The sequence below is a fragment of the Mus caroli genome, unplaced genomic scaffold (genome assembly GCF_978045245.1).
Source record: "Mus caroli unplaced genomic scaffold, Mus_caroli_1 scaffold_8, whole genome shotgun sequence".
Classification (NCBI taxonomy): domain Eukaryota; kingdom Metazoa; phylum Chordata; class Mammalia; order Rodentia; family Muridae; genus Mus; species Mus caroli.
Window position 1 is genome coordinate 59523228 of NW_028227263.1, and position 144179 is coordinate 59667406.

The 144179-nt window shown below is 37.2% G+C and overlaps 2 protein-coding genes and 2 pseudogenes across 6 annotated transcripts; 1 reads left to right on the top strand and 3 right to left on the bottom strand.

The window, feature by feature from the left end:
* Window positions 1-21265: 21265 nt before the first annotated feature.
* LOC115031708 (U6 spliceosomal RNA) lies at window positions 21266-21364 on the bottom strand (annotated as a pseudogene).
* A 12261-nt stretch (window positions 21365-33625) lies between these two features.
* Window positions 33626-33987, top strand: LOC110299149 (short coiled-coil protein pseudogene; annotated as a pseudogene).
* Window positions 33988-40619: 6632 nt separating this feature from the next.
* Window positions 40620-75859, bottom strand: LOC110298405 (vomeronasal type-2 receptor 116-like). 3 transcript variants are annotated; one of them, XM_085841548.1, is made up of 6 exons: window positions 75520-75859; window positions 63787-64066; window positions 62618-63421; window positions 61674-61883; window positions 61108-61231; window positions 40620-41820 (listed from the first exon to the last, which is right to left on the bottom strand). In XM_085841548.1, exons 1-6 carry the CDS (start codon window positions 75768-75770, stop codon window positions 40901-40903), a joined length of 2589 nt encoding a protein of 862 aa, XP_085697674.1. In that variant the 5' UTR covers window positions 75771-75859; the 3' UTR covers window positions 40620-40900. The 3 variants fall into 3 exon arrangements, with proteins under 3 accessions (XP_085697674.1, XP_085697673.1, XP_085697675.1); XM_085841547.1 differs by having other exon boundaries at window positions 61674-61901; XM_085841549.1 differs by having other exon boundaries at window positions 61674-61901; window positions 63787-63968; window positions 75520-75786.
* A 45243-nt stretch (window positions 75860-121102) lies between these two features.
* On the bottom strand, window positions 121103-137681 carry LOC110288511 (vomeronasal type-2 receptor 116-like). Of its 3 annotated transcripts, none has more exons than XM_085841550.1 (6): window positions 137373-137681; window positions 132237-132516; window positions 131069-131875; window positions 130132-130359; window positions 124418-124526; window positions 121103-122169 (listed from the first exon to the last, which is right to left on the bottom strand). In XM_085841550.1, the coding sequence occupies exons 1-6, from the start codon at window positions 137621-137623 to the stop codon at window positions 121250-121252; spliced, it is 2595 nt and encodes an 864-aa protein (XP_085697676.1). In that variant the 5' UTR covers window positions 137624-137681; the 3' UTR covers window positions 121103-121249. The 3 variants fall into 3 exon arrangements, with proteins under 3 accessions (XP_085697676.1, XP_021010497.2, XP_085697677.1); XM_021154838.2 differs by lacking the exon at window positions 124418-124526 and adding an exon at window positions 129596-129719; XM_085841551.1 differs by lacking the exons at window positions 124418-124526; window positions 130132-130359 and adding an exon at window positions 129596-129719.
* Between the last annotated feature and the right edge of the window lie 6498 nt (window positions 137682-144179).

The following is a 144179-nucleotide window of genomic DNA, read 5'->3' on the forward strand; positions in this document are numbered from 1 at the left end:
AGGGAGGAGGAGGTAGGTGATTTTCAGATGGGAATCCAGAAAAGGGGATATTTGAAATGTAAATAAAGAAAAAATCTAAGAAAGAAAAAAAAAAAGAAAAGAAAGTGAAGAACTAGAGGAAAAGAGATTTTATATGAGTGTTGTTTTTATAGTCTACCCATAAACATCTCACAAAAGGACTTTCTTAAGCCAAGCAGTGGTGGTACATGCCTTTAATCACAGCACTTGGGAGGCAGAGACAGGCAGATTTCTGAGTTCAAGGCCAGCCTTGGCTAAACAGAGAAACCCTGTCTTGAAAAACCAAACCAAACCAAATCAAACCAAACCAAACCAAACCACACCAAACCAAACCAAACAAAACAAGAGTAAGGAGGGGTATTTGGGTTTTTTGTAGAAAACATAAGGAAAGAAACAGTGCAATTATTATAATTTCCAAAATAACTGTATTATAAACAACTAGGATAATTTCAATGGGGGATGAGACAACATGAAATGTCATTCCCCAAATTCTTCATATGTCAGAAATATCATGTTAAGTTTTATGATTCAGAATGTTAACTGTGGAGGGCACGGTATATGCCAGTTTTAATTATTTATGGAAGATCTGACTATTCAATACTCCCTAGACTTTAGTACTTATCAAAAAATACCATGCTCTAAATAATGGTAAATGCCTCAAAAATAATCGTAACAGATTTTCATAGTTGGAGGTTTTTAATATTCTTTCCACTCATATAGAGGTAGTTTGCACAATAGAATATTCAGTTTTCTCAATCAAATTAAGCCAACAGATCCAAGTGAAATGTGGTGCCTTTTTCCTAGTACTGACTCTGTATTCAAAGATGTACATTTGTGTTCATTTTTTATTTCTTTTTTGATTTTTGCTGAACAGTGTTATCTAAATTGGTGAGTAGAAGTTCAAATACTCCAACTTTTGCCCACTTAAAAATGATCACTTTTTTTGTACTTTTCTCATATCTCTTTAATATAGTACTTAAAGTTCTACCTAGGGTAATAAGACCTCCAAAGGAAACTGGGTTAGAAAATGTAAAGGACGTGCCCAAAATATTTTCAGATGATATGATAATATATATAAAACTGACCCCTAAAATTACACCAGAACTCCTATAGCAGATGAACATTTCAGCAAAGTGGCAGGATATAAAATTAACTCAGGCAAATTAGTAGCCTTCATTTATACAAATGATAGTCTGAGAAAGAAATTAGGGAAACACCACCCTTCACAATAGCCAGGAATTCTATAAAATATCTTGGTTTGATTCTTACCAGGTAAGTGAAAGATCTCTATGACAAGAACTTCAAATACTTGGAAAAAAGTAATTGAAGACCTCAAAATATGTAAAGATCTCCTATGCTCATGCATTGGTAGAATTAACATAATAAAAATGGCCGCCTTACGAAAACAATCTACAGATTCAACGCAGCCCCCATTGAAATTACAAGATTCTTCACAGACATTGAAAGAGGAATTTTTCAACTTCATGTGGAAAAACAAACAAATAAGCAAACAAACAAGGACAGCCAAAACAATTTTTAAAAATAAAAGAACATCCAGTGGAAATTGCCATCCTTGACCTAAGACTACAGAGCAATAGTGATTTAAAAATCCATGATATTAGTACAGATACCGAGAAGTTGATCAATGGAATAAATAGAAGTAAACCCATACATCTATAGACACTTGGTCTTTGACAAAGAAGCTAAAAAGTACTGTGGCATGAAGAAGTCATCTTCAGTATATGGTGCCAGTCTAACTGGTGTTCTGTATATAGGAGAATGAAAATGAGCATATGTTAATCACCTTGTACAAAGCTCCATTGAAAGTAGATAAAAGATCTTAACCTAAAACCAGATACACTGGATCTAATAAGAAAGAAAGTTGTAAGGAGCCTTGAATTCATTGGCACAGGGGAAATATTCCTGAACAGATCAACAATGGCTCAGGCTCTATGATCAAGAACTGACAAATGGGACCTCATGAAACTTACATGAATGCTTATGTAATTTAAAAGACACCATCAATTGGAAAAATCAGCAACATACTGATTGGAAAAAAAAATCTTCACTAACTCTACATTTGATGGGAGGGCTAATATCAAAAAATATATAAAGAACTCAAGACAGTAACCTCCAAAGAACCCAATAATCCAATTATAAAAGGGGGTAGAGAATTTAACAAAGATTTCACAACAGAGGAATCTTGAATGGTTTAGAAGGAATTAAAGACTATTTCAAAGTATTTAGTTATCATGGAAATGGAAATCAAAATGACCCTGAGATTCTACCTCCACTAATCATAGTGGCTAAGAACTATTCTCAAATGTCAACACTTGCTGGCAAGAATGTGGAGAAAGAGGAACATTCTTTCATTGCTGATGGGATTGAAAACTAGTACAACCATGGTGGAAATCAATCTGCTGATTTCCTCTGAAAATTGGAAATAGTTCTACCTGAAGTCTGAGATAAACTACCCTTGTGCATGTAACCAAAATATGCCATACCATACCACAGGGACATGTGCTCCATGATGTTCATATCAACCTTATTTGTAATAGCCAGACAGTGGAAACAACCCGGATGACCCTCAAACAAAGAATGGATATAGAAAAATATGGTTTATTTCTACAATGAAATACGAAATATCTATTAAAATGAAGATAGCATGAAATTTACAGGCAAATGGATGGAACTAGAACATATCATCCTGAGTGAGGTAACTCAGAAACAAAAGAACACATATGGAATGTACTTACTTTTAGGTGGATATTAAAAAAAATGTACAGCATACTTGGGAAACAACCTACAGGCCATAAGAACTGCAACAAGAAGAAATGATCAAGTGAGGATAATTCAATTGCACTTAGAAGGGAGAATGAATTATCACAGGAGGCAGAGTTTGAGAGGGAACTGGATGGAAAGGGGGAGAGGCAAAAAGGGGAATAGGATCAGATTTGTGAGTCAGGAGAGAAGCCCACAAGCCAGATAATTTGAAAAGAAATAAGCAGCCTGGGGTGTGGGGGGAGGCGGGAGGTGAGAGACTCTACAAAGTTCTAGAGACCTAGGAGATAAGATGGTCTCAGGATGCATTTGGCTTGACCTTAGCGAGCACTGAGGAGGAAGAACTCAAAGTGTCCACCTTCAATAAATAGTGGAGTGACAAAATTAGTAACCCACAGTCAAAATTTCTGACCCAGGATTATTCCTGTGTAAAAGAACTGTAGGGACAAAACTAGAGAAGAGAGGGACAGAAAGACACTCCAATGACTGGCCCAACTTGGGATGCATTTCATAAGGGAGTGGAGCATAAAGGCCTTGCATTATTACTGATGTTATGATGATATGCTTACACAGGGGAGCCTTGCCTGTCTGTTCTCTGAGAGGACCTATCAGCAGCTAACTGAGACAAAGACAGTCAATTATATCCAATCATTATACTGAAATCAAGGACAAATATGTTTGAATTAGGGGAAGGATTGAAGAAGCTGTTAGGGAGAGCAACTCCATAGGAATAGCAGCACACTAAACTAAGGAGACCCCAGGGAGCTCCCAAAGATTTAGCCACCAACCTGCAGCATACATGGGCCAGTCAGAGGCTCCTTGCACATATAGTGCTTAGGAATGCCTGTCTGGCCTCAGTGGGAGATCATGCACATACTCCTCTAGAGACTTCAGGCTCCAGGGAAGGGAGTGGTCTGGTGGTGTTGGGGAGAATCCTTTATGATGCAAGTGGGTGGATGAATGGGATGATGAACTGTGGCAACCTTGACTGAAGATGGGGTAGGCAACAAAAACAAAAAATCAACTATTATAAAAATGTCATATTTTAAATCTTCAAGAGTGACACTTGCTCTTCCATAGGGCACACCTGCCAGAAGACCAGGTAGGATCTCTGTAGACCATTCCCACCCTGCCTATTTCCTCCTATATAATTCTCAGGGCCTACCATAATCTTTCAACAAAATTACAAGGGAAGCTTCTGTTGTAAAAAGTATTTAAATCCAAGCACAGTGTTTCTACCTCACATTATGTTACTGAGTTCCTGGGTAAAAAACACACTCAAACTATATTCTTAATAAGTCTTACTCAGTACAAGACCTGGGAAGCTGCTTACCTTCAAAGCTGTTAGAATTTATTTCCATATCTATAACTCCAAATTATTGCCTATGCCTTACAATGTTTTATCCAGGCTGTTCATAACTCCAATTGGCAAGATCCCAAGGTCATGTTTTTATGGTTCACTTATCCCATTGTGGATCTCCTTCTTCCTCCTGCACATTCTTCTTTTCCTTACTCTGATCCCCAAGCCCTGCCAATCCTAAACCCCATCCATGTCTCTTCTGCCCAACTATTTCCTGTAGGAATCTTAATTCATCAATTAGAAATAAATTGGTGTTGGGTCACTGGAGCTGTGTGCAGAATCCAGGACTTAATCATTACAATAGACAGTAAAAGACAAAACCTCAACAATCTTCATTTCAGTCCTAGTCAAGCTTGCTATGGATATGGTAGAACACCAAACTTGGCCTCCCATTTACCAGCCACCAACACTATAATTCTTACTCATGAACATACCACCTGTGCTGACCAGGAAAGCAGCCAAAACTCAGCAAACACACTAATCCAGAGAAAGAAAATAAACCAAAGGACAAAACTCCAGTTCAATCAAGACAAATCCAGAAATCAGTGGGTAGACATCTAGAAACTTTATGTCACCTTAAGAACTCGGAGAGTAGCAGCCAGGGTAAAATATCACTACCAGATCCACCTATTCTACCACAATGGGTCATGGACTTTCAACATACTTAAAATACAAGGAAAGGCCATAAAGCTAAGAATATGTATGAAGATTCTAGGGGTTTTAAAAAGGACATGAATAAATCCCTTAAAAATGTGAGAAAATGCATATATTTAAATAAAACAAATATATTCCTCTAAGAAAGCCATGAAAATGTAAACAATTGGAGTAAATTAATAAATACCTAAAGAAGATCAAGAAGCAAAAACACAAACAGTCCATTGAAGGAAACCAATAAAATATTTAGGATCTGATAAAGGGAAGAAAAGTGAAGTGGAAACTTCCAGTTTCTTTGGAAATTTAGTTATGTCAAATGATATTTTTTTGGGGCACACAGAAGAAAAGATGTCCTGCTAAAGCTAACATAAAAGAATGTTTACTTGAAGCAGATACAGGTGAAAGTATGTTTTGCTGCAGCAGACATGAAGGAATGTTTTCCTGAAACAGATGCAGCTAAAAGGATGTTTTGATATAGTACTGACATGAAAGATCACATCATAAGGGAGTCTAAGTGTGTCCCCACAGTCAGTGGGAGCCTAGCACTGAGCATTGGTTTGCTTTGCTCTATCTCACTATTTGTTGCTAACAAGACCCATGTGTTGGTTTTCCTTGCATTGCATTGTTGATGTAACTTGTTATAATTTAGGCACTGAAAGAAACTTAGCCATGAACTGCCCTTGAGTATCCTGCAGCAGTTTGTCACTTCAGCAGCTTGGTCTCAGGGTAGTTAGACAAAAGATAGAGAAGTGGTTCTTATGCATTGAAGGCATGATAGGATAAATGCACAAATGTGTCATAGAAATTATTATATATACAAACAAATCCATGAGAGAAAATATTCAGATTTCTGTGATACTATGAAAAGTGAAGATTTAGGAACAAGCTGTTATACCCATGTTAATATTTAACAAAATTGGCATCAAGCCAGCATTAGTCAAAAGAGACAGAGAAGGACAAAGCATATAGAACAAAGAAAAAATAATCAAGATAACATGACAACTACTGATAACTCTGCTACCAGGAGACAGACAATGTACTTTGTAAAGAAAACACTAATACTGATTAAATACATCTTCTTGAGTTCTTTATATATATTAGATATTAGTCCCCTATCCGATTTGGGATAGGTAAAGATCCTTTCCCAATCTGTTGGTGGTCTTTTTGTCTTATTGACGGTGTCTTTTGCCTTGCAGAAGCTTTGCAATTTTATGAGGTCCCATTTATCAATTCTCGATCTTACAGCACAAGCCATTGCTGTTCTATTCAGGAATTTTTCCCCTGTACCCATATCTTCGAGGCTTTTCCCTACTTTTTCCTCTATAAGTTTCAGTGTCTCTGGTTTTATGTGGCGTTCCTTAATCCACTTATATTTGACATTAGTACAAGGAGATAGTAATGGATCAATTCGTAATCTTCTACATGATAACAGCCAGTTGTTCCAGCACCATTTGTTGAAAATGCTGTCTTTTCTCCACTGGATGGTTTTAGCTCCCTTGTCAAAGATCAAGTGACCATAGGTGTGTGGTTTCATCTCTGGGTCTTCAATTCTATTCCATTGGTCTACTTGTCTGTCACTATACCACTACCATGCAGTTTTTATCACAATTGCTCTGTAGTACAGATTTAGGTCGGGCATGGTGATTCCACCAGAGGTTCTTTTATCCTTGAGAAGACTTTTTGCTATCCTAGGTTTTTTGTTATTCCAGATGAATCTGCCGATTGCCCTTTCTAATTCGTTGAAGAATAGAGTTGGAATTTTGATGGGGATTGCATTGAATCTGTAGATTGCTTTTGGCAAGATAGCCATTTTTACTATATTGATCCTGCCAATCCATGAGCATGGGAGATCTTTCCATCTTCTGAGATCTTCTTTAAATTCTTTCTTTAGAGACATGAAGTTCTTGTAGTACAGATCTTTCACTTCCTTAGTTAGAGTCACGCCTAGGTATTTTATATTATTTGTGACTATTGAGAAGGGTGTTGTTTCCCTAATTTCTTTCTCAGCCTCTTTATTCTTTGTGTAGAGAAAGGCCATTGAGTTGTTTGAGTTAATTTTCTATCCAGCTACTTCACTGAAGCTGTTTATCAGGCTGAGGAGTTCTCTGGTGGAATTTTTAGGTTCACGTATATATACTATCATATCATCTGCAAAACGTGATATTTTTGACTCCTTCCTTTCCAATTTGTATCCCCTTGATCTCCTTTTGTTGTCTAATTGCTCTGACTAGGACTTCAAGTACAATGTTGAATAGGTAGGGAGAGAGTGGACAGCCTTGTCTAGTCCCTGATTTTAGTGGGATTGTTTCAAGTTTCTCTCCATTTTCTTTGATGCTGGCTACTGGTTTGCTGTAGATTGCTTTTATCATGTTTAGGTATGGGCCTTGAATTCCTAATCTTTCCAAGACTTTTATCATGAATGGGTGTTGGATTTTGTCAAATGCTTTCTCAGCATCTAATGAGATGATCATGTGGGTTTTGTCTTTGAGTTTGTTTATATACTGGATTAAGTTGAGGGATTTCCATATATTGTACAATCCTTGCATTCCTGGGATGAAACCTACTTGGTCAGGACGGATGATTGTTTTGATGTGTTCTTGAATTCGGTTAGCAAGAACATTATTGAGGATTTTTGTATCAATATTCATAAGGGATATTGGTGTGAAGTTCTCTATCTTTGTTGGGTCTTTTTGTGGTTTAGGTATAAGAGTAATTGTGGTTTCATAGAATGAGTTGGGTAGAGTACCTTCTGTTTCTATTTTGTGGAATAGTTTGTGAAGAACTGGGATTAGATCTTCTTTGAAGGTCTGATAGAACTCTGCACTAAACCCATCTGGTCCTGGGCTTTTTTTGGTTGGGAGACTATTAATGACTACTTCTATTTCTTTGGGGGATATAGGGCTGTTTAGATCATTAACCTAAATTTGATTCAACTTTGGTACCTGGTATCTGTCTGGAAACTTCTCCATTTCATCCAGGTTCTCCAGTTTTGTTGAGTATAGCCTTTTGTAGAAGGATCTGATGGTGTTTTGGATTTCTTCAAGATCTGTTGTTATGTCTCCCTTTTCATTTCTGATTTTGTTAATTAGAATGCTTTCCCTGTGCCCTCTAGTGAGTCTGGCTAAGGGTTTGTCTATCTTGTTGATTTTCTCAAAGAACCAGCTCCTTGATTTGTTGATTCTTTGAATAGTTCTTCTTGTTTCCACTTGGTTGATTTTGCTCCTGAGTTTGATTATTTCCTGCCATCTACTCCTCTTGGGTGAATTTGCTTCCTTTTGTTCTAGAGCTTTTAGGTGTGTTGTCAAGCTGCTAATGTGTGCTCTCTCTAGTTTCTTTATAGAGGCACTCAGAGCTATGAGTTTTCCTATTAGAAATGCTTTCATTGTGTCCCATAAGTTTGGGTATGTTGTGGCTTCATTTTCCTTGAACTCTAAAAAGTCCTTAATTTCTTTCTTTATTTCTTCCTTGACCAAGGTATCATTGAGAAGAGTGTTATTCAGTTTCCACGTGAATGTTGACTTTCTATTATTTATTTTGTTATTGAAGATCAGCCTTAGTCCATGGTGATCTGATAGGATGCATGGGAAAATTTTAATATTTTTGTATCTGTTGAGGCCTGTTTTGTGACCTATTATGTGGTCAATTTTGGAGAAGGTACCATGAGGAGCTGAGAAGAAGGTATATCCTTTTGTTTTAGGATAAAATGTTCGGTGGATATCTGTCAGATCCATTTGTTTCATAACTTCTGTTAGTTTCACTGTGTCCCTGTTTACTTTCTGTTTCCATGATCTGTCCATTGGTGAAAGTGGTGTGTTGAAGTCTCCCACTATTATTATGTGAGGTGCAATGTTTTCTTTGAGATTTACTAAAGTTTCTTTAATGAATGTGGCTGCCCTTGTATTTGGAGCATAGATATTCAGAATTGATAGTTCCTCCTGGAGGATTTTACCTTTGATGAGAATGAAGTGCCCCTCCTTGGTTTTTTTTGATGACTTTGGGTTGGAAGTCAATCTTATCAGATATTGCAATGGCTACTCCGGCTTGTTTCTTCATACCATTTGCTTGGAAAATTGTTTTCCAGCCATTCATTCTGAGGTAGTGTCTATCTTTTTTCTCTAAGATGAGTTTCCTTTAAGAAGCAAAAAGTTGGGTCTTGTTTGTGTAGCCAGTTTGTTAGTCTATGTCTTTTTATTGTGGAGTTGAGACCATTGATATTGAGAGATATTAATGAAAAGTAATTGTTGGTTCCTGTTATTTTTGTTGTTAAAGTTTGCATTCTGTTCTTGTGGCTGTATTCTTTTAGGTTTATTGAGGGATTACCTTCTTGTTTTTGCTAGGGCGAGGTTCCCGTCCTTGTATTATTTTTTTTTTTTCTGTTATTTTCCTTTGAAGGACTGGAGTCATGGAAAGGTAATGTGTGAATTTGGTTTTGTTGTGGAATACTTTGGTTTCTCCATCTATGGTAATTGAGAGTTTGGCTGGGTATAGTAGCCTTGGCTGGAATTTGTGTTCTCTTAGTGTCTGTATAACATCTGTCCAGGCTCTTCTTGCTTTCATAGTCTCTGGTGAAAAATCTGGTGTAATTCTGATAGGCTTGCCTTTATAAGTTACTTGACCTTTTTCCCTTACTGCTTTTAGTATTCTATCTTTATTTAGTGCATTTGTTGTCCTGCTTATTATGTGTAGGGAGGAATTTCTTTTTTGGTCCAGTCTATTTGGAGTTCTGTAGGATTCTTATATGTTCATGGGCATCTCTTTCTTTAGATTTGGGAAGTTTTCTTCTATAATTTTGTTGAAGACATTTGCTAGTCCTCTGAGTTGAAAATCTTCATTCGCATCCACTCCTATTATCTCTAGGTTTGGTCTTCTCATTGTGTCCTGGATTTCCTGGATGTTTTGAATTAGGATCTTTTTGCATTTTCCATTTTCTTTGATTGTTGTGCAGATGTTCTCTGTGGAATCTTCTGCACCTGAGATTCTCTCTTCCATCTCTTGTATTCTATTGCTGATGCTCACATCTATGGTTCCAGATTTCTTTCCTAGGGTTTCTATCTCCATCATTACCTCACTTTGGGTTTTCTTTATTGTGTCTACTTCCCTTTTTAGGTCTAGTATGGTTTTGTTCATTTCCATCACCTGTTTGGATGCGTTTTCCTGTTTTTCTTTAAGAACTTGTAATTCTTTAGCAGTGTTCTCCTGTATTTCTTTAAGTGAGTTATTAAAGTCCTTCTTGATGTCTTCTACTATCATCATGAGATATGCTTTTAAATCCAGGTCTAGCTTTTCAGGTGTGTTGGGGTGCCCTGGACTGGGCGAAGTGGGAGTGCTGGGTTCTGATGATGGTGTGTGGTCTTGGTTCCTGTTAGTAAGATTCTTATGTTTACCTTTCACCATCTGGTAATGTTTGGAGTTAGTTTTTATAGTTGACTCTGTTTAGAGATTGTTCTTCTGGTGATTCTGTTACAGTCTATCAGCAGACCTGTGAGACAGGCTCTCTCCTCTGAGTTTCAGTGTTCAGAGCACTCTTTCCTGGCAAGCTCTCCTCTTACAGGGAAGGTGCACAGATATCTTGCGTTTGGACCTCCTCCTGGCCGAAGAAGAAGGCCCAAAACAGGACCTTTCCCAGAAGCTGTGTTGCTTTGGTAGGTCACAGAAGCTGTCAGCTTCTGTGGTGCACCCTCTTACCTGTGCAGACTAAGTTCCTAAGTTTGGTGGAGTCCCAGAACCAAGATGTCGCCCACTGCTCCTGAGACAGAGGGCTTCCAAGCCAGGTGGACACCTGTCCTTTGGCTAAGAGGGTGGCCGGATGTCTGTGGTCCGAAAAGGGTGCTGCCTCAGAGGCTCTGTGGCTCCCGCCTGTCCCAGAAGCTGTCCACTTCTGTGGTGCACCCTCTCACCTGTGCAGACTAAGTTCCTAAGTTCAGCGGAGTCCAAAGTCTCCCATTCTTAAGGTATAATATTTGATGTATGAGATTTAAAGACTTTTTAAAATTTTTGTTAATTTCTTGTGTGTTTAACATCATATACCCCAGTCACACTAATTTCCCCATTCCCTCATTTCTGTCCTTTACAAATGCAATCTCCCTCCAAACAAATAAACAAAGAACTTCAACAGTAACACCTATAAAAGCACAAGGATCACCTCATCATCAGAGCTGTAATATATCACGGTGTCCGAAAGAATATCCTTCTGTCCACACATCTTCTATTGTAAATGTTTACTACAAGTCATCAGTCTGGACCTAGATTTCTGACTTTTGTGACACCATCAAAACATGTATTCACCAGGGCTCCTTCATGTTGTGGAGATCCTGGGCACCTGGATCAGCAAGACACTGGCAGATCTGGGGTCTTCGGGGGTCTTAGTGCTGGTGTCATTCTAGATTCTGGAGTTGTTGTATGATATTTGAAGAGACTATCAGCATATTCTTTAATAAAACATGGGGCTTCTGCTGGATTAGGGGGCCATGATGGGGACATAAGGAGAGAATGTATTGCTTGAGAAAGATAGGTGAGCTGTGAAGAAACATTAAATTCTATGGATAAGGTCTTGCTTGGAGTTTAGGGATCCAGTGTGTCCTCTTGTAAAGAAGAATATTTCAACCAGAATCCAGAGCCATGTCTTTATGAAGCTGAGGTGTAAGGGTGCTATTGGGAGAAACTTGGCAGATTTTGACTGAATGTTGGTTAGTTTTAGACAAGACTCCTCTTGGTTCCAAATATAGTCATTGCCTCTGGTAAAGCAGAAGACATTTACTAGATTTTTGGGCCAGGATATGAAGATAAGGGAAGTGTGTACTGTTGAAGGAAGAAGGGGGACTCTAAGCCTAATATTTTTTAATATTTCATACTAGTGTCAGAATATGCTATTAGTATCACACTTAATTTAAAATGTTTCCATTTGTGTGTGTGTGTGTGTGTATGTGTAGTGCAACTTCCAACTTTTAGTATTTATAATGAACTAAATTCATGTTTGCTATGAATGTGTTCATTTATCCTATTTTAGAATCTAACAGCACAAGAATCAGTTCAGATCAGTTTCCAACTTGGGAAAAATGTGCTTAGTTATTAATATGATATCCACGATTGAAATTTAAAGTGAAACAACATATTTGACTAGGTATATGTAATAAAAACATCTCAGAAAATAGATTCAATAAGAAATTTTGGAATGATTTTGAGGATTGCTTTTTCATTTATCAAGTATATCTCTCCAGATAAAAGAAATTCCAGAAAGAAAAGACAGCAAACCTATCGTTATATTGGATAAATTTATGAAACAATAGTCCCTGTGAAATTGTATATGGATAAAATGATACACAAAACTAAAAGATGAGCCACTGATAAGTAAGTTCGAAAGTGGAGTGAATCAGAATTTGAACATAAAATCTTCATAGAGAAGGAAGCTTTACCTAACCATGTCTTCCAAGGGCCTGCGTCACTCTGCATGGTTTGGAGCATCTTGATCTACCTGGAAGTTAAGATGAGAATATTTGTTTCTCTCTCTTTTAAGAAAAATCAATACTTCTTGATGAACCATAGTGTATTGGTGTATCAAACTCTCTTGATAAGGGTATGGGACTTTTTCTTTGCAATAGACCATGTTATTTTTCTCATCCCTCCTACATCTGGATTTATATGATTACATAGCACACGGTTATAGGAGTCTAGAAAACTTTTAGTTTCTTAATTAATTACAGATCAAAAGGTCATGACAAGGCAAATAATTTCTATGTAGATACTTAAACATTTTATGCCAATGTAAATACACACAAACATATGTGTGTGTGTGTGTGTGTGTGTAATTCTTTTTTTTTTTTTTTTTTGAGACAAGGTTTCTTTGTATAGCCATGGCTGTCCTGGAACTCACTTTGTAGACCAGGCTGGCCTCAAACTCAGAAATCAGCCTGCTTCTCCCTCCTAAGTTCTCAGGTTAAAGGCATGTACCACAGTATATAATTTACACACACACACATTTATATGCATATATATATATATATATATATATATATATATATATAATTACATATATTATAAGAATTTGGATAACACAAGGATAACTTTTACAGAGTGCATAAAACATTATGACTACATTTCTCAAAGTAGATTTAAATGCCAGGAGGCTTGCACTGGTGTACTGCAGACTCTACAAACCAAAGATGTCAATTCATATTATTATTTCCAGGAAAAAGTGCAATAACTCTTTCACAGCCATATCCACTGGAAATGGTGAGAGTCGTGAAGTCAGCACAGTTGCTTAACACAATTCCTGCATGTTTGAGCAGATTGTGATAATCATTTTCCTTCTATCTCTAACATTGTCTTTTTGTCTTTTTCTGTTGTACTCTTGGGGACTTTCTGTATTTCAATTCCTCGCCTGTCATTTACTGAGGGTCATATTATATCTCTAAATCTTTTTAGGAAAATCTTAAAATGACCTTTATATTGCCATTGTTTGGAAATCTTCCTTATATCTTAGAGATCATTAAGTACAGATAAGCACATAGGTAGATGAGGCCACTACTACTAGAATCTTAGTGAAGTATCTGTCTTTGAGAAAACTCTAAGATCAACATTGGTGTATGGTAAAAAGTGACAAGGGAAAACCTCTGACTGGCCAGGAGAATAGGTTACAAATTTATGGTTTCTTTTTATTATAACTCAGAGCTCTGTGAAAATTTAGGTTAAAGATGTGATGTTATAGAGGACCTAGAGGAAGAAAACTCATTCAATAAGATTGATTGAGTAAAATACACTATTCCTTCTTTTTAGCCTAGATGATGAAACATATATTAAATTAGGTACTACTGTTTGCTACTCATAGAAAGATCTATTTATATATTTTTTATTTGTCTGAAGTGCTTTAAAACTGTAAATATTGCCAGCATAAAAGCTGTCTGCCAAATATTGAATGTGTTTGCTTCAGAGAAAACATTGCTTAGACTATTTAATTGGAGGTGTAGAAATAATAATGAGAATGTACTCTGTTCTGTTTGTATGTTCTCATTGTAACTCAATTTGTAACCCTGGCCATATAATGAAAAATTGAACACATAACCATACCACTTGGGCAATAATTAGTCTCTCTTTCTTCTGAGACTATTCTATAATAAAGAGGAACCTGTTTGCTAGTTAGTCAGGGTGACAGAAGTTGCTTAATTGCTAGTGATTCAGAGTTGCTAAATTCACTTGGCCATTACCTGACTCATTCTCTCTTCTCTTTGAGTCCTTTTCTCCTATGAAACCATGCTGGCAGAAACAAACCTAAAAGCCTTTGCTAAAAAAGGTCCCCAGAAGAAGACTTCCTATACATCATGGATGAAGAAATTAAAATATTCCACAATAAATTAAAATTTCAAGAATATTTACCTAGAAATTCAGCCCCACATAAGATGTCAAAGAAAAAGGCATAATAAGGGTGTTAACTACATACATCAAATTACAGCAAATAAATGACCCCAAACAAGCAAAACCAAACACACACACACACACACACACACACACACAGCTCTAACATCATGAAAATAATAAGAAAATTAACTAACACTCAGTGGGCAGTGGGCACAGATAACTTTCAATAACAATGGCCTCAATTCTCCTATCAAAGACAGAGATTAGTGGTTTGGAAGTGAAATCAGGATTCATCCTTTGCTGCATACAATAAACATACTTCATTATCAAGAAGGGATATACCTGGGTATCAAGGTATCAAAAAATATTCCATGCCATTGACCCTATTGTTCTCTAACAAAATAGACTTACAACAAAAAATTAGACAAAACCTGTGGACAAGGACACTATATATTTATTGGAAGAAAAATTCACCAAGATGATAAAGGAGAAATTTTAATTTTTAATATATGTTCATTAAATATGGTTACACTCACTTTTGTACTAGAAACACTACTCCAGGATAAATATGGTATTGAACCTTAAGTGATGATAATGTGACACTTCCATACCCCACTCTACTGATGGATAACCCATGCAGACGAATTAAACTGAGAAATGCTGGAGCTAATTGACACTAAAACCCAAATATATATTATATTCAAACACAAGTGTGTAATCATCTCTCTTTTTTCTTCTTCTTCTTCTTTTCTTTTTTCTCTTTTTTTTTTTTTTTCTTTTTTCTTTTTTCAAGACAGGGTTTCTCTGTGTAGCCCTGGTAATCATCTCTTTAGATGCTGAAAGAACATTTGACAATACACAATACCCATTTACATTAAAAGTATTGTAGAAATCAAGAATTCAAAGTCCATAACAAAATTAATAATCAGGGTCATTAGATGAAATGCCCAACAGTAGTTATAGGAGACTTGTAGAGTCCACCTGCATTAGAAACACATTGCATCAAGTGGAGGGATGGTGTTACCATTCCACAGTCAAAAACTCTAATCCAGAATTGTTCCTGTCTAAAATAACTGCACAGACACAAAGGGAGAAAAGCATGAGGGACAGGTAATCCAGTAACAGGCCCGAATTGGGATCCACACCAGGGGAAGGATTCAAAGCCTGACACTATTACTATTGCTATTATGTGTTTACAGACAGGAGCTTAAAATGGCTATCCTCTGAGAATCCCAACTGATATAGTCACAAAGAGGGGTGGTTGGGAGGTTTTGGAAGAAGAATGGGGAAATAGAAAATTATGTTATTGCATTATAATCTCAACAATAAAAGAAGAAACATTAATAACATAAATGAAGGCAGAGATAACATAAAATACTACCAAAACTGTAAAAATGTTGAAAATATCACTTTCAGCATGCCAATTCAATATATGAATTTTCTTAAGCCCATTATCTTCCAGATTTACTAATTACTATAAGACATAACTACCAAAGATTCACAATGTTGTAGTGTTCATGACGTTGAGAAACATCATGATCAAATAGTGTTTCTTATCTCTATTATAAAAAATTAATTATATTATATTACTTTTTATTATTAATATAATAAAATATTAATATAATAAAATATAATATTTATTGACATGCCAAATTCTGCTGCCATCCATTCAACCATCCCAGAGATTTTCACTCCATCCCAATTCCATTCGCCTCATAGAAGGTGCTCCCTACAATCAAGCCTCTCCTTCCTAGGGCATCAATTCTCTGTAGGATTTAACACACCCTCTCCCACTGAAGCCAGACAAGGCACCCCTCTCCTGCATATGTTCCTGAGCTCTTAGACCACCCCATATATACTCTTTGGTTCATAACTTAGACTCTGGGAGATCCCTAGGGACCAGGTAGGGTAACACTGTAGGTCTTCCTATGTGGATGCCATGACCTTCAGATCCTTCCCCTAACACTTCCATTTGGGGCCTGACCACAGTTTTGTGATTGGATGTAAGTATCTGCATTAGACTCAGAACACTGTGATAGAGCCTCTCAGAGGACAACCAAGCTAAGCTCCTGTCTGAAGGCATAACATGGTATCAGTAATAGTGTGAGCTATTAGAACCTACTGATGGGAGGAATCCAAAGTTGGGAGGGTCCATGATGTCCCTCTGATAGATGTCCCATTCTATAGATGTCTGTTGGGTCCAAACTGTCTGTTCCACGTTTGTTCCTGCATGTGTTTTAGATAGGAACATTTTTGGGCCAAAATTTTTGCATGTAGATTGGTGACCAATCATTCTAATGGGGACCCTGTCTAACTTTTGGAGGTGATCTCTTTAGGTTCCATCTCTCTACATTGGACATTTCAGTAATGGTCATCCCCAAGGAATTCTGGGAGACCCTTATATCCCACATCTCTGGGACTTTCTAAAGTCTGCCCCTGAACCCCCTGCAGCAGTAAGTTTTCATTCATTCTCTTAGCCCTTAGGCTTCTCCTCTGTCTACTCCATACTTAATCCTGCCAATCTTTCTCCTCCCAGTTCCCTATCTCATTCAGGTTGCTACCTTTTTCTGACTCCTGTGGTTATATTTTTCCCACTTCTAAGTGGGATTGAAGCAACCTCAATTGGGCGTTCCTTCTTGTATAACATTTTAGGGTATATGTGGTGTATTATGGATATTCTGTATTCCATTGTGTAAATGAACTATATTTTCTGTATCCATTCTGTGGTTGAGGGACATCTGTGTTGTGTCCAGCTTCTGTCTATTACAAGTAAGGCTCCTATGAGCATAGAGGAACATGTGTCCTCATGATATGATGTAGCATCTTTCGGGATATATGCCCAGGAATGGTATAGCTGGATCTTCAGGTAGATCTATTTTCAATTTTCTGAGGAACCTCCAGATTGATTTCTAGAGTGGTTTAACCAGTGTGCAATCCTACCAGGAATATAGGAATGTTTTTCATTCTCCGCATCCTCAGCAGCATCTGCTGTCACCTGAGTTTTTGATCTTAGCCATTCTGATTTATGCACAGTAGATTCTCAGTGTCATTTGCAATTGCATTTCCCTGATGAATATGGTTGCACAGAAATCTCAAGTGAGGCATCTCTAATGCCCAAAAATCAGTTAAAGAAATGGGTGAAGCATTCTATAGATGTCTGTTGGGTCCACTTGACTCATAATGTTTATTAGTTTCATTATTTCTCTATTTTTTTTCTGTGTTACCTGTCAATTGGTGAGTCTGGGGTGTTTAAGCCACCCACTATTAATGTATGCTGTTCAGTGTGCATTTAAATCTTTATCATGTTTCTTTTAAAATATGGGAACAATTGCATTTTGTACATAGATATTCAGAACTGAAAATCATCTAGGTAGATTTCCCTTTGACGAGGATGAAATGCCTTTCTCTCTGTCTCTTTTGATTAATTTTGATTGAAAGTTATTTAAATACCTATTAGGATGGTCACTCCACCTTACTTTTATGGGGAGGATGTGGGAAAGGAACAGTTTTGGATCAGGGTTTAATGTGAATAAATACATATTGAGAAAATATATATTGTTTCAAAAAATCCTATAGCTTATATACTAAATCAAATTAAATGTTCACATTATTTGACTTTTACATTCCTTTAACACAAGGATACCAAATTAAATTTAAGTGCCATGTTTACCATCCCAGTCACCAGGGATATAAGAGGATCTCATGACCCAATGAGGATTTCTTCAGAAGAAATGCCAAAGAGTTGGGAGATGGAACCACTTCTAGTAGGGAGAAAAGATCCCCAGTGGAAAGATAGGGATATCTACCCAGCTTCAAAATGTTTGACCCAGAACTTTTCCTGTCTAAGGTAAATGCAGAGATGAAATTGGAAGCAGAGACAGAAGGAAAGGCCTTTCAGAGATTGACCCAACTTGGTGTACATCCCATGCACAGGCACCAAACCTTGACATTATAATTATGCCATGTTGTGCTTGCTTACAGGAGTTTGTCATGGTTGTTCTCTGAGAGGTTCTATAACTAATTTAATGAGACAGATGCAGATACTAGCATCTAAACATTGGTCTGAACTCAGGGATCCCTATGTTTCCATAAGGAAGGGGAAAGACTAACAAGTTGAAGGGGGTTGCAACTCCACAGGAAGAACAATAGTATCAACTAACCATACCCCTTGGAGTTCCCAAGAACTAAACCACAATCGAAAGAACATACATGGACTGATCTGTAGTCCCTGCTACATATGTAGCAGAGGACTGCCTTATTTACCCACAGTGGGAGCTAAGGTGTTTTGTTCTGTGGAAGCTTGATTCTTCAAAGATGGGGGATGCTATAGGGGTAAGGTGACAGTGAATGAGTTGGAGGGGGAGCACCCTCTTAAAGGAAAAGTGGAGGGTAGATGGGGGGGGGCTTTTGGAGGGGAACAGGTAGGGTTATAACATTTGAAATGTAAATGAATAAAATAATTAATATAAAAGAATATTTTACCCAAACACAAAATACGATATCTCCTCAGCACCTCATGAATCCTTCTTCTAAACTGAGAATACAGGCAGTCTCAAAGGAAGCTTAAACAGATAAAAGAAAATTAAAATAATGCCTTATATCTTAACAGACCACCATGAATTAAAGCTGGACTTCAACACAAACAGAAACATAAGAATTCATACATGCTCATGTAAATTGAACAAATCTTTATTCAGTAATTTCTGGGTCTGAGAAATATACAGTAGGAATTAATGAATTTCTTAAACTAAATGAATATAAGGGCACAACACACTCAAATTTGTGATTCACAATAAAAGTTATGCTAACCTGAACATTCATACCTCGAAATGCCTCCATAAGGAAGTACAAATTTCTCACACCTGCAGACTGAAGGGCACCTGAAACCTCTGAAAGAAAAAGAAGCAATCACACCAAGAGGAGTAGATGAAAGGAAATAATCAAAATTGGGGATGAAATCAATCAGTTAGAAACAAGAAAACAGGGTTCCCAGACCCTGCTGAGACTAGTCTGCACGGGTGAGAGTGAGGACTACAGAAGCTAAGAGCTTCTGGGACAGGAGGAAGCCACGCAGCTTCTGAGGCAGCCCCCGTTTCAGGCTCCAGACATCCATCCGGCACCTTTGCTGCCAGAGGAGAGGTGCCCACCCCGCTTAGGAGGGCTTTGCTGGAGCACCCAGGAGAGCCATCTTGGTTCCTGGATCCCGCTGAGATTAGTCTGTGCAGGTGAGAGTGTGGACCACAGAAGCTAAGAGCTTCTGGGACAGGCCCTGTTTCCGGCCTTCATCTTCTGCCCGGAGTCAGGTCAGAACACCAGATATCTGTGCATATTCCCTTCAGGAGGAGAGCTTGCCTGCAGACAATGCTCAAACTCAGGAGAGAGCTAGGCTCCCAGGTCTGTTAATAGAGGCTAACAGAATCATGAGAGGAACAATCTCTAACCAGAGACAAGTATAACAAATAACTCCAGAGATTACCAGATGGTGAAAGGCAAATGTAAGAATCTTACTAAAAGAAACCAAGACTACTCACCATCATCAGAACCCAGCATTCCCACCTCAGCCAATCCTAGGCACCCCAACACACCAGAAAAGCTAGACCCGGATTTAAAAACATATCTCATGGGTAGATGTGGCTGCACTTATATTTGGAGCATAGATATTCAGAATTGACAGTTCCTCTTGGAAGATTTTACCTTGATGAGTATGTAGTGCCCCTCCTTGTCTTTTTTGATGATATTGGGTTGGAAGTCGATTTTATTAGATATTAGAATGGCTACTCCAGCTTGTTTCTTCAGACCATTTGCTTGGAAAATTGTTTTCCAGCCTTTCATTCTGAGGTAGTGTCTATCTTTTTCCCTGAGATAGGTTTCCTTTATGCAGCAAAATGTTGGGTCCTGTTTGTGTAGCCAGTCAGTTAGACTATGTCTTTTTATTGGGGAGTTGACTCCATTGACATTAAGAGATATTAAGGAAAAGTAATTGTTGCTTCCTATTATTTTTGTTGTTAAAGTTGGCATTCTGTTCTTGCGGCTGTCTTCTTTCAGGTTTGTTGAAGGATTACTTTCTTGCTTTTCTAGGAAGTGGTTTCTGTCCTTGTATTGTTTTCTTTCTGTTATTAACCTTTGAAGGGCTGGGTTCTTGGAAAGGTAATGTGTGAATTTGGTTCTGTCGTGGAATACTTTGGTTTCTCCATCTACGGTAATTGAAAATGTGGCTGGTATAGTAGCCTGGGCTGGCATTTGTGTTCTCTTAGTGTCTGTACAACATCTCTCCAGGATCTTCTGACTTTCATAGTCTCTGGTGAAAAATCTGGTGTAATTCTGATAGGCTTGCCTTTATATGTTACTTGACCTTTTTCCCTTACTGCTTTTTATATTCTATCTTTATTTAGTGCATTTGTTTTTCTGATTATTATGTGTCAGGAGGAATTTCTTTTCTGGTCCAGTCTATTTGGATTTCTGTAGGCTTCTTGTATGTTCATGGGCATCTCTTTCTTTAGGTTTGGGAAGTTTTCTTCTATAATTTTGTTGAAGATATTGCTGGCCTTTTAAGTTGAAAATGTTCCTTCTCATCTACTCCTATTATCCGTAGGTTTGGTGTTCTCATTGTGTCCTGGATTTCCTGGATTTTTTTGAGTTAGGATATTTTTGCATTTTGCATTTTCTTTGATTGTTGTGCCAATGTTCTCTATGGAATCTACTGCACCTGAGATTCTCTCTTCCATCTCTTGTATTCTATTGCTGATGCTTGCATCTATGTTTCCAGATTTCTTTCCTAGGGTTTCTATCTCAAGTGTTGCCTCACTTTGGGTTTTATTTATTGTGTCTCCTTTCCTTTTTTGGTCTAGTATGGTTTTGTTCATTTCCATCACCTGTTTGGATGTGTTTTCCAGTTTTTCTATAAGGACTTGCAACTCTTTAGCAGTGTTCTACTGTATTTCTTTAAGTGAGTTTTTAAAGACCTTCTTGATGTCTTCTACCATCATCATGAGATATGCCATTAAATCCAGATCTAGGTTTTTGTGTATGTTGTGGTGCCCTGGACTCTCTGAGTTGGGAGTGCTGGGTTCTTATGATGGTGAGTGGTCTTGGTTTCTGTTAGTAAGATTCTTACACCTGCCTTTCGCCATCTGTGCAGGGGCCATGCTAATCTTCTCTGTATCGTTCCTATTTTAGTATATGTGCTGCCAAAGCGAGCACAATAAATAACTTTTTAAGTTGAAAAAAATCAAATACTGTTTTCATATCGATTCTGTTAGTCTGTGTCTTTTTATTGGGTGAGGTAAGTCCATTGATGTTGAGATATTAATGACCAGTGACTGTTATTTATGTGTATTTGTGTGTGCTTTCCTTGTTTTTGATGGTATGGGATTACTTATTTCCTGTGTTTTCTTGGATGTTGTTATCCTCCTTGGGTTGGAGTTTTCATGTTAGTACTTTGTGTAGTGCTAGATTTGTGGAGAAATATTGTTTGAATTTATCTGCCTTAAAATGTCTTGTTTTCTCCATCGATAGTGACTGAGAATTCTGGTGGGTATAGTAACCTATGATAGCATTTGTGTTTTTTTTAAAGGTTGTAAGAAATTTCCCTAGACCCTTCTAGCTTGTAGAATCTCTTTTGAAAAATCAGATGAAATTTTGACATGTTTGCCTTTGTATGTTACTTTACTAATTTCCATGGCAACATTTTTTTATTAGATATTTTCTTCATTTACATTTCTTTTATTTTTGGGTATTTATTTCATTTACATTTCCAATGCTATCCCAAAAGGTCCCACCCCATGCTCCCCCACCCACTCCCCCACCCACCCACTCCCACTTCTTGGCCATGGTATTCCCCTGTACTGAGGCATATAAAGTTTGCACAACCAATGGGCCTCTCTTTCCACTGATAGCCGACTAGGCCATCTTCTGACTCATATGCAGCTAGAGACATGAGCTGCGGGGAGGGGGGGGGGTGTTACTGGTTAGTTCATTTTGTTGTTCCACCTATAGGATTGCAGATCCCTTTAGCTCCTTGGGTACTTTCTCTAGCTCCTCCATTGGGGACCCTGTGATCCATCCAATAGCTGACTGTGAGCATCCACTTCTGGGTTTGCTAGGCCCCAGCATAGTCTCATGAGAGACAGCTATATCTGGGTCCTTTCAGCAAAATCTTGCTAGTGTATGCAATGGTGTGAGAGTTGGAAGCTGATTATGGGATGGGTCCCTGGATATGGCAGTCTCTAGATGGTCCATCCTTTCATCTCAGCTCCAAACTTTGTCTCTGTATCTCCTTCCCTGGGTGTTTTTCCCCAATTCTAAGAAGGGGCAAAGTGTCCACACTTTGGTCTTTGTTCTTCTTGAGTTTCATGCATTCAGCAAAATGTATCTTATATCTTGGGTATTCTAAGTTTCTGGGCTAATATCCACTTATCAGTGAGTACATATTGTGTGAGTTCCTTTGTGATTGGGTTACCTCACTTAGGATGATGCCCTCCAGGTCCATCCATTTGCCTAGAATTTCATAAATTCATTCTTTTTAATAGCTGAGTAGTAATCCATTGTGTAAATTTTCTGTATCCATTCTTCTGTTGAGAGGCATCAGGGTTCTTTCCAGCTTCTGGCTATTATAAATAATGCTGCTATGAACATAGTGGATCATGTGTCCTTCTTACCACTTGGAACATGCACTCCATGGCAACTTTTAATATTCTTTCTTTGTTCTGTATATTATGTGTTCTGATTAATATATGGTTTGAGTTTTTTTTTTTTTTTCTGTCCCATACTAATTGGTGTTCCATAGGTTTTTTGAGTGTATATGGGCATCTCTTTCTTTAGGTTGGGAAAGTTTTATTCCAGGATTATGTTGAATTTCTGGACCTTATAGTTTTTACTTTGAAATTATTATCTTCTTATTATTCTTAGGATAGTTCTTTTCATTGTATCACAGACTTCCTAGATAATTTTTGTTAAGATTATTTTAGATTTAATATGTTCTTTAACAGATGTTTTAATTTTTTCTATTGTATCTTGAATGCCTGGGAATCTCTCTTGTATTTACTGTATTCTGTTAGCAATGCTTGCATTTGTTGTTACTCTTCTCTTTGTTAGGTTTTCTGTCTTCAGAATTCACTCAGTTTTTGCTTTCTTTATTGCTTCTTTTTCCATTCTCAGGTTTTGCAGAGTTCTATTTATTTCCTTTACCTGTTGGATTATATTTTCCTGTATATCTTTCAGGGATACCTTCATTTACTCTTTAAAGGATTCTATCATCTTTATAGGATAGGATATAATATCTTTTTATTGTGCATTGGTTGTGTTAGGATATCCAAGGCTTGGTGTAGTAGGATAGCTGTGCTCTAAAGGTGTCATTTTGCCACCACTTTAGTTGACTATGATTTTTTGAGGGCCTTTAGCCATCTATATATCTTTAGACTCTGGATATTTCTGATTTAGTAGGTATTGGAAAGGGAGGTAACATCAATTGTCCTAGTTTAGCAGGCCTGTGTGGGTATCTTTGGGCTGTATAATTCCAGAGCAGCAAGTCTAAATGTTTCAGGATACACAAGTGTTGTTCAGGATCTGAAGGTCTGATGAATGTGGGTAGAAATGTGTCATGAGAATGGAGGTGTGCCTGTGCAAGCAAGGTATTCAAACTGCTTGATATTCCCAGAGGACTCAACAAACAGGAAAGATTGGTTGGGGAAGGGAGGTTAATCTATATGCTTCAGGATCCATTGGTCTTTGGTTGGTTTTGTGGGCCAAGATATGGAGACAAGGGGAGAAGGCACTGTTGGAGAAAACTAGGTGGGCTGTCTTCACAGCCCACCACTGGATTCTATGGATATGGTCCAATTTTGAGGCCAGGGATCCTGTGTACCCTCTGGTAGAGTAGAATATTTCAGTGAGTTTCCAGAGCCCTCTGGATATGAAGCTTAGGGGAGAGGGTGCTGTTTGGAGAAGTTGGGCAGGTTTTGACTGAGTGTTGGTGGGCTCTGGACATGTATTATTTGGGTTCTGAGTAACCCATTGTCTTCATTAAAGCAGAGGACATTTACCAGATTTGTGGTCTGGGATATGAAGATGAGGGAATGAATGTTCTTGAGAGGAAGTGGGTGGACTCTAAGTCTAATATTTTTTATAATATTTTATACTGATATCAGAAATTCTATTCCTATCACACTTAATTTAGAATGTTTCTGCCATTTGTTGTGTATGTTCACCTTCAAACTTTTAGTATTTATAATGAACTAAACTCGTGTTTGGTATGATTTGCTCATGTACCCTGTTTTAGAATCTAACAGCAGGTGAATCAGTTCAGAGGAATGTACACATTAGAACAAAAATTGTGATTAGTTGTTAATATCTATGCATGAAATTTAAAGCAGAACATAACATGATAAGATATAGATAGTAATTAATATCAGGAAAGAGAAGCAATGAGAAATTGTAGTAGGTTTTGTGTGTGTGTGTGTGTCTATCAAACACATCTTTCAGAATACTAGACTTTGTAGAAAGTGAAGAAAATCAAACCTATCATTATATTGGTTAAATTTATGAAACAGTATTCACAGTGAAAATAAATAGAATAATAAAGAGAAAATGATACACAGAGCTAAAAGATCAGTTATTGATGTGTAAGATCTAAGGTGGATTGAAGCGGAATTTGAACATAAAATCTTCATGGAAAACGAAGCTTCACAAAACCATATCTTCTAAGGTCTTGTGTCATTCTTTATGGTATAGAGAGCATCTTGGTCTACCTGGAAGTTAAGTTGAGAATATTTGATTTTCTTTCTTCTATGAAAAATTAATACTTACTACTTAATGAACTACAATGTATCAGTTATGCAAACTCTCTTGATAAGGGTACATGACTTTTTATATTTCCAATAGACAATGTTGAAATTATCAGTCCCTCCTACATTTGGACTTATATTATTACATAGCACAAGGTAATAGAGGTCTAGGAAAATTTTTATGCCAATATAAACACACAAACACAGGTATATATATTTAAGAAATTTGTTATATAAGCATATAATATATATTATATAGCAGTATATAGAGTTTATAATGATATATATATAATTATACATATGTATTATAAGAATTGTCTTATCTTGTAATAAATGTCATACTTATACAAATGTCATCTCTATAGACAGTGATAAAACATCAGATAAAATAAAACTCTTGTTCGTATTAAAAGTATTGGAGAGATCAGGAATTAAAGGTCCATACTCAAACATAATAAAAGCAACATACGGGTCCTTATATGGAATTTCCAACAGTCGTTAGAGGGACCTTGTTTAGTTTACCACCAGTAGGAAGACATAGAATCATGTGGAGTGCTGAGGTTACCAAAGATTTTAGAGCAATACCTGGGTAGTTTTTCTTTTTCCTCTAAGCTAATCTGGATACCTCTTATCTAAAATCTCAAAATATTTGCAGTTTACTATTGGTCTGGCTTTCTGTGATTCAGATGTGTTTCTCTGACCTCTTTCTACACCCATTCGTCATTGCTCCAAACTCTAACCCACATCTTCTCTGGTTTCCCAACTGGTCAAAGCTTTTCTGCCCAGCCATTGTATTATGGACAAGCTTTTATTGAAGAAATAGAGAATCAATGGAAAGCATGATTATAAATACCTGTGAAAAGATATGAGGGCAGAGAAATCAGAATTTGAATAATACAAGGATTTCTTTTACACAATGCAAAAAAAGCATTATGCTTACACTTTCTTCTTTTTGTCCTGATAACGTTTCTTATTCTTATAATAATAATCTATATACAATAATTACACTTGTGATTACTATAAGGTGAGTTTATAGAATAAGCAATTCTATTGTCAATCCTACCTTGGAGAGCTTGGAGTTTGGTATCTAAACCATTTTCCATCGTAATTTGCATTAGTAACATAAAAAAAAATCTTAGACACAAATGCATTATCTAGACCTAAGAAAAAGAACCTTATTATAGCCTAAATTACTTAAAGATTAATTGATTAATTGTGAGAATATAACTACCTAGTTTTGAAAACCATGAGAGACCAGAGAAGAAAAAATATTTGACTATGTAAGAAGTGTGGGTAAGCAGCTTCAAAATTACTGAAATGACAGATATAGTTGGTTGTCTGAACAGTTCCAGTGAAATATCTCTATAATGTTAGAGCATCTATCTTCAACTTTCTGTTCCAGTGTATCTGAGAGACATGTTTGTGAAGCAGGAATTATAAAGGACTTGCTTAACTGGTCTTGGAAGAGCTTGGCAACCAGGTTTGCCTACATACTAGTTTTGTCTGGATAGCATAAGGATAACTTTTACACTGTGCACAAAAACATTATGACTTAATTTTTCTAAGGAGATTTAAATGCCAGGAGGCTTTCATTGATGTATTGCAGACTCTACAAGAAGAAAGATGCAAAATCATATTATTACATCCAGGAAAAATTGCAATAACCATTGGCACAGCCATATCCACTGGAAACGGTGAGATTCGTGAGGCCAGTAGAGTTGCTTGACACAATCCCTGCATTTCTAAGCAAATTGAAATAATTGTTTTCTTTTTATCTCTAACATTGTCTTTTAGTCTTTATATTTTGTATTCTTGGGGATATTCTAGATAATAATTCACTCCATGTCTTTCACTGAGGGGGCTATAATAGTCTACATTTTTTTAGGAAATTCCTAAAATGACCTTTATCATGCCACTGTTTGGAAATCTTCCTTCTCTTTGAGATCATTAAGGACAGACTAGCACCTACATAGGTGAGGCCATTCCAATCTGAATCTTAGTTAAGTATCTGTCATGGACAAATTCTAAGGCAAGAATTGGTGTAGGGTAAACAGACAAGTAAAAATCCTCTGATTGTCTAGGAGAATAGGATACAGATTTAAGGTTTCTTTTTATTATAGCTCAGAGATCTCTGAAAATGTACGTTAAAGATAGAAAGTCATAGAGAGTATATCCCTGGAGGAAGAAACTCATTAAATAAGATAGATTGAGTAAAATACACTTTTTCTGCTTTCAATACATAGATGATACATATACTATTTGCTACTCATTAAAAAAAAGTGTTTGTATATTTTCTATTTGTCTGGAGTGCTTTAAAACTGCAAATATTGCTAGCATATAAGTAGGCTGTCAAACATTGAATGTGTTTGCTTTGCTGAAGACATTTCTTAGAGTACCTAAATTGGAGGTGTAGGGATAATGAGAACATAATCTGTTTTGTTTGTCTGTTCTCAAAGTAACTCAAACTGTTACCCTGGCCATATAATGAAAAATTAAACACCTAAATTCTACCACTTGGATAATTATTAGTATCTCTTTGTTCTGTGATTATTCTATAATAAAGAAGCACCTGTTTCCTAGTTAGTTATGGCCACAGATTTTGCCTGATTGTGAGTGACACAGAGATGCTAAATTCACTTGATCATCACCTGACTCATTCACTTCTCTCTGTGACTCCTTATCTCCTCTGAATCCATGCTGATAGAAACAACTCTAAGAGATTCTTCAAGGAAAGGCCCCCATAGTAAGGCTCCCTGTACATCCTGCAGGAAGAAATTAAAATATTGAATAATAAATTCAAATTTCAACAATATATATCTAGAAATTTAGCCCCACCGAAGATACTAGAGAAAAAGCTATGATAAGGGGCTTAACAACACACATCAAAAGTTACAGCAAATAAATACCCTCACACAAGCAAAACCAAAAGAAAACACACACATACACACACACACACACACACACACACACACACACACACACACACACACACACACACACACACAAAGCGACAGCAATACCACCATCAACAACAAGAGCATAATAGAAATTAACAACCAATGGGCACTGGGCATTGATATCTTTCAATAACAATGGCCTCAATTCTATTGTTAAATGACACAGATTAATGGGTTGGATGTAAAGTCAGGATCCATCCTTTACTGTATACAACAAACACACTTCAATATCAAGAAGTGATGTTACCTCAGATTAAAGGATTCAAAAAAAAATTCCATGCAAATGGTCCTATGAATCAAATGTTATGTAACAAAATAGACTTACAATAAGATTTCATCAGAAGATATGAGCAATGACACTACACATTTATGAGAGAAAAAATTCACAAAGATGAAAAATCTGAAAGTTCAGTTTTAACATCTGCTCATTAAATACATGGATACTTACTTTTGTATTAGAAACACTTCTATAGCTTAAATAACACACTGAACAAAACAAGGATAATGGGATACTTCCACACCCCACTTTAATAGATAGCTTATGCAGACAAATTAAACTGAGCAATGCTGGAACTAATTGATGTTGAAAACCAAATAATCCTAACACGTATTTATATAACATTCTACTTAAACACAAAAGTTTGATCATCTCTTTAGATGCTGAAATTTTATTTGTCAAAATACAATACCTCTTTAATTTAAAAGTATTGGAGAAGCCGGGCGTGGTGGCGCACGCCTTTAATCTCAGCACTTGGGAGGCAGAGGCAGGCGGATTTCTGAGTTCGAGGCCAGCCTGGTCTACAGAGTGAGTTCCAGGACAGCCAGGACTATACAGAGAAACCCTGTCTCGAAAAAAAACAAAAAACAAACAAACAAAAAAAGTATTGGAGAGATCAGGAATTCAAGATCCACTCCAAATCAAAATAAAATCTATATACAGTGTCATTAGATGAAATGTCCAACAGTGGTAAGAGGGAACAGGTAGAGTCAACCTACAGTAGAATGGCATTGCATCAAGAGCAGGGGCATGCATGGTGTTGCCATCTCATTGTCAAAAACTCTGACCCAGAATTGTTCCTGTCTAAAAGAACTGCAGGGACACAAATAGATAATAATCTTAGGGACAGGTGATCCAGTGATGTGCCAAAATTGTGATCCATCTCAAGGGCGGCTCCAAAACCTGACACTGTTACTGATACTATGCTGTGTTTACAGAGAGAGACTAGAAAGGTTGTCTAATGAGAGGCTCAACTGATAAGATACCAAGGAGACTTGGTTGGGAGGTTTTGGTGAAAGAATTGAGAAAATATCACTTTCAATATTCTAATTCGATATATGAATTTTCTTAGGGATCATTATCTTCCAGTTTTACTAATTACTGTAAGATATAACTATCCAAGATTCACAGTGTTATAGTATTCATTGAGAATCATCATATTCAAAATAGTGTTTCTTTCCTCTATTATAGAATATTATTTTTCATTATATTTTATTTATTTACATGCCAAATGTTGACTCTCCCATTCATTAATCCCAGAGATCTTCAACTCATCCCAATTCCTGTCACCTCAGAGAAAGTATCCTCTTCCTCCAGGGATACCCCTTCCTGGGATATCAAATCACTACAGGATTCAGCACATCCTCTCCCACTGAAGACAGAAAAGGTAGTACTCTGCTACATATCTGCTTGGGGACTTGGGCCAGCCCATGTATGCTCTTTGATTCATGGCTTAGCCTCTATGAGCACACCAAGGACAAGATTAGTTGAGACTGTTGTCCTTCCTTTGGTTTGCCATGACATTTAGATCCTTCAATCCTTCCCCTAACTCTTCCATATGGGACCTTACCTTAGTCCTGTTGTTGGATGCATATATCTTCATGAGTCTTAGTCCACTGTAGTAGATTATCCCATAGGACAGTCATGCTAAGCTTCTGGTTGTAAGAAGAACAGCATAGTATCAGTAATAGGGTCAGCTATTGGTGCCTGCTGATGGGATGGATCCCAAATTGGGCAGGTCATTAATGTGCTATTCCTTCAGTGTCTACTTCATTTTTGTCCTTGCATTTCTTTTAGACAGGAACATTTCTGGGCCAAAAATTTTTCATGTTGACTGGTGTCCCCATCCTTCCCATGGAGACACAGTCCAACTACTGGAGTTGATCTCTTCAGGTTTCATCAACCCACATTGGTCATTAAGGCTAAGGTCAACCTCAAGGAATCCTGGGAATCTCTTACATCCCAAATCTCTGGGACTTTCTAGAGTCTACTCCCCAAACCTCTTGAGGTGAAAGTTTCCATCCATTCTCTTGATCCTCTGAACTTCTCTTGTGTCTCCTCTATATCTGATTCTACCCCCTTTTCCCATCAACTTCCCCTCTCACACCCAGGGTTCTCACTTTCTTTGCAGTCTGTCATTGTTTTATTTCCACTTCTATGTGGGATTGAAACATCCTTCCTTGGGCTTTCCTTCTTCTTTAAAATTTTAGGGTATGTGTGGTGTATTATGGGTATTCCATTGTGTAAAAGAACTATACTTTTTCTATCCATTCTTCAGTTGAGGGACATCTGTGTTATTTCCAGCTTCTGGCTATTACAAATAAGGCTGCTATGAACATAGTGGAGTATGTGTCCTTGTGATACAGTGAAGCATCTTTTAGGTATATGCCCAAGAATGGTATAGCTGGGTCTTCAGGTAGATCAAATTTTCTGAAGAACCTCCAGATTGATTTTTAGAAAGATTGTACCAGTTTGCAAATCCACCAGTAATGCAGGAGTGTTCCTCTCTCTCCACATCTTCTGCAGTACCTGCTGTTGCTTGAGATTTTAATCTTAGACATTCAGATTTGTGCACAGAGAAATCTCAGTATCATTTGTATTTGCATTTCACTGATGACTAAGGCTGTTGAATATTTCTTTAAGTGTATAATAGCCATCTAAACAAAAGCAATCTATAGACAGATTCAATGAAATTCTCATTAAATTCAATTCTTCAAAGAGATTGGAAGAGCAATTCTCAACTTCATATAGAATTTTAAAAATGGAATAGCAAAACCAACTCTCAACAATAAAAGAACTTCTGGAGTAATTGACATCCCTAACCACAAGCTGTACTACAGAACAATAGTGATAAAATCTTCACAGTATTGGTAGAGATACAGATTGATCAATGGAATACAATTGAAGACCCATAAATAAACCCACACACCTAAGGAAACTTGATCTTTGACAAAGAAGCAAAAACTTACAATGGAAAAAAAAAGCATCTTCAATAAATTGTTTTGGACTATCTGGCAGTCTGGTCTATCAAAATAATGCAAATTAATCGGTGTTTATCACCTTGTACAAAGATCAAGTCCAGTTGAATCAAAGGCCTCCACATAAAACCAGATACACTGATTATAACAGAGGAGAAGGTGGAAAAGAGCATCAAACACATTGGCACAAAGGAAATTTTTCCTTAACAGATCATCAGTGGCTCAGGCTATAAGGCAAATATGACTGAAAATCTTTTGTAAAGCAAATGACTCTCAGTAAGGCAAAACAGCAACATACAGATTGGGAAAATTTGTTACTAGCTCTCCATCTGACACAAGGATAATATCCAAAATATATAAAATGCTCAAGAAGCTAGCCCCCAGAAAACCAATTTAAAAATGGGCTACAGAGATGAACAGAGAAATCTCAACATCTTGAATGTTGAAAAGTACTTAAAGAAATGGGTGAAACAGTCAGTAGATGTGTGTTAGGTCCATTTGGCTCATAATATTTGTTAGTTTCATTATTTCTCTGATTATTTTTTTCTGGATTACTTGTCAATTGATGGGTGTGGAGTATTGAAGCCCCCCTCCCACACACACACACACACTATTAATGTGTGCTGCTCAGTGTGCAATATAAGCTTTAATATGTTCCTATTATAAATGTGGAAACCATTGCATTTGAGACATAGATGTTCAGAATTGAGATACAATCTTGTTAAATTTCCCTTTGATGAGTATAAAGTGCCTTTCTCTGTCTCTTTTGATTAAATTTTTGAACGTCTATTTTGTTAACTATAAGAATGGATTCTCCATCATGGATTCTTTTCAGGATATGGGAGAGATGAGGGGATTTATATTGGTATATAATGTAAATAAATAAATCATTGAGAAAATATATACAGTTTCAAATTATTATGTACCTATATACCAAATCCAATTAAATGTTCATATTATTTAAGTTTTAAATCCCTTCAACACAAAGATACCAAATTAAATTTAAATCTTTTTTGTTCCAATGTTTACTATCCCATGCACCAGCGATATAAATTTCCCAGGACCTAATGGGGATGGCCTTAAAAGAAATTCCAAATAGTGAGGAGATGGAACCACCACCAGTAGAGAGACATGGCCCCTAGTTGAAAGATGGTGCTGCCCACCAATTTTCAAATATTTTGACCTAGAGTTCTTCCTGTCTAATGGGAATGCAGGGACAAACATGCAGTAGAGATGGAAGGAAAGGCCAGCCAGTGATTGCCCCAACTTGGGATACATTCCTTGCACAGGCACCAAACCTTGAAGCTATTGCTGATGTCTCGTTGTGCTTGCAGACAGGAGTTTCATATGGTTGTCTTCTGAGAGGCTCTATGAGCAACTGACTAAGACAGATTCAGTTAATTACAGCCAACCATTGGACTAAGCTCTATGAAAGAATTAGGGGAAGAACTGAAGGAGTGGAAGAGTATTACAACACCATATTAAGAACAAAAGAATCAACTAACCAGAGCCCTCAGGACTCCCAGGGACTACACCACCAAGCAAAGAGCATACATGGGCTGGTCTATGGCCCCTGCTACATATGTAGCAGAGGACAGCTTTGTCTACTCACAGTGGGAGCAGAGGCACTTTGTCCTGTGGAGGCTTGATTCCCCAGACAGGGAGGATGCTAGAGGGTGAGATGGCAGTGAGTGGGTTAGTGAGGGACCACCCTCTTAAAGGAAAAGTGCAGGGAGGATGTGGTGGGGGATTTGTAGAAGAGTGGGTGGGAAGGGGAATAACATTTGACATGTAAATAAATAAATAATCTTTAAAAGAGTATTTTACCCAAACACAAAATAATATTTCTTCTTCTCAGCACCACTTGTATCGTTCTCAAAAATTGAACATATAGTCAGTCACAAAGGAAGTCTCCACAGATAAAAGAAAATTAAAATAATGCCTTGTTTTTAACAGCTCACCATGAATTAAAGCTGGACTTCAACAAAAACAGAAACAGAAGAATCTAGACACACTCATGGAAACTGAACAACTCTTTACTCAAGGATCTCCGGATCTGGGAAAACATACTAAAACATTAGACTCTCCTAGAATTAAATGAAAATAAAGGCACAACATACCCAACTTTATGAAATACAATAAAAGTTATGCTAGCAGGAAAGTTCATACCACTAAATGCCTACATTAAAAACAAAAAAACAAAAAAAAACCCAAAAAACAAAAAAACAAAACAAAACAAACAAACAAACAAACAAAAAAATCCACAAAGTCCTCAAACCACCAATTTAAAAGGAGAACTGAATATTCTGGAAGAAAAAGAAGCAATCACAGCAAAGAGAAGTAGATGGAAGGAAATAATCAAAGTAAGGACTGCAATCAATCAGTTAGAAACAAAGAAACAATGCAAAGGATCAATGACACTAAGTGTTGGTTCTTTGTGAAAATTAACAAGGCAGACAAGAGCTTCCTACCCATCCCACCTCCTCCTGGTACTTCAGACGCAAGACCATTCATTAAAGAATTTGCGTTCGAGAGCTGAAAGTCTGTTACCCAAGATGATGAATGCTGACATGGACGCAGTTGATGCTGAAAATCAGGTGGAACTGGAAGAAAAGACTCGACTTATTAATCAGGTGTTGGAACTCCAACACACACTTGAAGATCTTTCTGCAAGAGTAGATGCAGTTAAGGAAGAAAATCTGAAGCTAAAGTCGGAAAATCAAGTTCTTGGACAATATATAGAAAACCTCATGTCTGCTTCTAGTGTTTTTCAAACAACTAATACAAAAAGCAAAAGGAAGTAAAGGGTTCACCCCCTCTCTTCTATGGATTGCTGCTTTTTTTTCTTCCCCCTTAAGGCTTGGATATGATCCAAAAGTATCTTTGTTCTCCCCTGAGTATTTATAAAGAGGATGTCAGATCTAGGTAACACTAATGCTGAACAGGAGCATCTCTGAGTTAGCGCTATATATATATATACGCTAGTCTATGAACATGTGCACATGTAGAGACTTTATATTAGAATTACAGATATTTATGAAACTTGAAGATGAATGTTTTGCCAATTTGCTTACATATATATAGGTTTAGCACTGTCTTTTATCATAAGCCTAACTAGTAAAATATACTGAATGCACAGCTTCTGTACCTTGTGCACCGTCTTGTGCCTCTCCCCATCTGCCTCCTTATCTAAGGCTTGCCATTTGTGATACTTAGTCATAAGATAGGATTGCTGGTTTCTCTTTAATCAATCGAAAGTAGATTGAAGCTATAGAAAATGAAGGGTTTTCTTTGAAATGTAAACTGCCACACTGAGAAGCTAAAAACTCCCTATTGCATAAAATAGTTCATTTGGTGTTGAAAAGATAGGAATGCTGGTCATATGTGTGTGAGAAATTAAAAAACAAAAAACAAAAAACAAACAAAAAACTTGAGAAAAGATAGGAATAGGAAGGAAAACTGGATTAACAGAAATAACCAGCTCGCAATGTTTTCCCTCTAAATGTGTATTACCTCTGGCCCACAGCTGCACTTTGGGGACATCTATGAAAGTGGACTGAGTCTAATGTAAGTGGATTAAGAGAGACTAGTTAAGAGTTTGGTCTCAAGGTTTATTTGTACCCAGGAAATGAACTTTTGCAAAATTAATTGAGAGTATATTAGTATCAGAATCATGAATATAAGAGAGTTTTGTGTATGTGATAATTATTAACCTCAGCATTTTATCTCAGTTGTTTTCCCAGAATTTCTGTAAACTCAGCTACTTAGTTTGCAGAATTTTAGTCATTCTTTTAACAAATTTTAAAAATTTAGTTTGTAGCTTCCATTTGATAAGGAGCTGATATGAGAAATAGTAGTAAGGTCTTATAATAGGAAAGATCAACTAATGCAGCTGGTGGCTCTTAGACTGGGCTGCTTTGACTTGTGGAATTATCTAATGTATTAATGTAAGCCTTGATGAGTGACGTTAGCTATATGGATGTGTAATCCTCACATTGCAGACATTTTGTAACCCTTTTGTGACCTTGTTACAAATATTTAAAATTGTGTTCAAGTTCTGCTTTGCTGTTTAATAAAAAGCTGTTTCAGAAAAAAAAAACAAAAAACAAACAAACAAACAAACAAAAAAAACAAGGCAGACAAACCATTGGCCAATCTAACCAAAAGACACAGGTACATGATTCAATAAACAAAATTAGAAATGAAAGGGAAGACATGACAGACACTGAGGAAATTCAAAGATTCATTAGTTCTTACTTCAGAAGCCTTTATTTCACAATACTAGAAAATCTTGTTTTATTGATTATTTTATTTATTTACATTTCAAATGTTATCCCCCTTCCAAGTTTACCCTCCACAAACCATTTATCCCCTCCCCTTCTTCCTGCCTGTAAGAAAGTGTTCCCCATCTGCCTACCCACCTGTGCCTCAGCACCCTAGCATTCCCCTCTGTGGGTCATTGAGTCTATAGAGAATGAGTGGCTCCCCTCTTAGTGATGCATATGCAGATGTTGTAAAGTCTTTGTGGGAGAAGAAAGCAATCACAGTATGGGGGAGGTCAGGAGGGATCTGGGTATAAGAGGGGACTGGGAGGGGAAGAGGAGAACATGGTCAGTTATTGGATGGGTGGAACAGCACTGAAGCCCTGAGGGCCAGCAGAAAGAATGGAAACAGGCAACCTCAGGAAGTAGGAGGTGGGGGAACTCTCTAGAATGTACTAGAGACATGGGAGGTGAGAGAATCTCAGGACTCAAAGGGAGGGACTTTAGGTGAAATGCCCTAAAGTTGGGAGAGGGAACCTGTAAAGCCCAAGTCCAATAGAAAGACAAGGCATTAATTAGAGGGAAGGGATTGCCATCTCACACTCAAAAACCCTGACCCAGGATTGGTCCTGTCAAAAAGAAATGCTGGAAAAAAGGAAGAAGAGTCTGAGGAAAAGGAGCTCCAGTGACAGGCCCAATTTGGGGATTCTGCTCAAGAAGTTTCCCCAAGGCCTAACACTAATACTGATGCTATGGCATGATCATAAAAAGGCACTTATCTTGACTGCCCTCAAACAACCTAACAAGCAGCTGAAAGAATCAGATGCAGATTTTTACACTCAACCAATGGACAGAAGCTGGTGACCCCTATGACTGAATTAGGGAAAAACTGTAAGAAACTGAAGAGAAGGCAAACCCTGCAAGCAGTCTCAACAAACCTGGAGCCCGGAGTTCTCTCAGACTGGGAGCCATGATCCAGTCAGGATATGCCAGTTGATATGAGTCCCCTGACATATATACAGCAGAGGACTGTAGTGTCTGGACTCAGTTAGAGAAGATGCAATGAACCCTGAAAAGACTGGTGGCCCCAGAGAGGGGGGAGGTCTGGTGTAGTGTGTGTGTGTGTGCAGGGTGGTGATATCCTCATGGAGAGTAGGGTAGGTGTTATGAGATGTAGAACTGTCAGAGTGTGGACTGGGACTGTGATAAAACTGGACTGTTAAGAAGATTAAATAAAAAATATATATAAAAAGGGAAAATACTTTGACATGTTAAAAGTATTAGAGAGAATAGGGAAATAAGGTATATGTTTTGGGAAATATTTAAAAAAACAGCAAGTTCCCATGGCCCACCCAGCTACTCTCTGCCCTGAAGGGCTTGGCCAGCCACTCACTGGGGAAGCTGTTTTGATCTTGTGTAGACTCTCTGGCCTGGAGCTTCTGAAATGTCTCCACCAAGCTCACTAGGCTCCCACTAGCCGGTTGCTACCATACCAACTCCATGGTTTAAATCCCCCACTGCCTTTGTACTACACCTCAGGATAACTCATGCTTTGCCTCCATACCTTTCTCTCTTGATTCCACAGAAGCTGTGTGCAGGAAAATGCAACACAAACTTAATTAAGAAACAATGGTAACTCAGTTGCTGGGCACAACAACTAAAATCCAACAAGTGGTTGCTGACAGGACCCTCATATAGCTGTCACCTGATAGGCTCTGCTAGTGCCTGGCAAACACAGAGATGGGTGCTTGAAACCAACCATTGGACTGAGCACAGGATTCTCAATCCAGGAGCTAGAGAAAGGACCTGAGGAGCTGAAAGGTTTTATAGGCCCATAGGAAGAACAGCAACATTAACCAACCAGTACCCCCAGAGATCCCAGGGACTAATGACCAACCAAAGAGTACACATGGAGGGTTCCATGCTCCTTTGTCAAAGATCAAGTGACCATAAGTGTGTGGGTTCATTTCTGGGTCTTGAATTCCATTCCATTAGTCTATCTGCCTGTCACTGTACCAATTAAAAAACAAAATGAGTTTTCCTCCTGTAGGCATTCTTTAATGCCTATAGCTTATAGTATACTAGGGGGTTACAAAGAGGATCTTTTGAGTGTATGCTAGGATTTTCACTTTTTAATCTTGTATAGATTTTGTTTAGAAATCAGAAATTCAAGTGGAAAATCATATTATAAAGATACCATTTCACAGCTCTCCTTTGTCACTGGCTATTAATTTCTTCTGCCTCCTATGCCAAGACTTTCCCAAAAGCATGATGATGAGGGAAATTGGTTAGCTATTCTATTTAAGTCTGTTTCTCTAAGCACAATAAACCATTTTTCATTTCTCAATTGACTTTTGGGTATCATATTACTGCATGTTTGTGAATATGTTTGACAGAAGTCTATGTTACCGACATAAACATAATTACTTTAAAAAACATATGGTACTATGACTATATAACAAAATACAACACTATGTTATAGGCCCATTAGTATCCTTAGTCATGAGCTCTTCAATAACATTACAATATAAGTTATAAAATATCTCCAAGTTATGAAGTCTTCATATTAATAGAGGAAACATTAATAATGGTACAAAAAAGGAAACACTGTTATAGTATCTGTTTGTAGTTGGAGGAATTTTCTTTATTGGGTTTTCATTCCTTGCTTGTATTTTAAGTTACATAATGTTTTCTTCCTGGGAACAAGAGCTCAGGTGAATCATTCATTTTTCCCATTAAAGTATTCATCGAATTTACATGCTGGTCACAGCTTCTCCTCTAATTACTCACCTCACATGGTGCCTCCCCATTTTCTATCCTCCCCTTCCTTTCTGAGAAGGAGTGAACCATTCGCCTCCAGGTACCAACTCACAATGAGACATCAAGTCACTGTAGGACCAGGCACATGTTCTCCCATTGAGGCCAGAGATGGTGCCCAGTCATGGGAATAGGTTACACAGGCAAATAATAGAGACACAGACAGCCTCTGTTCCAGGTGCTTGCAGTAGGTTAAAATGGTAGCCCGAAGCTGGGTGGTGGTGGTGCACACCTTTAATTCCAGCACTTGGGAGGCAGAGGCAGGCAGATTTCTGAGTTTGAGGCCAGCCTGGTCTACAAAGTGAGTTCCAGGACAGCCAGGGCTACACAGAGAAACCCTGTCTAAAAAACAAAAAAAAAAACAAAAAACAAACAAACAAACAAAAAAAATAAATAAAAAATAAAATAAAATAAAATAAAATAAAATAAAATGGTGGCCCGAGTCTGTCTGCTCATGGAGGAGGGATGCAGGAAGTTTGACTGAGTGCATCCCAGCAAATCCACGGGACTGGTGTCAGGCTTGGAGAAACCACAGGACCTCATCGGGGGTGGGATGGGGAGGCACAGTGTGAGGTCCCTGTGAAACTGCCAGAGTCAGGCTCTGGGTCCCAGTGCCTGCATGGAGGCATGGGACAGCAGGTTTTAACTTTTGGGCAAAGCAGATGATACTGGATGCCACAAAAGAGCTGAGAATGGAGTGTGGGACAGTGGTTGGTCTCAGGCCCAGAGCCAAAGGGAAAGGAACAGGACCAGCGAGCTTTGGCTGGGTCCCTTGGGTACTAGAGTCTTTGGGTTGCTTGAGCAGGTGGCTTGACTCATGTGAAACCTTTGCTGAGAAAGCAGAGAGGCCTTTCTGCAGGTGTTTATATACAGCTCTAGAGGAAGTCCTACTCCATTGCTCCAGCATGGCAGATCCAGATGAGAAGAGGCAATCTATGGTTTAAAATCATTTATTGCTATGGTGGAGAGTTGTGATGAGTGAAACTTTACACCCTTTTCTCAGTATTGGCCTGAGGTTATGGAAGGGGAGCAAAAAAGGTAGGAGGAGAGGCATAGAAAAATGGAAAGAGGGAGAGAGTAGAGAAGTAGAGGCTGGCCATGGCCACATGTAGAGGGGGAGAAAGGAATGCAGAGAGAGGGGTAACAAGAGGTCAAGAAAGAGAGACAAGACTAAGAGAGTAAGAGAGAGAGGAGGGGGCAAGCAGCACCTTTTATAGTGGGCCAGGACTACCTTGCTGTTGCCAGGTAATTGTGGTGGTGGAGTTCAAACAAAATACCAGGGGCTTAGAGCCTTGCCCTATGTGTCTGAAGGCCACACAGTTATGGAGCTGAGGTTTCATGTTAGGAGCCTGGTGTCTGGGGACATGGCAAACACCTTCTCTCCCTTGGAGGAACACTGCTGGGTCTCCATAAACCTAGCTCAGCCACAAAACAGGCTGCCTTTGACTGTTCCACAGTTCCATGCTGCACTTCTGCTACATTTGTGCAGGCACCTTAGGTCCACCTCATATATGATCAATAGTTGATAGTTCATCTCTGGGAGTTCCCAAGGGTCCAGGTCAGTTGTCTCTTTTCGACTTCTTCTGGAGGCCTTGAGTCATTTGGGTCTTTCAGTCCTTCCCACAATTTTTCATAGGACACCTGAGCCGTGTTCAATATTTATCTATGATTCTGTGTATCTGTTTTTGTCAGTTGCTGAGTGGAGCATCTCAGAGTATAACTATGCTAGGTTTTTTAGTGCAAAGATAATATAGTAACTTAAGTAATTTCAGGGATTAGTTCTTGTCCATGGGATGAGTCTTAAGAGGGCCCAATCATTGGTTAGTTATTGCCTCAATCTCTGCTCCATCACTGCCCCTGCAATTCAATGTAGTCTGGAAGACAGCATATTGTGTGAAGGGTTTGTGGTTTATTTCCACAGGGTTCCCTGCTATTTTATAGGAGATGGCCATTTCAGGCTCCAAATCCTACCCTGCCAGGAATCTCAGCTAAAATCCCTCTCTTAAACTCTTTGAATCCTCCCCCACCCCAGGTCTCTGATACATGATTGAGATGCCTTCTCCCACTCTTAATGCCTTTTTTTCAGATCTGGCTCTCTCTATATATCTGTCCCTACACCTGACCATCTTAATCCTTAACCCATTCCCTCTGTCACGCAATTCTCTCCCACAATCCACATTCAATTATTATTCTACTTATTCTGAGCATCCTCCTTTGAGCCTTCCTTGCAATTCTTATCCTCTTAAGTCCTGTGATACCAACTCACATAGAAAATATTTAAATGTTTTATAGATTCCCTTGCAGATATATATATATATATATATATATATATATATATAATTAAATGTAATCTATATAAAAATCCACGTGGTAATATTTTTTCTTGGCATCTAATAATAACACATTATTTGTACTAGATATTAAATGAATTAATGTGTAAAAAAGTATCATTTTTTTTCATATATCAGACAATTCAATAAAAAAAAAAAACCAGATTTCATGGTTTGATCCTATAAAATAATGTCCAGGTCATATGCTAGATTTTTATTGTCCAGCATTTTTCTACATTTTTTTAATGATAGAAACTCATATAATGATATAATACATAGTAAGCATTTTGGTGATCATGAGACTATGTTCGGTGTACTAAATAAGCAATTAAATTCAATTAATATTTATAGCTTTTGCACTTATTTTCCTAAACTCATTAAAAGAATTTATTTGTGGTCTCAACAGAATAATGTAGCACTTTGGGAGAAATATGCAAAGAAGCATCCCTGCACTGGAGGCCAAGATACAGAAGACCTCCACAGCAACCATAGTCTTTCCCTTAGTGCTGTGGTAAACAGGGAGGAAGGTGATCCAGACACTGCAGAACACCAGCATGCTGAATGTCAGGAGCTTGGCTTCATTGAATGTGTCAGGCAGATTCCTGGCCAGGAAAGCCACAGTGAAACTTGCAAGAGCAAGAGAGCCCATGTATCCCAGGACACAGTAGAAGACAGTTACTGAACCCTTGTTGCAAACAATGATGATGTGGCCATGTATCATGTGTAGATCCAAATCAACAAATGGAGGAGAAGTTCCCAGCCAGATTCCACAGAGAATCATTTGGATCATGGTGCATATGGGAATGATGTAATTAGGTGCCCCTGAGAGTAGCAGCCACCTCAGTCTTCTTCCTGGAACAGTGATCTTAAATGCTAGAACTACAGTAATTGTCTTGGCTAAGACACTAGAGGCAGCCACAGTGAACACAATGGCAAACGTGGTCTGTTGCAGAATGCAGCTAACCATAGTGGGATAACCAATATAGAGCAAGGAACAAATAAAACAAAATATGAGGGAGATGAGTAGGACATAGCTGAGAGTTTCATTATTGGCCTTGACTATGGGAGTGTCTCGGTGTTTCAAGAAGACACAGAGTACAATAACTGTAAGAAAAGAAAAGAACACAGCCAAAACAGCCAGAGCCATTCCCAAGGGTTCTTCATAATCCAGAAAGGACACAACTTTTTTGAGGCAGTTAGTTTGATCAGTGTTTGCATACTCATCTACTGGACACTTCACGCATTGCTCCATGTCTAGTATAAGAAGAGAAGAATTGTCAGATTTAATTTTCCATAATAATCACAAGATATGCTAAGCTTATGCTGTAGAAAATCATAATTAAATTACACTGATATATTGTGTTAGATGCAAATAAAACATGGGAGCTGTTTTAGATGTGATCCTAATTTCCAATGCTTATATTCTTTATGCAAGCTTTTATTCATATTTATCTAATATATTCAAAGTATTTATTATATTTTTCAAAACCAAGACTGTACTATTACATAATATACATAATAAACATATTTTGTGTTTCCACAATAATATACCTTAGATTGATCACTCATAGAATCACACTTTTTTCTACTTATACTTGTGTATATTATGCAAAAGAAGAATTTAGAAGGAGATGTGTCAGCAAAAAGTATGGTCTTCTATGTGGTTTAAAGCAAATATTTGTACATAGAAACTCTACCACTTTATGTCTTAGAAAAGAATTAACAGCCAACATTTTACTAAACTGTTATAATCCCTGGCTCTATTTTATACATTTATTCTTATAAATACTAATATTTACAGTCTTTAACATTTTTTATAGAAACTTACCATTGAAAAAGACATCATTAGAGAATATCATTGTCAGTAAAATTTAGAGTTTTGGAATTCAGTCAGATGGATACAACTACAAAACCAATTCCTCAGTTAAGGCTAGAAAATTATGAAAGAGATTATGTGAAGAGTGTAAGCATTAGAGAAATGGAGAATTTATTATGGACATGGATATTCTAGAAAGATTGCATGTAACACACATAAATATCTCACCATAAAGGGTTTTTTAAGCCTCAGCTGACTGAAATAAAAAAACAAAAACAAAAACAAAATCATGACACTTTGGAGAAGGGAAGAAACATGCAAAATTCTAGCTTAGAGAATCACAGATAATGAAGGAATATGGAGAGTGAGTAAAATTGTCTTCCTTTGTGAATCATATAACAAATAGTGTGTGTGTGTGTGTGTGTGTGTGTGTTCGAGAGAGAGTGAGAGAGAGAGAGAGAGAGAGAGAGAGAGAGAGAGAGAGCGCACACATCTAAGAGCACTTAATAAAATGTCACAATTTGAAAAAGTGTAAAGAGGTATGTTTGCACGTTTTTGTAGGAAAGATAAGGAAAGAAAAAAATGTAATCATATTATAATCTCCAAAATAAAAGTATCATTAAAAAAGCACTGATAGAGCTGGGCATGGTGGCACACGCCTTTAATCCCAGCACTTGGAAGGCAGAGGCAGGCAGATTTCTGAGTTCAAGGCCTGCCTGGTCTACAGAGTTCCAAGACAGCCAGGGCTATACAGAGAAACCCTGTCTCAAAAAACAAAACAAAAAAACAAACCAACAACAAAAAGCACTGATAATGAGGAAGAGATGACATGAAAAATCATCACCTAATTTCTCTACAATCAAAAACATTATGTTTAGTTGTTATTCAATGTGTGAATTGTGGTAGGATACAGTTTCTCTTAATTTCACTTATTTATGTAAGATTTCCTATGCTATACTCTCATTGATGTAGTATTTATTAAGAAATACCATGATCTAAATTATGGTAAATTCCTCAAAAATAATCTTGACAGAACATAATAGATGTAGGTTTTTGTATATTCCTTCTATTCTTATACTTGTAGATTACACAATAGTGTATTAGTTTTTTCAATCAATTATGCTAATAGATCAAAGTGAAAAGTGATGCTCTTTTCCATATACAGAGTCTCTGCATTGAAAGATGTACATTTGTTTCATTTTGTATTTGCTTTTTGATTCTGCTAAACAGTGTTATCAAAATTGGTAAGTAGACATATTCAAATACTCCAATTTCTTTTACCCACTTAAAAATAATCAAGTCATTCGTGCACTATTCTGAAATCTCTTAAATATAGGATTTAAGGTTCTGGCTATGGCAAAGAGCCCACTAAAGGAGATAAGCAGATATAAATTAAAAAAATCAAAAAGTACCACTATTTTTAGAAGATATGATAGTATGTATAATCAACTACAAAATGCCACCAGAGATCTCTGACAACTCGGGAACAACTTCAACAAAGTGGCAGGATTAATAATTAACTCAAAACAATCAGTAGCATTTTTTATACAAATGATAAACAGTCTGAGAAAGAAATTAGAAAACCAGCACCCTTCACAATAGCTAAAAATAGTATAAAACAACTTGGTATAACTCTTTCCAAGCAAGTGAAATATTTCTAAAGCCAGAAGTTCGTATCTCTGAAAAAAAAAACTTCCAGGAAGGCCTCTGATGATAGAAAGATCACTTATGCTCATGCATTACTAGAATTAACATAGTAAAATGGCCACCTTACTAGAAGCTGTCTACAGATTTAGGGAAACCCCCATCAAAATTCTAACACAATTCTTCATGGAAAGACATTTTCAACTTCATATGGAAAAACAACCCAGGACTACCAAAACAATTTTCAATAATAAAAAAGCATCCAGTGAAAATAACCTTTTCTAACCTCAGGTTGCAGTACTGATAAATAGTGGGAAAAAAAACAAACAAAAACTGAATGGGGTTGGTACAGAGACAGAAAGGTTAATCAATGGAGTAAAATCGAAGACCCAGAAGTAAACCCATACACCTATGGATACTTGATCTTTGACAAAGAAACCAAAAAATACAGTAGAAAAAAAGCAAGTATCTTCAATAAATGGTGTTAGTATAACTGTTGCTCTCTATATAGGAAAATGAAAATAGATCCATATTTATCACCTTTCACAAAGCTCAGGTCCAAGTGGATCAGGTACCTAAACTAACACCAGATAAACTCAATTTAATAGGAGAGAATGTTGGAAATAGCCTTGAACTGATTGTAACAGTGGGAAATTTTCTGAACAGTATACCAGTGGCTCAGGCTCTAAGATCGAGAGTTAATAAATGGGACCTCAGGAAACTGTAAAGCTTCTGTAAGGACAAAGACACCATCCATAGGAAAAATTCATAACCTACTGACTGGGAAAATAAATCTTCCCTATCCCTACTTCTTTTTTTTTTTTTTAATTAGGTATTTTCCTCATTTACATTTCCAATGCTATCCCAAAAGTCCCTCACTCCCCTCCCCACTCACTCCCCCTTTTTGGCCCTGGCATTCCCCTGTACTGGGACATATAAAGTTTGCAAGTCCAATGGGCCTCTCTTTCCAGTGATGGCCAACTAGGCCATCTTTTGATACATATGCAGCTAGAGACAAGAGCTCCGGGGTACTGGTTAGTTCATATTGTTGTTTCACCTATAGGGTTGCAGTTCCCTTTACTTCCTTGGGTGCTTTCTCTAGCTCCTCCATTGGGGGCCCTGTGATCCATTCAATAGCTGACTGTGAGCATCCAATTCTGTGTTTGCTAGGCCCCGGCATAGTCTCACAAGAGACAACTATATCTGGGTCCTTTCAGCAAAATCTTGCTAGTGTATGCAATGGTGTCAGCATTTGGAAGCTGACTGATAAGTGGATATTAGCCCAGAAACTTAGGATACCCAAGAAATAAGATACAATTTGCTAAATGCATGAAACTCAAGAAGAACGAAGACCAAAGTGTGGATACTTTGCCCCTTCTTAGAATTGGGAACAAAACACCCATGGAAGGAGTTACAGAGACAAAATTTGGAGCTGTGATGAAAGGATGGACCATCTAGTGATTGCCATATCCCTACTTCTTACATAGGGCTAATATCCAAAATATATAAAGAACTCAAGATGCTAAACTCCAAAGTATGAAATAACCCAACTAGAAAATGGGGTACAGAGTTGAGCAAAGATTTCATAACAGGCGAATCTTGAATGGCCTAGAAGCAATTAAAGAACAGTTTAAAGTACTTAGTCATCAGGAAAATGTAAATCCAAATGACCCTGATATTCAAATCCAAATGACCCTGATATTCTTTGTCATACCAATAAGAATGGCTAAGATCAAAAACTTCAAGGATGTGAAGGAAGAGGAACATTGTTGAATTGCTGGTGGGATTGTGAACCTGTGCAACCACTCTGGAAATCAATCTGGTGTTTCCTCATGAAATAGGAAATAATTCTACCTGAAGGCCCAACTAAACTACTCTTGGACATATACCCAAAATATTCCACAACATAGCACAGGGACATGTACATCCAGATGTTCATAGCAGCCTTATTTGTAACATTCTGAAGCTGGAAACAACACAAATGTCCCTCTATCAAAGAATAGGTACAGAAAATGTGATTCATTTTCACAACAAAATATACTAATTATTGTAACCTCCCCCTCACCCAGCCTGGAACCTGTTTGCTCAGGGGTGGAGCTTCCTGCTCATTTGTCCTGCTATGCCTACTGCTGGACCAAGCCGCTTTGCCACTTGGAGCCACACATGTGCCCACCCTGTTACTTAATCCCGAGATTGTTTGGCGGGAAATTGGGTTCCCTCCCCCTTCCTTTATAACTGGATGTGGATGTAGGTACTAGTGAGCTTGTCTTGGCCTCGTTTCTTCTCCCTCCCTGTCTAGCTTCCTCTCTTTTCACCTCGGAGCTGCCATCTCAGTGGAACTGTTCACATTGTGGGCTGCTGGCCAGCCCCCAACAGTTTGGCGCCAGAACTGGGACCTGAAGAATGGCAGAGGGATGCTAAGAGAAACGCTGTTGGTGTGGAGCTCCACAGGAAAGGCAAGGATCTTCGTATCAGGTACCGGAGTAATGGACAGGTACACATGCTAGCACTAGCTTAAAATTTCAGTTTTGTAAAATGTTGCTGAGGATGCGGTAGGATACGAATTAAGCTTGAATCAGTGCTAACCCAACGCTGGTTCTGTTTGGGTCAGCAGCCTGTTAATCGGAACTAGAAACGGAAACAGGTGTTATGCCGCAGCTTTTTAGGAAGCTGCTTAGGTGGAAAAAGAAAGGGGTTAAAGTTATGGATCAGGCGGATTGCCCCAGTTTAAATAAATAAATAAATAAATAAATAAATAAATAAATAAATAAATAAATAAATAAAATGCATCATGAGGGAGGAAAATGTCCCAAAAAGCAGAGAGTAATTTCAGGAGTGCCATGCTTTGTTCTCTCTGGGCTTTATAGCAAGAGTACTGTGTCCCCTTTTGTGTCTTGTTTAATGTCTGGTGCACCAATCTGTTCTCGTGTTCAATTCATGTATGTTCGTGTCCAGTCTGTATGAATGAATGTTCTATGTTTTATGTTGGATAATAAAGATGGTATAAAAAAATTTATCTGCAAAGTCGAGAGCTGCCACGTGCTTCAGCCAAGAACCAGACACGTGGCAGGAGGGCCCCTGCTGGAAAAAACTGTTCGTTTTTAAAAAAGGGGGCAAGTACACAGCCTCTTAGTTTCGGAGTAAAAAATCTGATAATTGGTTCATGATTAATGTGTTTGACAATGGTAAAGTGTTTTCTTATTCTATGATTGTAACTACAAAAATTAATATTCTCTGATTGGTCTAAAATTAACTGCTTCATTTGGTTCTTTTTTATTGATAATGTGCTCTACATGTTTTCACATTCAGCTCATAATTTGTTGGTTAAGATTAATAATTGTTACATTGCTACAGATGGTTACTGTTAAATTTGATAACTCAAGTTTAGAGTCCTAACGACACGTGGCCTAAGCCAGGCCAAGAGGCTGGGTCTCTAAAGATATTTCTCTTTTAAATAATAATTAATGTGATTCCTATCCTAAATAGTAAAATTTAAGATAAGATTTAAAGCAATGTCTCTTTATTAAAGCATTAAAGCTTGCCTTAATAGGTATTCATAGGTATTAATTGACATCCAAACTTCGTAATATGATAGTAATGCTTCTAATATTGGTTTTGAAGATGATAAATTGTTTTAAACTTAAGTTTTGCTTTTCCAAGGTTGTAGATATCCTAACCTTGCACAAAAAACTTAAAAATTATGGTTAAAACTGCCATTGTTCCATTGACTACAGCTTGCAGTTTGATTATAAATTTAAGATTGATGCTCAGATTTAAAAGTATTTTACGTTTGAGTCAATACAGGGCTCTGGGCAGCTCCAGAGCGGCTTGTGGCCTTTCTTTTGTTTTGCAAACAGTGCCTGAAAAAGTTTTTCCCTGTGTTCAAGAAAATTTCTTTTTAACAGTGTTGCAGATCTATTCAGATGTTTAATAATGCTTAAATTCAAAGATTTTTGCTTCTAGTAAACTGGTAATCACAAAAAAAAAACTTACCTCTAGTTATGGCTAAAATAGCTTTACATTATGTAAGAAAAATTTTTATTGTTTCCGCTTCTATACAAGAAGCCAAGAGTTTTAATCATTCAGTGTATATTGTTTCCTAAGTGGAAAGTATTTTATTAACTAATGCTTCTCAAGGGAAGTTTACGTTAAATCCTTGCTCTCACCCAAGAGATTCAGAGACAATATCCTTTTATTACTTAGGGTTTTAGTTTACTACAAAAGGTTTTACAAAAAATAAAGAAAGCTTTTATAATTGTTGTTAATTGGTAATTAAATATTAGTTGTGCCCAAGACAATTCTTTGGCCAGAAAAAACATTATTATAAAGTCATTTTTCTCATCCTCCCAGCTGATCATTGGCCCACGTGGGCCCAACTAGCTGCTGTGGGGCGGAGTCTTAAGACACACAGCACAAATAATCTAGATGTGTGCTGTAGATGGTGTTTTAAAATGCTGAACAATCAAACCTTAATTTGTATATTAATAGTCAATGCCATATCTCTGAACTCACAATTGCTTAAAATTGTTTGTCCCTCAGATACAATTAATTCTCAAATTTACAATTGCTTATGCATATCCCTAGTTAATAATAAATAAATTATACACGTGTGACTCTTAATAACTTTTCAAGCTTTCTAGTTACAACCGCTCCTTAAAAAAAATGATTGAAAGTACGTTAGTCACTACCCCTTTACAGCCAAATATTTAAAATTTTGAAATTTTAAAACTTTAACTTCTTAAAGACAAAAAAGCGAGAAATTGTATCCCAATATATACTATTTGGTGCATTCCCATGCACACTATTTAAATCATACTTTATTTTCAAAATTTGAGATTAAAATGTCAAATTTAATAAATGCTTTATAGTATCTTAAAAGGATCTACTTATTGGCTTATAGATTGATCCTAAAACACCTACCTTATTAGGAAAGGAAAAAACAGGTTCTCTCCACAGAATGCTGCAGAAGCATATTAGTAATTTGTGTGATGAGCTGGCAGGTAAGTTAACTCAGTGTCCTGATTGAAATGACTAAAAAACTAAATTAAATTCATGTCTTAGATCCATCCTTGCTTGTCCTTTTTCCTGTTTAGACTAGCTTCTAGCCTTTTAATTTTATGGCAATAGTACATCAGAGACTGTATATTCAGCCTTAGTAAAATTAGTCATTTAATAGAGTCATAATGATTTTTCTCTTTTCTTCAGTGTGACCAGCCATTCTAACTCAATATTAGACTGGTCTAATATTCAGTCCAATATTAGAGATTCCTATATTCTAAATTACCTAGCAAAGTTAATTCAGAGCACATCCCCCACTTCCAGAGAGTCTCTGGCCTTTTTCCTATTCTAAAACCAGCCCAGAGACTGAGCTTGTGCCTTGCTAATTTGCAAACTGATACTAAAGGTCAGTCTGGAGCAGATCGCCATTGGCATCCAGTTACTTCTAATTCTTATGCATTGGTAAAATGGAAGGACCCCCTGACTAACGAATGGAAGGGTCCAGATCCGGTTCTAATCTGGGGAAGAGGCTCGGTTTGTGTTTTTTCACGAGATGAAGATGGAGCGAGGTGGCTGCCAGAGAGATTAATTCGTCAGATGAACACAGATCCTGACTCTTCTCGTAAGTATCATTATGAAGACTAAAATTTCTCTTGTGCTTAGAATTCAGCTGGGAACGGAAGCTCCCAGAAACGCTGTTTTCCTCCGAGCCAGCTCCCCTACAGGAGACCAGAGACTAGCCTTAGCTTTACAATTTGCTACTGAACAAAGTACCCGGACTTCCCCAAAAAGAAAATTTACATTGCTACTTTTTCATTGTCTAGATCTCTTTCTTTTTTCAAGCAGGTCAATCAACATCCTCCAGCCGAACTTCCATGGGTGTACATCCCTGCCCCCTAGAGCACAGGTGGCAACTGTTATCTTCTTTCCAAGGACATTCCAGCACGTGGCTTTCAGTCTGAGTTAGAAATCAGGCTGACCAAGAGGGCTAGGGAAGTAGAAATTTCAAATATTAATAGAGATTGGTTTTTATTGTGATAGAGATGGGCTTAGTCCCTTAGCTGGCCTCTGGCTTTTCACCCTCGCGATTACTGTGAGGTGTCCTTAGTTCCTCAGGCTATGGGAATAACAGGGATAAAGAGGAAAGACTTCCAGCTCCTATTTTAGCCACAAATCGTGGTGTTACTAATGACATAATTCTTGCCTAGGCATTGCTAAATCTGAGGTTGACAATTCTCCTTTAGGAGCTGCACAGCACTCAGAATTGTGCATGCTGGCTCGTGACCATATGAATACAGTAAGGGTACCACTTGGTGCAGAGAACCAGTGCAGGGGAAGATCCAACTTGACCGTTTCTGAGTTCCCTGTGCGACATACCCGGTTTAATGGAGGTTGGTATCTGATTCCAGCTAAAAACCAAAAATATCTAAGGCTCTGCCTCCCCTCTCCAAAAGATACCAAGAGTCACAAGTGTGGGTCGTGATAGCACCCACGGGAGTAATCAGGTCAATGTCCACCCAAGCCAAGGTTAAAAGCCCACTCATCTACGGATGAGAAAATCATTTGATCACCTCAGTTTAGCGTTGCCTTATTAAACTTAATTAATAGGGGGGGGGGGGAGAGGTTGGAGACCGTACTGTTGATAGGGCAAGCCCTTCACAGCCTCCCACCCTAAAAATAAAAAAGCCAATTGGCCTTGTACTACAGAGCCGGTCGGTCATACCCCTTCTCCCTGTTTCCTCGCGTGTCATCCAAAAATGCGGAGGAAATTCAACTCAGTGTTATTCTTAACAAAGTTTAATTCAAATTTGTTCAGTCAAACTTAGCCAGGGTTCCAACGCCCTACTTAAAATGCAACCAGGAAGTTACCTATTCAGCACTAATTAGCATTATAAAGTCAGAGTCTACAGCTCAGCACTATTCTGTTAGTGGTTTACTAGGATAATAAGGACAGTCTTTGCCAGATACAGTTTACCATAAGAAGAGTTAGGGAATCCCACGGAAACAGGTTTTTTCTTTAGCCCTAAGAATTCAGGCAGAACTATTGAGCATAGATAATTTTTTTTTTTTTTTTTTTTGCCTCAGGACAGCCTTTTCTTTTCTTATTTTTATTTTTGTTTACAAAAGGGAGGAGATGTAGCCTCCCCCTCACCCAGCCTGGAACCTGTTTGCTCAGGGGTGGAGCTTCCTGCTCATTCGTCCTGCCACGCCTACTGCTGGACCAAGCCGCTTTGCCACTTGGAGCCACACACGTGCCCACCCTGTTACTTGATCCTGAGATTGTTTGGTGGGAAATTGGGTTCCCTCCCCCTTCCTTTATAACTGGATGTCGGTACTAGTAAAATTGGGCTTTGAACAGGATGAGCTTGTCTTGGCCTCGTTTCTTCTCCCTCCCCGTCTAGCTTCCTCTCTTTTCAGCTTGGAGCTGCCATCTCAGTGGAACTGTTCACGTTGTGGGCTGCTGGCTGTCCCCCAACAAATTATCTATTAATTTTGCAGGCAAATGGATGGAACTAGAAAATGTCATCATGAGTGAGGTAACTCAGACCCAAAAGCACATGCATGATATGTACTCACTGATAACTGGATATTAGCCAAAACATACAGACAACCTAGGAAACAACCCACAGACATTAAAAAGAGCAACAAACAGAAAGGAACAAGTGAAGATGTTACAATTCCATTTAGAAGAGGAAGGAAATAAGGAGAGGAGGCAGAGGAAGGGGAGACATGGTGAGAAATTGTAGGGGAAAGGGGAACAAGTCAAATATGAGGGGTCAGGAGAGAAGCCCACAGAGCCAATAGAATGAACAGAAATAAGAAGCCTGGGAGGGTGGAAGGTTTGGAACCCTCTAGAAAGTACCAGAGACCTGAAAGGTTAACTATTCTCAGGACTCATTTGTGGTAACCTTAGCAAAAATGCCCAACATTGTGGAGAGGAAACTCCACTTCAAGGAAGATAAATGGGGGCTCAAATTGAGATATAAGGTTAGTAACACTTAGTTCAAATTCCTGACCCAGCGTTGTTCCTGTCTGAACAAAAACTGCAAGGAATAATGGAGAAGGGACTGAAGGAAAGATAGTCCATTAACTAGCTCAACTTGGGATCAATCCCATGGGAGAGAGGACACCATGGCCTGACACTATTACGGATGCTATGATGTCCTTATAGACTGGGACCTGGCATGACTCTCTTCTTAGGGACCTATCAGTAATTTACTGAGAAAGGAAGAGACTTATACCCAACTGAAGTAAGAGACCCCTATGTTTGAATTAGGAGAAGAATAGAAGGTGAGTCAGTTATTGACTGCACAGGAAGATCAGAAGGCTAAACTAATCCAGATTCCAGGGAGCTGCTAGAGACTGAGCCACCAACCAGCACCATACACAGGCTGTTCTGATGCCCTAGTTGGGGATGGGTAGTATCATATAAGAGGCAAGGGAGAAGAATAGGATGAAGATTTGTGGCAGGGGAACTGAGGGTGGGCAAAAACAATAGCAACATAATCAAGTTTATAAATCTGTTGTATTTTCAAGCTTCAAAAGTGACAACCCCGACTCTTCCACAGGCCACACCTGTCAGAAAACCAGGTACGCTCTCAGTAGACTGTTCCCACTCTGATCACAATTCTCAGGGTCTCCGCTAGTCTTGCAACAGAATTAAAAGGGCAGCTTCTGTTGTAAAACATATTTTAATCCATGCAAGCTAGATGTTTCTGCTCCAACTTTTACTACTGAGTTCCATGATTAAACACACACACACACACACACACACACAGAGAGAGACTTTATATTTTTAATAAGCTTTAATCAGCACTAGACATGAAAGCTGCCTATCCTCTGAGGTGTTATAATATATTTTCATATCTAAAATGCAGAATTATCAACTACCACTAACCATGTTTCATCTGGGCTGCTCAATTGACATTGAGGGATTTCAAAAAATCATTATGTCTTACTCCAAAAGCCTGTAATACTCAAAGTTGGAAAATCTGCATGTAATTGATGCTTTTCTACATAAATACCACTTACTAAAGTTAAATCAAGATCAGTATACTCTTTAAATAGTCCTATAACCCCTAAAGAAATATAAGGGGTCACTCAACAAAGTAAAGCCCAGGTCCAGATGGTTTTAGCATAAAATTATACCAGACATTTAATGTAAAGTAAATGCACCTCAGTGTATTCTACAAAATTGAAACAAAATTAACACTGCCTAATTATTTTTATGAAGCCATAGTAACCTGGCTAACAAAACTACATAAAAACTCAACAAAGAGAATTTCTGGCCAATTTTCTTTAAGATTAATGATGGCAAAATTCTCAACTCACAAATTATTGTGAGCTTTGGATGTCCCACAACAGAAGAATGGATACAGAAAATGTGGTTCGCTTACACAATGGAACACTATTCAGCTATTAAGAACAAGGACATCCTAAGTTTTGCAGGCAAATGGATGGAACTAGAATATATCATCCTGAATGAGGTAACTCAGACCCCAAAAACATGCATGGTATGTACTCACAATTAGTGGATATTAGCCAAAAAACAAAACAAAACAAACAAACAAACAAACAAAGAAAAAACAAACAAACAAACAAAAAACTAAGATACAGTCCACAGAATTTAAAAAACTAAAGTGACCAAGTGAGGATGCCTCAGTCCCACATGGGAGGGAGAAGAAAACAATCACAAATGTGGAGGGAAGGAGGGGTTTGGGAGGGAAAGTGGACAGGGTGGGGGACTGGGTGGGAGAGAGGAATCTGATCTGGTATTGGGTTAGGGAAAAGGACTGAAGCTTTGAGGGGCAGCAGAAAGAAGTAAACAAGCAATGTTCAGAGATAGAAAGTTGGGGGAACCCACCAGATTGCACCAGAGACCTAGGAGGTGAGAGACTCTCAAGACTCAAAAGGAGAGACCTTAGATAAAATGCCCAACAGTAGGGAGAGGGAACTAATAGAGCTCACCTCTAGCAAGAAGACAGGACGTCAAGTGAGGAGAGGGTGGCCATTTCACAGTAACAACTGTGGCCCATAATTGTTCTGTCTGAAAGTACTTCAGGGATGGAAATGGAGAGAAGCCTGAGGAAAAGTGTTTCCAGTGACAGGCCAAGATGGGATACAGTTCAAGGGGACATCCCAAGGCCTGATACTTCTACTGAGGCAATTGAGCACTCACCAAAAGGGACCTAGCATGACCCTACTACAGAAGACCCAACAAGCAGCTGAAAAAGTCAGATGCAGATATTTGCACCTAACCAATGGACAGAAACTGCTTACCCCTGTGGTTAGATTAGGGAAGGGCAGAAAGAAGCTGAGGAGGAGTGCGACCCTATAAGAGGACCAGCAATCTCATTTAATCTGGACCCCAAAATCTCTCAAATATTGGACAACCAAACAGATAGCATACACCAGCTGATGTGAGGCCTCCAACACACATAGATTAGAGGACTGCTGGGTCTGTGTTCATTCGGAGGTGATGAACCCAGGAATGCACTCAAGAGACTGAGGCCCTAGGGAGTTTAGATATCAGGTGGGGTGGGAACATGGAAACAGGTGGTGGGGAGGATGTATGGGATGTGGAACTCTCAGAATATGGACAGGGTGTGTGAGGGGTAAAATATAGAGTGTAAATAAATAAATAAAAAATTAAAAAATGAATAGAAAAAGAAGAAAAAAAGAGAGAATCCAAATAACGCAATTCTACTAAAATCAGTGGTGAAACAGGATTCTGAAACTTTTTGTATCTCTTCAACTTAGTACTTGAAATTTTAGCCAGAGCAATATGACAATGAGAGGAGATGAAGATAATACAAACTAGAATGGAATAAGTCAAAGTATAGCTATTCACAAGTGATAAGATAGTATACATAAGTGATTCAAAAAATTCAACCAGAGAAGTGCTGCAGCTGAAAAACATATTCAGCAAAGTAGATGGATGGCAATTTACCTAAAAAAAGATAGTAGTCACATTTTAAATAAACCATTAATGGGCTGAGAAACAAATTATAGCAACAATACCATTTATGATGTACACAGAAAATATATAATAAAACACTAACCAAGTAAGAGAAAGACTTACATCACAAGACCTTAAATTCTTTGAAAAAAAATTGAGGAAAGTATCAGAATATGGGAAGAGTTCCCATGCTCATTGATTGGTAGGATTAATAGTAAAATAGGCCATATTGACAAAAGTCACCTATAGATTCAACCAAATTATGCAATTCCCATCAAAATACTAACACATTCTTTATAGAAAGCAATCATAAGTGGGAAGGGAGGGACTTGGGAGGGAAAATGGATGGGGTAGGGAGACATTGATGGGGGGACAGGGGAACCTGATCTGGTATGGGGTGAGGGAAACAGACTGAAGCACTGCAGAGAGAATATAAACAGGCAACCTCAGGAAATAGGAGGTGTGGGGGGGTACCTCCCAGAGTGTACCAGAGACCAGGGAGGTGAGAGACTCCCAGAGCTCACAGGGAGTGAGTGACCTTTGATGAAATTCCTGACAGAAAAGAGAGGGAAGTTATAAAGCTTACCTCCAGCAGGAAGACAGGACATCATGTGAGGGATGGGGTTGCCATCTCACAGTCACACCTCTGACCTATAATTGTTTCCGTCTGAAAATATTACAGATGGAAACGGAGAGGAGCTTGAGCAAAAGAAGGTCAAGTTACAGGCCCAAAGTGTAATCCAGCTCAATGGGAGGTCCCAAGGCCTGATACTATTACTGAGGCTATGGAGTGCTCATAAAAAAGGATCTATCATGACTGCCCTCTGAAAGACCCAACAAGCAACTGAAAAAGAGTTTAAAAAAACAATTCTTAATTTCACACAGAAAAGAAAAAGGGAGAAGAAGAAAAAAATAACCAAATAGTATAGTTTTTAAAAATCCTGAACATGAAAAAACTTCTAGAAGAATGAACATCCTTCAAGCTATTTACAGAGTATCAGTAATTAAAAATGCATGATATTGATGTAGAAAAAGACAGATTATTCAAAGGGTTGAATATAAAATCAATATATAAAACCAAAGCCCTATGGACATTTGGTTTTTGACAAAGAATTAAAAGGTATACAATGCACACAAGAAAGTATCTTTAACAAATGGTGTTGCTCTAACGGAACCCATTTTTGTTATCATGAACAAAACTCAAGTACAAATGGATCAAATGCCTCAACACGAAAGTGTATACACTAAATCCAATGGAAGAGAAGGTAGTGGACAGCCTTGAACTCATTGGAACAGGAAACACATTTTTCTGAAGACAACATCAGTTTCCCAGGTTTAATGCTCAACAATTGGTAAATAGGACATCCTGAAACTGAAAGGTTTGTGTAAGGCAGAGGCCACTGTCAATAGGACAGCCTACAGATTGCTAAAGTGTCTTCCCCAACCTTACATATGACAGACGGTTATTATCTACAACATACAATGAACTCAGGCAGTTAGACACCAACAAACCCAATAACCCAATTAGAAAATGGGATACAGAGCTAAATAGAGACTTGTCAACAGAGGAATCTTGAATAGTGGAGAAGCATTCAAAACAAAAAAGTTCAACATTCTTACTCATCAGGGAAAGGAAAATAAAAATGACACTGCAATTGCATCTTATATGCATCATAATAGCGAAGATAAAAAAAATCACTTGATAGCATATTCTTGTATGGATGTGAACAAAGGGGAACACTCCTCCATTGCTCCCCAAGCAAGCATTTAGAAACTAAGCTATCAACTAAAAAGCTTACATGAGGTGGATCAAGGTCTACTTCAAATATATAGCAGATACACAGCTCAAACTCCATTATTTCCTTGTCTGCTGTCAGTGGGAGAGGATGAGCCTAGCTTTTGCAGAAACTTTTTGTGCCAGGGTAAGGGATAACCAAAGGAACCCAACTCTCAAAGATGAAGTGGGTGGTGGTAGTGGTAGGGGTTCTTTGACATGGGGATCAGGAATGTGCAGCATCAGAATCAAATAAATATATAAATTGATAAATAAATTAATTAATTAAAATTGGAACCAAGTTATATCCACTATTTCCCTACTTATTCATTAAAGTACTTAGTGTTTTAGCTAGAGCAATAGGAAAATATGTAGAAAATAAAGTCGAAGATTCATTTTCAGATAATGTAATTTTAAACACATGTAACCCTAAACATTCCATTAGAGAACTCCTGCAGCTGATACAAAATTATCAGCAAAATGTCTGGATACAACATTAACACACACACACACACACACACACACACACACACACACACACACACACACACTGTAGTTTCCTGTACACAAATGAAAATTGACTGAAGAAGAAATTAGAGAAACAGCATCCTTCATAATAAATTCAAATAGTTTAAAATTCTTATGGAAACATATGCTAAACAAATGAAAGTCTTGTAAGGAAAATACAAACCTAAAATCTTGAAAGGAAGTAATTTAAGTACTATCAGAAGATTGAAAGATCTCCCAACTATGTCAGTTGAATGACATAGGAAAATAACCATCTTTTCAACTTCAGCATATAGATTCAAAAACCCCATCAAAATGTAAACCTAAAATTTTGCAGACCTTAAGGAACATTTCCTAATGTCATGTGACACCCTGGGGACTAGGAGAACTGCTGGATGAATCACCATTTCTGATTTCAAGTTGTACTATAGATCTATAGTAATAAAAGGTGCATGGTATTGGCATAAAACTAGGTGTATTAATCAATGGAATTGAATTTAGGATGATATAAGTTCACATACCTATAGACCCTTGATAATGCATAAAGAATCCAGAAGTACACACTGAGGGGAAAAAATCCTTTTTTACGAAATAGTGTGGGTTAAACAGGATGTCTGAATATAGAATATAAATAGATCCATATTTATCTCCATACACAATTTTCCTCCCTAATCGGATCAAAGACCTCAACATAAAACTAGACACATTTTACTTGAGTGTAACAGAATGTTCAAAAGAATATATTGACACAGGACATTCTGAACAAGAGAAAAATAGGTCAGGCACTAACACCAGCAATTCGTAATGAGGCATTATATAACTGAACTCTTTAAAGCAAAGGAAACCAAATATTAGACAATACAATCGCCCAAGGATTGGTAAATCTTTTTTCATTCAAACCCCATTGCATTCGAGTTAGGACTAATATGAAAAGTCTAGAATGACCTCAAGATACTAGATAATTAAAGAAAAATCTAATTTAATATTTAAATACATATTTAAATGGAGAATTCTAAAGAGAGGACTCTCAGGTGGCCGTGAAACCCTCAAAGAGAGTTTCATCATCGTTATCCATTAGGGAAATGCAATTCAAATCCATTTTAAGATTCCATCATTTAACCTGTCAAATTGGCTAAATTCAATAACACAGGTGTTAACAAGCATGCTGAGCAAGGGGAACATGATAGGAATGCAAACTTATGAAATAACTGTTAAATAAATATGGCAATTTCTCAGAAATCTATGAATAGATATAATGCCAAATCCAACTATACCACTCTTGTATATTTACCTAGTACTCTCTCATACCACAAGGACAGTTGCTCAACTATGTTTTTGTATCTAGAGTCAAAATAGCTACAAACCACAAAGAAGTAGATACACTTCAACTGAAGACTGCATAAATAAAATAGCACACATTTATACAATATAGTATTACTTAGTTATTAAAAACAAAATGACACAGTGAAATTTCCTGACACATGGATGGAACTAAAAAAAATGTCATCCTGAGTCAGATAACCCACACCCAGAAAACAGATGTAGTATCATTCATTTAAAAGTTTATATTAACTGTTAAGTAAGTGATAAATGCAAACAATACACGGACCCTTAGAGGATAGATAAGGAAGAGGTCTACAGAAAGAGGAGGGTGAGGCTTACTGGGATGAGGAAAAACAATAGGTCTTTTTGTTATTGAGGGTTCAAGAAGACAGGAGCACAAGTGGTCTGTTGTGGGTTATGGAAGGAGAGTTAAGAGTGAACAGCTGGAATTTGAAGATATTTGGTTGACTACAGGAAATATAGTACAGTAGAAACATTTTGGGATAAGTAAGGATGACACTAGTGAACAGTTCTACAAATGGACATTACAGAGGCTAAATTGTTCATTTTGGCAACCAGGAAAGTAGTGTGCACGGTTAAAATTGGTTGAGTTGTTGATTGAGCAGGTGACAAGAAAATCTATAAACAACCCATGTTGACGTTTGGTCAGAATGCAACCATCTGACATCTGATATCATGGCTACATTGCTGATGACAACTTCGACTCTGGTTATTGATTCTGGAAAGGTGTAGTTGGTTTGTGCTAGAAGTCTTATTCTACCGGCTATGAAAAGATAAACACAGACATTACGATATTCACTAAACCCTTCACCTGTTATATGTCCAGGTTGCAAGATATGCTGCAGCAACAGTAGCACATACCTTGTTGAAATGAACAAGCAATGATTGATTTAACTTTATACTCTATCCACAAAATGGAGCCCAGGCCCAACACTACTTGGATGGTCATAATATGAACAATGCATATTCTAGAGAACCAGCAAATTCCAAAAATTCCAAATAGTACTCATCTATAAAAAATTAAGGAATGTTTCCTAATTGGTATTATGTTATTTATATATATATTATATGTGTATTGTTTGCAGGCCCTTGAAATTCATTTCCTCCTATTGCGCTGTCTTATCTATCCTTGATATAATGACGCTTTTTCTCTTATTGTATCTTCTTTCATCCTGGTTTAATATCTTTTTTTGGATGTCCACATGTTTCTGAACATAAAATAGAAAGGGAATGGTTCTGGAAGAAAGAGATGTGGGAGGAAGCCAAGAGGAGTAGAGGGCTTGGAAACATGACTGGATGCACTTTATGAGAAAAGACTCTATTTACAAGAAAAAAGAAAACTTGTAGGAGCAAGAAAATTTAATACAAAATTATTTAAAAAATATTTTAGAGTCTTTTATTGAAAAGTCAATAAGCTGGGTGTGGTGGCACACACCTTTAATCCCAGCACTCTGAGGCAGAGGCAGGTGGATTTCTAAGTTCGAGGCCAGCCTGGTCTACAAAGTGAGTTCCAGGACAGCCAGGGCTATACAGAGAAACCCTGTCTCGAAAAACAAAACAAAACAAAACAAAACAAAACAAAACAAAACAAAACAAAACAACAGCAACAACAACAACAACAAAAAGAAAAGTCAATAAATGTGACTGGTAATTTGATTTTGATACAAGTGCTATAAAATCATTTGAATCAATAAAAGTTTATTAATTTCTTTTATATATCACTCTAAGTAGCTTTGTTTTTTACTGTAGTCTCTGGGTTTGTAGTGGAATTTCATTAACATTTTAGTGTAGTTTTTCAAGTATGTGCTTCATTTCCATAATCCCCACATGCAAATCATATGAAACCATTTACATCCTGGCTTGACTCTTTAACTTTTAGATATTTGTCTGGTTATTTCTATCCCCTGCAACAAAGTTAATTCTATACTTCATCTTCCTAATGCACTACTACTTTGAAAATTCATTTGCAATGCTTCAGTTAACCTCAACACTGATACCACTAGCGATTTAATTATATTTCTCTGCATACTATATATGAATCTTAGAATAAAAGCTGTTATTCAGAGTTCCATATGCTTGGACTCCAAACTCATCTGAACCTGGTGGCAATTGAAAATGCAAACTGTCAATGATACTTTTGATCTACCAGAGCGAGATACAAAATTTCATACTTCTAAAACATGGTATAACATCAATTAACATGTAGTTATTGTTTTAAAACTCGATGGATAGTGAAAAACAAAAGAACAAAGTATCTATATATTTAAAAATTTTGAAATATATAACTTTAAGGAATATATAATCTCTAGTATTCTGAAGAAATATTGTTTTTGTTGCTTCTAGAATTATGAAATAAAAATATAGTCCAACAGACAGGGTATATTATTTTTTATCACTGTGTGATTTCATTTTTATTTATCTTTTCCTTTTCACAAAGGACTTTTGCATGCATATGGAAGATATAAGCAATTTTATTACTTTGAAAAAACATATCCTTACCTGTCATGTTTGAAATTTCATTTTCTGGGCAGCGGTAACAATCAAAACAGCAGACAGCCTTTCCCTCCTGAACGTATTTTCTAAGTCCTGGTCTGCAAGGCACACTACATATGGAGGCTGAATTCTGAAGAAAATAGGATATATCATAGAAATAAACAGTTTAACATATGTGCCAAACAGTGCAGTGATTCACAAGAGAAATCTGAGGAAAAACTTTCCTTTACACATTGTATAATGTTATAAAGCTAAATTACATTTTTTGTCTTTTAATAATAAAAATTGAATGAATATATTGTGATTTTTTTTATAGTGAAACACTTATGAGAGAGCAAGTAAGAGAAATATAGAAACAAACTGTGGGTGGAGAAGGAGAAAGAGAGATACAGAGAGAAACAGAGACAGAGAGGCAGAGACAGAGAGAGACAGAAGGAGACAGAGAGAATGTCGGATGGTAGAAGTCAATAAGTGAGGAAATGTTAAAAATTTTATTCCTTAACAAAACAAAAATAGACAAGATTATAGGTTTTTTTGCTTCATGTAAAGTATTAAAATTAAAACTAAAATACCTGCTTGATATCTGTAGCCCACTCTATCATTACATCAGACATAAACTGTTGTTGACCATTTGGAAAGTGACCAGAAAATCTTCCTATTTTAATTTTAAGTCCATAGTATTTTAGAAAATCCATGATGTAGAAAATGTCATACTCTGTATCCATTTTTTTTTTCTGGTTCATGTTCACTAGGTCCCCAGCAGGATTTACAAACTGTATGGTCTTCAGAAAAGAGAACATCTAAAACATATTTGCATTTTAGTTTCAACTATGCATACATATTAGTACAGAAATGATAAAGTTTGTAATATCACTCATATCAATTATGGGCTTATAAAATCTACCTTTATCAGAAGTATTCAGTACAAAAAAGAAACATATATTCCATATATACTTAAAGTTTCACTATGATTTACAAATACTCTTTTCTCACTGTATTTGATGTCATAACAAATGCATGATTGAATTTATGCTTAGAGAGCAGTGATAAATTATCCATTTTTTTCTGTGACTAGTGTTATTTGATTATAAGATAAGAAAACTAAATAGTCAATTCTTTAAAATGAAAATAAGCACTTGATATTATTTGAGGTCTATTCATTACATTAATTTGAAAATTTTTATTGTAATAAGAGACAAGAAATTTTCTTGATTTCATTTACTAATTTCAGGAGAAAAACATTCAAATGATAAAAACCTGAGATACATGTATGTTTGAAATAAACAGAGGAAATTTCATGTCTAAGATAGTGAAATTCTTCCTCATGTGGCATTGTTGGCTCTAACATAAATTAAATGACATTAACATGGTATGCCTCTTACGCAGTGGAGGAGTCCAGAAATACGTGCATTTAGGATTAAGGTTATTTATAGATTTACATAGATTTTGACTTTATGATTTCCTTTATAAATGCCATTTCTATGATATATATGCAATTCAGTGTAAGAATTATTACCTTCCAAGAGTTAAATTCCAGTACCTTTCCATCATTCTCTGAGCATGTGTCTACTTGTTGTAGAAGCATCTCATGAAGTGAGTGGGCAACAGCATACACAGAATTGTATAAGTTGTAACATGTTTCACTCATAGACATTCCAAGGGATGGCACAAAAAACCATTGAAATAAAGTTTTGGTTGGACAATTCTTCAGTGTTTTACAATCAGGTGGTGTCAAAGAACACTTAAAGTAAGTCCACCACAGTTTAGCAAAAGAAATGTCATTACTGTAGTTAGAAGGGTGCACTGTCTGAATAAATTGTTTGAAACCGGACATCTCAGACTGTTGGTGTGAAAAAATAAGAGCCCCATGCAAGGAGTTAAGCATGAAATCTCCTGTCATTGTGATCATATCAAATTGTGACATGCTGATCCAGAGTCTCTGAATGTTTTTGTATTTCCATAGTATGAAGTTATATTGTATAGGAGATTCTTTATCACCGTAGATGATCACAACTTTTGCTGATGACACTATGATTTGGTGATAATATTTATGAATCATTTTTAAGTATAATATCCGATCATAAGTGATAGTAGTGACAAATGCCAAGCAGACAGTGTTTCTTTTCATTACTTCTCTCAATTCAGCAAGGAATTGAATTCCATGGTCATCATCTGTAATGATGACTCCTACCCAGTTCCATCTGAAGTGAACTGCTAGGGACACCATGGCTAGTGGTAGAGATGTGTCCTTGGGAGTCATCTGGTAGAGATGAGGGAACTGTTCCTGGTCACTTATGAGATGAAAATAACCAGAGTAAAGCTGAAAGATATTGACCATAAGAATCACTATGAAGAAGATGGAATGCATAGGGATCACTCTAAGGTCTCAGTGCAGGAGAGCATATGAGAAAGTGTAGATTCTTCATCTGATCAGGAAAATCCTAATGAATCCTATAGAATTCTTATCAATTGCTATACAAGTACAGATAAACTAAATGTTTTGGTAAAACTTTTCACATTATGTTGTCTCTGCTGCCCATTTGTCATAAAGTTGTGTTTGTCACAGAAAGTGGCTAACCTTTATGTTTAATAGATCAGAATAGGTACAATAAATTCTCTGCATTTTATTCAGCCTTAGTACTCAGAAACTCAATATTTCAATAAATGTAACCCTCCCTGACTTACCTCTGGAGTTCTGGAGAAGTATAGGAATGGTCCAAGTCTGTAAGATGTTATCCATATAGGTCCCGTAAGTACAATTAAATATCTTCTCTGATTTTTACAGTAGTAATTAGGAATAATTTCCTTTCTTTTCATGGACCAAACTCTTTCCTCATTATCCACAATTAAGTTACATTCGATCTTAACTAATAGGGAAATGTTGGGTAAAATATGAATATTCCTATTGATTTCTTCAATGGCAAAATAAAGAGAGGAAATCAAGTGGATGGTCTTACGTGTCACCCTGAAAACAGAGCACACCAATCATGGGGGATATGGGTTCTAATTATGGTAATCTTAAATAAAATTCAATGTGGGTCATGCAAAGTTTTCTTGGAATGTTTTTGTACCATTCATATGTTAACATAGTCCATTATTGTGATGTATTAGGAAGTGAGACTTGCAAAATTGATTAACAATCTTAAAGTTTTAATTTGATGAATTTAACTTTATTAATTTCATTTTTAATTTTTGTATAAAATATGAAAATGAATTAAGCCTTTAGAGTTTTCTGTTATCGTCTTCTTTTGACCTCTTCTTTAACTATGTTGCAAAATTAGACACCATGTGCCATTTTTGTTTTGATGTTTTTAAACTTTTTAATATGAATTTTATATTAAGAGGCTTGTTTCACTTTTGAAATTTTCTACCATTTCATCTTTTTTTTTCTTGAATATGGTGAAATATCTTTATGTGTTGTCCATAAATAAGAAAATATTTCTGAGCCAACATTGAATCTGCACATGCCTTAATCTTACAATTCTGAACATGTGAAGAAAAGAAATAAGAATTATCTGCTATCTAGAACATTATACTTTGAACAAAATCAGAACTAAAAAGGTCATGATGCTTCATAACAGAATGGAGAATATGTAGCCAATATTTTCTGTGTCAACAATTGCAGAAACCTAAAGAATTTATAGGTAATGCAAATACCACAATAATTCTTACATTTTTTTCTTCATTTTACACAGTTCATCTCTTTTCGTGTACCTATTTGAGGCTGTACAAAATCTAGTGGTATAATATTGGTAAGAACTACAACCAGTCTTTTGGTATGGATTTGGCTCCTCTAGCTTCATGTGTACTAATTTATTCTTTCTCTACAATCACTGGCTATTGCATAACTCACCTTCGGTTCTATTTGGTGCAGATTTGTCCAGATATCTTCTGTTTCTAATATGTTCACTTACTTTCTCTCTTTTATTAAAGATATTTTAACTAGATATACCTTCTTTGAACCTATTTTAAACAGTTTGATAGTATTATTTAACAGTTACTTATAATATAGTGTGTTGTACATCATATTTTTTGTTTTGCCTCATCTCTATTATTCGTAATGTATTGTGACTACAGTGAATATTTGTTTAACTGTACATGACTTGTGGCTCTGAAGCTGGTTTGAATTGACTTAACAGTTATATGTTCTCTATTATTTGTATAATATTTTATTTTTTATATTATACTATTATATAATATAATAAAAATTTTAAAATAATTATATTAATTTATATTAAATAATTATATTATATAAAAATAAATTAAAATAATTATATTATAATATAAGAGATTAAAAATAATCTCTTATTATTTTTAATAATTTTTATTCTAGTCTCATTCCCTCATTGTTTTGAATTTTCTTTCATTCACAAATACCTGAAATTATGTACTACTTTTTAAAGCTATTGCCATTCTGTGCTGGAGAAAGATGTGCACTTTGAAAATTGGGTTCTCTAATCCACTTCAATTGCTGATGCATGAACACTTAATATGTTAAGAAATATAGAATTTCCTTGATGAACTACAGTTTAAAATTTAAAGAAAAGAATAGCTAAAACAATCCTAAATAATAAAATAACTAGTAGAAGTATCACCATTTCTGATCTCACTTTGTACTCCACATCTCCATTAATAAAATTGGCTTAATTGAGTTGGGGTTTGATTAATAGAATGCAACTGAAAATCTAGAAATAAACACACACCTTTGGACACGTGAATTTTTTTTTGATAATAAAGTTCAGAAAGGCCACAGGATCTTAAGACTTCTGGGGCCACAGGATCTTAAGACTTCTGGTGAGTGGAACACAGCTTCTGCTCCAATCCAATTGCGCGCCGGAACTGAGACTGCATTAGTTAGGGAAGCAGAAAACCTGCCTGAGTAGGGCCACAAGCCTCTTCGGGTCTGACCAGCACCTGGGTAGCTAGAGCTCAGGGTCGGCTGACACCCACCAGCTACCCAAGACACCCGCCACAGGATTTTGAGACTTCTGGTGAGTGGTACACAGCTTCTGCTCCAGTACAATCACACGGGACCTGAGACTGCTTTGGTTGGGGAGGCAGAAATCCGAACTGAGTAGGGCCACAAGCCTCTTCCGGTTTGAACAGCACTGGGGTAGCTAGAGCACAGGGTCTGCTGACACCTGCCAGCTACCCACAACACCCGCCACAGGATTTTGAGACTTCTGGTGAGTGGAACACAGAGTCTGCTCCAATCTTTAAACAGTGACAACAATAACAATTAATCCCAGAGATTACCAGATGGTGAAAGGTAAACGTAAGAATCTTACTAACAGAAACCAAGACCACTCACCATCATCAGAACCCAGCACTCCAACTTCGCCCAGTCCAGGGCACCCCAACACACCGAAAAAGCTAGACCCGGTTCTAAAAGCATATCTCACGATGATGGTAGAGGACATCAAGAAGGACTTTAATAACACACTTAAAGAAATACAAAAGAACACTGGTAAACAGGTAGAAGACATTAAAGAGGAAGCACAAAAATCCCTTAAAGAATTGCAGGAGAACACTGCTAAACAGGTAGAAGACATTAAAGAGGAAGTACAAAAATCCCTTAAAGAATTGCAGGAGAACACTGCTAAACAGGTAGAAGACATTAAAGAGAAAGCACAAAAATCCCTTAAAGAATTGCAGAAGAACACTGCTAAACAGGTAGAAGACATTAAAGAGGAAGCACAAAAATACATTAAAGAATTACAGGAAAAGCAGACCAAACAGGTGATGGAATTGAATAAAACCATCCAAGACATAAAAAGGGAAGTAGAAACAATGAAGAAAACCCAAATTGAGGCAACACTGGAGATAGAAACACTAGGAAAGAAATCTGGAACCATAGATACGAGCATCAGCAACAGAATACAAGAGATGGAAGAGAGAATCTCAGGTGCAGAAGACTCCATAGAGAACATCGGCACGACAATCAAAGAAAATGGAAAATCCCAAAAGATCCTAACTCAAAATATCCAGGAAATCCAGGACAAAATGAGAAGACCAAACCTACAGATAATAGGAGTAGATGAGAATGAAGATTTTCAACTCAAAGGACCAGCAAATATATTCAACAAAATTATAGAAGAAAACTTCCCAAACCTAAAGAAAGAGATGCCCATGAACGTACAAGAAGCTTACAGAACTCCAAATAGACTGGAGCAGAAAAAAAAATTCCTTCCGACACATAATAATCAGAACAACAAATGCACTAAATAAAGATAGAATACTAAAAGCAGTAAGGGAAAAAGGTCAAGTAACATATGAAGGCAAGCCTATCAGAATTACACCGGATTTTTCACCAGAGACTATGAAAGCCAGAAGATCCTGGACGGATGTTATACAGAAACTAAGAGAACACAATTTCCAGCCCAGGCTACTATACCCAGCCAAACTCTCAATTACCATAGATGGAGAAACCAAAGTATTCCACGATAAAACCAAATTCACACATTATCTTTCCAGGACTCCAGCACTTCAAAGGATAATAACAGAAAAAAAACCAATACAAGGACGGAAACCAGGTCATAGAAAAAGCAAGAAGGTAATCCCTCAACAAACCTAAAAGAAGACAGCCACAAAAACAGAACACCAACTCTAACAACAAAAATTAAAGGAAGCAACAATTACTTCTCCCTTATATCTCTTAATATCAATGGACTCAACTCCCAAATAAAAAGACATAGACTAACAGGCTGGCTACAGAAACAGGACCCAACATTTTGCTGCTTACAGGAAACTCATCTCAGACAAGAAGATAGACACTACCTCAGAATGAAAGGCTGGAAAACAATTTTCCATGCAAATGGTAGAAAGAAACAAGCTGGAGTAGCCATTATAATATGTGATAAGATTGACTTCCAACCCAAAGTCATCAAAAAAGACAAGGAAGGGCATTCTCATCAAAGGTAAAATCCTCCAAGAGGAACTATCAATTCTGAATATCTATGCGCCAAATACAAGGGCAGCCTCATTCATTAAAGATACTTTAGTAAAGCTCAAAGCACACAGTGCACCTCACACAATAATAGTGGGAGACTTCAACACACCACTTTCACCAATGGACAGATCATGGAAACAGAAACTAAACAGGGACACAGTGAAACTAACAGAGGTTATGAAACAAATGGATCTGACAGATATCTACAGGACATTTTATCCTAAAATGAAAGGATATACCTTCTTCTCAGCACCTCATGGTACCTTCTCCAAAATTGACCAGATAATTGGTCACAAAACAAGCCTCAATATATACAAAAATATTGAAATTGTCCCATGCACCCTATCAGATCACCATGGACTAAGACTGATCTTCAATAACAAAATAAATAATAGAAAGCCAACACACACGTGGAAACTAAACAACACTCTTCTCAATGATACCTTCGTCAAGGAAGGAATAAAGAGAGAAATTAAGGACTTTCTGGAGTTTAATGAAAATGAAGCCACAACATACCCAAACTTATGGGACACACTGAAAGCATTTCTAAGAGGAAAACTCATAGCTCTGAGTGCCTCCAAAAAGAAACTAGAGAGAGCACATATTAGCAGCTTGACAACACACCTAAAAGCTCTAGAACAAAAGGAAGCAAATTCACCCAAGTGGAGTAGACGGCAAGAAATAATCAAACTCAGGGGTGAAATCAACCAAGTGGAAACAAGAAGAACAATTCAAAGAATCAACCAATCGAGGAGCTGGTTCTTTGAGAAAATCAACAAGATAGATAAACCCTTAGCCAGACTCACTAGAGGGCATAGGGAAAGTACTCTAATTAACAAAATCAGAAATGAAAAGGGAGACATAACAACAGACCCTGAAGAAATCCAAAACACCATCAGATCATTCTACAAAAGGCTATACTCAACAAAACTGGAGATCCTGGATAAAATGGACAAGTTTCTAGACAGATACCAGGTACCAAAGTTAATTCAAGATCAGGTTAATGCTCTAAACAGTCACATATCTCCTAAAGAAATAGAAGCAGTCATTAATAGTCTCCCAACCAAGAAAAGCCCAGGACCAGATGGGTTTAGTGCAGAGTTCTATCAAACCTTCAAAGAAGAACTAATCCCAGTTCTTCACAAACTATTCCACAAAATAGAATCAGAAGGTACTCTACCCAACTCATTCTATGAAGCCACAATTACTCTGATACCTAAACCACATAAAGACCCAACAAAAATAGAGAACTTCAGACCAATTTCCGTTATGAATATTGATGCAAAAATCCTCAATAAAGTTCTCGCTAACCGAATTCAAGAACACATCAAAACAATCATCCATCCTGACCAAGTTGGATTCATCCCAGGGATGCAAGGATGGTTCAATATACGAAAATCCATCAATGTAATCCATTATATAAACAAACTCAAAGACAAAACCACATGATCATCTCGTTAGATGCTGAAAAAGCATTTGACAAAATCCAACACCCATTCATGATAAAAGTCTTGGAAAGATCAGGAATTCAAGGCCCTTACCTAAACATGATAAAAGCAATCTACAGCAAACCAGTAGCCAACATCAAAGTAAATGGTGAGAAGCTGGAAGCAATCCCACTAAAATCAGGGACTAGACAATGCTGCCCACTTTCTCCCTACCTATTCAACATTGTACTTGAAGTCCTAGCCAGAGCAATTAGACAACAAAAGGAGATCAAGGGGATACAAATCGGAAAAGAAGAAGTCAAAATATCGCTTTTTGCAGATGATATGATAGTATACATAAGTGACCCTAAAAATTCGACCAGAGAACTCCTAAGCCTGATAAATAGCTTCGGTGAAGTAGCTGGATATAAAATTAACTCAAGCAAGTCAATGGCCTTTCTGTACACAAAGGATAAACAAGCAGAGAAGGAAATTAGAGAAACAACACCCTTCTCAATAATCACAAACAATATAAAATACCTTGGCATGATTCTAACTAAGGAAGTGAATGATCTGTATGACAAGAACTTCAAGTCCCTGAAGAAAGAAATTAAAGAAGATCTCAAAAGATGGAAAAACCTCCCTTGCTCATGGATTGGCTGGATCAACATTGTAAAAATGGCTATCTTGCCAAAAGCAATCTACAGATTCAATGCAATCCCCATCAAAATTCCAAGTCAATTCTTCAACGAATTGGAAAGGGCAATCTGCAAATTCATCTGGAACAACAAAAAATCTAGGATAGCAAAAACTCTTCTCAAGGATAAAAGAACCTCTGGTGGAATCACCATGCCTGACCTAAAGCTGTACTACAGAGCAATTGTGATAAAAACTGCATGGTACTGGTTTAACGACAGACAAGTAGACCAATGGAACAGAATTGAAGACCCTGAGATCAACCCACATACCTATGGTCACTTGATCTTTGACAAGGGAGCAAAAACCATCCAGTGGAAAAAAGACAGCATTTTCAACAAATGGTGCTGGCACAACTGGCGGTTATCATGTAGAAGAATGCGAAATGATCCATTCCTATCTCCTTGTACCAAGGTCAAATCTAAGTGGATTAAGGAACTCCACATAAAACCAGAGACACTGAAACTTATAGAGGAGAAAGTAGGGAAAAGCCTTGAAGATATGGGTACAGGGGAAAAATTCCTGAATAGAACAGCAAAGGCTTGCGCTGTAAGATCAAGAATCGATAAATGGGACCTCATAAAGTTGCAAAGCTTCTGCAAGGCAAAAGACACCGTCAATAAGACAAAAAGACCACCAACAGATTGGGAAAGGATCTTTACCTATCCTAAATCAGATAGGGGACTAATATCCAATATATATAAGGAACTCAAGAAGGTGGACTCCAGAAAATTAAATAACCCCGTTAAAAAATGGGGCTCAGAACTGAACAAAGAATTCTCACCTGAGGAATACCGAATGGCAGAGAAGCACCTGAAAAAATGTTCAACATCCTTAATCATCAGGGAAATTCAAATCAAAACAACCCTGAGATTCCAACTCACACCAGTCAGAATGGCTAAGATCAAAAATTCAGGTGACAGCAGATGCTGGCGAGGATGTGGAGAAAGAGGAACACTCATTCATTGTTCGTGGGATTGCAAGCTGGTACAACCACTCTGGAAATCAGTTTGGCGGTTCCTCAGAAAATTGGACATAATACTACCAGAGGATCCAGCATTAGCTCTCCTGCGCATATATCCAGAATATGTTCCAACCGGTAAGAAGGACACATGCTCCACTATGTTCATAGCAGCCTTATTTATAATAGCCAGAAGCTGGAAAGAACCCAGATGCCCCTCAACAGAGGAATGGATACAGAAAATGTGGTACATTTACACAATGGAGTACTACTCAGCTATTAAAAGGAATGAATTTATGGAATTCCTAGGCAAATGGATGGATCTGGAGGGCATCATTCTGAGTGAGGTAACATATTCACAAAGGAACTCACACAATATGTACTCACTGATAAGTGGTTATTAGCCCAAAAACTTAGGATACCCAAGATATAAGATACAATTTGTTAAACGCATGAAACTCAAGAAGAACGAAGACCAAAGTGTGGACACTGTGCCCCTTCTTGGAATTGGGAACAAAACACCCATGGAAAGAGTTACAGAGATAAAGTTTGGAGCTGTGAAGAAAGGATGGACCATCTAAAGACTGCCATATCCAGGGATCCATCCGATAAAGCTTCCAAACGCTGACACCATTGCATACACTAGCAAGATTTTGCTGAAAGGACCCAGATATAGCTGTCTCTTGTGAGACAATGCCGGGGCCTAGCAAACGCGGAAGTGGATGCTCACAGTCAGCTATTGGATGGATCACGGGGCCCCCAATGGAGGAGCTAGAGAAAGTACCCAAGGAGCTAAAGGGAACTGCAACCCCATAGGTGGATCATTATTAGGAACTAACCAGTACCCCAGAGCTCTTGTCTCTAGCTGCATTTCTATCATCAGATGGCCTAGTAGGCCATCACTGGAAAGAGAGGCCCATTGGACTTGCCAACTTTATATGCCCCAGTACAGGGGAATGCCAGGGCCAAGGGGTGGGCGTGGGTGGGTGGGGGACTGGGGGGGGGGAGTGTATTGGGGACATTTTGGATAGCATTGGAAATGTAATTGAGGAAATTACCTAATTAAAAAAAAAGTGAAGGTAAAAGCAGAGAGTACAGTCTATAGAATGGGACCCGCCCTGAGCATCCTGCAGCTCAAGAGCTCTGAGTCTAGGCAAAGTGAGGAGCTGCTCCCCAGGGGAAGGAAAGAATCCTTACCCTGATTGACAGATAACCTGTTATATGGAATAATCTGCGTTTGAGCAGGCCATACATTCCATAATTTAAGGCATATGCATATGCTGTCATATATATGCATGGGATGATAAATAGTCCTTTTTTCTGATAGTCACTTCAAGGATAGAACAGGCTTCATTGCTTGTGCCCAACACCGCTCTCAGTTGATCTTGTTCATCTTTCCTTTAGGAGGAAGTGCCTGACCACAAGTTACCCATAGGAGAAGAAATGCCTCCATAGGCACACACATGTATACTACACTTACATGAGCATGTACATACACTCACATAAATAAACATTTTTTAAAGGGAAAAAAAAAGTTCAGAAAAAAAAATGCAATAGAAACAGTAAACTGTCTGGAATAATGGTACTGACCAAAAATACATCCATGTCTATAATAGAGAAAAAAAATCTCAACTTAAATTTTGTATCCCTATAAGGAATTAAAAAAAAACCCTCACATTTGATAGAGTTTCAAGGGAATAATGCATGTCAAGTACATGAACAACACACTATAAACTCAGTGATATTTTGGAAATTCTTTGTTTCATTATATTTTTCAGGAGATTAACTTCTGAAGTTTATCTATTTATGGTCTCCTTGTTTGTAAAGATGCATATGTCTATTTTTTTATTTTTATATGTGTGTTTCTCATGCCTTTTTTGGTTTTGCAGGGGTTCCTCTTCTGTTTATTTCAATGTTTTTTATAATCTGAATATATTTGTTTATCCTATTTTATTACTATTCTTAATATGAAAAGTTTTTAATGGGTAATGATGTGGGTCTATATGGGAGATAATTAGTAAATGATCTTTCAGGAGTTGAGGGATGTAAATTTACAATTTGAGTATATTGTACTAAAAATGTATTGTATATAAACAATGAAGGGAGCATAAATTTGATTCATGCTATAATTTAGATGGACTTGGAAAATAATATGCTTAGTAAAAATCATAAGGTGGCACAAGGCATATAATCTCAATTATATTATTTATTCAAATGTACAATTAAAGGAACAGAAAGTAGATTTTAAAATAGGGTAGCTATGAGTTGATAAAAGCATAAAAGTTGAGGATACAGCATTCAGGATGCCCAATGAAATCTTCTAAGTATTTTAAGCTTGACTGTGGTGTTGGGCACACATACAGAAACACACATATGTATACACTATATACACACACACACACCCATTGCAGTCACACTTTAAAAACATGGATCGTAAATTATATATCTATAAAACTTAAATTGAAAAAATAACCACCTAAATCAAATTAGCTATAATAAAAGTCATATTTAAATTTTTTCCAAATCATATCTTTTAATTTACATTAACCTTTTATTATACAATCATTTTATAGTCAATGGTTTCTGTATAAAATATTTAATGCTTTATATTTTAAAAATATTGTTGGTTTTCTTCCACAATCCTTAATGATGCCACATTTTCTAATCTGCTTGTTATATACTTATCAGTTGGGGGATTTCCCTTTAATCTGTGGAAAGGCTGGAGTTTATCTAATAAGTATTTCCTGCTCAATGCACTACAATGTGTTCTAATTATAGGCATGAAAGTGAAGTGACATTTTGATTTTCAAACTTGATTGCTCTATTTAGTAATTAGCCCCATTATCCTGTATAAATTCATTAAATCACATATGAGAAATAACACACTCCATACATAGAATATGATTAAAAGAAAGACGAATTTATGCAATGTATAGATGCTGAGTGGGGTAAAATGCTGAATGATATGGAATCAGTAATCTTTAAAACTGTGTCCCCTTGGTAGTTAAATCTCATGTAATGGAAGGCCATAAATATCAGAGCATATTTACAGTGCAAAGTAGACGTGATTGGTTTTTTTAATAGTTTGCAAATAGTAGAATGGGAGAAAGCATAAATATGGAAGAATTATTGGAATAGATTAAATATGATGATAATGTATTCTAAGTTATCCTCAAAGAGGTAGTATACATTTTTTTTTAAAAAAAGGTATCACAAGTTAGAATACTTTTGGGAGAAAAATATGAAAATATTTTTGCATTGTTCAAAGACAGCCATTTGAATTATTCTCTGAGTTATTTTAAATTACTCTGTATTTTTGCAACAAAGGAAAAAATAACTATCAAATGATGCTGGTCTAACACTTATTAGTACTATAGGAGATTTAACTTAAAAAGCATCCAAGGGATGCAAAGTGTGTTCACTATATGAAAATCCATTAATATAATCCATAGTAAAAATAAACTAAAAAATCTACATCATCATCTCAGATACTGAAAAGGCATTTGACAAAACACAAATCCTCTTCATGTTAAAAGTAATAGAAAAATTATGTTTTCAAAGATCATACCTAATCATAATAAAAACAATATACAAGATACTTAGATGGAATGCCCAACAGTGAGTAGAAAGAATTTTAGACTGAACCTCTAGTAGAAATGGAGTAATGTGAGGGATGGTTTGCCATCACAGAGTCAAAAACTCTGACCCAGAAATGTTTCTTTTCTAAAAAAAAAAAAACTACAGTGAAAAACATGGAGAAAAGCCTGAGGTAAAGGAGGTCCAGTGACCTGCCCTAATGGTGCTCTATCTCAAAGAAGGCTACAAACCCAGACAATATTACTGATGCTATGATGTGCATACAGACAGGAGACTAGCATGGCTGACCTCTGAAAGACCCAACAAGAAGCTGACTGAGACAGATGCAGATACTTCCACACAACCATTGGACTGAATTCGGAGATCCCAGTGGTTGAATTAGGAAAAGGCTGGAAGAAGCTGAGGAGAAGGGGGGCCCCATAGTTAGACCATCAGTCTCAAGTACCTTGGACCCCTAGATGTCCCAGACATTTAGTTACAAACAAGACAGCATACACTAGCATCACATGAAACCATAACATGAAAATTGTCATATAAAGGGAATCTCTAAGAGCAAGGTCAATAATGTTATTCATTCATTCGGAATTTATCTGGACTGTGATTCAACATTGACAATAAACAAGTTACACCATAAAAGCACCATAATTAGTGAAATAACCAGCCATGAAACAAATTAAATTGTTATGTCCTAGAAAATGACAGCAAGAAGTCACATAGGATCTTATTTATCACTCACCATACCTGGAATGATTTATGTGCATTTATGCATAAATGAAACATACACTTACTGTTTGTCTAGATTCTCACTGAAGTAATTATTCTTCACATAACCATGCTTTGTATGAATGGAAAAGAAACAATCCGTCTCTTTATCTCCTAGATTATTTTCTCTGTCTTTTATTCTCCAAAAGCACCTGGGGTCATTCAAATTGCAAAAAAGAAAGGAAAGCTTCAGAACCAAGAAGAAAACAATCAAAGAGAACATCTTTGCCATTTCATCAATATAGGTGCCTGAGCAAAATGCAGCATGAAGCATCATGTGGGCAGAATCTCACATATCAAATTTTCATGAACACATCCACGTGTCACTTTTTATTTCTGTAGTTCCTATTACAGAACACATACACTTCTCACAGCATTTACTTTTGAGTTCACTGTTTGCCTCTGGAGGATTCTGAAGCACCTTCTGTCCTGGGGCTCTGCATCTGAGATCCTATGGCCAGATGAAAAACAAGTGTAATAATTTTGAACATGATTATCCTTCTCTGTATCCCTTATGATTATACTCATGTAAGTAGACATGAATGTTCCAGACATGGTTCCTTATGGGAATATTTTCTCATAAGCCTAGTTCATTTAACCAGTTTTCTGAAATCATTTGCCATATTTCATTTTGGTTACATAGGTTGTTCCAATGAGTTTTACAAGGAATTATTTCATTGAATTAAATTGAATCCAACTTACATCACTAATAAAAAGATTAATAAAAGTATGTAATACCTTTATGTATCTTCAACACTTGAAGACATTAACTTTATATGTTTGTTTTCTGTCTGATTTTTCTTTCTTTCATTTATTGTGAATTGAATTATATCAGGATAGGATCATAGAAAATATATAATTTGTAATTAATTTTATTTGTAAACAGTTAACAAAAGCTGGTTTAATGGGAAATTCAAGGCAAACACATTTTGTATTTTATTGTACATTAAAGGGCAGGTTAAATAGCAAGCTGAGTGCCTGGAGCAAAATATGCACTGTCTTAAGTGACCTTAAGGTTGTATTAACCTTGGTTGTGTTGTTGAATATAAAATCAATTCTATTAATTTTCAAGAGTGATTTGCTATGGTTGTCACTGTGATGAGTCTAAAATAAACTTAATATATTCTGGCTGTTCCATCTTTAAACATATTAAACTATTAATTTAGAGATTTCTGCATAGTTTTATGTAGGCTGGTAGCAACTCAGGTATGATTGCCCATGTGCCTTAAATAGATTTAAAACCTCAAGAAAAAACATTCTTGTGTAAAATTATTTTTGGGGACTGGGAGATGTTTCATCCTATAAAGTGCTTGCCAAAAAAGCACAAAGAGCCATATTTGCAATTTCAGACACAATATGTATTTGGTAGAAATATAATTTCCCTTTTCAGTGATAGCTAAAATTATACATACTCAAAAACAGTCATGAAGGAAAGAATAAAATTCTTGTGAGTACTCATACCCAAAATGGCCTCCTCAATCTCACTCAAATGGCTGCAAAAGGCTTAGTGATCATCTTGAAGTAGATAGGAGATAGTCTATAAAAACAAACATTGTAAATGACTACATAGATTTTGAATAGTTACATCTATGAGCTCAAAGTGTTGTGACAGATACACACAAGATTATTCCAGAAGAAGCCATAGAAAATACAGCTTACAGGTTGAGTAAGACACAAAACCACTCATGTCTGAAAATATTTTTGTAATAATAATGGGATGAATAGTCAGTTTTCTTAATCATATTTATGTATCAATCTAACTGGAATAAAGTATACCGAATAACATCAGTATAAATTGATAGTTTAAAAGAAATGATGATAAAAATATCTGTAAGCATTTAAAGACAGCAACAATTAAAGGAAATGAAAAATATTTGAATATATGTAAAATTAATGTTTGATGTTTCAATATTTAATATACATATTTTAAAAATTCTTAATTTTGAAATTACAAAATAATTTCATCTTTTTCCCATACCCTTTCCTTCTTACAATGATTTTCCCACATATTATTAAGCTCTTTTTCATATTAATGGCATCATTTAAAAACATTATTTTAGCTTCCAGTCTAAGCTGGTGCCCTGAAAAGACCTTGGGCTCTAGCTCAGCAACCAGTCCCACAACACCCAGAGGAAACTTGACTCCTAAGGGCTCTAACGATCATATTTGAGGAGGCTGAAACATCTGACCCAACACCAGGAGTAACTGGAAACAATGGAATCTAGCGACTCAGAAAACCTTGCATGGGTTCTTTCTTGTCTGAGCAGACCTTGGGTAGTCATTCCACATCCAGTCACACAACACCCAGAAGAAGGTTTCTCAGGTGTTGTAACATGCACAGGATCTTAGTCACACCAGGATTTCAGGATTTGAGAGTGGCTGCTTGACTCCTAGGAGCTCTGACATACCCAAGATATTTGAATAGCAGAATCCCAAATCACAGGATCACAGAAACAACTGGACTCTGAATTTTGAAACAACAATGACAGGATCCAGTCAGAGACAGCAAGGATAGGTAGTACTGGAGATAACCAGATGGTAAGAGACAAGCATAAGAACATAAACAAAAGAAACCAAGGTTACTTGGCATCATTAGAACCCAGATCTCCCAACATAGCAATTCCTGGATACCCCAACACACCTGAAAAGCAAGACTTATATTTAAAATCATATTTCATAATGGTGGTAGAAGATTTTAAGAAAGTCGTAAATATCTCCCTTTAAAAAACACCGTAGAGGGGGCTGGTGAGATGGCTCAGTGGGTAAGAGCACCCGACTGCTCTTCCGAAGGTCCAGAGTTCAAATCCCAGCAACCACATGGTGGCTCACAACCATCCGTAACGAGATCTGGTGCCCTCTTCTGGAGTGTCTGAAGACAGCTACAGTGTACTTACATATAATAAATAAATAAATCTTTAAAAAAAAAAAAACACCGTAGAACATAGGTAAACAGGTAGAAACCCTTAAAAAGGAAACACAAAAATCTCTTAAAGAATTACAGGAAAACAAAACCAAACAGGTGAAGAAACTGAAGAAACCATTCAAATTTCTAAACATGGAAATAGAATCAATAGAGAAATCACAAAGGCAGACAACACTCGAGATAGAAAAATCTAGGAATGAGATCAAGAGACATACATGCAAGCAACAGCAACAGAATATAAGAGATACAAGAGAAAAATCATATGCAGAAGATACCTTAGAAAACATTGACACAACAAAGAAAATACCAAAAGCAAAAGGCTCCTAACCTAAAATATCCAGGAAATCTAGGATACAATGAGAAGAGCAAACCTAAAGATATTCCATGACAAAATGAAATTTACACAATATCTTTCCACAAATACAGTCCCACAAAGTATAATAGATGGAAAACTCCAACACAAATAGGGAAACCACACCCTAGAAAAAGCAACAAAGTAATCTTCTTTCAACAAATTGAAAAGAAGATAATCACACAAACATAATTCTACCTCTAACAACAAAAATAACAAGAAGCATCAATCACTTTTACTTAATATCTCTTAACATCAAAAAGACATAGACTAACGGACTGGATATATAATCAAAACCCAGTATTTTGCTGCATACAAGAAACACACCTCAGTGACAAAGTCAGAAACTACCTCAGAGTAAAAGGCTGGATAACAATTTTCTAAGCAAATGGTCCCAAGAAACAAGCTGGAGTAGTCATTCTAATATCAGAACCAAATGGATTTAACATATATATATATATAACAATTCCTCCTAAAACAAAAGAATATATCTTCTCAGAATCTCATGGTACCATCTCAAAAACTGACCAAATAATCGGTCACAAAACAGACCTGAACAGATATAAGAAGATTGAAATAAGACCATGCATTCTATCAGATTACTTTGGACACTAAGGCTGTTCTTCAATAGCAACAAATACAACAGAAATCCTGCATGAAAGTGGAAGCTGAAAAACGCTCTAGTCAGTGATAACTTGGTCAAGGAAGAAATAAAGAAAGAAATTAAAGAGTTTTAAAATTTACTGAAAATGATAGTACAACATGCCCAAACTTATTGTACACAATGAAAATAATACCAAGAGGAAAACACATAGCTCTGAAAGAAACTGGAGAAAGCATACACAAGTAGTTTGACAGCACATCTGAAAGCTCTAGTACAAAAAGAGCAAATATACCTAAGCTGAGTAGATGGCAGGAAATAATTAAACTCAGTGCTGAAATCCATCAAGCAGAAACAAAAAGAACTATACAAAGAATCAACAAAAACAAGAGCTTGTTCTTTGAGAAAATCAACAAGATAAACACTTAGCCAAATTAACCAAAGGGCACAGAGGCAGTATACAAACTAACAAAATCAGAAAAGAAAAAGGGGACATAACAAAAAAAGAACTGAGGAAAATTTTTAAAATTATCAGATCCTACTACAAAAACCTATACTCAACAAAACAGGAAAATCTTGATGAAATAGAACATTTTCTAGATAGATACCAGGTACCAAAGTTAAATCAGGATCACATATATAGTTCCATAACTCCTAAAGAAATAGAAACAGTCATCAATAGTCTCCCAACCAAAAAGCCCAGGACCAGATGGGGTTAGTGCAGAGTTTGAGCAGACCGTCAAAGAAGATCTAATATAAATACTCTTCAAAGTATTCCACAAAGTAGAAACAGAAGGAACACTACCCAATTCATTCTGTAAAGTCATATTTACAATTTTACATAAATCACACAAAGACTCAACAAAGAATGAGAACTTCAGACCAATTTTCCTTATAAATATTGATGCAAAAATACTTAATAAAATTCTTGCAAACCTAATTGGAGAACACATCAAAACAATCATCCATTATGATTAAGTAGGCTTCATGCCAGAGATACAAGTATGATTCAATATACAGAAATCCATCAATGTAACTCACTACATAAACAAAGTCAAAGAAAAAAATTACATGATCATCTCATTACATGCTGAGAAAGAATTTGACAGAATCAAATATCCCTTTATGATAAAAGTCTTGGAAAGGTTAGGAATTCAGTGCACAAACCTAAACATACTAAAAGCAATATACAGCAAACCAGTAGAAAACATCAAACTAAATGGAGAGAAACTTGAAGCAACCCCGCTAAACCATGGACTAGACAAAACTGCCCACTCTCTCCCTACCGATTCAATATAGTACTCAAAGTCTTAGCCAGACAACAAAAGGGTGTCAAAGGAATACGAATTGGAAAGAAGTGAAACTATCACTATTTGCAATTGATATTGTAGCTTATTTAAGTGACCTCAAAAATCCCACCAGAGAACTCCTGAACCTGATAAACAACTTCACAAAAGTAATCAAAGGATAAACAGACTGAGAAAGAAATTAGGGAAAAAACATGCTTCACATTAGTAACAAATAATATAAAATACCTTGGTGTGACTCTAAGGAAGTGAAAGGTCTGTATGATAAGAACTTCAAGTCTCTGAAGAAAGAAATCAATAAAGATCTCAGAAAATGGAAAAATCTCCACATGCTCATGTATTGCAAGGATTAATATAGTCAAATGGTTATCCTCCCAAAAGCAATCTATAGATTAAATGCAATCCCCATCAAAATTGCAACTCAACTCTTCACAGAGATAGAAAGGCCAATTTGCAAATGCATCTGGAATAACAAAAATCCTAGGATAGAAAAACAATTCTCAGAAAAAAAAGAACCTCTTGGAATCACAATCCCTGACCTCAAGCTGTACTATAGAGCAATTGTTATAAAAACTGCATGGTACTGGTACAGTGACAGACAACTAGATCAATGGAACAGAACTGAAGTTCCAGAAATGAACCCACACACCTATGGTGACTTGATCTTTGACAAATGAGCTAAAATCATTTAGTGGAAAGAAGACAGCATCTTCAAGAAATGGTGCTGGCTCAACTGGCCGTTAGCAAGTAGAAGAATGTGAATTGCCCCATGCTTATCTCCTTGTACAAAGCTCAAGTATAAGTGGATCAGAGAATTCCACATAAAACTAGAGACAATGAAACTTATTGAGAAGAGAGTGGGGAAGAGTCTTGAAGATATGGGTATAGGGGAAAAGTTCCTGAACCAAACACCAATGGCTTGTTCTGTAAGATCAAGAAGCAACAAATGAGACCTCGAAACATTGCAAGTCTTCTGTAAGGCAAAGAACAAAGATCAAAAGGCAACCAGCAGATTGGGAAAAGATCTTTACCAATCATAAATGTGATATGGGGCTAATATCCAATGTATATAAAGAATTCAAGAAGTTGGACTCCAGAAAACCAAATAACCCTATTAAAAATGGAGTACATAGCTAAACCAGAGTTCTCAACTGAGGAATACCAAATTAGGTGTTGAGAAGCACCTAAAGAAATGTTCAACATTCTTAATCATCAGGGAAATGCAAATCAAAACAATCCTGAGATTCTACCTCACACCAGTCAGAATGGTTAAGATCAAAAATTCAGGTGACAGCAGATGCTGGCAAGGATGTGGAGAAAGAGGAACACTCCTCCATTGCTGGTGGGACTGCAAGTTGGTACAACCACTCTGGAAATCAGTTTATCAGTTCCTCAGAAAATTGGACATAGTTTTCCTGGAAGATCCAGCAATACTATTCCTGGGCACATACCCAGAAGATGCTCTAACATGTAATACGAACACATGCTCCCCTATGTTCATAGAAGCCTTATTTTTAACAACCAGAAACTGGAAAGAACCCATATGTCCCTCAGCAGAGGAATGGATACAGAAAATGTGGTACATTTACACAATGGAGTACTACACAGCTGTTAAAAACAATGAATTTATGAAAGTCTTAGACAAATGGATGGATCAGGAGGATATCATCTTGAAAGAGGTAACTCAATCACAAAAGAACACACATGCTATGCACTCACTGATGAGTGGATATTAGCCCAGAAGCTCAGATCCTTTTTAGGAGAGGGATCAAAATAACCATGGAAGATGTTACAGAGAAAAAGTGTGAAGCAGAGACTGAAGGAGTGGCCATCCAGAGACAGCCCCACTTGCTGATCTATCCCATAAACAACCACCAAATCCAGACACAAGTCAGATGACAAAAAGAACCTGCTAACAACAGCCTGATATGGCTGTCTCTGAGGGGCTCTGTCAGTGCCTGGCAAATACAGAAGTGGATGCTCACAGTCATCCATTGGATGAAGCACAAGGTCCCCAGTGAAGGAGCTAGAGAAAGTACCCAGGGAGCAGAAGGGTTATAAAGCCCCAGAGGAGGAACATCAATATGAACTAACCAGTACCCTCATAGTTCCTTGGAAAATTATACCACCAATCAAAGAAAACACATGGAGGAACTTGTTGCTCTAGCTGTATTTGTAGCAGAGGATGGCCTAGTCGGTCATCAGTGGGGGGAGAGGCCCTTAGTCCTGTGAAGGCTCTATGCCTTAGCAGAGGGAAATGCCAGGACCAGGAAAAGGAGTGGGTGGGTTGGGGAGCAGGGGAAGTGGAAATGGGATAGGGGATTTTCAGAGGAGAAACTGGGAAAGGGGATAACATTTGAAATGTAAATAAAGAAAATATCTAATAAAACATATTTTAAAAATGGCCATCTTGCTGAAAACAATCTAAAAATTCAATGCAATCCCTATCAAAATTCCAACTCAATCCTTTTTTTTTTTTTTTTAACATATCCAAACTTGACTTTATTCTCAAACCCAAATTATGTGTAGTGCAGTGAAGACATTAAGAGGATGGTGAAGAAGATTTATATTTCCTAAGTAGAACCTCGAGAGGAGCGTATCCTGCAGTGAGGTACCCAGTCTGCGCCACGGCAAGCTTCCTCTGATCACTTGGAAAGGATAAGGATACATTACATCTTAATGTCCCCAAGCCTTTGGATGCAGTTTTTAAGGACTGTGAACCAGTTTAAGTTTCATCTTATGTGTTACTCTGTCCTGGCCTGAATACCTAAGAATACTTTTCAGAATCCCAATTAGTTCCTTCTACATAGTATCTAGAATATGATCCCAGAATCCATAGAGCTGCCTGTTACTATTTTGTTTTTTTGTGGTTTTCACTTTTTAAAATTTTTTTTAATTAGGTATTTTCCTCATTTACATTTCCAATGCTATCCCAAAAGTTCCCCATACCGACACTCCCACTCCCCTACCCACCCACTCCCCGTTTTTGTCCCTGGCATTCCCCCGTACTGGGGCATACAAAGTTTGCAAGTCCAATGGGCCTCTCTTTCCAGTGATGGCCAACTAGGCCATCTTTTGATACATATGCAGCTAGAGACATGAGCTCTGGGGTACTGGTTAGTTCATATTGTTGTTCCACCTGTAGGATTGCAGTTCCCTATAGTTCCTTGGGTACTTTCTCTAGCTCCTCCATTGGGGGTCCTGTGATCCATTCAATAGCTGACTGTGAGCATCCACTTCTGTGGATAGTCCCGGAATAGTCTCACAAGAGACAGCTATATTTGGGTCCTTTCAGCAAAATCTTGCTAGTGTATGCAATGGTGTCAGCTTTTGGAAGCTGATTATGGGATGGATCCCTGGATATGGCAATCACTAGGTGGTCCATCCCTTCGTCACAGCTCCAAATTTTGTCTCTATAACTCCTTCCATGGGTGTTTTGTTCCCAATTCTAACAAGGGGCAAAGTGTCCACACTTTGGTTTTTGTTCTTCTTGAGTTTCATGTGTTTAGCAAATTGTATCTTATAGCTTAGGTATCCTAAGTTTCTGGGCTAATATCCACTTATCAGTGAGTACATATTGTGTGAGTTCCTTTGTGATTGGGTTACCTCACTCAGGATGATGCCCTCCAGGTCCATCCATTTGCCTAAGAATTTCATAAATTCATTCTTTTTAATAGCTGAGTAGTACTCCATTGTGTAAATGTACCACATTTTCTGTATCCATTCCTCTGTTGAGGGGCATCTGGGTTCTTTCCAGCTTCTGGCTATTATAAATAAGGCTGCTATGAACATAGTGGAGCATGTGTCCTTCTTACCAGTTGGCACATCTTCTGGATATATGCCCAGGAGAGGTGTTTCTGGATCCTCCGGTAGTAATATGTCCAATTTTCTGAGGAACCACCAGACGGATTTCCAGAGTGGTTGTACAAGCTTGCAATCCCACCAACAATGGAGGAGTGTTCCTCTTTCTCCACATCCTTGCCAGCATCTGCTGTCACATGAATATTTCATCTTAGCCATTCTGATTGGTGTGAGGTGGAATCTCAGGGTTGTTTTGATTTGCATTTCCCTGATAATTAAGGATGTTGAACATTTTTTCAGGTGCTTCTCAGCCATTCGGTATTCCTCAGGTGAGAATTCTTTGTTCAGTTCTGAGCCCCATTTTCTGATGGGGTTATTTGATTTTCTGGAGTCCACCTTCTTGAGTTCTTTATATATATTGGATATTAGTCCCCTATCCGATTTGGGATAGGTAAAGATCCTTTCCCAATCTGTTGGTGGTCTTTTTGACTTATTGACAGTGTCTTTTGCCTTGCAGAAGCTTTGCATTTTATGAGGTCCCATTTATCGATTCTCCATCTTACAACACAAGCCATTGCTGTTCTATTCAGGAATTTTTCCCCTGTACCCATATCTTCAAGGCTTTTCCCTACTTTCTCCTCTATAAGTTTCAGTGTCTCTGGTTTTATGTGGAGTTCCTTAATCCACTTAGATTTGACCTTAGTACAGGGAGATAGAAATGGATCAATTCCCATTCTTCTACATGATAACAGCCAGTTGTGCCAGCACCATTTGTTGAAAATGCTGTCTTTTTACCACTGGATGAGTTTAGCTCCCTTGTCAAAGATCAAGTGACCATAGGTGTGTGGGTTCATTTCTGGGTTTTCAATTCTGTTCCATAGGTCTTCTTGTCTGTCACTATACCAGTACCATGCAGTTTTCATCACAATTGCTCTGTAGTACAGCTTTAGGTCAGGCATGGTGATTCCACTAGAGAGGTTCTTTTATCCTTGAGAAGAGTTTTTGCTCTCCTAGGTTTTTTGTTATTCCAGATGAATATGCTGATTGCCCTTTCTAAGTCGTTGAAGAATTGACTTGGAATTTTGAATAGGATTGCACTGAATCTGTAGATTGCTTTTGGCAAGATAGCCATTTTTACTATATTGATTCTGCCAATCCATGAACATGGGAGATCTTTTCATCTTCTGAGATCTTCTTTAATTTATTTCTTCAGAGACATGAAGTTCTTATCATACAGATCTTTCACTTCCTTAGTTACAGTCACTCCTAGGTATTTTATATTATTTGTGACTATTGAGAAGAGTGTTGTTTCCCAAATTTCTTACTCAGCCTGTTTATCTTTTGTGTAAAGAAAGGCCATTGACTTGCTTGACTTAATTTTATATCCAGCTACTTCATTGAAGCTGTTGATCAGGCTAAGGAGTTCTCTGGTGGAAATTTTAGGGTCACTTTTATATACTATCATATTATCTGCAAAAAGTGATATTTTGACTTCTGCCTTTACAATTTGTATCCGCTTGATCTCCTTTTGTTGTCTAATTGCTCTAGCTAGGACTTCAAGGAAAATGTTGAATACATAGGGAGACAGTAGACAGCCTTGTCTAGTCCCTGATTTTAGTCGGATTGCTTCAAGCTTCTCACCATTTACTTTGATGTTGGCTACTGCTTTGCTGTAGATTGCTTTTATCATGTTTAGGTATGGGCCTTGAATTCCTGATCTTTCCAATACTTTTATCATGAATGGATGTTGGATTTTGTCAAATTCTTTCTCAGCATCTAACGAGATGATCATGTGGTTTTTGTCTTTGAGTTTGTTTATATACTGGATTAGTTGATGGATTTTCGTATATTGAACCATCCTTGCATCCCTGGGATGAAACCTACTTGGTCAGGATGGATGATTGTTTTGATGTGTTCTTGGATTCGGTTAGCAAGAAATTTATTGAGGATTTTTGCATCAATATTCATAAGGGAAATTGGTCTGAAGATCTCTATCTTTGTTGGGTATTTCTCTGGTTTAGGTATCAGAGTAATTGTGGCTTCATAGAATGAGTTGGGTAGAGTACCTTCTGTTTCTATTTTGTGGAATAGTTTGTGAAGAACTGGCATTAGATCTTCTTTGAAGGTCTGATAGAACTCTGCACTAAACCCATCTGGTCCTGGGCTTTTTTTGGTTGGGAGACTGTTAATGACTGCTTCTATTTATTTGGGGGATATTTCCTGGTTTAGATCATTAACCTGATCTTGATTCAACTTTGGTACCTGGTATCTGTCTAGAAACTTGTCCATTTCATCCAGGTTCTCCTCTTTTGTTGAGTATAGCTTTTTGTAGAAGGATCTGATGGTGTTTTGGATTTCTACAGGATCTGTTGTTATGTCTCCCTTTTCATTTCTGATTTTGTTAATTACAATGCTTCCCCTGTGCCCTCTAGTGAGTCTGGTTAAGGGTTTGTCTCTCTTGTTGACTTTCTCAAAGAACTAGCTCCTCGTTTGGTTGATTCCTTGAATAGTTCTTCTTGTTTCCACTTGGTTGATTTTTCTCCTGAATTTGAATATTTCCTGATGTCTCCTCCCCTTCTGTGAATTTGCTTCTAGAGCTTTTAGGTGTGTTGTCAAGCTGCTAATGTGTGCTCTCTCTAGTTTCTTTTAGGAGGCACTCAGAGCTAGGAGTTTTCCTCTTAGAAATGCTTTCATTGTGTCCCATAAGTTTGGGTATGTTGTGGCTTAATTTTCATAGAACTCTAAAAAGTCCTTAATTTCTTTCTTTATTCCTTCCTTGACCAAGGTATCATTGAGAAGAGTGTTGTTCAGTTTCCACATGAACGTTGGCTTTCTGTTATTTATTTTGTTATTGAAGATCAGCCTTAGTCCATGGTGATCTGATAAGATGCATGGGACAATTTCAATATTTTTGTATCTGTTGAGGCTTGTTTTGTCACCAATTATGTGGTCAATTTTGGAGAAGTTACCATGAGGTGCTGAGAAGAAGGTATATCCTTTTGTTTTAGGATAAAATGTTCTGTAGATATCTATCAGATCCATTTGTTTCATAACTTCTGTTAGTTTCACTGTTTCCCTGTTTAGTTTCTGTTTCCATGATCTGTCCATTGGTGAAAGGGGTGTGTTGAAGTCTCCCAATATTATTGTATGAGGTGCAATGTGTGTTTTGAGCTTTAGTAAAGTTTCTTAATGAATGTGGCTGCCCTTGTATTTGGAGCATAGATATTCATAATTGATAGTTCGTATTGGAGGATTTTACTTTTGATGAGTATGAAGTGCCCCTCCTTGTCTTCTTTGATGACTTTGGGTTGGAAGTCAATTTTATTCGATATTAGAATGGCTACTCCAGCTTGTTTCTTCATACTATTTTTTTTTTTTTGGAAAATTCTTTTCCAGTCTTTCATTCTGAGATACTGTCTATTTTTTCCTCTGAGATGAGTTTCCTGTAAGCAGCAAAATGTTGGGTCTTGTTTGTGTAGCCAGTTTGTTAGTCTATGTCTTTTTATTGGGGAGTTCAGTCCATTGATATTAAGAGATATTAAGGAAAATTAATTGTTGCTTCCTGTTATTTTTGTTGTTAAAGTTGGCTTTCTGTTCTTGTGGCTGTCTTCTTTTAGGTTTTTTGAGGGATTACCTGCTTGCTTTTTCTAGGGCATGGTTCCCGTCCTCGTATTGGTTTTTTCTGTTATTATACTTTGAAGGGCTGTTTCGTGGAAAGATAATGTATGAATTTGGTTTTGTCGTGGAATACTTTGTTTTCTCCATCTATGCTAATTCTGAGTTTGGTTGGGTATAGTAGCCTGGTCTGGAATTTGTGTTCTCTTAGTGTTCGTATAACATCTGTCCAGGCTCTTTTTGCTTTCATAGTCTCTGGTGAAAAATCTGGTATAATTCTGATAGGCTTGCCTTTATATGTTACTTGACCTTTTTCCCTTACTGCTTTTAATATTCTCTTTTTCTTTAGTGCATTTGTTGTTCTGATTATTATGTGTTGGGAGGAATTTCTTTCCTGATCCAGTCTATTTGGAGTTCTGTAGGCTTCTTGTATGTTCATGGGTATCTCTTTCTTTAGATTTGGGAAGTTTTCTTCTATAATTTTGTTGAAGATGTTTGCTGGTCCTTTGAGTTGAAAATCTTCATTCTCATCCACTCCTATTATCCGTAGGTTTGGTCTTCTCATTGTGTCCTGGATTTCCTGGATGTTTTGAGTTAGGATCTTTTTGCATTTTCCATTTTCCTTGATTGTTGTGCGGATGTTCTCTATGGAATCTTCTGCACCTGAGATTCTCTCTTCCATCTCTTGTATTCTGTTGCTGATGCTTGCATCTATGGTTCCAGATTTCTTTCCTAGGGTTTCTATCTCCAGCGTTGCCTCACTTTGGGTTTTCTTTATTGTGTCTACTTCCCTTTTTAAGTCTAGTATGGTTTTGTTCATTTCCACCACCTGTTTGGTTGTGTTTTCCTGTTTTTCTTTAAGGACTTGTAACTCTTTAGCACTGTTCTGTATTTCTTTAAGTGATTTATTAAAGTCCTTCTTGATGTCTTCTACCATCATCATGAGATATGCTTTTAAATCTGGGTCTAGCTTTTTGGGTGTGTTGAGGTGCCCTGGACTGGGAGAAGTGGGAGGGCTGGGTTCTGATGTTTGTGAGTGGTCTTTGTTTCTGTTAGTAACATTCTTATGTTTACCTTTCACCATCTGGTAATCTCTGGAGTTAGTTGTTATAGTTGTCTCTGTTAGGGATTGTTCCTCTGGTGATTCTGCTACCCTCTATCAGCAGACCTGGGAGACTAGCTCTCTCCTCTGAGTTTCAGTGGTCAGAGCAGTCTCTGCAGGCAAGCTCACCTCTTACAGGGAAGGTGCACAGTTATCTGATGTTTGGACCTCCTCCTGGCCAAAGATGAAGAGCCAAAACAGGACCTTTCCCAAAAGCTATTTTGCTTTGGCCTGTCCCAGAAGCTGTTAATTTCAGTAGTCCACACTCTCACCTGTGCAGACTACTTTCTTAGGAGTCCCAGAACCAAAAGGCTCCCGAGGATCCTGAGGCTATGGCCTCTCGGGCAGGGCAGACACCTGACCTCTGGCCGGGAAGGTGGCTGGATGACTGAAGCCCAAAATTGGCGCTGCTTCAGAAGCTCTGTGGCTCTTGCCTGTCCCAGAAGCTGTTAGCTTCTGTAGTCCACACTCTCACCTGTGCAGGCTGCTTTCTGCCGAGTCCGGGAACCAAGGTGGCTCCCGCTGATCCTGAGCCCAAATCCTAACCTCCCGGGCCAGGAGGACCCTTGTCCTCTGGCTGGGAAGGTGGCCGGATGTCTGGAGCCCGAAAACGGCGCAGCCTCAGAAGCTCTGTGGCTCTTGCCCATCCCAGAAGCTGTTAGCTTCTGTGGTCCACACTCTTGCCAGTGCAGGCAACTTTCTGCGGAGTCCCGGAACCAAAACCCAACTCAATTCTTAATAGTGTTAGAAAGAACAATTCTCAAGTTCATTTGGAATAAGAAAAATCCAGGATAGAGAAATCTGTTCTCAACCATAAAGGAACATCTGGAGGAATCACCATCTGCCGCAGACCCTCTGGGTCCCTTTGTCTGTGTTGAATGGGTCTCTGGTCACAGGTGGGCAAGGAGATGGCAGGAATTGATGACAGACATATGCACACAGGAGATTGTGTATAATCTCAATGTAATTTGTCAAATTGAGCATCAAACTCTTTATACAGAAGAAAATAGGGAAGTTAGGTGACATATTGGCAAGGTACAAATGAGGTTACAGGATGCTTAATGACTTTAACACAAAGCAGAGGAATGTAAACACAAAGAATGGTAGGACCTGGACAATAAAACAACTGAGACAAAGCCATCCCTATCTAAGATCAGCTATATTCTTAGAAGCCAGGTGTGAGGTCTTTACACTCCTATGGCAAGGGCTTTCACACCCAAGCCATGGTTCTAATTAGGGAATTCCACTATAGATAACCATCTCATGAATAATGCAATACTCTAAAACCACAGTCTGATCTACTTCCTAAACCATTGTAAATTTCTGCATATGGGAGCGACTTGGTTTTTATTCTAAGTGATAGTGTAATACTAAAGGCAGTTCTGAATGTCGCTGAATAGGCAACATTCTTACTGAATTCCAAGTCCATGGTCAGCTCAAGGACTTTCTATGACGTTGGAACACTGGCAAAAGCTTAGCTATGTCAGAATTCAATCTTAAAAGGCACTTATAATAAGATAATACTAAAAGAGAGCACGTGGATCCATACACCAGAGTAATGCGGGAATAGGGCATGAGTATACGGGTTAATGAGAACTCCAAAGCTCCAGGAGGTGAGTTTCTGTGAAACTCTTTGCCTCATGAGTGCTTCCAGGCCTCTTGGCCTGCCAAGCAAACTTCACTGGAGTGTGCGTAGCAATCATCCTTGACTTCAAACTTTACTACAGAGCAATAGTAACAAAAACTGTATGGTACTGGTACAGAAACAGGCAGGAAGATCAAGGGAATAGAATTGAAGACACAGAAATGAACCCACATTCCTATGGTCACTTGATATATGGCAAAGGAGCTAAAATGTCCAGTAGAAAAAAGACAGCATTTTCAACAAATGGTGCTGGTTCAACTGTAGGTCAACATGTAAAAGAAGGCAAATCAATCCATTTTTATCTCCTTGTACAATGTTCAAGTCCAAATGGATCAAGGACTGCCACATAAAACCAGATATACTGAAACATACAGAGGAGAAGGTGGGGAAGAGCCTCTAACACATGAGCACAGATGAAAACATCCTGAATAGAACACAAATGGCTTTTTTCTCCAAGATCAAGACTCAACATATGGGACCTCATAAATTCCAAATTTTCTGTAAGCCAAAGAATACTGTCAATAGGTCAGAATAGCAACCAACAGAATGGGAAAATATCTTTACCAATCCAACATCTGATTGAAGTCTAATATATAGTAGATGCTATGATCTCAAGGAATTACACCCCAGAGAATCAAGTAGCCCTATTAAAAACGGGGTAAAGGGCTAAGCAAAGAATTCTCAACTGAGGAATACCTAAATGCTGAGAAGCACCTAAAGAAATGCTCAACATCCTTAGATATCAGGGAAATGCAAATCAAAATAACCCTGAGATTACATCTCACACCAGTCAGAATGGATTAAATAAAAAACTCAGCTATCAGAAGATGCTAGTGAGGATGTAGAAAAAAAGGAACACTCTCCCATTGTTGGTGGGATTGGAAGCTGGTACAACCACTCTTGCAATCAATCTGGTCATTCCTCTGAAAATTGGACATAGTATTACCTGATGACTCAGCTATATTACTCCTGAGAATATACATGAAAGATGCTTTAACATAACAAGGACATATTCTCCACTATGTTCATAATGGCCTATTTATAATAAACACAAGCTAGAAAGAAACAAGATGTCCTTCAAAAGAGGAATGGATACAGAGAATGTGGTACATTCATACAATAGAATATTATTCAGCTATTAAAAAATGAATTCATGAAATTCTTAGGCAAATGGATGAAACTAGAAAATATCCTGGGTTAGGTAACACAGTCACAAAACAACACACATGGTATGTACTCACTTGTAAGGGATATTAGCCTAAAAGCTTGGAATACCCAAGATGCAATTCACAGCCCAAGTGAATCTCAAGAAGAAGGGAGTCCAAAATGTGGGTGTTTTTGTCCTTCTTAGAAAGGGGAACAAAATGCTCTCAGAAGCAGATAGGGATAAAGTGTGGGTCAGAAACTGAAGGAAAGGTGATTCAGAGACTGCTCCACCTGGGGATCCATCCCATATACAGTCACCAAACCCAGACCCTATTGTGGATGCCAAGAAATACATTCTGACATGAGCCTGATGTAGCTGTCTCCTGAGAGGCTCTGTCAGAGCCTGAAAAATACAGAGGCTGATGCTTGCTGCCAACCATTGGACTGAGCACGGAGGTCTCCAATGGAGGAGATGGAGAAAGGGGTGAAGGAGCTGAAATGTTTGCAACCCCAGATGAAGAACTACAATAACAACCAAGGAGAACCCCCAGAGCTGAGGGACTAATGTGTACAAGGAGTACACATCGAGGGACACATTCCTCCATCCAAGTATGTAGCAGAGGAAGGCCTTGTTGGGCATCAATGGGATAAGTCCTCAGTACTATGAATGCTGGATGCCCCAGTGTCATGGAATTAGAGGGTGGGAAGGTGAGAGTAGTTGGGTTGGTGGGGGAACATCCTCATAGAAGCATGTGTAGGGGAGATGGGATATGTATTTTCTTCAGGGGTCTGGGGGGGGGGGACCTGGAAAGGGAAACATTTTAACATTTGAAATATAAGTAAAGAAAATAACCAATTTTTTAAAAAAAGGAAAACAAAAAGAACTGCATGCATTAAAGTGGGTGTTATTGGCTTATGCCTTTAATTCCATTGGTCCACAAGATAGCCAGGGCTAAGCAGAGAAGGCTTGTCTTGAAAAAAACCAAATAAATAAATAAGCAAATAAATAAATGAATATATCTGTCATTATATTGAGCTAAGAGCTATATTTGAAATGACCAAATAACTGTGACTATTTAAAAGTTACACAAGTTTAGGAAGACACAAAGCATACCACCCTACACTCATGCCTTCCTGGCACATGTAAGATTTAGGTCTTTTGCACAAGGCTCCCACTGTGCTTTTATGAATCCAAGTGGTCCAGATTGTGTTTAAAAAAAATTTTTTTTTTAATCTTTAAATGAAAATATACATATATTCCTGAAAATACCAATAAAATTTGCTCAATCCATATAGGATAGTTACATGTATATATAGTTTCAGAGTTGTCCATTTGGCATTGGATAATACAATTTCATATACCTCTATTGGATAGATCTATTTCTCCTGCTCTCAGCATTCTCAGTAGATTGTAGATGCTTATGTAGCATTGAGGCCTTGTTGGACCTTGTTGGGCTTATTTTTCAGCACATTTTTATGCAGTCATGTAAGACTTCATGGCTATAGCTTCTGATATTACCAATTGATACCATCTCAAAATCAACTGCATAATCCTTTGATTATTACAGTCTTTCTTCTCCCTCTTCTACTAAGATATTGTGTATACAAGAGTACATGTACTAACTTTTGGTGAAATAGAAACAGTCACAACTCAGAAATACATTAGTGACTCATTCAAAAATAAGTAACAATCCTCAATTTCTGTGAAAGACAAAGTGTCAGTAGTATAGCAAAGAATCATTCAGTAACTCCCTAGTCTCCAGAGTTATATGTAGATATGTGCACAGGTACAAATACATGAAACATACACAGAAATTCATGTCTATTTTATTACATATTAGAATGACTAATCCAGCTTGCTACTTGGCTACATTTTCTTGGAAAACATTTTTTTTTTCAGCTCTTAACTCTAGGCTAATATATATCTTTATTGCTAGGTGTTTCTTGTATGCAACAGAAGGACAGATCCTGTGTTCATATCCATTCTCTTAACCTCTGTCTTTTTACTGAGGAATTATGTCCGTTGATGTTAAGATATTAATGACCAGTGACTGGTGTATATGTGTATTTGTTTGTGCTTCCCAAGAGTTTTTGCTAGTATGGGCTTGTAGCCTCACCCAGCCTGAAGGGGGCTGGTACAGACCTTGTTGCCAGTGAGGTAGGGCCACCTGCGGTGCAGCTTTCTGACTTGGGTGGCTTCTTTTGAAGTGACAACTGCCCTGAGATAATACTACCTGCCAAGAGGCTGAACCTGTTTTCCCTAGATGTTCCTGAGATAGCTGACTACCTGTGGAATTGGTGACTAACTACTCTGGCAGACTAGTGCTAACAACTTGGCAAAAAAATATCAAGAAGCCTGGTGTGGCAGGGGATGAGCTTCCCCCTTTTATAATCGCAGACTGCTAATAAACATTGAGCCTTAAACAGGGAATCCTCTTGGCTCCATTATTTCTCTCGACCAGCTAGTTTCTCTCTTTCAGCCCCAGCCTGCCTCCCAGGTCTACCCGGTTCTTGTAAGCCACCTGCCGGCTTGCTACATGGGCCTACTTATTTCATGTGTTTCTTGGATATTATTAACCTCCTAATGTGGGAATTTTCATTTAAGTATTTTGTGTAGGGCTGGATTTGTGGATAGATATTGTTTGAAACTGTATCTGATTTGAAATGTGTTACTTTCATCATCTATGGTGATTGAGAGTTTTGCTGAATATAGTAGCCTAGGATAGCATCTGTGTTGTTGTTTTCTTTTTTCTTTTTTCTTTCTTTTTTTTTTTTTTTTTTAGAAGTTGCAAGAAATCTGACTAGGCCATTCTAGCTTGTAGAGCATCTTTTGAAGTATGAGGTGAAATTCTGACAAGTCTGCCTTTGTTTATTGTCTGGCCTATTTCCGTGGCTACTTTTAATATTCTTTAATTTTTCTGTATATTTTTTGTTTTGCTTAGGGTAAGGCATGAAGATTTTTTTTCTGGTGCACACTAATTGGTATTCCATAGGTATTCTTTTTCTGTGTTTATAGGCATCTCTTTCTTTAGGTTGAAAAGTTTTCTTCCAGGATTATGTTGAAAATATTTTCTGGGCCTCAAGTTGGGACATTCACATTCTTCTCTTCCTCGTATTGATAGGTTAGTTCTTTTCATGTTATCATAGTCTTCCTGGATATTTTGTGTTAAGACTATTTTAGATTTAACATTTTCTTTGACCAATTTATCAATTTATCTTATTGTATCTTCTATGTCTGAGATTCTCTCTTTTATCTGCTGTAATCTGTTAGTAATGCTTTCATCTGTTGTTTTTCTTCTCTTCACTAGGTTTCCTATTTCCAGCATCTCCTCAGTTGCATTTTCTTTATTACTTCTTTTTCCATTTTCAGGTTTTGCATAGTTCTATCTATTTCCTTCACGTGTTTAATTGTATGTTCCTGTATATCTATATATCCATTTACTCTTTAAAGGACTTTATCATCTTTTTAGGATTGGATTTAAGGTCTTTTTCTTGTGTTTCAGTTGTGTTAGGATATCAAGGGCTTGATATAATAGGATAACTGTGCTTGAAAGTGTCATATTGACCTTTAGTTGACAGTATTTTTAAAGGGCCTTTGGCCATCTTGATGTCTTTATTCTCTGCATGCTTCTGTTTTAGTAGGTATTGGAGGGGGAGTTAGCATCAATTGTCCTGGCTTGGCAGGCCTATGTTGGGTATCCTTGGATTGTATGGTTCCAGAGGAGAAGGTCTAAAATTTTCAGCATTGACATGTATTGTTCAGGGTGTGCAGGTCTGATGGAGGTGGGTAGAGACATGGCATGAGAATGGAGGTCTGTCTGTGCTAGTCAGTACTGCTTGGCATGCCCCAGAGTACTCAACAAACAGGAAAGAGTGGTTGGGAAAGGGAAGTTAACCTGTATAGTTCAGGAGCTATGGGTCTTGTGATGTTTGCATAGAATTATGGGGACGAGTTATTGGAGTTCCAGCAGGGATAGAAGACTGCTCTTGGGGGAAGATTTCCATTCTTAATGTATATAATTTGATGTATGCAAGTTAAAGTTTTTTTGTTGTTGTTGTTTTGTTTTTTTATTGATTCCTTGTAGTTTAACATCAAACCACAGTCACACTCATTTGCCAACCCCCTGATTTCTGGCATTTAAGCTTGGAAGCTCACTCCAAAAATATAACACAAACAGATAAAGAAATTCAACAACAGTTAACCATAGTTAGCAACAATAAAAGCATAAGAAACTTCTTATCATGAAAGCTGTAGTATATCACAGTGTTTTCCAAAGCATATCCCTCTGGCCACACATCTTCATTTGTATATGTTTACTATAACAAGTCAACATTCAGGTCCTAGATTTCTGGCATTTGTGACAACATCAAAATGTATCTTTACCAGGATCCCTTCATGTCATTGAGATCCAGGAGCCCTGGATTAGCAAGTCTCTGGCAGACCCAGGTCTTCTGTGGTTCTCAGTAATTGTGTCATCTATAGATTTTGAAGTAGTACTATGATATATGCAGAGAAATCAGAATTTGAATAATATAAGGATGACTTTTACACAGTGCATAAAAACATTATGCCTACATTTCCCTCTTTTTGTTCTGATAAATTTTCATTTCTTATAATACTATCTATATACAATAATTACAATTATGTATACTATAAGATAAGATTTAGAGTGTAATGCCTATAGAATACATATATGTAAATTCTATTGTCAATACTATCTTGGGGAGTTTGAAGTTTGGTATCTAGATAATTTTCTATCATAACATGTATTACTAAAAAAAAGTTTTTAGACTTAAGTGCAATATCTAGATCTACAAAAAACAAAGAAAGAAAAAACCATTCTGAATTCCTAAAAAACATAACAATTAATTGTGAGAATATAACTATCTTGTTTTGATACGCACTAGAGACCTAAAAAGAAATAATTATTTCAATAATCAGATTCTAAATTGATGAAATGACAGACATAGTTTGTTGTCTAAACAGTCCAAGTGAAATATATCTATAATGAAGAACATCTATCTTCAATTTTCTGACCGAGTATATCTGAAAAACAGATATATTTGTGAAGCATAAATAATGAAAGAATTGTTTATCGAAACTTAGCAGAGCTAGACAATCAATTTTGTCTACAAATATGATTTAACTGCTTTGGACAGCATTCCAACTAAAGATGAAGTTAGGGTATTTTATTTGCACAATGGCTAGCTTGCCATAATTAAAGTATTTTTAAATTGATGTCCTCCTATGTTCATCATCTTCTTACAAGTGAATTTTGGGTACTTCCAGGAGTAAACCTGTCACATTGTTGAAAAAAATATGTATTTTTAAAATTTTTAATTTTAATTTTTAAATATTTTTATAAGGTATTTTCCTCAATTACATTTCCAAAGCTATCCCAACAGTCCCTCATACACTAGCCCCCCCGCCCCCACTCTACTACCCACCCACTCCCACTTTTTGGCCCTGGCGTTACCCTGTACTGGGGCATATAAAGTTTGCATGTCCAATGGGCCTCTCTTTCCAGTGATGGTCGATTAGGCCATCTTTTGATACATATGCAGCTAGAGTCAAGAGCTCTGGGGTTCTGGTTAGTTCATAATGTTGCAACTAGAGGGTTGCAGATCCCTTTAGCTCCTTGGATATTTTCTCTAGCTCCACCATTGGGGGCCCTGTGATCCATCCAATAGCTGAGTGTGAGCATCCACTTTTGTGTTTGCTAGGCCCCGGCATAGTCTCACAAGAGACAGCTATATCAGGGTCCTTTCAGCAAACTCTTGCTACTCACTACAATGGTAACAGCGTTTGGAGGCTGATTATGGGATGGATTCCCAGGTATGGCAGTCTCTAGATGGTCCATCCTTTCATCTCAGCTCCAAATTTTGTCTCTGTAACTCCTTCCATGGGTGTTTTGTTCCCAATTCTAAGAAGGGGCAAAGTGTCCACACTTTGGTCTTCGCTCTTCTTGAGTTACATGTGTTTTGCAAATTGTATCTTGAATCTTGGGTATTGTAAGTTTCTGGGCTAATATCCACTTATCAGTGAGTACATATCATTTGAGCTCTTTTGTGATTGTGTTACCTCAGTCAGGATGATGCCCTCCAGGTCCAACCATTTGCCTAGGAATTTCATAAATTCATTCTTTTTAATAGCTGAGTAGTACTCCATTGTGTAAATGTACCACAACTTTTTGTATCCATTCCTCTGTTGAGGGGCATCTGGGTTCTTTCCAGCTTCTGGTTATTATAAATAAGACTACTATGAACATAGTGGAGCATGTGTCCTTCTTACCAGTTGGAACATATTCTGGATACATGCCCAGGAGAGGTATTGTGGGATCCTCCAGTAGTACTATGTCCAATCTTCTGAGGAACCGCCAGACTGATTACCAGAGTGGTTGAACAAGCTTGCAATCCCACCAACAATGTAGGAGTGTTCCTCTTTCTCCACATCCTCGCCAGCATCTGCTGTCACCTGAATTTTGATCTTAGCCATTCTGACTGGTGTGAGATAGAATCTCAGGATTGTTTTGATTTGGATTTCCCTGATGATTAAGGATGCTGAACATTTTTTCAGATGCTTCTCAGCTATTCGGTATTCCTCAGGTGAGAATTCTTTGTTTAGCTCTGATCCCCATTTTTTTAATGGCGTTATTTGATTTTTCTGGAGTCCACCTTCATTGGTTCTTTATATATATTGAATATTTGTCCCCTATCTGATTTAGGATAGTTAAAGATCCTTTCCCAATCTGTTGGTGGATTTTTTTTAGTGTTATTGAGGGTGTCTTTTGCCCTGCAGAAGATTTGCAGTTTCATGAGGTCCCATTTGTCAATTCTCCATCTTACAGCACAAACCAATGCTGTTCTATTCAGGAATTTTTCCCCTGTGCCCATATCTTTGAGGCTTTTCCCCACTTTCTCCTCTATAAGTTTCAGTGTCTCTGGGTTTATGTGGAGTACCTTGATCCACTTAGATTTGACCTTAGTATAACGAGATAGGAATGGATCAATTTGCATTCTTCTACATGATAACCAGCAGTTGTGCCAGCACTATTTGTTGAAAATGTTGTCTTTTTTTCACTGGATGGTTTTAGCTCCCTTGTCTGAAATCAAGTGACCATACGTGTGTTGGTTTATTTCTGTGTCTTCATTTCTATTCCATTGGTCTACTTGTCTGTCACTATACCAGTACCATGCAGTTTTTAATCACAATTGCTCTGTAGTAAAGCTTTAGGTCTGTCATGGTGATTCCACCAGGGGTACTTGTATCCTTGAGAAGAGTTTTTGCTATCCTAGGTTTTTTGTTATTCCAGATGAATTTGCAGATTGCACTTTCTAATTCGTTGAAGAATTGAGAGTATGAAGTGCCCCTCCTTGTCTTTTTTTTTTTTTTTCACACAAGAGATTTTATTGAGGAGAGGCACAGAATGGTGGCAGCCTCTGTCTGGAAACAGGGATAGCAGAGGTTAGGAGGGCTTGTATAGGGTCTCAGAGCATGCTCAGTGAGCTAGTGGAAATGGACAGTGCATCCGGAAGTATTGGTAGACCACCAACTTTGAAACACTGTTTGGTCCTTAATGCTGAGTCAACTGAGTCATGGGGCAAGAATTTCCAAGTCTCTAAGCTGAGAGGCAGACCAAGAACAGGGTGGTTATCTTTTGACCTGTTACCCTACACCTAGGGTATTCCTTTCACTGGAGACCTATGGTGTATACTATTGAAGGATTTTTAGCTGAACAGGGACTTTTTTTTTCATATAAAACTATTTTTTTATTACATCATTTTTTCAATTACATTTCCAATCCTATCCCAAAAGTACCGCATACCCTCCCCCCTATTTCCCTACCCACCCTTTCCCATTTTTTTGGCCCTGGCATTCCCCTGTACTGGGGCATATAAAGTTTGCATGTCCAATGGGCCTCTCTTTCCAGTGATGGCAGACTAGGCTATCTTTTGATACATATGCAGCTAGAGTCAAGAGCTCCAGGGTACTGGTTAGTTCATAATGTTGTTCCACCCATAGGGTTGTGGATCCCTTCAGTTTCTTCAGTACTTTCTCCAGCTCCTCTATTGGGGGCCCTGTGATCCATTCACTAGCTGACTGTGAGCATCCATTTCTGTGTTTGCCAGGCCCCTGCATAGTCTCACAAGAGACAGCTATATCTGGGTCCTTTCAGCAAAATCTTGCTAGTGAATGCAATGGTGTCAGTGTTTGGATACTGATCATGGGATGGATCTCTGGATATGGCAGTCTCTAGATGGTCCATCCTTTCGTCACAGCTCCAAACTTTGTCTCTGTAACTCCTTCCATGGGAGTTTTGTTCCCAATTCTAAGGAGGGGCATAGTGTCCACACTTCAGTCTTCATTCTTCTTGAGTTTCATGTGTTTAGCAAACTGTATCTTATATCTTGGGTATCCTAAGTTTTGGGCTAAAATCCAGTTATCAGTGAGTACATATTGTTTGAGTTCATTTGTGATTGTGTTACCTCACTCAGAATGATGCCCTCCAGGTCCATCCATTTGGCTATGAATTTCATAAATTCATTCTTTTTAATAGCGGAGTAGTAAATACTCCATTGGGTAAATGTACCACATTTTCTGTATCCATTCCTCTGTTGAGGGGCATCTGGGTTCTTTCCAGCTTCTGGCTATTATAAATAAGGCTGCTATGAACATAGTGGAGCAAGTGTCCTTCTCACCGGTTGGGACATCTTCGGGATAGATGCCCAGGAGAGGTATTGCTGGATCCTCTGGTAGTACTATGTCCAATTTTCTAAGGAATTGCCAGAATGATTTCCACAGTGGTTGTACAAGCTTGCAATCCCACCAACAATGTAGGAGTGTTCCTCTTTCTCCACATCCTCGCCAGCATCTGCTGTCACCTGAATTTTTGATCTTAGCCATTCTGACTGGTGTGAGGTGGAATCTCAGGGTTGTTTTGATTTGCATTTCCCTGATGATTAAGGATGTTGAACATTTTTTCAGGTGCTTCCCTGCCATTCGGTATTCCTCGGGTGAGAATTCTTTGTTCAGTTCTGAGCCCCATTTTTAATGGGGTTATTTGATTTTCTGGAGTCCACCTTCTTGAGTTCTTTTTATATATTGGATATTAGTCCCCTATCTGATTTATGACAGATCCTTTCCCAATCTGTTGGTGGTCTTTTTGTCTTATTGACGGTGATTTTTGCCTTGCAGAAGCTTTGCAGTTTCATGAGGTCCCATTTATCAATTCTCAATCTTACAGCACAAGTCATTGCTGTTCTATTCAGGAATCTTTCCCCTGTGCCCATATCTTCAAGGCTTTTCCCCACTTTCTCCTCTATAAGTTTCAGTGTCTCTGGTTTTATGTGAAGTTCCTTGATCCACTTAGATTTGACCTTAGTACAAGGAGATAGGAATGGATCAATTTGCATTCTTCTACATGATAACAACCAGTTGTGCCATCACCATTTGTTGAAAATGCTGTTTTTCTTCCACTGGATGGTTTTAGCTCCCTTGTCGAAGATCAAGTAACCATAGGTGTGTGGGTTCATTTCTGGGTCTTCAATTCTATTTGATTGGTCTACTTGTCTGTCACTATACCAGTACCATGCAGTTTTTATCACAATTGCTCTGTAGTAGAGCTTTAGGTCAGGCATGGTGATTCCACCAGAGGTTCTTTTATCCTTGAGAAGAGTTTTTGCTATCCTAGGTTTTTTGTTATTCCAGATGAAGTTGCAGATTGCTCTTTCTAATTCGTTAAAGAATTGAGTTGTAATTTTGAAGTGGATTGCATGGAATCTGTAGATTGCTTTTGGCAATATAGCCATTTTTACAATGTTGATCCTGCCAATCCATGAGCATGGGAGATCTTTCCATCTTCTGAGATCTTCTTTAATTTCTTTCTTCAGAGACTTGAAGTTCTTATCATAGAGATCTTTCACTTCCTTTGTTAGAGTCATGCCAAGATATTTTATATTATTTGTGACTATTGAGAAGGGTGTTGTTTCCCTAATTTCTTTCTCAGCCTGTTTATTCTTTGTGTAGAGAAAGGCCACTGACTTGTTTGAGTTATTTTTATATCCAGCTACTTCACCGAAGCTGTTTATCAGGTTTAGGAGTTCTCTGGTGGAATTTTTAGGGTCATTTATATATACTATCATATCATCTGCAAAAAGTGATTTTTCGACTTCATCTTTTCCAATTTGTATCCCCTTGATCTCCTTTTGTTGTTGAATTGTTCTGGCTAGGACTTCAAGTACAATGTTTATTAGGTATGGGGATAGTGGACAACCTTGTCTAGTCCCTGATTTTAGTGGGATTGCTTCAAGCTTCTCACCATTTATTTTGATGTTGGCTACTGGTTTGCTATAGATTGCTTTTATCATGTTTATGTATGGGCCTTGAATTCCTGACCTTTCCAAGACTTTTATCATGAATGGGTGTTGGATCTTGTTGAATGCTTATTCTGCATCTAACGAGATGATCATGTGGTTTTTGTCTTTGAGTTTGTTTATATAATGGATTACGTTGATGGATTTCTGTATATTAAACCATCCCTGCATCCCTGGAATAAAACCTACTTGGTCAGGATGGATGATTGCTTTAATGTGTTCTTGGATTCGGTTAGAGAGAATTTTATTGAGTATTTTTGCATCAATATTCATAAGGGAAATTGGTCTGAAGTACTCTATCTTTGTTGGATCTTTCTGTGGTTTAGGTATCAGAGTAATTGTGGCTTCATAGAATGAGTTGGGTAGAGTTCCTTCTACTTCTATTTTGTGGAATAGTTCGTGCAGAACTTGAATTAGATCTTCTTTGATGCTCTGGTAGAACTCTGCACTAAACCCATCTGGGCCTGGGCTTTTTTTGGTTGGGAGACTATTAATGACTGCTTCTATTTCTTTAGGGGATATGGGACTGTTTAGCTCGTTAACTTGATCCTGATTTAATTTTGGTACCTGGTATCTGACCAGAAATTTGTCCATTTCGTCCAGGTTTTCAAGTTTTGTTGAGTATAGCCTTTTGTAGAAGGATCTGATGGTGTTTTGGATTTCTTCAGGATCTGTTGTTATGTCTCCCTTTTCATTTCTGATTTTGTTAATTAGGATGTTGTCCCTGTGCCCTCTACTTAGTCTAGCTAAGGGTTTATCTATCTTGTTGATTTTCTCAAAGAACCAACTCCTCCTTTGGTTAATTCTTTGAATAGTTCTTCTTGTTTCCACTTGATTGATTTCACCCCTGAGTTTGATTATTTCCTGCCTTCTACTCCTCTTGGGTGAATTTTCTTCCTTTTTTTCTAGAGCTTTTAGATGTGTTGTCAAGCTGCTAGTGTGTGCTCTCTCTAGTTTCTTTTTGGAGGCACTCAGAGCTATGAGTTTACCTCTTAGAAATGCTTTCATTGTGTCCCATGGGTTTGGTTAAGTTGTGGCTTCATTTTCATTAAACTGTAAAAAGTCTTTAATTTCTTTCTTTATTCCATCCTTGACCAAGATATCATTGAGACGAGTGTTATTCAGTTTCCACATGAATGTTGGCTTTCTATTATTTATGTTGTTATTGAAGATCAGCCTTAGTCCATGGTGGTCTGATAGGATGCATGGGAAAATTTCAATATTTTTGTATCTGTTGAGGCCTGTTTTGTGACCAATTATATGGTCAATTTTGGAGAAGGTCCCGTGAGGTGCTGAGAAGAAGGTATATCCTTTTGTTTTAGGATAAAATGTTCTGTAGATATCTGTTAAGTCCATTTGTTTCATAACTTCTGTTAGTTTCATTGTGTCCCTGTTTAGTTTCTGTTTCCAGAATGTGTCCATTGATGAAAGTGGTGTGTTGAAGTCTCCCACTATTATTGTGTGAGGTGCTATGTGTGCTTTGAGCTTTACTAACGTGTCTTTAATGAATGTGGCTGCCCTTGCATTTGGGGCATAGATATTCAGAATTGAGAGTTCCTCTTGGAGGATTTTACCTTTGATGAGTATGAAGTGTCCCTCCTTGTCTTTTTTGATAAATTTCGGTTGGAAGTCGACTTTATTCGATATCAGAATGGCTACTCCAGCTTGTTTCTTCAGACCATTTGCTTGGAAAATTGTTTTCCAGTCTTTCACTCTGAGGTATTGTCTGTCTTTTTCCCTGATATGGGTTTCCTGTAAGCAGCAGAATGTTGGGTCCTGTTTGTGTAGCCAGTCTGTTAGTCTATGTCTTTTTATTGGAGAATTGAGTCCATTGATATTAACAGATAATAAGGAAAAGTAGTTGTTGCTTCCTATTATTTTTGTTGTTAGAGTTGGCATTCTGTTCTTGTGGCTGTCTTCTTTTTGTTTTGTTGAGGGATTACTTTCTTGCTTTCTAGGGAGTGGTTTCTGTCCTTGTATTGTTTTTGTTTTTGTTTTTTTGTTTTTTTTTTCTGTTATTAGCCTTTGAAAGGCTGGATTCCTGGAAAGATAATGTGTGATTTGGTTTTGTCGTGGAATACTTTGGTTTCTCCATCTATGGTAATTGAGAGTTTAGCTGGGCATAGTAGCCTGGTCTGGCATTTGTGTTCTCTTATTGTCTGTATAACATCTGTCCAGGATCTTCTCGCTTTCATCATTTCTTGTGAAATGTCTGGTGTAATTCTGATAGGCCTCCCTTTATATATTACTTGACCTTTCCCCCTTAATGCTTTTAATATTCTCTCTTCATTTAGTGCATTTGTTGTTCTGATTATTATGTGTCAAGAGGAATTTCTTTTCTGGTCCAGTCTATCTGGGGTTCTGTAGGCTTCTTGTATGTTCATGGGCATCTCTTTCTTCTGGTTTGGGAAGTTTTCTTCTATAATTTTTTTGAAGATATTTGCTGGCCCTTTAAGTTGAAAATCTTCATTCTCATCTACTCCTATTATCCGTAGGTTTGGTCTTCTCATTGTGTCTTGGGTTTCCTGGATGTTTTGATTTAGGATCTTTTTGTGTTTTGTGTTTTCTTTGATTGTTGTGCCGATGATCTCTATAGAATCTTCTGCACCTGAGATTCGCTCTTCCATCTCTTGTATTCTGGTGCTGATGCTCACATCATTGTTCCAGATTTCTTTCTTAGGTTTTCTATCTCCATCATTGCCTCACTTTGTGTTTTCTTTATTGTGTCTACTACCTTTTTTAAGTCTTGGATGGTTTTATTCAATTCCATCACCTGTTTGGTTGTGTTTTCCTGCATTTCTTTAAGGGATTTTTGTTTTTCCTCTTTAAGGTCTTCTACCTATTTAGCTGTGTTCTCCTCTATTTCTTTAAGTGATTTATTAAAGTCCTTCTTGATGTCCTCTACCATCATCATGAGGTATGCTTTTTAATCCGGGTCTAGCTTTTCGGATGTGTTGGGGTGCCCAGGACTGGGTGGGGTGGGAGTGCTGCATTCTGATGATGGTTAATGGTCTTGGTTTCTGTAAGTAAGATTCTTACGTTTGCCTATTGCCATCTGGTAATTTCTGGAGTTAGTTTTTGTAGTTGTCTCTGGTTAGAGCTTGTTCCTCAAGTGATTATGTTAGCCTCTATCAGCAGACATGGGAGACTAGATCTGTCCTTAGTTTCAGTGGTCAGCGTACTCTCAGCAGGCAAGCTCTCCTCTTGCAGGGAAGGTGCCCAGATATCTGGTGTTCGAACCTGCCTCCTTTCAGAAGTTGTGTTCCACTCACCAGAGGTCTTAAGATCCCATGGAGGGTCCTGTGGGGTCCTTGCAGGTGTCTGGAAACTGCGCCAAAGAAACCCCAGTGCTGGCGTGGACCAGAAGGGACTTGTGACCCTGACCATGCCAGGTTTCTGTTTCCCTGATTAATGTTGTCTCTGGTACCACTCGATTGGATTGGAGCAGACACTGTGTTCCACACACCAGAGGTCTTAAAATCCCGTGGAGGGTCCTGTGGGGTCCTTGCGGGTGTCCGGAGACTCCTTGCCCAAGGAACCCGGTGCTGGCGTGGACCGGAAGGGACTTGTTGAAAAATATATTTTAATAATTAAACTTTATATTCATATTTTCTGGATCTGTGATTCGCTGCCCTGTTCTATTCTTGGGGACTTTCTGCATTATAATTCCTCTTTTCCTCTTTTCCTGAGGGGGATACTATATGTCTAAATCCTTATAGGAAAATCTTAAAATGACCTGTATCTTGCTACTTTTTGGAAATCTTCCTTATATCTTAGAGATTATTAAGTACAGAAAAGCACATAGGTAGATGATGCCATTACTACAAGAATCTTCTTGAATTATCTGTCATGAGCAAACTTAAGGCCATAATTTGTGTCAGGTAAACAGAGACAAACAGATGATAAACATCTGTCTTAGCAGGAAATAGGTTACAGAATTAAGTGGGTTTGTTTGTTTGTTTGTTGTTTTCTTAAAGCTCAGAGCTCTCTGAAAATGTAGTTTAAAAATTGGGTGTCATACAGAGTACATCCCTGAAGGAAGAAAAGTCAATAAATAAGGTAGATTGTGTAAAATACACTTTTCCAGCTATATAACAATGGTGATAAAACATATAGTAAAATACTATTCGCTATCCATAAAAAGACCTGTTCATTTATTTCCTGTTTGTCTGGGGTGCTTTAAAACTGAAAATATCACCAGCATAAAAGTAGGCTGTTAAATATTGAATGTGTTTCCTTTGGAGAAGACATTGCTTTGACTCTTTAAATTGGCAGTATAACGATAATAATGAGAATATAATATATTCTGTTTGTACTCAACTTGTAACCCTGGCTATATAATGAAAGATCAAACACATAACCTCTATCACTTTTAGTCCCTCTTTATTCTGTGACTATTGTATAATAAAGAAGTACCTGTTTACTAGTGAGTCAGGGCCACAGAATTTTCTTGATTCCTAGTGACACAGAGTAGCAAAATTCACTTGACCATCATCTGACTCATTCTCTCCTATCTCTGACTTCTTATCTTCTATGAAGCCATGAATGCAGAAATAAGACTAAGAGCCTCAATTTAAAAAGGCACTCATATGAAGGCTCCCTGTACACCCTGCAGGAAGAAATTAAAATATTTCATAATAAGTTCAAATTTCAAAAATTTCAATCTAGAAATTTAGTCCTATGAAAGATGCTCAAAAAGTGGCCACATTAATGGTATTAACACCAGACATAAAAAATTATAGAAAATATATGACCTCACACAAACAAAACCAAAAGAAAACACACACACACACACACACACACACACACACACGCACGCACACACAACCCACAACACTATCACCATGAACAACTACAAGAAAATAATAGAAAATAACGATCTGTGGGCACTAGGCACTGGGCACTGATATCTTTCAATAACAATGACCTCTGTTCTACTGTTAAAAGACAAAGATTGAATATTAAATCAGAATCCATCTTCTGCTGCATACAAGAAACATACTTCAATATCAAGAGGAGATAATATCTCAGAGTGAAGGGTTCAAAAATATATTCCATGCAAATGGTCTTATGAAGCAAATGTTATCTAACAAAATAGATTTACAACAAAAAATAGTCAAAAAATACTGGCCAGACTCTACACACTAATGAGAATAAAAATTCCCCAAGACAAAAAAGCTGAAATTTCAGATTTTAACATCTCTTCATTAAATACAGGAGCACTCACTTTTGAACAAAAACATTACTTCAGCATAAATAATGTAGTGAATCTCACACAATGATAATAGGTTACCTCCATACCCCACTCTACTAATGTGTAGTTCAGGCATAGAAATTAAACTGATCAATGCTTGTGCTAATTGACATTAAAAACAAAGTAATCCTAACAGGTATTTATAGAACATTACCTTTAGACACAAAAGTGTGATCATCTCCTTAGATGCTGAAAAAGCATTTAACAAAATACAATATCCCTGCGTATTTAAAGTAATGAAGAGATCAGAAATTAAAAACACATACCTAAACATAATAAAAGCAATATACAGGGTCATCAGATAAAATGTTCAACAGTGGGTAGAAGGAACCTGTAAATTCCACCTCCAGTAGAAAGACATTGCATCAAGGGGAGGGATTTGGTCTCCATCCCACAGTCAGAAACCCAGAAATGTTCCTGTCTAAAGCAACTGCAGGAATACAAATTGAGAAGAGCCTGTAGGTAAGGTGATCCAGTAGCCGGCCCAAGTTGGGATCCATCCTAATGGGAGGCTACAAGGCCCGACACTATGACTGATGCTATGATGTGTTTACAAACAGGAACCTAGGAATCATTGTCCTATGAGAGTCCAACTGACAAAATAGCAAGGATGGTGATTAGGAGGTTTTGAAAGAAGAATAGGGAAATGGAAATTGATGTTATTGTATTATAATATTAAAAATAAAAGAGAAAAAGCATTGATAATGTAAAAGAAGGAAGAGATAACATGAAAAACATACTACTATGTAAATATTGAAAATGTCACTATCAGTATTCTAATTCAATATGTGGATTTTCTTAGGGCCCATATCTGACTGTTGTACCTATTACTGTAAGATATAATTACCCAAGCCCCACAATGTTGTAATATTCATTAAGAAATGTCATGCTCAAAATTGTGTTTCTAATATCTATTACAAAAACTATTTTTCATTATATTTTATTTATTTACATGCCAAATATTTCCCCTTCCCTCTTACCCCTCTATGAGATCTTCACCCTAAAACAATTCCATTCACCTCAGAGAGGGTGCTCCATACCTCCAGGGATCTTGATTCCTGGGGCATCAAGTCTGTACAGGATTTGTCATATCCTCTCCCACTGAAGCCAGACTAGGCAGTCCTCTCATGCATAAGTGACTGGGGCCTTGGAGCAGCCCATGTATGCTCTTTTGTCCATTTCGTAGCCTCTACCAGCTCCCCAGTAACCAGGTTAGTTGATACTCTTAGTCTTCCTTTGGGGTTGCTATGACCTTCAGATCCTTCAAACCTTCCCCTAACACTTCCATATGGGGCCTGATCTCAGTCCTGTGGTTGGATATAAGTATCTGAATTAGTCTTTATCCACTGTCGTAGAGCTTATCAGAGGACAGCCATGCCAAGGTGCTGTCTGCAAGCGCAATATAGTATCAGTAATAGTGTCAGTAATTGGTACTTGATGATGGGATAGATCCAAAGTTGGTCACTGATGGGCCTTTCCTTTCAGTGTATGTTCCTTTTTGTCCTTGCATTACTTTTAGACAGGAACATTTTTGGGTGAAAAATTTTTAAGTTAGATTGGTGTCCTCATCCCTCCAGTAGGAACCCTGTCCAACTACTTTATGTGAATTCTTCAGATTCCACCAACCCACATTGGACATTTCAGCTAAGGTCACCATCAAGGAATCCTGGCAATCTCTTACACCCAGGGTCTCTGGGACTTTCTAGAGTCTCATCCTACACCATTTCCCCTTCTCCTCCACTCACCCACCCAGGTTTCTCTCTCTGCCTCAAGTGATTATGTTGTTCCACTTCTAAGTGGGATTGAAACATCCTCAGTTTGACCTTCCTTGTTGTATAACATTTTAGGGTATGTGGGGTGTATTCTATATTGCATTGTGTAAATAAACCACATTTTCTGTATATGTTCTCTGTTGATGGACAAATCTGTTATTTCCAGCTTCTGTCTATTACAAATAAGGTTACTATGAATATATTGGAGTATGTGTCTTTGTGATACGGTGTAGAATCTTTTGAGTACATACCCAGAAATGGTATAGCTGGGTCTTCAGTTAGATCTATTTCCAATTTTCTGAGAAACCTCTGGATTGATTTATAAAGTGGTTGTACCAGTTTGCAATCCCACCAGGAACACAGGAGTATTTCGCTTTCTCCACATACTCATCAGCATCTGCTGTTGCCTGATTTTTTTTGGTCTTGGCCATTCTGATTTGTGCAAGGTGGAATTTCAGTGTCATTTGCATTTGCATTTCCCTGGTGGCTAAGAATGTTGAACATTTATTTATGTGCATAATAGCCATCTTTCAAAAAGTGATCTACAGACAGATTCAATGTGATCCTCATCAAATTTCCAACTCAATACTTCACAGAGATAGAAAGAGCAATTTTCAACTTCTAATAGAAGAGAAGGTGGGAAAGAACCTTAAACCCATTGACACAGGGGATAACTTCCTGAACAGATCATCAGTGGGTCATGTTTTAAGATTAACCATTGAAAGATGAGACTCAAAATCTTCTGTAAGGCAAAGGATACTCTCACTAAGACCAACATACAGATTGGGAAAAGATTATCACTAACTTGATATCTGATCTGACAGAAGGCTAATATCCAAAATACAGAAAGAGCTAAGAATTTAGCTTCCAGAAAAGCAAATAACCCAATTGATGAGTGGGCTACAAAGCAAAACAGAAAAATCTCAAATGAGATATCTTGAATGCCCCAAAAGCACTTAAACCAATGAGTGAATCATTCTATAGATATGTGTTAAGTCCATTTGACTCATACGGTTTGTTAGATTTTTTATTTCTGATTTGTTTTTGGTTTGTTATTGTTGTTGTTGTTGTTGTTTGTTTGTTTGTTTGGATTACCTCTTAATGTTTGGCAGGGTAATGAAGCCTCCCACTATTTATGTGTGCTGTTCATGGTGTAATTTATATTTTAGCATGTTTCTTTTACAAATGTAGGAGCCGTTGCATTTGGGATATAGATGTTCAGAACTGAGAATTATCTTAGTAGTATACCCTTTTTGAGTATGAAGTGCATTTTCTGACTCTTTTGATTAGTTTTAGTTGAAAGTCTATTTTATTAACTATTAGAATGGTTACTCGGCCTTGTTTTCGTTTTGTATGCTTTGTTTTTTGTTTGTTTGTTTGTTTGTTTGTGGGATAAAGATAGAGGGAGAAAAGGAGTTTGGGATCAGGATGTAAATGTGTTTAAATAAATAAATTACTGGGAAAATATATACTCTTTCAAATGACTTTGTGGCATAAATACCAAATCCAATTATATGTTCATATCATTTGACTTTTAAATTCCTTTAACACGAGGGTACTAAATTAAATTTAAGTCCCCTTTGTTTTTATGTTTACCATCACAGACTCTAGAGAAATAAGAGGTTCCCAGGACCCAATGAGGATGACCTTAGAATAAATGTCAAATAGTGGCAAGATGGAACCACCTCCAGTAGAGAGTCATGACCCTAGTTGAAAGATGGCACCAATTACCCATCTTCAAAATTTTTGACACAAAATTATTACTGTATAAAGGAAATACAGGGACAAAAATGGAGCAGAGATTAAAGAAAAGTCCACCTAGAGATTGTCCCAAATTGGGGTGCACCAAACCTTGAAACTATTGCTGGTGCCATGTTGGGCTTGCAGAAAGGAACTTGTCATGGCTGACCTCAGTGGCTCTATGCCCAACTGACTGAGATAGATGCAGGTAATTGCAGCCAACTATTGGACTAAGCTCAGGGATCTCTATGGAAGAATTAGAGGAAGAGCTGAATGATCTGAAGGGATTTGGACCCTACAGGAGAAATGATTCAAAGAATCATTTATTCTAATTTCAAAAGCCTGTATTAAACAAAATTAGAAAATCTTAATGAAATATGTGACTTTCCTGACAGATTAGATTTACCAAGTTAAATCAAGATCAAGGAAACTATTTAAAATATCCCTATAACCCCTAAGCCAATAGAAGCAGTTTTTAAAATTCTCCCAAACAACAACAAAAACAAAAAACCAAAAGCCCAGGAAGAGGTGGGTTAAGTACAGAATATTACCAGCCTCTCCAAAAAGGGCTAACATCTTTAATCCTCAAACTATTTCACAAAATGAAAATAGAGGGAATATTGCCAAAAATCATTCTATGACTCCACAGTCATCCTAAACCACAAAATGTCTCAACCAAGAAATAGAACTTTAGAACTCTTTTCAACATTAATGAGAAAATAGTTGTAAACCAAATCCAGGAACATATTAAAAACATTAAAAACATTATCCACAATGATCATATAGACAAGCTAGTAAGAAACACCCCTCCAAGGGATGCAGAGATGGTTCAGTATATATATATATATATATATATATACATATATATATATATATATATATATATATATATATGAAACCTTTAAACTTAATCCACCATATAAACAAACTAAAAGAAAAAAGACACATGTTGAAAAGTCTTTGTTGGAGAAGAAAGCAACCACAGGAGGTGGAAGGGAGGGGGGCCTGGGTGGGGAAGGTGACAGGGAAGGAAAAAGAGGAACATGATTAGGTGTTATAGGGGTAGAACTAAAGCCCTGAGGGACAGCAGAAAAAAATGGAAACAGGCAACTTTGGGAGGTAGGAGGTGGGTGTGAGGGTGGATCCTCTAGAATATACAAGAGATATAGGAGGTAAGAGACTCTAAAGGGAGGGACTTTAGATAAAATGCCCTACAGTGGGTAGAGGGACCTTGTAGAACCTATCTCCAGAAGAAAGACAAGGCACCACCAAATGGAGGGAGGAGAATGCCATCCCACAGTCAAAACTCTGACCCAGAATTGTGCCTCTCTGAAAGAACTTCAGGAAAAAAATGGAGAAGACCCTGAGGAAAAGGAGGTCAAGTAACAGGCCCAAACTGGGAACCAGCTCAAGGAGTGGCCCCAAGACCTGACACTGTTATTGATTCAATGGTATGCTCACAAAATGGCCTATCATGATGGCCCTCAAAAGACCCAACAAGAAGCTGAAAGAATCAGATGCAGATATTTACACCCAACCAATGAACAGAGGCTGGTGACCTCTGTGGTTGAATTATGGAAAAGTGGGAAGAAACTGAGGATTAGGGCAACCCTATAAGAAGACCAGCAATCTCAAAAATCTAGACCCCTGAGATCTCTCAGACAAGGAGCCACCAGCCAGTCATCATACACATGCTTATAATTGGCCACCAACTATATATTTAGCAACTTCAGTACAACCAGGGACAAAATGTGGCTGACCACTATCTTCCTATCTATACAATATAGTATAAGAAATTCTAGGCAATGAAAAAAAAAAAAAACAACTAAAGGAGATCAAGTAGTTATAAATTGGAAAGGAAGAAGTCAAAGTATCTCTATTTGTAGATGATGTGTTATTATAGATAAGCTACTCCAAAAGTCATCCAGAGAACTACTCTGGCTGAAGAATACCTTTCTTCCTCAAGGTAGCTAGATAGAAAATTTAATTACCTCAAAGAAAATATGGCCATCTTTAAACAAATGATAATTGGGCCAAGAAAGAAATTACAGAAAAAATACCCTTAACAGTAGCTAATAATAATATAAAATATCTTGCTGTAACTCTATCAAAGCAAGTAAAAGCTCTGTGTGACAAGAAATTAAAATCACCAAATAGTGAAACTGAAGAAGATATGAGAAGATGGAAAGGTTGCCCATGCTCATGGATAGGTAGGATTAACATAGTGAAAAATGGCCATCTTACCAAAAGTAATCTACAGATTCAATGCACTTTACATCAAAATTCCAACATAATTTTTTATAGACACTGAAGGAAGAATTCTCCTATGGGAAAACAAAAGACCCTGGATAGATAAAACAATCCTGAACAATAAAGACTTTAGGGAGGAATTTCTATCCCTGAACTCAAGCTGTGCTACAGAGAAATAGTGTGAAAAACTGAACAGTATTGGCAAAGAAACAGACATGTTGGTCATGGAATTCAAAACTAAACCCATATAGCTATAAACACTTGATTTTTGATAAAGCAGCCACATAGTGGAAAATGAAAGTATCTTCAACAAATATTGCAGATCTAAACAGATGTCTATTTATATAGAAGAATGAAAATAGAACCATTAATTATCATCCTGCATAAAACTCAAGTCCAAGTAGTTCATGGACCTCAACATAAAACTGGATACACAAAATCTCATAGAAAAGAAAGTAAGAAATAGCTTTGAACATATTGGTACAGGAGACAATTCCCTGAACATAGCACCAATGTCTTTGGCTCAAAAAACAAAACTTGATAAATGGGACCTCATGAAAATCAAGTTTCAGTACAGCTTTTGACATTGTCAATAGGACAAAATGGTAGCCTACCAATTGTGAAAAGATCTTCAAGAACCTTATATCTGAGCTGGAAAGGTAGCGCAGAGTTTAAGAGCACTGGTTGCTCTTCAAGAGTTCCTGAGTTCAATTTTCAGCAACCATCTGTGGCTCACAAACATTTGTAATGAGCTCTGGCACCCTCTTCTAGCCTACAGGCATACATACAGGCAAAATGATATATACATAATAAATCTTTAAACACACACACACACAAGCAAGCAAAGATAACCTTATCTCCGAGAGGAAGTCACTACCCAAAATTTATAAAGAAATCAAGAAGTCAGATACCAACCTGTCCTCTAAATTCAAAAAATTGAGTTAAGAGATAAACAGAGAATTATAAAGAGAGGAGTCTTCAATGTCTGAGAAGCACTAAATAAAATGTTCAAATTCGTTATGCTCTAGGGAAATGGAAATCAAAACAATCAGATGGTCTATCTTACACTAGTCAGTATGGCTAAGATCAAAACCTCAAGTACTAACACATATCAGTAAGGATGTAGAATTAGAAGAACACTCCTCCATTGCTGGTGGGAATGCAAACTTGTACAGCCATTGGGAAATAAATTTGTTGGAGTCTCAGAAAACTGAGAATAGTTCTATATCAAGACCCAGACTACCACTCCTGGGCATATAACAAAAGATGGTCCATCATCTCACAAATACCCTTGCTTGACTATGTTCACAGCAGCTTTATTATTAATACCAGAAACCTGGAAGCAACCTAGATTGTCCTCTACTGAAGAATGTATAAAGAAATGTAGTACACCTACAATGGAATACTATTCTGCCATTAATCAAAGACATCATGAATTTTGGGTGGATGACAAATGGAGAGAACTTGAGAATATCATCTTGAATGAGGTAACCCAGTCTCAAATGCACATGAATGGTATATACTCACTTATAAGTGGTTATTACCCATAAAACACATGATACCCATACTACATCCCACAGATCCAAAGACACTAAGCAAGAAGAAAGGCGCAAGCTCGGATGCTTTAATATTATTTAGCAGGGGAAATAAAATAGTCATAGGGGAGGAAAATAGAAACAACTGGATGGGAAAGAAGATAAGGAATTTATTTGAAGGTATTCATGATCAGATGTGGGGAGAGGTAGGAGAGATGGATAAAAGGCTATGAGAAAGAAAGGTAATATGAAATTGACAGGGGTGGGGAGGTAGAAAAATTCTTCAGGACATAGAAGACCTTGGTTAAGGGAGGTCCACAAGAAAGGGGGTGCACTTATCTATGATTAGAAGCTTTGTTGATATGGAAGATGAACAGGCTACCGTCTGTAGCCAACTAGTAACCTCTTAGGAAAGATACAGTCATCAAACCAACCACAAAACTGTCAACCCAAAATGTATGCTGTCTGAAAGAAATGTAGAGATTGGGAATGGACTGAGAGTGGCCAACCAATAAATGGCTCAACTTGAGATCCATACCATGGGCATGCACAAATCACTGACACTACTAATGAAACTCTGTTATTCTTGCAGACAGGAGTCTAGCATGGATGTCCTCCTAGAGGATCCAGCAGCTGACTCAGATGCAGACACCCACAGCCAAATAGTGAGTGGATCTTTGGGGACTCTTGGGATAGAATATGAGGAATGTTTGCACTCCCTATTGGGAATAGGGGAAAACATTTATTTTATAAATGGCATATAAAAACAGAGTGAATTTTAAGTTTGGGAAAACATTGGAGAGTCAAAGAAATACAATCATATCTCCTAATATCTTGTAACAGTATGGATGTTTTGATACTAAGAAATAGTAATAAATAAATAAATAAATAAATAAATAAATAAATAAATAATAAGTTTTGCTACATGGTGAAAATGGGCAATTCTTAAGGCCATAATTTATAGAACAAACCTGTTAGTCCTAGGAGTTTATTATCTACCTGTAACTTGTTGATAAGGGGAGACTTTGAAACGTTACTAACTATAAAAATGATTACTCCTGGTCTTCCTTTTATGCCAGAACTAGATGGTAAAACCATTTTCAGGAGCAATCATAGGACAAGCTGACAACTAATAGGTGATCTTCATGAGATAGTTCCAATAGTCAAGGTTCAGGTGAAAATCACTTAAAAATTTTGCTATTAGTATTCTTTTCTCCTATTATTGTTAAACATATATAACATTCATTAGTTCTTTGCCCATCCTTTCAAGCAGATCTCTGCAGGTCTAAGAAGATGTACTGTCTTGTAGTGATGCTAAATAGACAAATAGATGACTTCTCAATCCTTTATGATGATCCTATAAGAGTTCTTAAAATTATGTTAGTATTTATTAAGTTCTTTTATACTGGCACTGATATTAGATTCTTTTCATATAGTCAAAACTGTAATGAGAACTCTGTCAGTCTCCCGAATGTCATCCCATGTGTCACCAGTTAATTGCTGCTAGAGAATAAGAGAGTTTCTGATACTCATAGCACATTCCAAGAGGTTAAAAAATCATGAACCAAAGGTCATAAAAAGGGGACATTTTCTGTGTGAGACCAGAAGCTAATATATTGACTGTGTTTATTTATGCAAATCATCACAAATAATGTAGTTGTTGTTTTTAACAGTTGATGAACCTATGGAGCTATGACAGGTGATTTAATCTTTATCCAGATAAATACTTCTAATGGATATGCATACAAACATTCTCTGTTGTAAACTTCTATTTCAATTTATGATTTGAATTTGGTTATAAACTTGTGATGAATATTTTACCATGTGATCATTTATTTTGAAAGATATGTACTGAAAACAAGGAGATGCGACAGAACTGAGGGGAGGAGAACTTTTTGTATAGAACACTTTTTTCAGATCTGAACAGAACAATTTTTTTTATAAAGAACTGGGGATAACTTTTTAGCAGGACACAAGAGAAATTTTTGTCTCAGAACCAAACTCAAGAAGAATTTAGAAGCATTGGGAAAAGAGGCATTATGAGAACAGCATTATTGTGGCATCAAAACAGGAAGAGAAAGAAAAATTAGATGGCGAATACAGAATGGAATAACTTAGGAACTATAAGGTAACATAAAATCTAAAAGAGCATTATGTGAAATGTAGAGGGAAAAAGGAAAAAAGAAGAACCTGCAGAGAACTGGAAGATGAGAGAGGCAAGCTTCTCTTTACCATGGGAAAGAACAGGTCTTTTCTAATAACAAATCAGACTTAGTCTTACTAAAAGGATCCAAGCTTTCTTATTACAAATTTGGGGTTCATTCATTTAACGTTAAAAGTGTAGAAGCATTTTGTTCTGTGCAATAAAGATCGGAGCTCATTTTTCATCCAGAAAGAGTGAATTTTTTTCTGGACAGTTGCTTGGTCTTTTGCTCCAAATGCATGTGTTAGTATAGATGTTTGTGCAAGTATGTAATTGTAAGAATTCATGCAAAGTGCACCCAACTGATTTGAATAGAAAAGAGTAAATGTTGTATGCAAAAATATGTATATGAATGTATGTGAACATTATGTAAATGTTTTTCCTTCTGCCAGTGTTATTCTCTTATCCTGGCTCAATAGAAGTTTATTGCTACACACTTCTTCCTATCCTGACAAGCAAGAGACATTTGGATACAAGGAAAAGGGCTCTAGCAATTAAACCTTTACTTAGCCTCCTGCTGTTACAGGATGAGTTGCTAAATGCCAGATCCTGGAAATATGGCCTCAGGGGAACCCAGAAGGCAGGTCTTAGCAGCAAAGGAATTTAGATTTAGATAGTGAACCTTTAATTATCATTCAGTGACACTAAATATTTCTTAAGACAAAAGTCTTACCATCTGCCAATGCTTTTGCCCCTCTCTTGCCTCAAGGAGAACCTCCAAGAAATAAACCCAGACCCCACCTGGGCTTTTACTCAGCCAACCATATGCCTTAAGGACATGCAATAAAGTACTTTGACTGTAACAGATGAGGAAATTAAGCTGTAACTAGCCTGAAAGCAATCATGCTGAATTGCTTTGACATCAGGTAAGAGAGGAGCATGAATGCTGCTCATGAACTGTCTCCAACATTCTTACTTGATTGAACCTACATGCTAAACTGCAAATATATTAGGCAGGTTATGCCTGCTTGTGCAATAGCTGGCTACTTATCATGAATAAGACAAGCACTCTTTCAATAGTATTCAAGGCCCATCTACCAAGAGATTGTTTAAGCCTAAGCCAGAGCAAAGACCTGTGGCTATGAAAGCTACTTCTGTGGTTTTTCTAAGTTGATGTGATATGCCTGTGAAACTACATTTACATACACTTAAGTGTTAGTGATTTTCAGCCTCAATTCATAATCATTGGTGAAGACTCTGAAATCAAGCGCTTATTCCTGGGTCATGGTAGCCTATTTCTTAACCATTCTTGGACATCTAAAATTACTTCCTCCATGGCTCAGAGAATATTGATCAAGAGGAAGAATAAGAAATGCAAGAGACAGAGGAATGGGAAGAGTATTGTATAAGAGTTTAATTTGAGATTAAAACTTCCCACTCAGATGAAAAAAAAAAGTCAAAAAAAAATCTTAGATGCCAGAAACCTCTCAATGAAGAAGAGTTGCAATGAAGACTCTGAAAACTTGCCAACTAATTTCGTGGGGGAAAGAGAAACATATAAAGCTGCCTAGAAGATCTTTATATCAGAGGGATTTTGGAAAGGACACTTTGTCTCTAACCTTTACAACATTCTCAGGGTAATGCTGTATACTCCAGATTCCCAGCTTTGTGCTGTTTAACTCATGATGGGTTGGCCTTTAGTGAATTATTTCTGCCCCTGTAAGTAACCTCTCAACCATATTCTGGTAAGTGTCCACAAAATACTGATTGTTTCACCAAACTGCCTTTAAATGATACCTGTACTTATTATTATTTTTTTTGTGGATTGCCTACCTCTGGATAATATATATATATATATATATATATATATATATATATATATATATATAATTGTTGAATTTACCTAAGGATTTTTTTGTAACACAACAGAACTCCAGAGTATATGGAAGAATTTTAAAAGACCAAATCTCTATTCTTAACTTTATTCAAACTATTCTGCAAAGTAGAAGAACTAAATTATTAAGTCTTTCTAAGAATGCCTGTTGTATTCATACATTGTTCAACAAGTTCTCTTAAAGTGTTATTATCTCCAAAGGGATAACACCATGTCTGTAATTTCACTAATAGTTATTCCTATTACAACGTTCTTTAAGGATACCAATGAGTTTCTTTAAAGGGAGCACTTTTAGATCATGAATTAAGAAAAGATTTGCCAGCTCTTCATAAATTGTATATTATCCACCACTATATCAGTGGAACCCATGACCAACCCATATCTTGTTCAGGAGAATGTCACAATACAGTTATAGAATATTTGAGGTGTAGAAATCTGTTAATGATACTACAGTTCCAGTCCACAGTGTAGTTTTTAACCTTACAATTTCTTTTATTATAAGACCTAAATTAGTAATGAGTTTAAAAAGTGTTCTTTAATCATCATTCTTTTAGTCCATTTTAACACCATTCTCAGCTTCTATAAATATTCAAGTAGCAGGATCTTTCCTTTCCCATACCATAATTGATCATGTAGACTATCTGACCTTAAGAACTTCTATTATACCCCAAGATTTTAGCACAACATGTCAAAAAATCACACTATTCCTTGAATTTATACTGAATATAATCAACTTCTCCTGAGAGCCTCTGCCAGAACCTGACACAACCAGTGGACTGAGCATGGTGAGACATCAAGCCACGGCAGGACCAGACACATGTTCTCCTAGTGAGGCCAGAGAAGGTGCTCAGTCATGGGAACAGGTTGCATATGCAAGTAACAGAATCAGGGACAGCCCCTGCTCCAGATGCTTGCAGACCTACATGAATTCCATGTTGCTTTTCTGCTACAATTGGGCAGGCAGCTTAGGTCCAGCCCATGTATGATTATTAACTGATAGTTCATCTCTGGGAGCTCCCAAGTGTCTAGGTCAGTTTTCTATTTTTTTTTTTTTTTCTGGACTCCATGAATCATTTGGGTCTCACAATCCTTCCCACAATTTTTTTCAGAGGACACTCTGAGCTGTGCCCAATATTTAGCTTTGGTTCTCTGTGTCTGTTTCTGTCAGTTGCTGAGTGGAACATCTCAAAGGATAATTATGTTAGGTTTCTGACTGCAAACATAATAGAGTAATTTAAGTAGTTTCAGGGATTGCTTCTTGCCCATGGAATGAGTCTTAAAGGGGGCTCAGTCATTGATTGGACATCGCCTCAATCTCTGCTCCACCACTCTCCCTTCACTTCAATGTTGTCTGATGGACAACTTATGGGTTAAAGGGTTTGAGGTTGATATTCACTGCTTGTCCTGCTGATATATAGGAGATGGCCATTTCAGGCTCCAAATCCCACACTGACAGGAGTCTCATCTAGAATCCCCTTCCTAAACAATTTGGAGCCTCCCATATCCAAGGTCTCTGACACATGATTGAGATGCCTCCTCCTCCTCTTACTGCCAATAACTTTTTTTTTTTTTTACTGACATGGCCCCCTTTCTCTCCTTGTCCCTACACCTGAATGTCCTAGTCCCCACCCCATTCCTTCTCCCACCCAATTCCCTCCCTCCATTACATTCAATGAATATACTGTTTAATGATCTGCATGAGATTCAAGCATCCTCCTTTCAGTATTCCTTGTTATTATTATCCTCTCAATCCCTGTGATACCACCTCACATATATTTAAGTATTTTTATAAAATTCCTTGCAGTTCTAAAGAGAGGGAGAGGGAGAGGGAGAGGGAGAGGGAGAGGGAGAGGGAGAGGGAGAGGGAGAGGGAGAGGGAGAGGGAGAGGGAGAGGGAGAGGGAGAGAGAGAGAGAGAGAGAGAGAGAGAGAGAGAGAGAGAGAGAGAGAGAGAGAGGATAGAGATAGATATGTGTGTTTTCCTTATTAAAAGCTATCTATATATACAATCCACCTAGAAAAAGGTTCCTCAAATCAAATAATGCCACACAATTTGTGCTGGAATATAGGTATTAAATGAATTAATTTGTATACCTAAGTAACAATTTTCAGATATCAGACAGTAAAACCCTGATTAAATGGTTTGAACCAATATATTGATGAACAAGTCATATGTTATGTCTTTATTATCCAGCTTTTTTTCTATAGTTTTTAATGGGAGAAACTCATATAATGATATAATACATAGTAAGCATTTTGGTGATAATGTGGAATTGTTTGGTATACTAAATAAGCAGTTACATTCAATTAATATTTATAACTTTTACATGTGTTTTCCTAAAATCATGAAAAGAATTTATTTGTGGTCTCAACAGAATAATGTAGCACTTTGGCAGAAATATACAAACAAGCATCCCTGCACTGGAGGCTAAGATACAGAAGACTTCCACAGCAACCATAGCCTTACCCTTAGTGCTGTGGTAGACAGGGAGGAAGGTGATCCAGACACTGCAGAACACCAGCATGCTGAATGTCAGGAGCTTGGCTTCATTGAATGTGTCAGGCAGATTCCTGGCCAGGAAAGCTACAGTGAAACTTGATAGAGCAAGAAAGCCCATGTATCCCAGGACACAGTAAAAAGCAATCACTGAACCTTTGTTGCAAACAATGATGATGTGTCCATGTACCATGTGTAGGTCAGCATCAACAAATGGAGGAGAAGTTCCCAGCCAGATTCCACAGAGAATCATTTGGATCATGGTGCATATGGGAATGATGTAATTAGGTGCCCCTGAAAGTAGCAGCCACCTCAGTCTTCTTCCTGGAACAGTGATCTTAAATGCTAGAACTACAGTAATTGTCTTGGCTAAGACACTAGAGGCAGCCACAGTGAACACAATGGCAAATGTGGTCTGTTGCAGGATGCAGCTGACCATATTGGGATAACCAATGTAGAGCAAGGAACAGATAAAACAAAATATGAGGGAGGTGAGTAGGACATAGCTGAGAGTTTCATTATTGGCCTTGACTATGGGAGTGTCTCTGTGTTTCAAGAAGACACAGAGTACAACACTTGTAAGAACAGAGAAGCACACAGCCAAGACAGCCAGAGTCATTCCCAAAGGGTCTTCATAAGCTAGAAAGGTCACAACTTTTTTGAAGCAGTTAGTTTGATTTGTGTTGGCATACTCATCCTCTGGACACTTCACACATTGATTCATGTCTAGTATAGGAAAAGAAGAATTGTCAGATTTATTTTTCGTACAATAATCACAAGATACACGAAACTCATGCTTTAGAAAATCATAATTGAATTAAACTGATATCTTGTATTAGATGCAAACTTAAATATGGAAGTTTCATAAGATTTTATCCTAATTTGAAATGCTTCTATTTTTTATGTAAGCTTTTGTCATATTTATGTAATATACTCAAAATGTTTATTATATTTTTCAAAAACAAAACTGTACAGTTGCAAAAGTTTTGTTTCCATAATAATATGCCTTATATTCATCACTCATATAGTCACAAAATTTTCACTTATAATTGTGTGAATTATGCAAAAGAAGACATTAAAAGGCATTTTGTCAGCAAAAAGTTTAGTCCTACATGTGGTTTCAAGAAGATATTTGGAAATAGAAACTACCAATCCATGTCTTGTGAAAGAACTTATAGCCAACTTTTTGCTAAACCATTATAATCCCTGGCTTTGTTCTGTGTTCTTAAATATCAAATATTTATTGTCTTTACCATTCATTATGGAAACTTAAGAGATACCATTAGAGAATATCATAGTCAATAAAAATTTAGAGTTTTTGGAGTTTGGTCCAATAAGGACATCTACAAACTTAATTCCTCTGTAAGGCTCTAAAATTACTAAAGAAATGGTTTGAAGAGTTTAAAGCTAGAGGACCAGTAAGTTTTATAGAAGTGTGTATTTTCAAGGAAGTAACACACATAAACATCTCACCATCAAGGGCTTCTTAAGCCTGAACTGACTGAAAAGAAAAACAAAAACATGACAATGGGGGAAGGAAGGAACATCATGCAAAATTCTAACTTAGAGAATTACGGATAATGAAGGAATATGGAGAGTGAGTAAAATTGTCTTCCCCTGTAAAGCATATTCCAATTAGTGTGTGTGTTTTTGTGTATGTACGTGTTGTGTGTGTGCATGTGTGTGTGTATGTGTACATGTGTTTCAGCACTTAATAAAAAATGCCATGAATTTGAAAAAGTGTAAGGAGGGTGTTTGGACATATTTGTAGGAAATATAGTGAAAGAAAATGTCATCATATTATAATATCCAGAATAAAAGTATCATGCAAAAGCACTGATAATGTCAACTGAGGAAGAGATAACAAGAAAAAATTTCACCCAATTTTTCTACATTCAAATATATTTTGTTCAGTTTTATTTTTCAATGTGTGAATTGTGGTAGGGCACAGCATCTTCCAGTTTTACTTATTTATGTAAGACTTCCTATGCGGTATTCCCATTGCTATAGTATCTATTAAGAAACACCATAATCTAAGTACTGGTAAATGGCTCAAAAATAATCTTGACAGCATATAGTAGATGTAAGTTTTTATATTCCTTCCACTCTTATGTTTGTGGATTACACAATCATGTATTCTGTTTTTTTTTCATTCAAATTAAGCTAATAGATCAAAGTGAAAAGGGATGTTCTTTTCCAAGTGCAGAGTCTCTGCATTGAAAGATATACATTTGGTTTCGTTTTGTATTTTCTTTTTAATTTTGCTAAACAGTGTTACCAAAATTGGTAAGTAGACATATTCAAATACTCCAATTATTTACCCACTTAAAAATGATCAAGTAGTTAGTATACTATTCTCATATCTCTTAAATCTAGTATTCAAAGTTCTGGCTATAGCAATGGGCCCACTAAAGGAGATCAGGGATATAAATTAGAAAAGAAGAACAAAAAGTAACACTATTTTTGGTAGATAATATAGTATATTTAATCAACCACCAAAATTCTACCAGAGAACTCTTATGGCTATTGAACAACTTCAGCAAAGTGGCATTATAAAAATTAACTCAAAGCAATCAGTAGCCTTCTTTATACAAACAATAAACAGTCTGAGAAAGAAACTAAGGAAACAGCACCCTTCACAATAGCAAAAGAATAGTATAAAACATCTTGCTATAATGCTTTCCAAGCAAGTGAAATATCTCTACAACCACAATTTCAGATCTCTGGAAAATAATAATCCAGGAAGACCTCTGAAAATAGAAAGATCACCTATGCTCATGCATTACTAGAATTACCACAGTAAATAGCTACCTTACCAAAAGCTATCTACAGATTCAAGGCAATCCTCCTCGAAATTCCAACACAATTCTTTATAGACATGGAAAGAGAAATCTTCAATTTCATATGTAAGAACAAAAAACCTAGGACAGTCAAAATAATTCTTAACAATAAATGAGCATCCAGTGGAAAACACCTTTTCTGATATCAGGCTGCACTACTGAGCAATAGTGATAAAAACTGCATGGGATTGGTGTCCCGTCCAGCAGCGCTAAGTTATTCCGTGGGTCGAGGAGGACCAAGGCCTGCAAGAGAAACGGGCGGAGAAAGGGAAGTGAGACCAAGCAAAGAGTTGTCAAGGTCTGTTAAATGGAGGCTGGGAGCCTTATTATAAGCACACAGTGAGAGAAAATAGGGAGGGGTCGAGGGGGTATAATAAAATACAGAGAAAAGGGATGGATATCTGGGGTGGATGCTGATTGCAGGCATGTTGCAGCTTATCTTGTGATGTCGGCCCTAAAACAGTCCTGGGAAGCCTTCAAACATTCTGCAGTTTATCTTGGAGTGCCATAAAAAGTCCCAGGCACCAAATGGAGACATGGAGGAGGAGGTGAAGCTGGCTTTATCTAAGCAGTTCTAGGCGCGAAGTGGATATATGAAGGAGGGAGTGAAGCTGGGAGTCTCAGGCACCAGGTGGAGACAATGAAGGAGGGGGTGACATAATTCCCATTAAAGGGTCAGCCGGAACTTTAGGGTGAGAGTTGTTGAGGGCCTAGTTTCCCACAGTTTGGTCCTCACAGATTCGTAAAGAGACAGGCAGGTTAATCAATGGAATAAAATGAAAGTTGCAGCGATAAACCCATACACCTATAGATACTTGAACTTTGACAAAGAAGCCAAAAAAAAAAAAAAAAAAAAACAGTGGAAAAAAGCAATCATATTTAATACGTGGTGTTGATTTAACTGTTATTCTCTATATAGGAGAAAGAAAATAGATTCATATTTATCACCTTGTACAAAGCTCAAGTCCAAGTGGACAAGTACCTCAACTAATACCAGATATACTGAATTTAATAAAAGAGAAAGTTGGAAATAGCCTTGAACTCATTGTCACAGGGGAAAATTTCCTGAACAGAGCACAGATGACTCAGTCTCTAAGATCTAGAGATGATAAAAGGGACCTTATGAAACCAAAAAACTTCTGTAAGGCAAAAGACATCATCAATAGGAAACATTGACAACTTACTGATTGGAAAAATAAATCTTCACTAACATTACTTCTTACATAGGGCTAATATCCAAAACAAGTAAAAAACTCAAGAAGTTAACCTCCAAAGAACCAAATAACCCAAATAGAAAATGGGGTACAGAGCTGAACAAATGTTTCACGACAGAAGAATCTTGAATGGCCTAGAAGCAATTAAAGAAAAGTACAAAGTACTTAGTCTACAGGGAAATGGAACTCAAAATGACCCTGAGATTCAACCTCACACCAATCTGAATGGCTAAGATCAAAAACTCAAATGATAGCACATGCTGTCATGGATGTGGAGAAAGAGGAACCCTCTTCCATTGCTGGTGGGATTGCAAACTGGTGCAACCACTCTGGAAATCAATCTGGTAGCTCCTCATGAAATTGGAAATAATTCTTCCTGAAGACTCATCTAAACCACTCTTGGGCATATACCCAAACTATGCCACATCATCCCATAAGAACATGTACTGAGGATGTTCATAGGGGCCATATTGTAACACCCAGAAGCTGGAAACAACCCAGATGTCTTTCCATTGAGAACTGACACAGAATATGTGATTCATTTTCACAATGGAATACTAATTAGCTACTAGTAAAGAGGACATCTTTAAATTTGCAGGCAAATGGTTGGAAATAGAAAAATTTATCCTTAGTGAGGTAAGTCAGACCCAAAAGGATGTCCAGGAGTATATTCACTGGCAAATGTACATACTACCTAGGAAATAACACACAGACCTTAAGAAGTGCAACAAGCAGAAACGACTAAGTGAGGGTGTTTCAATCCCACCTAGAAGGAGTAAGGATAAGGACAGGAGGTGCGGGCTGGGAGGAGAGACATGGTAGGAAAGAGAAATGGGAGAGGGAAAAGAGAAGAAGATCAGATATGGAGGCAGGAAAGAAGCCAATAGAATGAAGAGAAATAAGCAGCCTGGTAGGTTGGGATGTAGGTAACCTTGTAGAATATACCAGAGACCTGAAAAATTAGCTATTCTCAGGATTCATTTGTAGTACCCTTAGCAATAATGCCCAATTTTGTGGAGAGGGATCTCCATTTCCAATAGATAAATAGGGGCTCAAAAGAAGGAATATGGTTAGTGACGCATAGCCCAAATTTCTGACCCAGAATTATTCCTTTCTAAAAGAACTGCAAGGACAAAAACTGAAAAGAGACTGAACCCTAACCCTAACCCTAACCCTAACCCTAACCCTAACCCTAACCCTAACCCTAACCCTAACCCTAACCCTGATTTTACAAAGACCAACCCAAATTAAGATCCATCTCACTGGAGAGAGGAGCACCATAGCCTTTCTCTATTACCGATGCTATGATGTGCTTATAGACTAGAGCCTGGCTTAGATGTCTTCTGAGGGACCTGTCAGCAACTGACTGAGAAAGAAAGATAGACATTTATACCCAACCATTGGACTGAAGTTGGGGACTCCAATGTTTGAATTAGGAGAAGGCTAGAATAAGAGGAACAGAGATTAACCCCCATAGTAAGACCAGCAGGCTAAACTAATCAAGATTCCAGGGATATGCCAGAGACTGAGCCACCAACCAGCAGCATACACAGCTTGTTCTGATGCCCTGGTTTTGGGGGGTGGGGTGGGAAAGAAGCATCATCTAAGAGGTAAGGGCAAAGAGGAATGGGATGAGGATTTGTGGCAGGGGGACTGAGGGTTGGCAACAACAATAACAACATAATCAAGCATTATAATTTTTTTTTTTTTACTTTCAATCTTCAAGAGTGACTACCACTGCTCCTTTACAGGCCACACGCATCCACAAGACCAGGTAGGCTCTCTGTAGATTATTCCCATTCTTTCTATTCTCAGGGCCTCCCCTAGTCTTGCAAAAGAATTACAATGGCAGCTTCTGTTGTAAAAAGTATTTAAATCCTAGCCAGATGTTTGTACTCCAACTTTTATTATTGAGTTCCAGGATAAAAAACACACACAACCTTTATATTTTTAATATGCCTTAATCATCACAAGGTCTGACCAGCTGTCTACCATCCATAGTGATAGAATTTATTTTCCTATCCAAAACCCTGAATTATTACCTACTGCTATCTCTGTTTCATCTGGGCTGCTCAATAGAAATTGAGGGATTTTAAAAAATCAATGTCTTACTCCAAAAGCCTGTACTACACAAAATAGGAAAATCTATATGAAATTGATAATTTCCTATATAGACACCACTTCCTAAAGTTAAATGAAGATCAGTAGACTACTTAAACAGTCCTTTAACCCCTAAAGAAATATAAGATATCACTTAACAAAGGAAAGCCCAGGTCCAGACTGTTTTAGCACAGAATTGTACAAGACATTCAATATAAAGTAAATATCAATACTCCTCAGTGTGTTCCACAAAATTGAAACAAAAGCAACACTGAGAAGTTACTTTTATGAAGCCATAATATCCTGGGTGACTAAACTGCATAAAAACTCACTGTCCCATTTTGGAGGGAAAAAAAAAAAGAAATCAGAATTGGGGAAGGAGAGAGAGATATGGGAGGAAAAGTGAATGGGTAGTGAGGTAGAGGGGAACCTGATCTTTTATTGAGGGTCTGAAAAGGACTGAAGCCCTGAGGGCCAGCAAAAAAAAAAAGAAAAAAAATTGAAACAGGCAACCTTGGGAGGTAGGAGGTTGAGTGGACCCTTCAAAATGCACCAGAGACTTGGGAGGTGAAGTCTCTCAGGACTCAAAGGGACAGACTTTCGATGAAATGAACAACACTAGGGAGAGGAAATTTATAAAGCCCACCTCCAACAGGAATAAAGGGCATTAAATGAGGGAGAGGGGTTGCCATCCCAGTCAAAACTCTGAACCATAATTGTTTCTGTCTGAAAGAGCTACAAGGATAGAAATGGACAGGAGCCTAAAAAGAAGGCCCATTGACAGGCCCAAAGTTGGATCCACCTAAAGTGGAGGTCCCAAAGCCTGACAATTAACTGAGGCTATAGAGTGAGGAAAAAAAAAAAAGACCTAGAATAACCCTACTCCAGAAGACCCAACAAGCAGCTGAAAGAATCAGATGCAGATATTTGGACCCAACCATTAGAGAGAAGCTGCTGACCCCCATGGTTGGATTAAGGAAAGGCAGAAAGAAGCCGAGGAGGAGTGCGACCCTTTAGGAGGACCAACAGTCTCAATTCATCTGGACCCCAGAGATCTATCAAACACTGATCCACCAAACAGGCAGCATACACCAACTGCTATCAGGCTCCCAACACATATACAGCAGAGGACTGCCAGGTTCATGTTCAATCAGAAATGATGTACCTAACCCTTGAGACTGGAGGCCTCAAGGAGTTTAGAGGTTTTGGGGAGTTGGAGGTGGGGGGCGGGTACATTGTTGTGGGGACAGATGGTTTGGGAGGAGGTATGGGATGTGGAACTGGGTGGGTGGACTAGGGTGGGGAATAAAAACTGGAGGGTAAAGAGAGAGAGAGAGAGAGAGAGAGAGAGAGAGAGAGAGAGAGAGAGAGAGAGAGAGAGAGAGAGAGAATTTCAGGCCAATTTCCATTAAGATCCAAAATTCTCAACTCACAAATTATTGTGAGTTGTGTTTTGAGAATTCAACTAAAGCAACTCCACTAAAATTAGTGATGAGACAAGGGTTCTGAATCTTTTTGTATCTCTTCAACTTAGTACTTGTATATCTAGCAGAACAGTATGATAAAAGGAGATGAAGATGATACAAATAAGAATGGAATAAGTCAAAGTATAGCTATTCACAAATGATATCATAAAGGACTCCACAAATTCGACCAGAGAAGTAATGCAGCAGAAAAACACATTCAGCAAAGAAGATGGGTAGAAAATTACCTCAAAAAGGAGTCACATTTTCAATAAACCATTTGGGCAGAGAAGAAATTATGGCAACAATACCATTTATGACACACACACAAAATATAAAATAATGCACTAACCAAGCAAGAGAAAGACTTATATAATAAGAACTTAAAGTCTCTGAAGAAAGAAAGTGAATAAAGTATCAGAAGATGGGAACATCTCCCATGCTCATCTTTTCCTATCCACAAAGGTCTTTTGAAAAGTATGTGCATATGAGAGATATAAGCAATTTTATTCATTTTGAGAAAACATAGCCTCACCTGTCATGTTGGAAATTTCATTTTCTGGGCAGGGGTAACAATCAAAACAGCAGACAGCCTTTCCCTCCTGAAAGTATTTTCTGAGACCTGGTCTGCAAGGCACACTACATATGGAGGCTAGAGTCTGAAGAAGATCAGATACATCATAGAAATAAACAGTAAAACTTATGTGTCAAACATTGCAGAAATAAGAGAAACAAGGAACAAGAAAACAAGAAAATGCCACTGAAAGACTTCCCTTTGTACACCATATCATGGTATAAAGCAAAATTACATTGTTTTGTATTTTATTAATACAATTTTTATGAATATATGGGGATTTTTATATTATGAAACACTTATGAAAGAGTAAGTGGCAAATCAAATAGACAGAGAGAGAGAGAGATGTGGGAGAGGGAGAGAGAATTTGGATGCTGGAAGTCAACAAATGAGGAAATGGTAAAAAAAAAGAAATATTACTCCATAACAAAACAAAAGTAGACAAGATTAGAGGTAGTTTTTCTTCATGTAAAGCATTAAAATTAAAACTAAATTACTTGCTTGATATCTGTAGCCCACTCTATCATTTCATCAGACATAAACAGTTGTTGACCATTTGGAAAATGACCAGAAAATCTTCCTATTTTCATTTTAAGTCCTTCGTGTTTTAGAAAATCTGTGATGTAGTAAATGTCATACTCTGTATCCAGTTTTCTATTCTGGTTCATGTTCACTAGGTCTCCAGCAGGATTTACAAATTGTATGTTCTTCACAAAAGAGAACATCTAAAACATATTTGCATTTTAGTTTAAACTATGCATAGCCATTAGTATAGAAATTAAAAAGTTTGTAATATCACAGATATCTATTATCTACTCCTAAAATCTACCTTTATCAGAAGTATTCAGTACTGAAAAAGTAATATTTATTTCACAAAATTTTAAAGATTCACTGTGCTTTACAAATACTGTTTTCTCACTGTATTTGATGCTGTAACACATGCACAAATGAATTTTATATTTGGAGTATAGTGATAAATTATCCATTTTTTTTCTGCCAATAGTGTTACTTGATCATGAGATAGGGAACATAAATACTCAGTTGTTCAAAACATGGAAAAAGTACTTGAAATTGATTGAGCTCTATTCATTATATTAATTACAATCATTTTTATCATAAAAGACAAGTAATTTTCTTAATTTCATTTACTAATTGTATGAGAAAAATTCAGATATAAAGTCATGACATTCATGTACTTTTAAAATATCAGAGAAAATTTCATGACTTAGATTGTGAAATGCTGACTTGGATGCCATAGTTGGCTGTAACATAAATTATGACACTAACATGATATGCCTCTTTCGGATTTGAAGAGTCTAGAAGTACATGTATTTAGGATAAAGGTTACCTATTTACAAGGATTTTGACTTTATGATTTCCATTAGGAATGTCATTTCTATGATAATATATGCAATTCAGTGTAATAATTATTACCTTCCAGGAGTTAAATTCCAGTACCTTTCCATCATTCTCTGAGCATGTGTCTACATGTTGTAGAAGTATCTCATGAATTGAGTGGGCAACAGCATACACAGAATTGTATAAGTTGTAACATGTTTCACTCATAGACATTCCAAGAGGTGGCTCAAAAAACCATTGAAATAGGGTTTTGTTTGGACAATTCTTCAGTGTTTTACAATCAGGTGGTGGCAATGAACACTTAAAATAAGTCCACCACAGTTTAGCCAAGGAAATATCATTACTGTAGTTAGATGGGTGCACTGTCTGCATAAATTGTTTAAAACCAGACATCTCAGACTGTTGATGTGAAAAAATAAGAGTCCCATGAATGGAATTAAGCATGAAATCTCCCATCATTGTGATCATATCAAATTGTGACACACTGACCCAAAGTCTCTGAATGTTTTTAGATTTCCAAAGCATGAAGTTAAGTTGTAGAGGAGATTCTTTATCCCCATAGACAATGACAACTTTTGCTGATGACATTATAATTTGGTGATAATATCTATGAATCATTTTAAAGTATAACATCTTATCATATGTGATAATAGTGACAAATGCTAAGCAGACAGTGTTTCTTTCCATTCCTGTTCTCAATTCAGAAAGGAATTGAATTCCATGGTCATCATCTGTAATGATCACTCCTATCCAGTTCCATCTGAAGTGAATTGCTAGGGACACCATGCCTAATGGTAGAGATGTGTCCTTGGGAGTCATCTGGTAGAGATGTGGAAACTGTTCCTGGTCACTTAGAAGGAGATGAAAATAACCAAAGTAAAGCTGAAAGATATTGACCAGAAGCATCACTATGAAGAAATGGAATGCATAAAGCTCAGTCTATGCATAGATCTTAGTGTGCTAGAACACATGCTAGAAGTGTGAGAAAGTGTGGATTCTTATTATTATTAAAATCATATCCAACTTCTTGTGAATTGCTATACAAGTAGAGATAAACAAAGTATTCTGGTAAAACCTTTCACATTATGCTTTCTCTCTTGCCCAACTGTCATAAAGATGTTGTGTTTGCCAAAGAAAGTATCTAGATATAAATGAATTCTCTGTCTTTTAATCAGCCTTGGTATTCAGAAATCCATATGGTGGTAAGATAGTATTTCAATACATGTAACCCTCCCTGACTTACCTCTGGAGTTCTAGAGAAGTACAGAAATGGTCCAAGTGTGTAAGATGTTATCCATATAGGCCCCGTAAGTACAATTAAATATCTTCTCTGATTTTTACAGTAGTAATTAGGAATAATTTCCTTTTTTTTCAAGGACCAAACTCTTTCCACATTATCCTCAATTAGGTTACATTCAATTTTAACTAACAGGGAAATGTTGGGTAAAATATGAATGTTCCTATTAATTTCTTCAATGGCAAAATAAACAGAGGAAATCAAGTGGATGGTCTTACGTGTAACTCTGAAAAGAGAGCAAACCAATCATGGAGGATATGGGTTCTCACTGTGGTAATTTTAAATAAAACTCAAAGTTTGTTAAGAAAATATTTCTTAGATTTTTGTGACCCTTTTACACGTTGATACAGTTCATTATTGTGATGTATTCATATGTGAGATCTGCAAAATAATTTAACAATCTTAAAGTTTTAAAATTTGATTAATTGAACTTTATACTTTTGTTTTGAAGTCTTTTATCTAAAACATATACATTTATTAAGCATTTACATAGTTTTCTGTTATCTTCTCTTTTTTTAATACTTATTTATTTTATGCATATGAGTACACCACCATTGCTTTTTTTCAGACACAACAGGAGAGGGCAATAGCCTGAATTACAGATTGTTATGAGCCACCATGTGGTTGCCACCATGTGGAATTGAACTCAGGAGTCAGTGCTCTTAACCACTGTGTCATCTCTCCAGCCCAGTTATCTGCTTCTTTTGTCCTCTTCTTTAACTGTGTTATGAAATTAGACACTATGTACCTTTTTATCTTTTGATATTTTAATAAAGTTTTTAAAATAACAATTTTATATTATGAGGGTTCTATCGATTTTGAAATTTTCTACATTTCCATCTTGTTTTTCTTGAACGTGGTGAAATATCTATATTTCATCTATGAATAAGAAGAAGTTCTGAGCCAACAATATTGAATCTGCCCATGACTTTATCATATAACTCTAATACCGAACATGTGTGGAAGGGAAATAGAATTATCTTCTATCTAGAATGTTTTTGTTTGTTTGTTTGTTTGTTTGTTTTTCACAAGATCAGAACTAAAAAGTCATGACCCTTCATACTGGAATGAAAAATAGGTAGCCAAATATTTCCGTGTCAACAATTGCAATAGGCTAAAGAATTCATAGGCAATGCAAATGCCTCAATAATTTTTACACTTGTTTATTTTACACAGTTCACCTCTTTTGATTTTTATATTTGAGGCTATCCAAAATTGAGTGATATAACATTGGTTATAAGTACAACCACTCCTTTGGCTTGGATTGTGTTACTCTAATTTCACATGTACTCTTAGGTTGTACAAATTCATTTTTTCTCTACAATCTCTGTCTATTGCATAACTGGCCTTGGGTTCTATTTGATTTAGATTTGTCCAGTTATGTTCTATTTCTAATATATTTACTGTAACTTCTTTCTTTTATTAAATATGATTTAACCGTATATATTTGCTTTGATACCTTTTTAAAGAGTCTAATAATCTTATTTAACAGTTATATATAATTCAGTGTGGTTTACATGAGTTTTTTGTTTTTCCCTCATTTGTATCTTCTGAAATGCTTTCTGACTACAGTAAATATTTATTTAACTGAGCATAACTTGTGCTCTGAAGCTGGAACTGAATTGACTTAACAGGTTTATGTTCTCTATTATTTACAAATACTTATTCCTTAATAACTCCTATTCTAGTATTATTTCCTATTTCTTGGATTTTTTTCTTTCATTCAGAAATACCTAAAATTGTGTAATATTTTTTAAATCTATTGCCATTCTGTTCTGGAGAGAGATATGCACTTTGAATATTGAGTTCTCTAATCCACTTCAACTGCTGAAGTATGAACACTTATATGTCAAGAAATATCAACTTTTCTTCACAAACTACAGTTTAGAATTAAAAAAATAATAGCTAGGACAATCCTAAATAATGGAGTATCAGCTGGGCAGTGGTGGTACACGCCTTTAATCCCAGCACTTGGGAGGCAGAGGCAGGTGGATTTCGAAGTTCGAGGCCAGCCTGGTCTACAAAGTGAGTTCCAGGACAGCCAGGGCTACACAGAAAATCCCTGTCTTGAAACCCCACCCCCCAAAAATGGACTATCAACATATCTGATCTCACTTTGTACTCCATACCTCTATTAATAAAATTGGCTTAATGGGGGTAGAGGTTGATTAATAGAATGAAACTTAAGACTTGGAAATAAATACACACCTTTGGACACATGAATTTTTTTTTGAATAGCAATGTCCAGAATATTTCACTAGAGTAAAGAAACTTCCTTGAATAATAGTACTGGCCCCACTATATGGTTTCATGGAGAAGAATAAAAATGCATCTATGCCTATAACTGTAAAGAAATCTCAACTCTAAAGTTTTTTTCCTTAAAGGGGATACAAAAAATTTATGGTGATACAGGTTCAAGGGACTGCTGAATGACAAGGACATGAATAACACACGATACATTTTGGAAAGTCTTTGTCACATATTTTTCAGGAGATTAACTTTTGTAGTTTATAGTTTTTTGTGTTTATGTTATAGCTTCCAAATTTTTCCTTTTATGGGCTTCTCGCTTGTAAAGATGCATATGTCTGTTTTTCTATTTATATGCAAGTATGTTTCTCTTGCTTTTTTATTTTGTTGGCATGGGTGCCTTTTCTGATTGAATAATTTTTATAATCTGAAACTTTTGTTTTATCCTATTTTATTACCACTCTTTATATGATAAGTTTATAATGGGTGAAGGTAATGATGTTGGATCATATGGGAGGTAATTAGTAAATGATGTTTCACAAGGTGAGGGAGGTAAATTTGCAATTTGAGTATATTGTACTGATAGTATATTTTATATAAACAATGATGGAAATATAAATTGGATTTATGCTCTCAATTGAGATGGACTTGAAGATAGTATGATTAGGACAAAGCATAATCGGGCACAAGGCATATAATTTTTATTATATTAAAAATTCAAATCTACAAGTCTTAAACAGAAAGTAGATTTTGGAATATGGTAGGTATGAATTGATAAAAAGATGAGTTGAAGACACAGCATTCAGGAGTTCCACAAAATCTTCTAAGTATTTTAAGCTTGACTGTGGTGTTGGACACACACACATACACATGCACACACACACACACACACTCACCCACACAGACACCCCATATATATACACACACACATTGCATTCACACTTTAAACATATGGATTATAAATTATATATATCTATAAAACTTAAATGGAAAAAATAACCACCTAAATCAAATCATCTATAATTACATTCATATTTAATTTTTTCAAATCATACAATTTAATTTACATTAACATTTATTATATACTCATTTTATAGTCAATGGTTTCTATATAAAATATTTAATGCTTTACATTTTTGAAAAATATTGTTGGTTTTGTTTTGCCATCATCAATGATGCCATAATTTCTAATCTGCTTGGTCTACTAAACAATTCTCGTATTTCTCTTTAATATGTGGAAAGACTGTAGTTTATCTGATGAATATTTCCTATTCAATGCACCACAATGTCTTCTACTTCTAAGAATGAAAGTGAAGTGACATTTTGAATTTTAAAACTTGAATTCTCTATTAATTAGCCTCTTATCCCATATAAATTCATTACATACACATATGAGACATAACAAACACCATATCTGTCTGTGGATAGAATATGATTAAAACAAAGATTAATATAGGCAATGGATAGATGCCAAATGAGATAAAATGATGAATAAGAAAGAGTTCCATAAATATAAGAGCATATCTGCAGTGCAAAGGACATTGATTGATTTCTTTTATAAAAGATTTCACATAGTAGCCTGAGGGAATGCATAAATCTGGAAGAATTATAGGAAGGGATTTAATATGATGATAATGCATTTTATGATATCCACAAATAGGTAATATACTTCTTTTATAAAGGTACTTCAAGGTAGGGTAATTGTGGGAGGAAAATATGAAAAAAAAAATGTCTGCATTGTTCTAAGACAGCCATTTGAATTGTTTGCTGAGTTATTTTAAATTTCTCTGTGTATATGCATCAAAAGAAAAATAAGTATCATATGATACAGGCCTAATACTAATTAGTATTTTAGGAGAGTTAATTTAAAAAGTATCCCAGGAATTTAAGGTGTGTTCACTATATGAAAAATTCATTAATGTAATCTACCATAAAACAAACTAAAAAATTTACATGATCATCTCAGATAATGTAAAGGCATTTGACAAAACATGATACCTCCCATGTTAAAAGTATTGGAGAGATCATGTATTCAAAGACCATACCTAATCATAACTTAAAATGATACAAGGTCCTGAGATGAAATGTCCAAAAGTGGAACTAGTAGAGTCCACCTCCAGTAGAAAGACAGGGCTTAATGTGGGTGGATGTTGTTGCCATCCCACAATCAAAAACTCTGACTCAAAAATATTTCAGTCTGAAAGAACTGCAGTGACAAATACAGAGAAAAGACTAAGGAAATGGAGATTCAGTAACCTCACAAAATTGGGATCTCTTTCAAGGAAGGTTGTAAGGACTGACAATATTACTGATAGCATGGCTGTCCTTTGAGAAACCCAATAAGCAGCTAACTGAGACAGATGCAGATACTACTGCCCAACCATTGGACTGAATTTGGGGATCCCTGTGCTTGAATTGGAAAAAGGCTTTTAGAAGCTGAAGAGAAGGGCAACCCTCCTCTTAGAAAGACCATCAGCTTCAACTAACCTGGACCCCTAGATGTCTCAGACAATTAGCCACAAACAAGGCAGCATATACTAGCATCACATGGTGCCATAAGATGAAAATTGTGATATAAAGGGAATCTCTCTAAGAGCAAGGTCAATATTGTGATTCACGCATTCAGCATCTAACTGGATTGTGATTCATAAATGACAATAAACAAGTTTCACCATAAACTACCATAATTAGGGAAATGACCAGCCATGAAACATAAAATAAATTTTAGTTTTGTCCTAGAAACTGGATAGTTAGTAGTCACATAGGATTTATCTATCCCTCACCCTAATTGGAATGCTTAATGTGCATTTATGCATAAATGAAACATACACTTACTGTTTGTCTAGATTCTCACTGAAGTAATCATTCTTCACATAACCATGCTTTGTATAAATGGAAAAGAAACAATCAGTCTCTTTATCTCCTAGATAATTTTCTCTGTCTTTTTTTCTCCAAAAGCACCTGGGGTCGCTCAAATAGCAAAAAAGTAAGGAAAGCTTCAGAACCAAGAAGACAACAATCAAAGAGAACATCTTTGCCATGTCATCAAGGTAGTTTCTTGAGCAAAATGCAGCATGAAGCATCATGTGGGCAGAATCTCACATATCAAATTTTCATGAACACATCCACGTGTCACTTTTTATTTCTCCGGTTATTATTATAGAACACATACACTTCTCACAGCATTTACTTTTCAGTTCACTGTTTGCCTCTGGAGGATTCTGAACCACTCTCTGGCCTGGGGCTTTGCATCTGAGATCCTATGGCCAGGTGAAAAATAGGGGAAATAATTTTGGTCATGACTATCCTTCTCTGTATCCCTTAGGATTACATTCATGTAAGTAGACATGAAGGTTCCAGACATGATTATTTTTGGGAATATTTTCTCACAAATTGAGATCATCAAACCAGTGTTCTGAAATCATTTGCAATAGTTCACTTTTGTTACATAGGTTATTTGAATGAATTTTACAAGGAATTATATCAATGAATCCAACGAAACCCAACTGACCTCAGTAATAAAAGGATTAATAAATATAAGAAATATGTTTATGCATCTTGAACACTTGTAGATATAAACTTTATTTGTTTGCTTTCTGTCTAACTCTGTTTCTTGCATTTATTAGGAATTGAATTATATTAGAACAGGATTGTAGAACATATATAATTTGGAATTAATGTTACTCGTAATCTGTTAACAAAGGCCGATTACATCAAAAATCCAAGGCAAGCAAGTTTTTTATTTCATTGTTCTTAAAGGATAGATTAAATAGCAAGCTGAGTGCACAGACTATACTATGCACTATCTTAAGTGACCTCAAGGTGTATTAACCTTAGTGATCATGTTTATTATTAATATCTTTTGTAAGAATGCACTTTCAAAAATATGTTTGTTGCCATTCAGTTGCTTTATTTTTTATAGCTACTAAATATATATATTTATTATTTATAGCTATAGTATTTTAGTGCTATTTATAGCTACTAAATAATATTTCATGGGCAAGAATATCATATGGTAAAAAATTTTATATTCTACTTTTAAAATTCTTTGATAATCTTTAGTTTTAAAAGTCATTTTTATCTCACTTGTCTAATTGTTTTATTCCTACATTCACTATCTATCCTATTGTATATCCTTTAACTTTTAAGCCCTTCAAGTCTTTTTGCTGCTAAAATTGTTATGGAACAATTGAAGTATAGTCAACTTGTCATGGTATGGGCTCTCATTTTTATTTTAATGTTTTTTTCTTTCTTTTCCAGGAGCTAAAATTTCTATTCACTAATACTAATGGGGGACTTGTGTGTCCAAATCTTATTTTCACATTTGGATGTGACATCTCTTGGTCTTGAAAGGTGTGTTTTCTGCCTCAGTCCTTGGGACCTGGAATTTTCTCTGCTGTGTTCACAACATTATGTTTCCTTCTACACATCTACCACTTCCTGCACTTACATTCAATTTATTGTAAGTGCCTTGGATTCTTCCATGGAACACTTTGGTGGTCCTGTCCTCAGAAGCTTTGCGGGGGGGGGGGGGAGGATGGGGAAGGGGTCTTGCTGGTTGACACTGTTGCCCCACTCATGGGGCTGTAAACAGTCTCAGCTCTTTCAGCCCCACTTTCAGCTCCTCCAACTCCTCCATCAGGGACCCATGCTCAGTGTAATGATTGGCTGTGAGCATCTTCCTCTGTATTTGTCAGGCTTTGGCAGAGGCTCGAAAGAGAAAGCCATATCAGGCTTCCATCAGCAAACACTTACCAGCATCCTCAATCCATCTAGGTTTGGTGACTGTATATGGGATGGACTCCATGTAACCCTGTTAAAAATGGGGAAAAGAGTTAAACAGAGAATTCTCAACTGATGAAACTTGAATGGCTGCAAAGCACCTAAAGGAATGTTCAATATCCTTAGTCATCAGGGAAATGCAAATCAAAAGAACCCTGAAATTTCACCTCACTCCAGTCAGAATGGCTAAGATCAAAATCTCAGGTGTAAGCAAATGCTGGCAAGGATATGGAGATAGAGGAACACTCTTCCATTGCTGTTGTAATTGCAAGCTGGTACAACCACTCTGGAACTCAGTCTGGAGGTTCCTCAGAAAATTGTACATAGTACTACCTGAGGACCACTCCTGGGCATATACCCACAAAATACTCCAATATGTAATAGGGACACTTGCTACACTATGTTTATAGCAACCTTATTTATAATAGCCAGAAGCTGGAAAGAACCCAGTTGTCCCTCAACAGGGAAATGGAAACAGAAAATGTGGTCCATAATGCAATGGAGTACTACTCAGCTCTTAAAAACAATGACTTCGAGTTAGGGAAGCAAAAAACCAGCCTGAGTAGGGCCACAAGCCTCTTCCGGTCTGAACAGCACTGGGGTAGCTAGGGCGCAGGGTCGCCAGCTACCCACAAAACCCGCCACAGGATCTTGAGACTTCTGGTGAGTGGGACACAGCTTCTGCATCAGTCCAATCGCGCGGGACCTGAGACTGCTTTGGTTGGGGAGGCAGAAATCCGGCCTGAGTAGGGCCACAAGCCTCTTCCGGTCTGAACAGCACCAGGGTAGCTAGGGCACAGGGTCAGCTGACACCCGCCAGTTACCCACGACACCCGCCACAGGATTTTGAGACTTGGTGAGTGGAACACAGCTTCTGCTCCAGTCCAATCGCCAGGGACCTGAGACTACTTTGGTTGGGGAGGCAGAAAACCGGCCTGAGTAGGGCCACAAGCCTCTTCCGGTCAGACCAGCACCAGGGTAGCTAGGGCTCAGGGTCGGCTGACACCCGCCAGTTACCCACAACACTGCCACAGGATCTTAAGACTTCTGGTGAGTGGAACACAGCTTCTGCTCCAATCCAATTGCACGCAGGACCTGAGACTGCATTAGTTAGGGAAGCAGAAAACAGGCCTGAGTAGGGCCACAAGCCTCTTCCGGTCTGAAGAGCACGGGGGTAGCTAGAGCACAGGGTCGGCTGACACTCGCCAGCTACCCACAGCACCCGCCACAGGATTTTGAGACTTCTGGTGAGTGGTACACAGAGTCTGCTCCAATCTTTAAACAGTGACAACAATAACAACTAACCCCAGAGATTACCAGATGGCAAAAGGTAAACGTAAGAATCTTACTAACAGAAACCAAGACCACTCACCATCATCAGACCCCAGCACTCCCACTTTGCCCAGTCCAGGGCACCCCAACACATCAGAAAAGCTAGACCCGGTTCTAAAAGCATATCTCATGATGATGGTAGAGGACATCAAGAAGGACTTTAATAACACACTTAAAGAAATACAAAAGAACAATGGTAAACAGGTAAAAGACATTAAAGAGGAAGCACAAAAATCCCTTAAAGAATTGCAGGAGAACACTGCTAAACAGGTAGAAGACATTAAAGAGGAAGCACAAAAATCCATTAAAGAATTGCAGGAAAACCAGACCAAACAGGTGATGGAATTGAATAAAACCATCCAAGACCTAAAAAGGGAAGTAGAGACAATGAAGAAAACACAGACTGAGGCAACACTGGAGATAGAAACACTAGGAAAGAAATCTGGAACCATAGATGCGAGCATCAGCAACAGAATACAAGAGATGGAAGAGAGAATCTCAGGTGCAGAAGACTCCATAGAGAACATCGGCACGATAATCAAAGAAAATACAAAATCCAAAAAGATCCTAACTCAAAATATCCAGAAAATCCAGGACAAAATGAGAAGATCAAACCTACAGATAATAGGAGTAGATGAGAATGAAGATTTTCAACTCAAAGGACCAGCAAATATATTCAACAAAATTATAGAACAAAACTTCCCAAACCTAAAGAAAGAGATGCCCATGAACATACAAAAAGCTTACAGAACTCCAAATAGACTGCACCAGAAAAGAAATTCCTTCCGACACATAATAATCAGAACAACAAATGCACTAAATAAAGATAGAATACTAAAAGCAGTAAGGGAAAAAGGTCAAGTAACATATAAAGGCAAGCCTATCAGAATTACACCGGATTTTTCACCAGAGACTATGAAAGCCAGAAGGGCCTGGACAGATGTTATACAGAAACTAAGAGAACACAATTTCCAGCCCAGGCTACTATACCCAGCCAAACTCTCAATTACCATAGATGGAGAAACCAAAGTATTCCACGATAAAACCAAATTCACACATTATCTTTCCACGAATCCAGCACTTCAAAGGATAATAACAGAAAAAAACCAATACAAGGACGGAAACCAGGTCATAGAAAAAGCAAGAAGGTAATCCCTCAACAAACCTAAAAGAAGACAGCCACAAAAACAGAACACCAACTCTAACAACAAAAATGAAAGGAAGCAACAATTACTTCTCCCTAATATCTCTTAATATCAATGGACTCAACTCACCAATAAAAAGACATAGACTAACAGGCTGGCTACAGAAACAGGACCCAACATTTTGCTGCTTACAGGAAACTCATCTCAGAGAAAAAGATAGACACTATGTCAGAATGAAAGGCTGGAAAACAATTTTCCAAGCAAATGGTAGGAAGAAACAAGCTGGAGTAGCCATTATAATATCTGATAAGATTGACTTCCAACCCAAAGTCATCAAAAAAAACAAGGAAGGGCACTTCATTCTCATCAAAGGTAAAATCCTCCAAGAGGAACTATCAATTCTGAATATCTATGCTCCAAGTACAAGGGCAGCCTCATTCATTAAAGATACTTTAGTAAAGCTCAAAGCACACATTGCACCTCACACAATAATATTCGGAGACTTCAACACACCACTTTCACCAATGGACAGATCACGGAAACAGAAACTAAACAGGGACACAGTGAAACTAACAGAGGTTATGAAACAAATGAATCTGACAGATATCTACAGAACATTTTATCCTAAAACGAAAGGATATACCTTCTTCTCAGCACCTCACGGTACCTTCTCCAAAACTGACCACATAATTGGTAACAAAACAAGCCTCAATATTTACAAAAATATTGAAATTTTTCCATGCACCCTATCAGATCACCATGGACTAAGACTGATCTTCAATAACAAAATAAATAATAGAAAGCCAACACACACGTGAAAACTAAACAACACTCTTCTCAATGATACCTTGGTCAAGGAAGGAATAAAGAAAGAAATTAAGGACTTTCTGGAGTTTAATGAAAATGAAGCCACAACATACCCAAACTTATGGGACACATTGAAAGCATTTCTAAGAAGAAAACTCATAGCTCTGAGTGCCTCCAAAAAGAAACTAGAGAGAGCACACATTAGCAGCTTGACAACACACCTAAAAGCTCTAGAAGGAAAGGAAGCAAATTCACCCAAGAGGAGTAGACGGCAAGAAATAATCAAACTCAGGGGTGAAATCAACCAAGTGGAAACAAGAACTATTCAAAGAATCAACCAATCGAGGAGCTGGTTCTTTGAGAAAATCAACAAGATAGATAAACCCTTATCCAGACTCACTAGAGGGCATAGGGAAAGTACTCTAATTAACAAAATCAGAAATGAAAAGGGAGACATAACAACAGACCCAGAAGAAATCCAAAACACCCTGAGATCCTTCTACAAAAGGCTATACTCAACAAAACTGGAGAACCTGGATGAAATGGACAAGTTTCTAGACACATACCAGGTACCAAAGTTAAATCAAGATCAGGTTAATGATCTAAACAGTCCCATATCCCCTAAAGAAATAGAAGCAGTCATTAATAGTCTCCCAACCAAGACAAGCCCAGGACCAGATGGGTTTAGTGCAGAGTTCTATCAAACCTTCAAAGAAGAACTAATCCCAGTTCTTCACAAAATATTCCGCAAAATAGAATCAGAAGGTACTCTATCCAACTCATTCTATGAAGCCACAATTACTCTGATACCTAAACCACATAAAGACCCAACAAAAATAGAGAACTTCAGACCAATTTCCCTTATGAATATTGATGCAAAAATCCTCAATAAAGTTCTCGTTAACCGAATCCAAGAACACATTAAAGCAATCATCCATCCTGACCAAGTAGGTTTTATTCCAGGGATGCAGGGATGGTTTAATATAGGAAAATCCATCAATGTAATCCATTATATAAACAAACTCAATGTCAAAAAACACATGATCATCTCGTTAGATGTGGAGAAAGCATTTGACAAAATCCAACACCCATTCATGATAAAAGTCTTGGAAAGATCAGGAATTCAAGGCCCATACCTAACCATGATAAAAGCGATATACAGCAAACCAGTAGCCAACATCAAAGTAAATGGTGAGAAGCTGGAAGCAATCCCACTAAAATCAGGGACAAGACAGGGCTGCCCACTCTCTCCCTACCAATTCAACATTGTACTTGAAGTCCTAGCCAGAGCAATTAGACAACAAAAGGAGATCAAGGGGATACAAATCAGAAAAGAAGAAGTCAAAATATCGCTTTTTGCAGATGATATGATAGTATACATAAGTGACCCTAAAAATTCCACCAGAGAACTCCTAAGCCTGATAAATAGCTTCGGTGAATTAGCTGGATATAAAATTAACTCAAGTAAGTCAATAGCCTTTCTGTACACAAAGGATGAACAAGCAGAGAAGGAAATTAGGGAAACAACATCCTTCTCAATAGTCACAAACAATATAAAATACCTTGGCGTGACTCT

Bases quoted from the DNA above. Each gene is read 5' to 3' on its own strand.
- LOC110298405 (XM_085841547.1), bottom strand. From the start codon at position 75,770: ATGATGCTTCATGCTGCATTTTGCTCAGGCACCTATATTGATGAAATG. The intron at 64,067-75,519 runs GTAAGTGTATGT...CTCTGTTTTCAG, and splicing joins AGTGAGAATCTAGACAAACA to GGTGACACGTAAGACCATCC. The intron at 41,821-61,107 runs GTAAGGATATGT...TTCTTATACTAG, and splicing joins TGAAATTTCAAACATGACAG to ACATGGAGCAATGCGTGAAG.
- LOC110288511 (XM_021154838.2), bottom strand. From the start codon at position 137,623: ATGATGCTTCATGCTGCATTTTGCTCAAGAAACTACCTTGATGACATG. The intron at 132,517-137,372 runs GTAAGTGTATGT...CTCTCTTTTCAG, and splicing joins AGTGAGAATCTAGACAAACA to AGTTACACGTAAGACCATCC. The intron at 129,720-130,131 runs GTAATTTAGTTT...GATCTTCTTCAG, and splicing joins GGGCTACAGATATCAAGCAA to ACTCTAGCCTCCATATGTAG.